General features: G+C 50.6%; 4 protein-coding genes across 5 annotated transcripts in view; 3 read left to right on the top strand and 1 right to left on the bottom strand.

The window, feature by feature from the left end:
* LOC122375038 (telomere-associated protein RIF1-like) overlaps positions 1-12,751 on the top strand; it is a 12,860-nt gene extending 109 nt beyond the window's left edge. Inside the window, exons 2-9 of the mRNA XM_043354184.1 lie at positions 3,833-5,252; positions 5,574-5,879; positions 6,212-6,524; positions 8,643-8,932; positions 9,243-9,434; positions 9,498-9,647; positions 12,298-12,392; positions 12,628-12,751. Coding sequence (XP_043210119.1) covers positions 3,833-5,252; positions 5,574-5,879; positions 6,212-6,524; positions 8,643-8,932; positions 9,243-9,434; positions 9,498-9,647; positions 12,298-12,392; positions 12,628-12,751 — 2,890 coding nt within the window. The remainder of the gene's footprint in view (positions 1-3,832; positions 5,253-5,573; positions 5,880-6,211; positions 6,525-8,642; positions 8,933-9,242; positions 9,435-9,497; positions 9,648-12,297; positions 12,393-12,627) is intronic.
* LOC122374750 (cell surface glycoprotein 1-like) lies at positions 12,651-26,281 on the top strand. The gene is made up of 3 exons (XM_043353690.1): positions 12,651-15,120; positions 23,787-24,190; positions 24,872-26,281. The coding sequence occupies exons 1-3, from the start codon at positions 12,772-12,774 to the stop codon at positions 25,542-25,544; spliced, it is 3,426 nt and encodes a 1,141-aa protein (XP_043209625.1). The 5' UTR covers positions 12,651-12,771; the 3' UTR covers positions 25,545-26,281.
* Positions 26,282-52,987: 26,706 nt separating this feature from the next.
* Positions 52,988-109,625, top strand: LOC122374737 (major facilitator superfamily domain-containing protein 6-like). Of its 2 annotated transcripts, none has more exons than XM_043353680.1 (9): positions 52,988-53,212; positions 98,998-99,105; positions 100,623-100,777; positions 102,648-102,928; positions 103,575-104,027; positions 104,413-104,579; positions 105,639-105,842; positions 106,805-106,972; positions 107,447-109,625. In XM_043353680.1, exons 1-9 carry the CDS (start codon positions 53,164-53,166, stop codon positions 107,653-107,655), a joined length of 1,794 nt encoding a protein of 597 aa, XP_043209615.1. In that variant the 5' UTR covers positions 52,988-53,163; the 3' UTR covers positions 107,656-109,625. The 2 variants fall into 2 exon arrangements, with proteins under 2 accessions (XP_043209615.1, XP_043209606.1); XM_043353671.1 differs by lacking the exon at positions 52,988-53,212 and adding an exon at positions 82,631-82,737.
* Positions 109,626-118,086: 8,461 nt separating this feature from the next.
* LOC122374729 (trypsin I-P1-like) lies at positions 118,087-130,076 on the bottom strand. Its single transcript, XM_043353658.1, has 8 exons — positions 129,813-130,076; positions 124,229-124,278; positions 123,635-123,790; positions 123,378-123,496; positions 121,101-121,206; positions 120,743-120,911; positions 119,936-120,132; positions 118,087-118,463 (listed from the first exon to the last, which is right to left on the bottom strand). Exons 1-8 carry the CDS (start codon positions 129,904-129,906, stop codon positions 118,254-118,256), a joined length of 1,101 nt encoding a protein of 366 aa, XP_043209593.1. The 5' UTR covers positions 129,907-130,076; the 3' UTR covers positions 118,087-118,253.
* Positions 130,077-143,182: the final 13,106 nt, after the last annotated feature.

Below are 143,182 nucleotides of genomic sequence, written 5' to 3'. Positions count from 1 at the left end.
GTAAGCTTTATGCCCAAGTTCAAGGCATGATATGTATGTAACGGAGCTTCCTATTTCATTTCCTCTTGCTCTTGCTCTCGGCTCTGGCTCTCGCTACGTTGATGTGCTTTTATTTTTCGTTCTTGCTAGTACCTACTTAGGTACATCTTCTTTTCAAATGAAAAATTCATGGAGGACTTGAGCGTGTTTTCTTGCACTGAGGTGTTGGAGGGGAACTTTATTTGAACAAATGTCTAATGTTCATCCTGTGACACGTACGTATGTACAATTTGATATGTGGTCCTGGAACAAAGGCCTTTTTCACCATAAAATATGATAGAAAATAATTCCATGATGCATGCACAATAGGCATCAGTAGTTGGAGCGAGGGGCTGAGCTTCTAAAGTACCTATTTCATCATAGCATAATATTGTTTGGCAGAATGGCATTTTTCAGCATTCAGAATGACATGGTTTTTGTGATTCCACTTGTTTTTTGCGTATTCAATGTTGCTTGCCAAGTGTTTCATCAGTGTTTTATGCATGCTTGTATTGACATCAAAAGCCCTCTACATGGTACATACAACATCATGATTATGGTTTATTGAGTTGTGTGCTTCTTCCTTGCGGGGATGTAGTGGGAGATGGAATAGTGTAAATGGGTGAGTTGCCACCCTGTAGTATATTTGAGCTACGCACTTGTGTGTGGTGTAATCCTTTGCCCTGTTATAGCATCAAAAGTGTGACACTTCGTTTCCAGGAGGGAAACAGAAGCTAAGAGCAGTTTAACCCTATTCCTGGCGGGGGGGGGGGGGCTCAGGAGCCCCCCCTGAGGTTTTTTGGTTATTTCTCCCAAACGCTTTGAGCTAGGAAGCCCAAATTTTCTGACTTTTCCTAAAAGGCTTTTACACAACATTTCTGAAAATTTTGAGTTGATCTGACCTCAGGTCAGGTCACCAGAGGCGGTTTGGTGACCCTACCTCAGAAAAGTTTGCAATCACGCCAGAGCTAGAGTTTTTGACCGATCAATTTCTTCTCTTCAGGCTTTAGTTAGGGTACCAGTATGTGCAATTTGTATATCTCAGAATTTTCATATCTGTGACCTGAGGTCAGGCCAGACTCGTGACCTTTACATTGCAAGCCTATGGGAAAATATTGAAACGCCTCCTGCTTTGTGTAAACGAGTCAAAACCACCCAATTCTTTCAGTATTATGGAAGATTATCTCATCGGTGATGATCCTGGTGCCGCTAATTGACAGGGGCACCGGCAAAGGTCATCTGAGGTCATGTGACGTCATAAATCGTTTTTCTGTCAATAAATCACGACATGATGGTGCTAAAGACTTGTAAGTGGTACCAAACTGCTCGCCTGGTCAAGGCGCGTCGTTTGGTATGCAGCATGACCATACCCCACAACCTCATTGATGAATGACCTGACCTTGACCTCAGGTCAAATTTCAAATTGACCTGTGAAGGTCATCACATACTTATTTCGCATCGCCTCGGCGAGAGCAACAAAAAATGTATTGGTTTTATGTCTCTATGTTTCTTAGTTTAAAAGTTATATAGGTAACTAATTCCAAAACGTTTTATCGTTGATGACCTCTGGTGACCTCAATATTGACCTGACCTGAAAATGTTTTATGTAAAAGTTGTAGATCTTTAAACGACCTATCAAACGCCGTTCGCCGTTTGTCGCTGCGATGTGTAGTTTCTGAGATCTGAGGGGGGGGGGGCCGAATCGCCCCCCCCCCCCCCCGCCAGTTTCTTGTCCCGGCGGAGCCCGCCAGGAATAGGGTTAAAGGCCACCGTCCACTATGCGGAGCGCTATGCGGATTGCGGAGCACTTGCGGTCCGTACGGAATTTAACACAGAGCCCTATGGGCGCCTGCGGTTTCCGTCCGGAGTCCGTCAGGAATGTCTCCACATCCGGACAGCAAACTGAGAGCTCACGCACACTCGATATCACTTGTTACAAAAAGAAGATATGGCCATTGCCTAGCATCACAAGATGGTGCCATGCCAAGGAAATAATTTTTATCTACTTTGTCTTGAAAGAGTAGAAATTCAATCTTAAATTTCCAATTGAAAACTCGAAGACGGGCGACGGCCCATGTCCGCATCCATTCCGTCTGCGTTCTCCGCACACAGTTCAACACGTTGTACTTTGGTACTTCGTCTCTGCGACATCCACTTCGGATGTCGATGATTTCGACTTGAATAAATTTAGCTCTGACTATCTTGCCAATCATACTAGATCTGCTATTTTTATGCCCATCCTGGAGTTGCTTGATCACGCAGTACCTATGTCACTAATCTTGTCTTGAATCAGTATCAGTCAACTCATTACCACAAGGAAGGTGTACTCTGTAATTGGGGGAACTAATGAAGTGTTTTGGAGGTGCACTTCCTTTTATAATGGTCTCACTTTCACTGGGCACTACTACCAGTAAAATGCTTTTTGAGCAAACAATGAGCGAGCGAGAGAGTGAGCCGGTGAGCCCTGCATGTGTGGAAGGACGAGAGGCAGGTACCTTCAACTGGCTTGCTCACAGGCCACAGCACCCTACTAAATGGTCACTAGCAGTGGGCCAAATTTGGAGGCAATCAGTTCAGCCATTCCCGAGATCTGGGAGAGGCTCCCTGCATGTGTGCACGTGTAGACTGTACAAAGTGACCTTTACACGCCACCCCACCAACTCCCTAACCACGTATCAGATTTGAGCGCAATCGGCCCTGCCGTTCTAGAGATCCAGAAGCGTCCCTTGCACGTGCTCACGTGCAGTAGCACCGTGACCATAACACATGGGAATGCATTGGCCGGTGGGTGCCTACCTGCATGCCAAGTTTCAGCGAAATCGCCCCAGTAATTGTGGAGTTATTTTTATGGGAACAAATGTCACAACTCTTCTTTTTCCTTTTTGCACTAGGGTGTCTTGTTTTGTTTGCTTGTTTTGTTTGTTTATTTTGTTGGGTTAGGCCCTTTCGGTATGACAAGACCATTTCAGAGCCGGAAGGATGATAAGAATTAGGGGGAGACATTGGTCTGGGCAGACACCCTAGAGTGTCGCCGGGGCTGAGCCCCTCCGAATGGACAGGCCGACCAGCCCTCCAAGACCGGCTGCCGTCCGAGGGGTCGGCAACAGGTCTCTTTGAGGCACTGAGTGGGAGCCCGTCCGCCAGGGGCGCTGCAGACCGGGCGATAGAGGGCAGCACGGGTCCTCGCTGGCCTACGAGGACGATCGACTGGGCTGGCCACGACTGGTGCGGAATAGGGGGCAGAGCACGTGTCGTCGTATATTTCAGTTGTTCACACCTCTGAGAATGAAAATGGACTCTTTGAAAAAGAACCTCACAAGCTGAAGCTGACCATTGAAGTTGAACTGTCTGGTGATTATTATTTCAATGACGGCGGCCGTGTTCCACTGACTGAAGCGACAACTTGAGCTGATTTAATTAATGACTTTTGTCTCTGGAAACTCCCATTATCTGACAAGTCAGAACGCATCTGGAATATCCGGGCTGGAGTAAGGAAAAAACACCAGTATGCAGCCAAAGTTTGTTCAAGACTAATATTTCATGACACCTGATCGTGCAGCATCTTTACGCTGTCACAGCTCAACAATTTATTGGTAACCCTGTCACAGCTCCCAAATGCTGCTTATGATCGCGTTTTCTGGTACCCTTTCGCTACTAACATGTAGTTCATGGCTGTCTGTCCCGCCGACGATGGCAGACCCCTTCCTTCAGATCTCATTCAGTTTGCACACCGGCAAGATGCCTGTGCAATTTTTTTACCATACAGATAGCTGGTCTCTCGCTGAGCAGTGACATTAACTCCCCCCCCCCCCAGGCACCTGCAGGAGCGGCCGGCCGTGGCGGAAAAGGAGGCGGCCACTCTGCTGAAGCGCGCCTGTGCGCACGCGCAGCACCGTGATGTGGACCTGAGTCGGACGGCGCTGACCGTGCTCGGCGTGCTGCTGCACCGGCGCGCGCCGCCGGCCGAGCTGGCCACCGAGGTGTCCGGCTGGCTGCTGCCGCTGCTGCACCAGCTGCTGCGCCAGCCGGCTGTGGAGGCGCGCCGGCCGCTGGTGCGCGCGCTCTGGTGTCTGGAGGCGCTGGTGGGGGCCGGCCACCTGCCCGAGGAGCGGCCCGAGCCGCTGGCGCAGCTGGTGCGCACGCTGCTGCGCGCCGGCATGCCCAGCGCCGTGCAGATCCGCGCCGTAACGCTGGTGCGCCGGGTGGCGGGCTCGCCGGCCGCCGGCCCGACAGCACTCGTGCCGCTGGTGCGCCTGCTCTGGCCCGTCCTGCTGCGCTCCACCATGCCGGCCGTGGCCACCGAGGCCGAAGAGACGGTGCGCGCGTGTATGGCGGTGGCCGGCGTGCAGGCCGCGTTCACGGGCGAGCTGCTGGCTATGGCCACCTCGGGCGGCTACCTGGCTCAGCTGCAGGAGGCGGTGACCCGGCCCGAGTGCGGCGCGCAGGCGCTGACCGCCTGGGCGCTGCTGGTCGACTGTCTGGGCGCCAGACTGCAGAGCACGGCGCTCATCAACCAGGTGCTGCAGGTGATCCAGGCGCCGTTCCGCAGCAACAACAACGAGCTGCGACGGCGCAGCTTCGTCGCCTGGCGCTCAATGGTGAACAATTTCCTGGCGTCGGGCCGGCTGCACGAGAACCCCAAGCGTCTGAAGCTGCTGATCACTCCACTGACGCAGGGTAACACGGGCCGGCCGGCGGTGGCGGTGGAAAAGTTCCGCGTCTGGTGGACGCTGCTGGCCGGCCTCGGGCCGCACCTCAGTGCCACCTTCGACACTACCACAGAGCCCTTCCTGCGCTTCTGCTTTGTGCCGGCCGATAAGGGCCTGGCCAACGGCGGGGGCGGCGGCGCGCGCGACCGTGTGGGCGGCGTGGTGCTGCAGCTGGCCGATGCGCGGCCGCTGGCGCGCGCCGCCCTCATACAGCTGCTCTCGCCGGGCTGCCGCCAGTTCGCCGCGGAGTCGGTGGCGGCCCGCGAGCACGAGGCAGTGACTGGTGCGGTGTTCGCGCGCCACGCGGCGCTGCTGGCCGACTCGGCGGCTGCCTGTCTGCTGCGCGCGCCCGCCGACGGCCTGGCGGAGGTACTGTTGGAGCCGCTGCTCGACTGGACCACACGCCACCTGGAGTCGCAGGCGTCACTGGGTCTGACCCGCGAGCAGGGCCTGCCGGTGACGGCGGTGCTGCGAGCGCTGGACACCCTGCTGGCCGCGCAGCTGGAGTCGCCTGTGGCTGAACAGGTGGGTGCAGCCGCGGAACGGCTCGGCGGCCACAGCGACAGGGTGCTCACAGTGGTGTGGGGCGGCCGGGAGGATTGTATTTGGTGCGAGGTGGTCGATGATAGACGAAATTCCTTTGTTTTGATATTGCCGCTAAAATGAATTAACGGCGAGTATTTACAGCCTTTTTATTGGTAATCACTGACTGAAACATTTGAACTCCGGTCCACATTCGCGTAAAATTGACCACTTGCCTGGTGCCCTTGAGGCTTCACTTTTAAGTGCCCCAGCCCCGGCCCGTCCCGCTGCGGTCGCTGACGGGTCTCTGACTCTCTGCCTCAGGTGGTGATCGTGGCCGATCGTCTGGTGGCCCGCCTGCCGGAGAGGTTCGTCTGGTCCTCGTTGCACCAGATGGAGGGCGCCGGCGGGCCGCCCGCGCTCTTCCTGCTGCGCTCGCTGGGCCGGCGGCCGAGCGGCGAGCCGTCCGGCGGCGCCGCGCTCTCACGGCTGGTGCGCGCGCTGGGCGCGGACGCGCTGCGCCGGCTACCCGAGCTGGTGGCGTTGCTGAGCGGCGCGGAGCTGGCCGAGGAGCTGCGCCCGCTGGTCTGGCACGACACGGCGGAGACGCTGCTGGAACATATCGAGAAGGTGAGCAGAGGCGGGGCAGGGAGTTACTGAGCGGGTGGCGGCGGTGGGGAGGGGAGGACGCTGAGCGGACGGCGGGGGGGGGGGAGGTTGGTAGCCACTCGGAATGATGGGGGCCTGGGCGGATGACGGTAACTCTGAAGTCTAAAGGATAGTGTTGTCACTGTGTTCAATGCTGATGGAAAAGTGTGTCAATGAGAAATATTTGATAGCTGGGTCCCTGCCAATATATTTGAGTCCCTCTCGGTGGTTCTGTTCGGTGGGTTCCCCTATCCGCGGCTCACGACTCCCCTCCCCGGTTCACCCAGCTCACGGCTCCCCCGTTCCGTCCGCAGACTCAGGAGGTGGACAGCGGTGACGCGCTGGGCCACGACTTTGGCCCGGTGTCTGCGCTGCTGGCGGCCCCGCTCAGCTGGCCGCCGCCGGCCGCCGGCCCCCACCTGCACACCTGGTCGCGGCTGTACTGCGCGGCGCGCGTGGCCGCTGAACTGGTGGCCACGGCGCCGCCGAACGCTCTGGCCGCGGAGGTGGCCGGCCGGCTGCGCGCGGCGGCGCCCCTCGCGGTGCCGGCGGCAGCGCACTGTCTGAGGGTGATGGCCGAGACCGCCCTGCTCAAAGAGACGGACGGAGCGCCGCGCTCCGGCACTGGTGAGCGACGTGAGAGGGAGGGACGGGTCACAGCAGGAGCAGGGAGGACGGGACGGGCTACAGCCAGAGCAGGGTGGACGGGACGGGCTACAGCCAGAACAGGGTGGACGGGACGGGCTACAGCCAGAGCAGGGTGGACGGGACGGACTACAGCCAGAGGAGGGTGGACGGGACGGGCTACAGCCAGAGCAGGGTGGACGGGCCGGCGAGTTACCTAAGTGTGGAACTACCTAGCGCCGAGCCGGCCGGATGACGTCACACCACGGCCAGTGCCGGCGCGGCGGCAGACTGGCCGAGATTGGCATGGTCTTAACTTGGCGAAGAGGCATCGGACGCCAAACTTCTGCTGTAGCTATTAATCACATTTCATGCGTTTCTTCCATGTGTATGAGCTATCAAGTCCTTCGAATACCTAATGTGTAGGTGAGCGTACCTGCATTTAGCAGTGTGTGCTATGCTATGTGGATGGGCACATCCGACAGTCGACACACTGCGCAATGGATTCCGATATTGCTTGGCTGATTCTGGCTTTGTGTCTTCGAACGAACCATTGAAAGGGAGGACGTCATTTTTAAAGGTTGTTAGGTGCACTCAAACGTTTTAAGATAAGCAACTGCTGATTGAATTTCTGGCGAGGGTTGGTGGAACGCTCTGTTTACAAATGAGTATCTACCTACCTAGTACCTACCTGCAGTGGCAAATAACTGGGTCGCGGTCAGTTAGGCATGATTCACGAAGTCCCTTATCTTTTATTAGACTTATTAAGCCCAATGTGCAACATTTGCGTCTTTTCGCGTTGTATCGGGTAGCAAATGAGAAAATCTGCTTCTTCTCCACAGCCCTCAATTCAAGAAACCGTCCTTTTCCTTATCGCATCATTCCAGAACATAATTTTCAAACATGGATATCTTCCCCACAAAAAAAAAACTGAAGCAGTTTCCTTCGGCTCCAATGCGCCGCTCGCCCAGGGAGACGGAAGTGTTATATTCTCGGCGGTCCAGTCTGCATTCTGCAGCACACTCAAACTTGGCGGACCCCCAGCGCACGACTGAACGATTCGTATTGTTGTGAGTGACTGTGACAATTCACTGGTGGTTTCGGAATAATTAACAGGCGGCGCAGCCCAGTGCCTCTTACAATGAATTACAGTGGCGAATGCACTATTGCAGAGAAGAAATGGATTGAGCAGATGCCCAAGCTCGCTGTATTATCAATTAAAACATTAGGTACGCTTTACATTTTAATCAGGCAATCTAAAACAAACGACTTGCGAGTTGCGACCCTTCCGCCTTACATAACTCGGCAAAATGCCCCTGAGTCGGCTAAACTACACTGCATCTCTTCAAACCTTAAGTATTTTACAATTTACCACTCAGCTATGCAACAGGCTTATAATTCACTGCTCAAGTCTCAACCCCTTTTTCCCTATCATCTTTTTGGCACCGTCAATCGCCATCTGCGCTGCCCACTGTCCAGCAAATAATCCGGCCGTCTCCAGTTCTCTGGCAGGGGCTTCCAAACTCAAGCGAACTCGCCGAAGTTTCGCCATTCAATGCGCAGGATCTGTACAATTGAGTTTGAGAGCCTCTGGGTTGGCTCGGCGCGCCTGCGCAGCGCCGTTGGTCCGGCCAAGTACGCGAGTGACGTCATGCTATAAGCGTCATCCCCCGACCAAAGTCACCAATCAGAGCCCTAGAATCGACTTGTAGTTCCACACTTAGGTAACTCGCGGACGGGACGGGCTGTAGCCAGAGCAGGGTGGACGGAACGGGCTACAGCCAGAGCAGGGTGGACGGGACGGGCTACAGCCAGGGCAGGGCAGGGTGGACGGGACGGGCTACAGTTAGAACAGGGTGGACGGGACGGGCTACAGCCAGAACAGGGTGGACGGGACGGGCTACAGCCAGGACAGGGTGGGCGGGACGGGCTACAGCCAGAGCAGGGTGGACGGGACGGGTCACAGCCGGAGCAGGGTGGAAGGGGAAGGGACGGGCGTTACAGACAGAATTTGACAGAATGTTTAGGAAGTTCATGCTAGTTGCGGCGCCCATCGCGAGTTCTCCGCTCTGTCGCACCGCCGCCTCCCCGCTTGGTCTGACCGCTATCTCCCCGCCGCAGGCTCGCCCCTGAAGCGCCGCGGCCCGTCTCCGTCGGACGCGTCAGCGGCCGTCCTGGAGGCCACCGTGCCGCAGCTGGCGCCGCTGCTGCTGCTGCTGGCCGACCTCTGCTCCCAGCTGGAGGAGCACGCCACGCCCGAGGCTGTCGCCGACCTGGCCGAGAGCGTGCGCCGGCTGTCGGGCGCGCACGTCGCGGCGGCGCCGGCCACCGCCGTTCTGGTACAGACGCTGGGAGCGGCCACTGCGAGCTTGCTGCAGGTGGCGGCGCCGAACTCACCCGTCCGAAACAAGGTACGGTGGAGGTGTGGGCTTTCACCGTCCGAGAGGGGTCAGGGTAGGACACTCACCCGTGCATGACAAGGTAAGGAGGCCGGTGGTGCTCCGGGGCTTGCTAGCGGACGGTGGTTTTGCTACATTATTTTTTTTTTTTTTTGAGTTGCGTTGGCCATGCTGTAAGATGATGCACTTATTTAGTAACAGCCGTGATGGTTATATATTCCGTGATGGTTATATATTGGTTATATATATAGATGAGTTTTGTTACCTATCATTGACCTCTCACGTGTCTGTGTGCGCTCACCCCTGTCCCTGTCTCCGCCAGGTGCTGTCGGCGTACGAGGCGGTGGTCGGTCTGGTGCGCCAGCGGCTCTCGGAGCTGTCGCCGACGGCCGTGCTGGCGCAGCTGGCTCCGCTGCTGGAGGCGGCGCCGGCGGCCGAGCCCAGCCGCCGGCTGTGGCACGCCGTGCTGGCGCCGCGCCGGCCCGCCGTGCCCGAGCACCTGGCGCCGCTACTGGCGCGCCTGGCGCCGCCGCCCGAGCCGGAGCCCGCCGCCGCCGCCGGCTCGCCCGCCTTCAAGCCGCGCCGCCGGCTGATGGAGGCGCTCTCGGCCGAGAAGGAGCGCCGGCAGCGGGCGGCCGCCAGCCCCAACAAGACGGCCATGTCGCCGGGCCGGCCGCCGCCGCCGGCTGCGCCGCCGTCCCCGGCCCGCGGCGGTAAGGAGGACACGGTGAGTACCCACCGGGTGTGTCAGCGGGGAGCTGAGGGGCCGCGGCGGCCTGGCTGGTGTCTGCCGGAGGCACGCGTCGCAGGGCACGGCGGTGGTGGCTGGTTTGGTGCTGTGCAGTGGTAGCTGGTGGAGCTTGTTTGGTGTGCCCGGCTCGGCTTTAACAATTTTTGTTTTGTTTTTCTGTTATGAACGCCGCAGCTCTCGTTTGGAGTTTTGCTTAGAGTTACTTGGTGCTTGGTGTTTTCAATTTTTGGTTCCTGGTACATTGGTGTGCTGCCTAACCGGTGAATGGTTTTGTTAAGTGTACTCACGAATTTAATTTTCTTTTGTTGATGTTTGTTGGAGAACCTAATTATTGCAATTAAATGACTTATTATTTTGACATTTTATTTTCTTCAAAAACTTCACTGCTTACACGGCATTGCGTTGTCAATATACCGGCCGCAGACCTTCATCAGCGTTCATCAGCTCGTGCGGTATGAAATGGAGACGGGGGAGGCGGGGGGGGGGGGAGTACTCAGGTTGAGGAATCGTCTATCGTGCTTCAGTACGGAGATCGGAACGGGTTTTGATGATTTCTACAGTTTTGCTTCTGAAGAATGGCCTATGATTCGGCCCCGAATGGCTTATGATGAATCTCAGAGCTCTCAAAAGGTTTTAAAGGTGTAGATTTACATAGCCTATGCTATAGGTGTAAGATGCCTTTAGGCTGTGCAATTCACGCGTCAGTTTTGTTCCTCGCTTTTGCGTTGTTCTCCGCACTTTTCCCTCCTGTGGCATCAGAAACTGTCGAGGTACGCAGCTTCATTCCTGTAGATGATTTATAATTTGTATTGTGACCTTTCTGATCGAGCGGACTAAGCACAAAGCTGAGCAACGCATGTTCGAACGAGGCTTCAGTAGGTGGCTAGCAAACGCGTTGTGATGTTCAACTCTCTAATTCATTTATCATCTTTTCATGTTTCTCGGTGTGTTTATATGTGAGATATGTTACGCCATTCCGGACAAACATGGTCTTGAGAAACAGGCCAAGGGTCGTTCGGGTCAGGGTCATGAAATTTTCAGTGTAGGTGTGAAAGTGATCAACTCGAAGGTACTCAAAGTTTCGTCGCGATCGGCCGCTTTTTGCGCGAGCTATTCCCCCCCCCCCCCCCAAAAAAAAAAACGAGGAATGTCCGTTCGACTCGCGCAATCACAGCAAGAACTATCGGTAAAGAGTGTGATATTTTTCCAGAGGCAAATTTAATTTTAAAGCTTCTAAAATGCATTTAACGCATCATAAACATCGAATGGCTTTGCCCTTTAATGGCTCTGGAAGGTATAACTGAAGTTGGATGAAAAATACTGTGCTCGAGGTGCTATATGAAAGCCACACGCTCCTTATTCACAAACAGAGAGACACATCCCACTCTCCCTTACACTGACGAAGGTCTGTGGCCGATACACTATCACATCAATTAAGTATTGCCACTTAGCATTTTAATTATTTTCATAAATAATATTTATATAAGGTTGGTCATTTAATTGCAATAGCCTAGCGCCTGCCTGTTCGCACGATCGGGGCGCTGCGCTGAGGGTACGGGTCCGTCTATTCGGCCGTCTGCGGCGGCGCTGACCGCTGCCGCGCGCGCTGCTAGGTGACAGGGCTGCAGCAGTCTGCCGAGGGCCGGCGGGTGCCGCTGATACGACTGGCCCGGCTGCCGTGCTCCTCGCCGCTCGGCGGACAACCTGAGGCGAGTGACAGGGACGGGGGGACGGGTCACCTCCTCACCTGGCGGACAACCTGAGGCGAGTGGCAGGGACGGGAGTGGACGGGGGGACGGGTCACCTCCTCACCTCTTGGCGGACAACCTGAGGCGAGTGGCAGGGACGGGAGGGGACGGGGGGGACGGGTCACCTCCTCACCTCTTGGCGGACAACCTGAGGCGAGTGACTGGCCGGAGCAGGGACGGGAGGGGGTGGAATGGGGGTCGGGAACAGGGATCGGAGCGGCCGGAGCAGGGCGGGACGGTTCCGGACAGGGTCCGGAGCGGGGCGGAACGGTTCCGGACAGGGTCCGGAGCGGGGCGGGAGCGGCCACAGGAGTGATGGGTGGGGGTGGAGCAGGGATGGAAGGGGCGCCGGTGACCCCCGCAGTGTTGAGCACCCTACCAGAAATGACTGCCAATGCCCAACCTATAACAACTCTCAGTTTTCGCAACGCATGTAGATGTCAACTCGGTTTTTACCCCGTGTATCACATTATACTGTCTGTTATTTGCACGTGATTGGTTAAATAATTGATTTCTTTATTGTTCCATCTCGGCTTGGTTGCTTCAGCTTGGGAAGGCTTTTGAGGCGTGGTATCTGGCTTATTGGTCGAGCGCTTAGATTGGTTTACCTCACCAGGCTGACGCTATGCCTACAGCGTGGTCGGCGCGGTAGTGTGCCGATATACGCTCATTGTTTGCAATTCGTGTTTCTGAAAGCATCAAGAGTTTCATTATTGTAATTATCGGTGGTATGCGTTATAAAGTTGAGATCGATTATTTCGTAACTTAGACAGCCGATCAATCCGTCGTAAAAACACATTTCTATCGTTACTGAACGTCATATCCAAGCAGTAAGCACCCCCGATGTCTGACGCCCGTTTGTCTGTGTGCGGTTCCAGTTCGTGGTGATCCCGCCGTCCCCGGCCGGACCGCGGCCGCTGACCGAGCATCAGCGCGAGGTGCGCGCCGCGCCGCGCGACTCGATCCCGGCGCTGTACGCCGACCTGTCCCAGGACACCCAGCAGCTGGCGGCCGCCGCCGCGGCGCCGGACGACAGCCAGACCGGCGCCGAGCTGAGGACGCCCGCGGCCCCGGCCGGCGGCGCCGCCTCCCTGTCGGCCTCCGGGAGCCGGTCGGGCGCGCGCCGCCGCCTGCTCGGCACCGAGTCGCAGCCGGAGCCGGGCGCCGTGTCGTTCGCCGGCGCGGTGGGCGGGCCGCCCGCCGCCCAGTCGGAGGAGCTGCCCCGCCGGGCTCCGCGGCGCGTACGGCCCAGAAGGCTGCGGCAGTCGCTGCCGGGGCCGGCGGGCGCGGCGGCGACGGGGCCCGCCGGCGCAGTCGCCACCAGTGGACTGAACATTCACACAGAGGAGGCTATGGACGCGCCCCCGACCACAGTGGACGACGCCGCCTCCCCAGCCAAAACAAACGGCGCCGCCTCCCCAGCCAAAACAAACGGCGCCGCCTCCCCAGCCAAAACAAACGGCGCCGCCTCTCCGAAGAACACGGACAGTGTTGCGTCCTCGTGTAAGGTGGACCCCTCGCCTTCGCGCAAGACGGATCCCGCGCCCTTGAGTAAAACGGAGGACGCTACGACCCCGCCGTCGCCGCCAAGCGGAGAGGCTACCAAGACGGCAGTGAAGGCTGGGGACGCCGCGGAAACCGGAGCGGACGCCGCCGACGCAGACCGCTCGGACGTGCTGCCGGCCTCTAAGGACGCGCCCGCCGGGGAGGGCGACGCTTCACCATCCCCCGGCGACGCTCCGTCACCCTCAGAGGACGCTAAACCACCCTCGGAGGACGCTGAACCACCCTCGGAGGACGCTGAGCCATCCTCGGAGGACGCTGAGCCACCCTCTGGGAACGCTCCGACACCATCCAGCAACGCGTCGCCGGTGGGCCGGCGCTGCAGGCCGCGGCGGACCATCAAACGCTCTCCGCAGGTGGCCGCGTTCATCAGCAGCGCGCGCCGCCTGCTGGAGGCCGACAGACGCCGGCGGAGGCGCTCCGAGCCGGCGCCCAGCGCCCCGTCCGGCGCCGACGAGCCGGCGGAGGCCGAGTCGGCGCCGGCCGTGCTGCAGGCCGATCCCGACACGGACGGGCCGTCGCTGGCGCTGAAGAGGCGGAGACTGAGCACGAGCAGGTCGGCTCGGTCCGAGGGGGGCTCCGATCCGGACTCCCAGGCCAGCCAGCAGCCGAAGCGCGGAGCGGCCGGCCGGCTGGCGGCTGCCGAGGCGCGGCGCGCGCGCACTCGCCGCCGGCGCACCGCCGTGGTGACGCTGTCAGAGAGACGTCTCATGGAGGAGAGCCCGCCGGAGCCGAGCCGGCCGCCGGCCGCCGCGGCAGCCACCGACCCCGGGCGGCCGGAGGAGGAGGGATCCGTGGAAATGGACACCCAGACGCCGCCGGAGCAGTGCGGCGCTCCACCGCCGGAGGACGATATTTCGACGGAGCTGTCGGCCGACCCGACAGAAGAGGAGCCGCCGGTGAAGGTCGCTGCGAGCGAGGAGCCGGGCGGGACAGAGCGGATGGTGACGGAGGAACAGGACGCGACAGAAACGACGATGAGCGACGACCAACGCGTCGTGGCACCGGCGGCGAGCGACGAAAATGACGCGTCAGAGCCGGCGAAGAGCGACGAACAAAACGCCGCGCCGTCATCGGAGGGGATTCCAGAAACCGAGGCGTCCGTTGCCCAGTCCAATGGGCCGGTGACTGATGGCGAAACCACCGCGGTAGGGGAGAGCGCCCCTCCGGTGGACGAGAGTGCCAGTCCAGTGGGCGAGAGCGCCTCCACCGTGAACCAGAGCGCCCCCTCGGCGGATGAAGACGCCACTCCAGTAGACGAAGATGTCCCTCCAATGGACGAGAGCGCACCCTCGGACGAAGCTGCTACCGGTGCCGCTGCAGCGACTGCCGCCGACACAGCCGACATCACTCCCTCTCCTGCGGCCGCTGACGCCCCTACAGAGAGTCCGCTGAAGGCTCCGGCGGTGCCGGAGGTCGTCGTGGAGACCCAGTCGGAGCGCGCGGACCGGGCCGTCACTCCTCCGCCGCCTGCCGCTGCGCCCGTCTGTGGTGACCCGGAGCCGGTGGGCAGTGTGAGTGTGACTGAATCACCGCAGACGGCGGCCACTAACTCGGACAGAACCGCCCCGGTGGAACCCGGGGTGACGGTGACAGACTCCAACGGGCCGGCCGCTGTGGAGCCGCCGCCGGAGGAGCACGAGGGCACGCCTCTGAAGCGGGCCGTGGTGCGCCTGTCGCGCCTCTCCGAGCCGGCGGTCTGCAGCGCGCGCCGCCAGCTCGGCCTGGACGAGCCAGCCGCGCGGAGCTCGGAGGCTGCCGGGGACGCGGCGCCGGCGGCCGGCCCGCCACCGCCGCCTGCTGAGTCCGAGGAACTGTTCGCCTCCCCCGAGCTCAACGGCGGTCTGCCGCCGAGACGCGCCGCCGCCCCCGCGCCGCCGCCAGTGGCCACGTCCCGCGCCGCCCGCCTGGTCGGGCTCGCCCAGAAGCGGCAGGCGCCGCCCGCAGACGCTGCCGAGAGTCCCGAGCGCGAGCGGTCGCCGCCGGCGCTGCCGCCCACGCCGTCGACGCCGGTGCAGCGGCGGCCGCCCTGGGCCCGCCACGTGTACTCGCCTCAGGCGTCCCCCAGCGCGGGCATCTTGAAGCGGAGGCGGCTGATGGGTCCGCCTTCTGTCGACTCGCCGCCCACGCCCGGCAAGGTAAGGCAACCGGATGATGGGTCCGCGGCCCCGTCCGTAGAGGCTGGCGCCGTGCTATTGCAGGCCGCCATTCCGTGACCTGGACGAATGATATTCGGATGCTAACGGTAATGCTTCAATGCTTAATTCTCTTCAATAAGCAACAATATTATTTGATCGGCGCGGAAGATTTGACTAAGTAAAATCCGTCAGTCCTCTTTTGCCGTGGGTCTGGTTCGTTCATCTCCCTGCTGTCTCCCTAAGGGTCTGACAAGAGCTGCACAGACTCCTGTCTGTTCCGTCAGCTCCGGCCGTCTCCGGCCGCTGACAGTGTGTCGTGTCTCCTCCCCCGCAGCCGGGTCCAGTTCAGTGAGCCGCCCGTCTGACAGCGTGTCTCCAGTTCAGTGAGCCGCCCCTCTGACAGCGCGTCGTGTCTCCAGCTCAGTGAGCCGCCCGTCCGACAGTGTGTCTCCAGCTCAGTGAGCCGCCCGTCTGACAGTGTGTCTCCATTTCAGTGAGCCGCCCGTCTGACAGTGTGTCGTGTCTCCAGCTCAGTGAGCCGCCCGTCCGACAGTGTGTCTCCAGTTCAGTGAGCCGCCCGTCTGACAGTGTGTCGTGCCTCTAGTTCACTGAGCCGCCCGTCTGACAGTGTGTCTCCAGTTCAGTGAGCCGCCCGTCTGACAGTGTGTCTCCAGTTCAGTGAGCCGCCCGTCTGACAGCGTGTCGTGTCTCCAGTTCAGTGAGCCGCCCGTCTGACAGTGTGTCGTGTCTCCAGTTCAGTGAGCCGCCCGTCTGACAGTGTGTCTCCAGTTTAGTGAGCCGCCCGTCTGACAGTGTGTCGTGTCTTCAGTTCAGTGAGCCGCCCGTCTGACAGTGTGTCGTGTCTCCAGTTCAGTGAGCCGCCCGTCTGACAGTGTGTCTCCAGTTTAGTGAGCCACCCGTCTGACAGTGTATCCAAGTCACTGAGCCGCCCGTCTGACAGTGTGTCGTGTCTCCAGTTCAGTGAGCCGCCCGTCTGACAGTGTGTCTCCAGCTCAGTGAGCCGCCCCTCTGACAGTGTGTCGTGTCTCCAGCTCAGTGAGCCGCCCGTCTGACAGTGTATCGTGTCTCCAGCTCAGTGAACCGCCCGTCTGACAGTGTGTCTCCAGTTCAGTGAGCCACCCGTCTGACAGTGTGTCGTCATCGTGTCTCCAGTTCAGTGAGCCGCCCGTCTGACAGTGTGTCGTGTCTCCAGTTCAGTGAGCCGCCCGTCGGACAGTGTGTCAACAGTTCAGTGAGCCGCCCGTCTGACATTGTGTCTCCAGTTCAGTGAGCCGCCCGTCTGACAGTGTGTCGTGTCTCCAGTTCAGTGAGCCGCCCGTCGGATAGTGTGTCTCCAGTTCAGTGAGCCGCCCGTCTGACAGTGTGTCGTGTCTCCAGCTCAGTGAGCCGCCCGTCTGACAGTGTGCCTCCAGTTCAGTGAGCCGCCCATCTGACAGTGTGTCTCCAGCTCAGTGAACCGCCCGTCTGACAGTGTGTCTCCAGCTCAGTGAGCCGCCCGTCTGACAGTGTGTCGTGTCTCCAGTTCAGTGAGCCGCCCGTCTGACAGTGTGTCGTGTCTCCAGCTCAGTGAGCCGCCCGTCTGACAGTGTGTCTCCAGTTCAGTGAGCCGCCCGTGTGACAGCGTGTCGTGTCTCCAGCTCAGTGAGCCGCCCGTCTGACATTGTGTCTCCACCTCAGTGAGCCGCCCATCTGACAGTGTGTCGTGTCTCCAGCTCAGTGAGCCGCCCGTGTGACAGCGTGTCGTGTCTCCAGTTCAGTGAGCCGCCCGTCTGACATTGTGTCTCCAGTTCAGTGAGCCGCCCGTCTGACAGTATGTCTCCAGTTCAGTGAGCCGCCCGTCTGACAGTGTGTCTCCAGTTCAGTGAGCCGCCCGTCTGACAGCGTGTCTCCAGTCCAGTGAGCCGCCCGTCTGGCAGTGTGTCGTGTCTCCAGCTCAGTGAGCCGCCCGTCTGACAGTGTGTCGTGTCTCCAGCTCAGTGAGCCGCCCCTCTGACAGTGTGTCTCCAGCTCAGTGAGCCGCCCGTCTGACAGTGTGTCGTGTCTCCAGCTCACTGAGCCGCCCGTCTGACAGTGTGTCGTGTCTCCAGCTCAGTGAGCCGCCCGTCTGACAGTGTGTCTCTAGCTCAGTGAGCCGCCCGTCTGACAGTGTGTCTCCAGTTCAGTGAGCCGCCCGTCTGACAGTGTGTCTCCAGCTCAATGAGCCGCCCGTCTGACAGTGTGTCGTGTCTCCAGCTCAGTGAGCCGCCCGTCTGACAGTGTGTCGTGTCTCCACCTCAGTGAGCCGCCCGTCTGACAGTGTGTCTCCAGCTCAGTGAGCCGCCCGTCTGACAGTGTATCGTGTCTCCAGCCCAGTGAGCCGCCCGTCTGACAGTGTGTCTCCAGTTTAGTGAGCCGCCCGTCTGACAGTGTGTCGTGTCTCCACCTCAGTGAGCCGCCCGTCTGACAGTGTATCGTGTCTCCAGTTCAGTGAGCCGCCCGTCTGACAGTGTGTCGTGTCTCCAGCTCAGTGAGCCGCCCGTCTGACAGTGTGTCGTGTCTCCAGTTCAGTGAGCCGCCCGTCCGACAGTGTGTCTCCAGCTCAGTGAGCCGCCCGTCTGACAGTGTGTCTCCAGCTCAGTGAGCCGCCCGTCTGACTGTGTGTCGTGTCTCCAGCTCAGTGAGCGGCCCGTCTGACAGTGTGTCTCCAGTTCAGTGAGCCGCCCGTCTGACAGTGTGTCGTGTCTCCAGCTCAGTGAGCCGCCCGTCTGACAGTGTGTCGTGTCTCCAGCTCAGTGAGCCGCCCGTCTGACAGTGTGTCTCCAGTTCAGTGAGCCGCCCGTCTGACAGTGTGTCGTGTCCCCAGCTCAGTGAGCCGCCCGTCTTACAGTGTGTCTCCAGCTCAGTGAGCCGCCCGTCTGACAGTGTGTCTCCAGCTCAGTGAGCCGCCCGTCTGACAGTGTGTCTCCAGTTCAGTGAGCCGCCCGTCTTACAGTGTGTCTCCAGCTCAGTGAGCCGCCCGTCTGACAGTGTGTCGCCAGCTCAGTGAGCCGCCCGTCTGACAGTGTGTCTCCAGTTCAGTGAGCCGCCCGTCTTACAGTGTGTCTCCAGCTCAGTGAGCCGCCCGTCTGACAGTGTGTCGCCAGCTCAGTGAGCCGCCCGTCTGACAGTGTGTCGTGTCTCCAGCTCAGTGAGCCGCCCGTCTGACAGTGTGTCATGTCTCCAGCTCAGTGAGCCGCCCGTCTGACAGTGTGTCTCCAGCTCAGTGAGCCGCCCGTCTGACAGTGTGTCGTGTCTCCAGTTCAGTGAGCCGCCCGTCTGACAGTGTGTCGTGTCTCCAGCTCAGTGAGCCGCCCGTCTGACAGTGTGTCTCCAGTTCAGTGAGCCGTCCGTCTGACAGTGTGTCTCCAGCTCAGTGAGCCGCCCGTCTGACAGTGTGTCGTGTCTCCAGTTCAGTGAGCCGCCCGTCTGACAGTGTGTCGTGTCTCCAGCTCAGTGAGCCGCCCGTCTGACAGTGTGTCGTGTCTCCAGCTCAGTGAGCCGCCCGTCTGACAGTGTGTCGTGTCTCCAGTTCAGTGAGCCGCCCGTCTGACAGTGTATCGTGTCTCCAGTTCAGTGAGCCGCCCGTCTGACAGTGTGTCGTGTCTCCAGCTCAGTGAGCCGCCCGTGTGACAGCGTGTCGTGTCTCCAGCTCAGTGAGCCGCCCGTCTGACAGTGTGTCGTGTCTCCAGTTCAGTGAGCCGCCCGTCTGACAGTGTGTCTCCAGTTCAGTAAGCCGTCCGTCTGACAGTGTGTCTCTAATGCAGTGAGCCGCCCGTCTGACAGTGTGTCGTGTCTCCAGCTCAGTGAGCCGCCCGTCTGACAGTGTGTCGTGTCTCCAGCTCAGTGAGCCGCCCGTCTGACAGTGTCTCCAGCTCAGTGAGCCGCCCGTCTGACAGTGTGTCTCCAGCTCAGTGAGCCGCCCGTCTGACAGTGTGTCGTGTCTCCAGTTCAGTGAGCCGCCCGTCTGACAGTGTGTCGTGTGTCCAGCTCAGTGAGCCGCCCGTCTGACAGTGTGTCGTGTCTCCAGCTCAGTGAGCCGCCCGTCTGACAGTGTGTCGTGTCTCCAGTTCAGTGAGCCGCCCGTCTGACAGTGTGTCTCCAGTTCAGTGAGCCGCCCGTCTGACAGTGTGTCGTGTCTCCAGCTCAGTGAGCCGCCCGTGTGACAGCGTGTCGTGTCTCCAGTTCAGTGAGCTGCCCGTCTGACAGTGTGTCTCCAGTTCAGTGAGCCGTCCGTCTGACAGTGTGTCGTGTCTCCAGTTCAGTGAGCCGCCCGTCTGACAGTGTGTCGTGTCTCCAGCTCAGTGAGCCGCCCGTCTGACAGTGTGTCGTGTCTCCAGCTCAGTGAGCCGCCCGTCTGACAGTGTGTCTCCAGTTCAGTGAGCCGCCCGTCTGACAGTGTGTTGTGTCTCCAGCTCAGTGAGCCGCCCGTCTGACAGTGTGTCTCCAGCTCAGTGAGCCGCCCGTCTGACAGTGTGTCGTATCTCCAGCTCAGTGAGCCGCCCGTCTGACAGTGTGTCGTGTCTCCAGTTCAGTGAGCCGCCCGTCGACAGTGTGTCTCCAGTTCAGTGAGCCGCCCGTCTGACAGAGTGTCTCCAGTTCAGTGAGCCGCCCGTCTGACAGTGTGTCGTGTCTCCAGCTCAGTGAGCCGCCCGTCTGACAGTGTGTCTCTAGTTCAGTGAGCCGCCCGTCTGAGTGTGTCGTGTCTCTTGTTCAGTGAGCCGCCCGTCTGACAGTGTGTCTCCAGCTCAGTGAGCCGCCCGTCTGACTGTGTGTCGTGTCTCCAGCTCAGCGAGCGGCCCGTCTGACAAGTGTGTCTCCAGTTCAGTGAGCCGCCCGTCTGACAGTGTATCGTGTCTCCAGTTCAGTGAGCCGCCCGTCTGACAGTGTGTCGTGTCTCCAGCTCAGTGAGCCGCCCGTCTGACAGTGTGCCGTGTCTCCAGTTCAGTGAGCCGCCCGTCTGACAGTGTATCGTGTCTCCAGTTCAGTGAGCCGCCCGTCTGACAGTGTGTCGTGTCTCCAGCTCAGTGAGCCGCCCGTGTGACAGCGTGTCGTGTCTCCAGCTCAGTGAGCCGCCCGTCTGACAGTGTGTCGTGTCTCCAGTTCAGTGAGCCGCCCGTCTGACAGTGTGTCTCCAGTTCAGTAAGCCGTCCGTCTGACAGTGTGTCTCTAATGCAGTGAGCCGCCCGTCTGACAGTGTGTCGTGTCTCCAGCTCAGTGAGCCGCCCGTCTGACAGTGTGTCGTGTCTCCAGCTCAGTGAGCCGCCCGTCTGACAGTGTCTCCAGCTCAGTGAGCCGCCCGTCTGACAGTGTGTCTCCAGCTCAGTGAGCCGCCCGTCTGACAGTGTGTCGTGTCTCCAGTTCAGTGAGCCGCCCGTCTGACAGTGTGTCGTGTGTCCAGCTCAGTGAGCCGCCCGTCTGACAGTGTGTCGTGTCTCCAGCTCAGTGAGCCGCCCGTCTGACAGTGTGTCGTGTCTCCAGTTCAGTGAGCCGCCCGTCTGACAGTGTGTCTCCAGTTCAGTGAGCCGCCCGTCTGACAGTGTGTCGTGTCTCCAGCTCAGTGAGCCGCCCGTGTGACAGCGTGTCGTGTCTCCAGTTCAGTGAGCTGCCCGTCTGACAGTGTGTCTCCAGTTCAGTGAGCCGTCCGTCTGACAGTGTGTCGTGTCTCCAGTTCAGTGAGCCGCCCGTCTGACAGTGTGTCGTGTCTCCAGCTCAGTGAGCCGCCCGTCTGACAGTGTGTCGTGTCTCCAGCTCAGTGAGCCGCCCGTCTGACAGTGTGTCTCCAGTTCAGTGAGCCGCCCGTCTGACAGTGTGTTGTGTCTCCAGCTCAGTGAGCCGCCCGTCTGACAGTGTGTCTCCAGCTCAGTGAGCCGCCCGTCTGACAGTGTGTCGTATCTCCAGCTCAGTGAGCCGCCCGTCTGACAGTGTGTCGTGTCTCCAGTTCAGTGAGCCGCCCGTCGACAGTGTGTCTCCAGTTCAGTGAGCCGCCCGTCTGACAGAGTGTCTCCAGTTCAGTGAGCCGCCCGTCTGACAGTGTGTCGTGTCTCCAGCTCAGTGAGCCGCCCGTCTGACAGTGTGTCTCTAGTTCAGTGAGCCGCCCGTCTGAGTGTGTCGTGTCTCTTGTTCAGTGAGCCGCCCGTCTGACAGTGTGTCTCCAGCTCAGTGAGCCGCCCGTCTGACTGTGTGTCGTGTCTCCAGCTCAGCGAGCGGCCCGTCTGACAAGTGTGTCTCCAGTTCAGTGAGCCGCCCGTCTGACAGTGTATCGTGTCTCCAGTTCAGTGAGCCGCCCGTCTGACAGTGTGTCGTGTCTCCAGCTCAGTGAGCCGCCCGTCTGACAGTGTGCCGTGTCTCCAGTTCAGTGAGCCGCCCGTCTGACAGTGTGTCGTGTCTCCAGCTCAGTGAGCCGCCCGCCTGACAGTGTGTCTCCAGTTCAGTGAGCCGTCCGTCTGACAGTGTGTCTCCAGCTCAGTGAGCCGCCCGTCTGACAGTGTGTCGTGTCTCCAGTTCAGTGAGCCGCCCGTCTGACAGTGTGTCGTGTCTCCAGCTCAGTGAGCCGCCCGTCTGACAGTGTGTCGTGTCTCCAGCTCAGTGAGCCGCCCGTCTGACAGTGTGTCTCCATTTCAGTGAGCCGCCCGTCTGACAGTGTGTCGTGTCCCCAGCTCAGTGAGCCGCCCGTCTTACAGTGTGTCTCCAGCTCAGTGAGCCGCCCGTCTGACAGTGTGTCTCCAGTTCAGTGAGCCGCCCGTCTGACTGACAGTGTGTCGTGTCTCCAGCTCAGTGAGCCGCCCGTCTGACAGTGTGTCTCCAGTTCAGTGAGCCGCCCGTCTTACAGTGTGTCTCCAGCTCAGTGAGCCGCCCGTCTGACAGTGTGTCGCCAGCTCAGTGAGCCGCCCGTCTGACAGTGTGTCGTGTCTCCAGCTCAGTGAGCCGCCCGTCTGACAGTGTGTCGTGTCTCCAGCTCAGTGAGCCGCCCGTCTGACAGTGTGTCTCCAGCTCAGTGAGCCGCCCGTCTGACAGTGTGTCGTGTCTCCAGTTCAGTGAGCCGCCCGTCTGACAGTGTGTCGTGTCTCCAGCTCAGTGAGCCGCCCGCCTGACAGTGTGTCTCCAGTTCAGTGAGCCGTCCGTCTGACAGTGTGTCTCCAGCTCAGTGAGCCGCCCGTCTGACAGTGTGTCGTGTCTCCAGTTCAGTGAGCCGCCCGTCTGACAGTGTGTCGTGTCTCCAGCTCAGTGAGCCGCCCGTCTGACAGTGTATCGTGTCTCCAGCTCAGTGAGCCGCCCGTCTGACTGTGTGTCGTGTCTCCAGTTCAGTGAGCCGCCCGTCTGACAGTGTATCGTGTCTCCAGTTCAGTGAGCCGCCCGTCTGACAGTGTGTCGTGTCTCCAGCTCAGTGAGCCGCCCGTGTGACAGCGTGTCGTGTCTCCAGCTCAGTGAGCCGCCCGTCTGACAGTGTGTCGTGTCTCCAGTTCAATGAGCCGCCCGTCTGACAGTGTGTCTCCAGTTCAGTAAGCCGTCCGTCTGTCAGTGTGTCTCTAATGCAGTGAGCCGCCCATCTGACAGTGTGTCTCCAGCTCAGTGAGCCGCCCGTCTGACAGTGTGTCTCCAGCTCAGTGAGCCGCCCGTCTGACAGTGTGTCGTGTCTCCAGATCAGTGAGCCGCCCGTCTGACAGTGTGTCGTGTCTCCAGCTCAGTGAGCCGCCCGTCTGGCAGTGTGTCGTGTCTCCAGCTCAGTGAGCCGGCCGTCTGACAGTGTGTCGTGTCTCCAGTTCAGTGAGCCGCCCGTCTGACAGTGTGTCTCCAGTTCAGTGAGCCGCCCGTCTGACAGTGTGTCGTGTCTCCAGCTCAGTGAGCCGCCCGTGTGACAGCGTGTCGTGTCTCCAGTTCAGTGAGCCGCCCGTCTGACAGTGTTTCTCCAGTTCAGTGAGCCGTCCGTCTGACAGTGTGTCGTGTCTCCAGTTCAGTGAGCCGCCCGTCTGACAGTGTGTCGTGTCTCCAGCTCAGTGAGCCGCCCGTCTGACAGTGTGTCGTGTCTCCAGCTCAGTGAGCCGCCCGTCTGACAGTGTGTCTCCAGTTCAGTGAGCCGCCCGTCTGACAGTGTGTCGTGTCTCCAGCTCAGTGAGCCGCCCGTCTGACAGTGTGTCTCCAGTTCAGTGAGCCGCCCGTCTTACAGTGTGTCTCCAGCTCAGTGAGCCGCCCGTCTGACAGTGTGTCGTATCTCCAGCTCAGTGAGCCGCCCGTCTGACAGTGTGTCGTGTCTCCAGTTCAGTGAGCCGCCCGTCGACAGTGTGTCTCCAGTTCAGTGAGCCGCCCGTCTGACAGAGTGTCTCCAGTTCAGTGAGCCGCCCGTCTGACAGTGTGTCGTGTCTCCAGCTCAGTGAGCCGCCCGTCTGACAGTGTGTCTCCAGCTCAGTGAGCCGCCCGTGTGACAGCGTGTCGTGTCTCCAGTTCAGTGAGCCGCCCGTCTGACAGTGTGTCTCCAGCTCAGTGAGCCGCCCGTCTGACAGTGTGTCGTGTCTCCAGCTCAGTGAGCCGCCCGTCTGACTGTGTCTCCAGTTCAGTGAGCCGCCCGTCTGACAGTGTGTCTCCAGTTCAGTGAGCCGCCCGTCTGACAGTGTGTCGTGTCTCCCCCACAGCGGCGCGCGGTTCAGTTTGCCGACCCGCCCGTCTCGGAGAGCGTGGAGATCCCGCGGGCCGGTCGGCCGCCGCTGCGCGCCTCTCGCGGCCGCGGCCGGCGCGGCCTCAGGATGGAGCCGTCACAGGACTTTGAGGAGTCGCCCCCGGCGGCGTGCGGCGACTCGGCGGGCCTGTGCCCGGCGCTGGCCGACTGCACGGACAGCGTAGCCGAGCTGGTGGACCGGCTGACGTCTGCCTCGTGGCGCACGGGCCTGGTGCGGCTGCTGTCGGCACGCGGCGTCAGCACGGTGGGACAGCTGGCCAGACTGCCGCCGGCGCAGCTGGCCGACCTGCCGTTCCGCTCGCCGCGCGTGGAGACGGTGACGGCGGCACTCAGCGGCTACCTGGCCGTCCGGCAGCAGAGGTCAGTGCCCGACTGCGGACAGACTAGGGCAGACAGACTGGGAAGGACTGGCGGACAGACAGAGAGAGTGGCGGCCAGGTTTTAGTAATTACAACGTTGAACTCGAGCCTATCCGAGTCCATGTCGAGTTTGCTGTTAGCTGGTCATAATGTTTTACGGGAGTCAGGTCTGCCACTAGAATAGCGACAACAGTCCTCAGGTTTTGACTGGGACAGACTGGTGATCTTTTGACATAACTGCTTTAACCAGGAATGTTTACCTTGCTCTTATGACAAAAAGGAAAATTTATATAAAGCCAAACACAAAATTAAGAAACATTTGGATTTGTGGCTTTCTCAACCTGTAATTAATAGTATTCTTAAGACTATTTGTTTTTGAAAATAAGAGACGTATGGTTAACACTTATGAGCATAATTACCGTGTCTATCAAAACAGTGCAAAAAAACATCCAACAGTTGACTTTGGTGCTATATGTCTATCCAATTAATACTGGGACGCGACGGCCCGCAAGCGGCACAGGAAAGAAGTGCGCGGCTCTTGACTTTGTAGATGCTTTCGATCAAAATATTTGGTTCCACTTTAGGTCGGATATGTTTTTGCATGACAGAGTCCCGCTGTTTATCCCTGGCATGGATCGAAACTCTTGTTCCATCTCTTGACTGCCCTGTCGTGCCTGCCCAGGACGGACGCGGCCGGCAGGACGGCGCCCGCAGCGCCACCTGGCGACGTGGAGGAGCCGACACTCGGCGCCGAGGAGGCGACACTCGGCGCCGAGGAGCCGGCACCCGACGGCGAGGGGCCGGCATCCGACCTGGAGGAGCCGACACCCGACGTGGAGGAGCCGACACCCGACCTGAGAGAGCCGACACCCGACCTGGAAGAGCCAGCCCCTGCCGTCGAGCAGGGCCCGGCCACCTGCTGCGCGTCCACGCAGACCTGTTCGCCGGCCCTGGTGGACGCGGCCGCCGGCCCGGCCGCCGCCCTCGCCGTCCTGGCCGCCGTCACCCAGACGCCGCCGCCGCCCGAGCTGCAGTCGGCGGCGCAGCAGACGGCGCCGCCCCAGCTGCGCAGCACCGGCCAGCAGGCGGAGCCGCCGCGCCGCGAGGCGGCCACGGCCACCGATCGGCCGGCGCGGCGTACCGCCGGCGTGCAGACGGCCCGGCCCGCCGGCCGGCACGTCCACGTTCAGGCGGGACCGGCCACGGCCGACGCCGGCACGGCCTGCGAGGTGACCAGCACGCAGGAGGGCGGCACGCAGACCGAGGGCGGTCTGAAGGAGCTGGTGGTTCCCCTGCTGCGGGCCGCCTCACGCGCCGAGCTGCTAGAAATTTGGGTGGCGTGTTTGGCCGAGTGATGGAAGGGGCGTGTCTGACCGAGCGAACGGTGGAGTTGTGGCGTGTTTGGCCGAGTGAGTGTGGAAATAGTGGCGTGTGAAAGTGACGACACTGTCCCGAGTGCTGCTGTGTTAGTGACGATGGCAGAGCTCGCGTCCGTAACGGACCATCGTCCGCTCTTTCAGTTCTTGAAACTCAGTCTGATTCTGTTATTTTAGAATGTAGAGACTTGTGTCATGTTCACACCCACGTCATGCTAGAAGTGCCAAGTAGGATGCACATAAGGCACGCCAGTGTAGCTGCCAACTGGTGGCGAATCCGTGCCAGGAAGGTCCGTGGCGGGCGGTGGATGAGCTTTCGTGTACTGTCGTGATAGCTGATTAACCAGGGCGACTTCGGCGCATCGGACTGTCACAAATAGACGCCGCTCACTCCGTGCTTATCAGTTGGATTGTGCCACTGCTCCCGTAATTGAATAGAGCATTTGTAAGCGTGTCTAATTTATTGTTTCTGCTGAATGGACGGGTTGATCACGGGTGCGGGTGAAAACTGATCGTGAACCTCCTAATCGCGATGTTAACCGCGAACTCCGCCCACCACTCGCCACTGGCCACCGCTGACCTCCCGACATAACAACAACTCTGAAATCCTGACCTGACCCGGACGTGGAATTAGTCCTTGCTGCTCCGTATGGTCAAATGACCTTTGCCAGTGAATTGAGAATGCAAATGTTGCAATAAACGTTGTTCCACGACCCTGGCATAGTTTTGTAACGATGTGACCTTTTGTTACCTGACCCGTACGACCTGACCCGAAGGAAGTGTCGTCATTTAGCAATATGTAGGTGATGGAGCGTTATTGTTGGAAAATTATAAATCGACCAAATATGCGCATTGCGCATGAATAAAAAAGGATCTGCGATCTTGATCTCGGTTCCGATGACTGATGAGATTTCAGCCCAGATTCGGGACACCTCCGATCAAGCTGGAACTCGCACGCAATGTAGACGTGACATGCCCAATCCACAGTCAGAGTCATTCGGTAGCCCTCCCAGCCGTTTGACCTACAAAGGTCAGCACAGGTCACGTCACGTGACCCAGTTTGCATAGCAGTTTATGGCCCTTCCAAGTGGAGCTAGAGCGCTGAAAACGGCACCAAACGAGTCAACGACTCGCATGTATCTGATCTTACTTTCGTGAGCTTTCGTTTGGTACCATTTTTGTTTCCGTAGTTCCTATATCAACGGAGTTAGGCGGGGGGGGGGGGGGGGTAAATATTGTTCCCCAGGGCTGCGGTTGTTGACTTTACCCCCGAGCCCGGCCAAGTTAACCCGCGCCCCACTGGGGGGCTATTCATATCCCCTCCCGTTTTTCTACAATAACTTCTAAACCACTTGACGTATCGCCGCCAAACTTTCAGTACCTTCGGCCCCAGTAAACATGCCGACGTCGGCCCGACGTCAGCCGACGTCGGGGTGACGTCGGCAACTCGGCATCGGCATGCCGACGTCGGCCCGACGTCGGTCCAACCTCGGCACGACGTCGGCTGGATGTCGGATATGCCCGCATGTTCCGACGTCCAGCCGAGGTCCAGCCGACGTCGGGCCGACGTCGCACTATGTTTTAACTCAGGATCAAAACTGGCCAGGGCTCGTAACTAAGAAACTACAGGGTGTCTCAAAAGTTCGTTTACACATTTCCCATGTCAATAAAGCATATAAGAACCGGTCAAAAATCTAAGGTTTTGGTGTCCGTGTGTACACTAGACAAATATGCATCTTTGACAACTGATTCGGAAGGTTGGAAACCAAACCCTTTGCTGTATCTCCAAAAATATTTGCCCATACCGATTTTCGTCACTCCGTCAGCTGCCGGAGGCTGATAAAAGGTTACCAGCTTTCAAGCTCTTGTAGGGGAATCCCCCGCAGTTTCTGCGTCGGATTTAGGTTTGACGAGCTCCCCGGCAACATCCGCTTCTCCCTGAAAGCCGATAGCTTGCATCGACACCATCCGTGAGTATTTTGTAGGTCTTCTCTGGCGCTAACTCCTTCATGAATGACTGGCGCCGACCTCCCAAGCACCATTTTCCTTTTCAAAACAACCCCATTCCTGAACAAATGGGAAGTGCCAGGGGCAAATTTTTCGCAGCATATCGTAGCAGAATGTGTCGGCCATCTGTTTCTTAGACACATTTTGCAAAATTTGCAAATCCCGAACGCTCGTCATTCCCAATGCCAAGACCTTCGCTGGGTTCCGGAGTGTTTTCCTCAGGAGAGGTTCTGCTTTGTAAACGGCCAAAACCTGTCCATCGTGCGGTTTTGTCCGGATTTTGTGTGTAAAAGAAAGCTATTTGCTCCAGATCTGCCTCTTGAAACTTCGTTAGATAAAATTTTACAATAATTGACACTTTTGGAGGGTCACTTGTCCTCGGCATTGACGATTTTCGCATTATTTTCCCTCAAAATTTAGCGTTATAGATATTATCAACAATTTTAAATGATATTTTGTCTTTATTTTATGATGACCTGCAATTTTTGAAACTGGGTAACCTCTGTCTGTGAGCTTCTAGTCAGTTTTCAATAGTTAGGACTGCATTTTCAGCTGCTTTCCGGAGCACGAGTTTGCTGCGGTACAAGGGTCGTTCAAAGCGCTGTTAGTCTCGCATGGTTTTGTCCTTCAAAAATGTTAGCCACCGTTTTTATTAGATGACCATCATGTTGTACTCATCCTCGCCGACACTTTGCCACGTGTCATTTCCGACCTAACCATTCCAATTACTCGTGAAGCAGAGTTTCTCAGCCGACCCGAGTATGCGACCTCCATTTTCATGCCTGATCCATGGTCAGAGGTGAACCCTTTTTGTGTGCTCATGAAGGGTCGAATGCGCTTGAAAACAATGAAGCTGCTTGAGGAAGGTTGTTACCAATGCCCATGCAAAATTTCGACTGTTAATTTCATGTTGATTCAGAATTATTGACAAAAAAGCATGGCTGGTACCTGTAAGCGAACTTTTGAGACACCCTGTATATGAGATACAGACGTGTTTTTGGGCTCAAACGAAACGTTGGAGACTAACGATCATTTAAGGTGCAAAATGTGTCGGACCAGATGCTTATGTACTTGTTTATGACGTCACAAGTGTCACGAAAAATATACAAATATTGTGTCATATTCTAGCTATGAATGCACGAGCATTTAGGTATCGTAAATTTGTAATCGTATCTGTAAAAGTAATCGTAAGTCTGAGCAAGGCTCATCGACGAGGCAAGCCAAGGTTGAGGACATGACCTTGTTAGTTAGCGTTGATGACCTCAGATGACCTTGAATGCCCTTATATAGGACTTATTCATATAGGACCTACAATCTTTATATTTATTTCAAAAACATTTTCAAACGTATGTTTTGATATCAACTTGATGTTAACCCTGTCTCCACTTTAGTAGGTAAGTCCAGAGTCCTGTATGTTTTACGGCACATGACGTCAGGGGCGGATCCAGCTAATCCGTTTGGAGAGGGCAAAAGTTTCCGACCCATTCGGTGACCTCGACCCACCGCCGCGCCGGTGCTTTTACAACGCTTCACTACGTCTGCAATCTGCATGTGTGCAGTTCAGGGAGTTCCATCTGTTATCAGCATACCGACCTAAACAATGAGCAGCGAGCGGTCAGCTCCGTCCCTCAAAATGATTGTGATAAAAAGACCTGCTTTTCGTCCAGATAGGCATCGACGCTGTATTATATTTCTCATCACCAAAAGCTTTGGGAGCGGCAAAAGGATAGTCTTGCCCACACTATTCAGATATGGGGAGGGCAAATACCCAGCTATGCCCTTCACTGGATCCGTCATGCATGACGTGAAATGGTAGAATGCAGGGCTGCGGAGTCGATGGATTTTCGGCGACTCCGACTCCGACTCCGACTCCGGCTTTCAAAAACCAGCTCCGACTCCGACTCCGACTCCGGGCAGAATTGTCGACTCCGACCGACTCCAACTCCCGACTCCGACTCCGCAGACCTAGCAGGGCTGCGGAGTCGACAGATTTTCGGTGACTCCGACTCCGACTCCGGCTCGGGTTTCTAAAATCGACTCCGACTCCGACTCCGACTCCGGTCACAACTGTCGACTCCGACCGACTCCGACTCCGACTCCGACTCCGACTCCGCAGCCCTGGTAGAATGTATCCCAAAACTTCTTACCAATTCCTATTGTATGGTGCGTTATGTAACATGCAACGTGCATGTAAAAGCACTTCATTGTCATACTAATTGACGCTTACTGCTGCAAACTGATGCTTTTTTCATAAAGGTGGACAGCACTAATGGTACCATACCACCTACATCGAACGTAGTAATACTGACTGAAGCGGCCGATGGTAACCCTGCCGAACGCAAAAAGGTAATGGACGACCAAAAGCCGATCATCGTGATCAGCGGTCTGTGTCAGGTCTCATAGTCACCTTTCAGCTCAAAGTCCCATCTTAAACTGGGCACAATGAATATTTAGGTAATTGCGCTTCATCAGGCACTAAATATGTTTATAAACTATCAAGGAAGCATCTGTAGCGACCATATAGCTCCAGAGCCCATCTATGAATTTACTGCAATAGCCATGGGGTGGAAGGTTCCTGTTATAGACCTATAGGTAGGGGAGAGCGGGGCCAGTTGAACCACTTTTTATATATTGACATGCACAGCGAGATCTAGTAGTCATATCGAAAAATGCACAATGCCATGAAAAAATATGCTCTTTTGGCTTTATTTTAAGAAATGTAAAATTATGTTTCAAACATATTTTGCTGCCAAACGCATGCTTATAAAACAGCTCTACGCCCGTTTCAAATGACCCCGATGCGAGGGTCAATTGAACCAGCCCATGGGGTCAATTGCACCTATCCTTAACCCGCGCCCTGATGGGGGGGGGGGCCATTTTGGCCCCCCCTGTGGTTTTTCTTAAATAGCGAAAAAACGGCGGCGCGCAGCGCCGCCAAATTTTGGGTACCTTACCGGGCATCAATTTGACACCTTCACACAAAATTTCAAGTCACAGGTCACCTCAGGTCAGGAGTTATTGAGGTCAAACTGAGGTCATGTTCGAGCAAAAATGAGCAAAAAACATGACATCTTGAAACGCTCACCCATTCTACAGTTAACAAGCAATTTTAAAGTTCTTTATGTGGTTGTGTAGAGAAAAGACGGCGCTACAAAACTGCTATCTCGGATTTTCGAAATTTTGGGATTTTGACCCCTAAAAATCAAAAAAATTGATTTTTTTAGAAAAACTCGAAAAATTTCCAAAAAAGTTTCGAATTTCGAAAAAACCGGAATATATGTGATAGTCCCTGCGCTCTTCGATATACATACCAAATTTTATATCGATACCTCTTTTTTTGGTTAAGTTATAGCGAAAAAAACTGTTAAAAATTGATGACGTCAAATTTTTGAACTCAATTTTTAGCAATTCTAGACCTCGTAGCGCAAAACGGAGACCACCATTGAACTCCCCGTGACGAGCTGCATCGAATCGATACCCATTTTATGCAAAAATATCAACTTTGAAATTTGACCTAATTTGACCTGACCTTGACCTGACCTTGACCTGAACTTGACCAAAACGTGACCTAAGCTGGCCCTAAAGTCTGTCTGACCCACATAATCGCATTTGTCATGTAAAATGGACCATAAAACATGTATCACACGACACTTTCATATTGTGACCCCCCAGTGACCTGACCTCTGTGACCTGACCTGGTATCAGTGACCTCAAATAGCAAAATATGTGTTTGAAGAACATTTCTCCATCGATGATTTTCAATGAAAGGCATTTTACTCGATTTTACAACGCATTTCTTGAAATGCCTGTAAACGGTGAAAATTCGACCTTTGACCTGACCTGTGACGTCATCGGTTTGACCGAGGTCAATGAAATTGGGTCACAAGGTAGTTCCCCGCTGGGGCTATCCAACACCGTTTACCGCTTGTCGCTATGTTGCGTGGTTCTCGAGATCTGAGGGGGGGGCCAAAATGGCCCCCCCCCCCCATCAGACCGCGTTGCTCGGCAGACCCCATCTGGGCGCGGGTTAACAATGGGATGTTTTCCTCTTTAAGGCCACTTTCTTAAGGAGATATTTTGTCCGGTTTACTTTTCCAAATGCTACATTCAATAGGTCGTTGGAAAGCTAAAAGTGCAAAGTTCCTCATAATAGGTGACATTAAGTACATAGACTATGGTAAAATGGGCGGATGAGAAAAATGAGAAATATCTCAGGCTATAGTGTGCTTTCAAGCAAAAGGCTGGAGAAAAAGGGGTCAAAAATTGAGCTCTATTAAACTACTATATTAGTGTAAAAGCTCATTTCAAAGGTGGACTATTTCCTTTAATGTTTACAGCCCCTGAACAATAACCATTGCAAAGGTCACCGGGGTCCATTGAAACGGCCTGTGGCCCTGTTTCAACTCACCCTCAGAGAAGCGTTTCAATTGACCCCATCCGCTCCCGCCATCTCGCACGCGCCGTAAAGCATATGTCAAACGAGCTGGAGGGACGGCATCATGCTGAATAAAGGGCCAAATAAGGTGTTATTCCGGAGCCAGGAGTTCTTCTTTCAGCAAACAAAGGTATATGAGATATCACAAAATATTCATAAGAACGATTTCTCCCAAACGCCCCTCAAAAACACAAAAACAAATGTCAAATCAAGATTACCGTCCGTTTGCCGCCCAAACGCCGTTGACAAAGGGAGTGGTCGAGCGCGGATGCGCAGTGGTGTCGGCAACGCCATATGTTGCATACTGTTGAAAATAAAGCCATGTTTCATCTGACCCCGTGTTTCAACTGGCCCCGCTCTCCCCTACTATATTTCATCAATTACACCGGTAACGCTGTTGATATTTAAGAAATGTTTATTTCATAGGAATGCTAATTGCTAGCAGTGTTTGAATGAACAAATGTCATTCATCGACATTGTCCGGTCTCTGGTTCCGGAGACCCTTTGTTTTCTTCTCGCGACACATGAAAATGCAGCTGGCACGTGTCGTAGGGGGTCGTGCCGTCAGCTGATTACGCCCCAGGGTACGGCAGGTCGCACACAGGTCGGCGACCTTCTATGGGACACCAACTCGTCACAACAGACGAGATAATGAACGAGGAGTACTAGCATTTTCCCTTGACGCACGCTAGCGACCGTCCCATGGCTCAGCAGGAGCAGACGTGACTCGTTCAAAAAAGTGTTCACACTTCACCCCCAACACCGGCGCACTCAGGCGCAGCTGAAATTTTGAGGGCATATAGACAACTCCTTGACCCACAGTGTGGTGGTCGTCCGAGACCGTACACTAGCGTACAATTTTTTGTAGCTCTATTAGAACATTGACATATTTCAAAAAAAAGTGTGCCAATGTAAGGGCTGACGGAAATCAATAAATGTAACACTTATATGCATCATAATTATATAAATTTAGACTCATTACAAAGCCAAAAGCTCGCGCTGTCGTTTGGTACCCAAATTATATAGTTTTGTCAATCCAAAGCTCGAAGATGTTGACGTGAAGCAAGGCGACTGTTTCTGCGTTTGTTCGCCGAAGTTTAGCTTTCGAGAATTGTCTGACTTTGTTGTACATTTTCAACGTTTTCAAAAGTAAAGAGAATACAAGTTTCCGTCGTTAAAGATGCTCTGATCATTTTTGAACACGATAGTGGCCAAATGAAAACGTTTAAAAATAGTCGATATTTCGCGTCCTGGCCAGTTTTTGGCCAGAGTTAAAACACGGTGCGTCGGACCGAGATCAATTGCTGAGGTCCAGCCGACGTCGGGCCGACGTCGGGGCGACGTCGGACCGACATCGGCCGCTGTTTTGACCATTAAAATAATATAAAATACATGTTTCATGTTTCATAAAGAGCTTCTGTATTCAAAATATCCTCAGGAAACTCAAATCTTCCTCCACGCCGCAACCCCCTGATCCGGACTGGACGGGAAATCTTTATCCCATTTGGGATTGCCCGTAAGCCGAGCTCGCCCGTAGCCGGGTGCGGTGAGTGCTTGGGGGCTGCTCGGCCTATCCTTTGGTCAGGCTCAACCCCGGCAACTCACCAGGGCCGGGCCCAGTTCATATAGAAAGGCCAGTCGGCAAGTGTCACTTTGCCAAAGTGCCACTTATCACAGGGACACTTTGGGAAACGTTGGTGCAGGTGTGTAAGAGTGGCTGTATGAATCCATTGTGGGGTCGCCCTTTCCAATAAGTGTCACGTAACAGCAATGGGACCAGGGACTCTATATGAACTGGACGCAGGGTGCTCGCCAAGAAGACCAATGTCTCCATCCTATGATCCTTCCGGCTCTGAAATGGTCTTGCCAGACCGAAAGGACATAAGCCAACAAAACAAAACGAGTTCGTTAGCTGGATGCGTGGTGTAGTGGTTAGCGCACTGCCCTCGCGTTCGAATAACACGGGGTTCGAATCCCATCGCCGGCAGATGCTTTTGGCGTGTTGTCCCAGTAAACATGCCGACGTCGGCGACTGGGGGGCTCGAATCCCGCCGCCGGTTGATATTTTTGGCGCGTTGTCCCAATAAACATGCCGACGTCGGCCCCGTCGGTCCAACGACAAACGATCTCGTCAACCTCGGCAAACGATCTCGTCAACCTCGGCAAACGATCTCGGCCCGACGTCGGCTCGACGTCGGCTGGACTTCGGCTGGACGTCGGAACATGCGGGCATATCCGACGTCCAGCCGATGTCGGGCCGAGGTTGAACCGACGTTGGGCCGACGTCGGGCCGAGCCTCGGCCCGACGTCGGGCCGACGTCGTCATGTTTACTGGGGCCCTTGTGTCAAAATTTGGACTTCGTAGCTACCATAGGTCGGCCGGAAATGACGTCAGAGTGACGTCATGTTCGGTCGATTTCGACGCAAAACATTGAACCACGGGAATCGCTCCCAAAAGCTCATGGTTTTTTAGCTAGATCCAATTTATTTGAATGGGAGGACTCAGAATGAGCTGCGGCTATCAAACTGCTATCTCGAATTTTCAAAATTTTGAATATTTCGAAAATAAGATATATTAAAATTAAAAATTTGTATTTTTTTCAAAAACTTTTTGACTTTTCGAAAAAAAAAAACGGAATACATATGATAGAACACATGCTTATGACTTACTCTAGCAAGTTTTAGCCAGACATCTTCAAAAATGGCCAAGTTATACGCATTATAGCAAAAATTTCACAATTTTATTTTTTCAAATCAATTTTTCTGTACGAACTAGACATCGTACACCGCAATAAATAGCACTATCGTGTTCCTGAGCTCAAACTGCATCTGATAGACATGTTGTTTGTTGAGAAATTTCAACTTTGAAATTTGACCTTTTTTTACCTGAAAGTGACCTGACCTCAGCTATATTCAGATGAAAATGGCCTCAAATGACACAGGCGATACCGAATTCGAAATCTATGGTTCTATAGAGCCTTGGTCTATGGCCTAAATGGTCCATAAAACATGTGTCACGTGACCGACTTATGATATAAGGTTTTCGTGACCTATGATGACCTGACCCTGACCTGAAAATCAAAGTACAGGTTTCGTACCCTCAGGGTATCTGAAGTATCTGTTCACGAGTGTGTAAACCAAAAATCAGCCTGATCTGACTTGTAAGACCAGGGGCGCGGGAACTACTTTCAGACTAGGGGAGGGGGGGGGGGGGGCACACCATAATTAGATCAACCTAGGGTACCCCCAAATCTAGTTTTCTCACCGGCTTTAGGCCACTTATTTTTCATCCCTTGGCTTTTTCAACAAAATAGAAAACATTTGCAAAAAAGTGTGGTAGGTATTCCATTTCCTTCTCGAAGTTGTGGGGGCACCGCCACCACGGCCCCGGAGTTGGGGGGGGGGGACAAGCTGCCCCCACTGCCCCCCCCCGGCTCCTGCGCCTATGTGTAAGACGGCAGCCAGAGCCCAAAAAGTGAACAAGCCAAATATCGATAATTTTTACTTTGACCTGACCTGTGACGTCATCGGTGACCTCGAGGTCAATGAAATTAGGTTTCGCTCGACAGTTTTTTCCGGGGCTATCAGATGCCGTTTGAATTTTGCCGATCGGCCCAGTAGTTTCGGGAGTTAGAAGGGGAGCTATGAAGAGCCCCCCCCCCTCCCAGTGGGGCATGTTATACACAGACCCCAGTGGGGCGCGGGTTAAAGCCAGAAACTGGCTGTGCTCGAAAAGTTGACATGACTGGGCACTATATGTAGAATAGATAAGTCATTTTTCGGATGTGTATTTTTATACGAATGTTCTTCTACCGTGTCGGGGCAGACCGCACCAGAAAATCATAGGCGCATCACGATTTGAAAGGGAAAGCTTCAATACGAAGAACGCTGCTTAACGCCCTTTCTGAGTAATTCTCTCAGATTTGACCTAACGTCAACGGTTTTGCCTGCAGGGGGCAAAAACTGCAAAAATAGCCGATTTTTTCGGAAACAGTTTTTCTGCAATAACTTTTGACCCAAGCCTTGTACGAGCTTACTTTTACCGGCATCGTGTTCCTCTCTTCTAGACGCATCGAATGAGCTATGAATTGACCTTGAAAGGTCAACTTGAAAATTTGACCTCAGGTCAAGGTCATGACCTGACCGGAAAGGGTCATGTTGCATATCAGTCGATCCGTATCGTCGAGCTGAACACATCTAAGGCGTTTTCATCGCTTTAGCATGCCTCTATCAAAAGTTATTTGCGAAAAACTGCTAGATACCATTCGTGACCTAAGATGACCTCAGGGCATAAACAAGGGTCACGGACACCATTTTCATGTTCAGTGTGTCTAAATCACTTGTAATTCGGTGTTTGGGAGTGTTTATAATGTCTTTCGTCCAAAAGAGGCGCATTTCAATTTTCTCCCATTGACTTATAATGGGGAGGTCGCAAAATTGACCTGACCTTAGGTCATCGATATCAAAATTCTGAGATAAACATTTTGTACATGCTATTGCTCTTAGCAATCGCTGAAAGTTTCAAAGCGATCGGTCACTCGGTGTAGCTATGACAGACATTGAAACATTTTATGAGGTGAGGTCACTTCAAGTGACCTGGTGACCTGACTTTGAATGACCTTGGTCTGAAATTTTTACAACATATGTAGAATTGATGTATGATAAGGTGTACCAAAAACGGCGGCGCTCCGCGCCGCCGTTTTTTTTAGATATTCGTGAAAAACCACAAGGGGGGTGTTCAAACACCCCCCAGCAGGGCGCGGGTTAACCCTCGCCGGGCCTATTGGTTTTCTACATACGCGCCGGCCAAGGGGGGGGATACGACGCCTCTCGCCGTTTCGCCCCTGCTGGAGCTAGCGCGTCGCGGAAAAAAACGAGCGTGTGTGCCGCTACGAGAAGCAGAGATTGGTACCCGATTTTAACCCTCGCCCTGGCAGGGGGGGTCGATGCGACCCCCCCTAAGGGTTTTCGAAGATAGCGTAAAAACGGCGGCGCGCAGCGCCGCCAAATTTGGCACAGCCTATGGGGCAACCTTTTTACATATGACCTGAAAATTTCAGGTCCGGGTGACCTTGGGTCAGGTCACCAGGTCAGAAGAACCGGTACAAGGTCATGGTCAAATTTCAATTTTCTTTTTGCACCTGTCCAACTCACAGTTTTGGACTGATTTCTTTCAAACTTTCAGGATGTGCTAAGTTCACCGAGTTGTATAACATATAGTTCGGGTTTTTTGAGGTCACTGACCTGAGGTCAGTTAGAGGTCATTACGTCGTAATGTTAAGCCTATGGGAAAATACTAAATTCGGAAAATACTGGAGATATCCGCTTTGTTCTATCACTTTTGTGCTTTGAAACCACAGTAATTAACAGCAGGTCACCTGGTGCTTCTTTGTTTGGTGTACTTATCCATGGGTCAGGTCAAATGAGGTCAACTGAGGTCAAATGACGTTTTTGCCAATAACTTGGCACATAATAACGCTAGAGCTTAAAAATGGTATCATTGTGTTCCTGGTGATCAGCCGAATCGAATGATATGCGATATGATGCAATTTGGTTAACTTAAACTTAATTTACTGATTTAAGTTTACTTAAAATTTAAGAAAAACTTTAAGTACACTTAATCAAGCTAAAAAGTATATCATTCGACGCGCCGTGACGTGCTGAGTTCACTGGTGCTTTTCTTTTTGCTCTATCTTAATTAGATCAAAAGTTATAAGCGAAAAACTTTTGACCTGTTTTTAGCGAAATTTTTACATTTATACCCCCCAAAACCCCCCTAAATATTGACCTAGAGCAACCAAATTTGCACAGGGGCGAGAATCCGCTTTCCGCAGGGGGCCCCGCAGGGGGCCCACCTACCTACCAAATTTAGTGTTTCTAGGTGCCATAGGAGCCAATCGCGAGGGGGGGGGGGGTCGCATCGACCCCCCCCCCCTGCCAGGCCGTGTTATGAAAAATGCCCTGCCAGGGCGAGGGTTAAGGTCCTAGGTCAACCGGTGACCTCTGAGGTCAGGTCAAGTGCCCCAAGGTAGGTACGGCTCAGTTGTTGGTGAATAACTTCGCAACAAACGGCCGCAGAACCTCGATTTTGGCAGCATCGTGCTCGCCTCGCTCAGGCGCGTCGAATGATATACTTTTTCTTTGGGTCAGGTCAACTTGGGGTGTTGACCTCATCACCTCAGGTCACGGTCAGGTTAGCACCCCAGGTCACGAAGTTGGTCGAAAGAGGTCATGTCGCATATCATTCGATTCGGCAGGTCTTCCTGAGTCCATTGGTGGCTTTCCCGACTCGCTAGCTCAATTTGATCGGGAGTTATTGACGAAAAGTAATATGACCTTGATGACGTCATAAATGACGTCACGCAAGGTCAACATTGCAAAAGTGACGCATCTAACCTTGTAAGGAGTGCATCAAATCACGATTCTGTGTGCTTGAGATAGTTGGAGATCGTTCCCGGCGCCAGAACAGCGATTTTCATTTTTCCCCATTGACTTATCCCTCACCCATGTAGGGGGGTTGGTTGGTGGACCCCCCCCCCCCCTGAGGTTTTTCTTAGCTACACGCCGAACCGTTTCAGATAGCCTACTCAAATTTTCAGTACCTTATGGGGTATCCTTTGCGCAACTTTTGGTATTTTTTTTTGTCAAGGTCATGTCAGGTCACGGAGTTATGACGTCATAAAGGGAACAACCTCCGGCCAGATTAACGCTAAATTGGAGATTGCTTCACATTGGTATAAATGCCGACTGACCTGACACACTGATGGATTGTTTTAGAATCATAACTGGCTGATTTGACATTGGCACAATATCCGTTGACCTTTTCAAGGTTACTAAAGGTCAAGGTCAGGTCAGTGACCTCGGTTGACCTGTAATGACTTCTTGCACTTGTATGCCTTTTCGGGGTATTTTGATGCCCTGAATTCGAATTTGCTATCCATTTCAGGCATCGTCGGTTGTTTCTTGTAGTTCATTTTGGGTCAGGGTCAGGTCAGTGACATCACACGCCTGACGTGACCCAATGCACAAATGACCTTGCAGACTTCCGATGCTCCCAACGCATCATTTTTTGAGTTATGACATCGAAATACACACCAAGCGATAGAAAATTGATCAAGGATTACGATAGTGAAGGTTTCAAGTCGATATCTCTTACCGTTTTGCCGCAATCGGCGCGGAAATCTGAAAAAGTTAGATTTTTCCGAAAAGTCATAAGTAGGTCAAATGTTGACCTAGGACCAAAAAAATATACCACCAATCGCGAGATCTCGTTGAGAGCAATCCGTTGGTCTTTTCCGCTAAGCTCTACGACGCTCCGTTTTCAAACGCCAGGGGGGGGGGGTCGCACTAACCCCCCCCCCCTGCATGGGCGAAGGTGGCAAAACACCGTTTACGGGCGAGGGTTATAATGGTGAGGTCATGAAAATGACCTGACCTCATATGACCTTTAGGAAAAATCCGAGATATACAAGTTGTGAGACTCATAATGGATACTAGATCCTGCAAGTTTCATTTCCCTGTGACATCTCCTCTGGCAGTAGGGCGTTGCGAAGTTGCGACATCTGAAGACCGTGCAGAGGTTCACTTATGACTTCATAGGTAAGTGACCTGACCTGACCCAAAAATACGGTTGGTGTCAAAAGATCCGACTTGAATCAAAGGTCAGGTATGCCAGGTTTCAGCTTTCTATCGCCAGCGTGTTCGGAGCTATCGCGTAAAAACCCTATGGGGGGCGGCACCCGCCCCCGGGTTCCGGACAAAATATCGAAAAGCAAAATATCGAATAGCAAAATATCGAAGACAAATTATCGAAGTGGCAGAATATCGAAAGCAAAATATCGAATGCGCAAAATATCGAAATCGCAAAATATCGAACCGCAAAATATCGACATCGCAAAATATCGACATGGCAAAATATCGAATTGCATAATATCGAATTGCAAAATATCGAACTCGCAAAATATCGAATAGTATAATATCGAAAGCAAAATATCGAAACGCAAAATATCGAAAGACAAAGTATTGAAAGACAAAATATCGAAAGACAAAACATCGAAAGACAAAATATCGGAAGACAAAATATCGAAAAGGCAAAATATCGAACGCAGAATATCGAAAAGACAAAATATCGAACGCAAGATATCGAACAGACAAAATATCGAAAAGGCAAAATATGGGACGCAGAATATCGAAAAGACAAAATATCGAACGCAGAACATCGAAAAGACAAAATATCGAACGCAAAATATCGAAAAGGCAGAATATCGAACGCAGAATATCGAAAAGGCAAAATATCGAACGCAAAATATCGAAATGACAAAATAACGAACGCAAAGCGTCGAAAAGGTAAAATATCGACTTGAAATGGCCCTCTGCGGACTCCTTAGAGCTCTGTCGAACTCTGTCGAAATTAGGTTTCGCTCGACAGATCTTCCGGGGCTATCAAACATAGGCGGATCCAACCCAGAGTTTTCGGAGGGTCTCGGAGGGTCTCAAATCAACGCAGGCAGGTGCCAGGGGACATGCTGGCCTCTAAGGGCTCCGCAGAGTTCAGATTCAGAGGGCACTCAGAACGACCTTTGTGGGCCCTACGAAGGTCTCCGAGAGCTCACGCAGACTCCTAGAATTCCACACTGATTCTCAGGCCAAATGTCGGCTTGTTGAATCACTTTATCCGCTCTTGGTTCCCCTTCCGTCGGCCTCTGAGAGTCCCAACGCCGGAACTTATGGGGCCATGGGCCCTACACCGGCTTTTAGGGCCCCTACATCGACTCTTGGGACTCATGACTCATCATATATGGGTCTAAGCGGCTTCTAAGAATCCCCATGCAGGTTCTAGTAGCCGCCAGTCGAATATTTGGGCTCACACGCTAGCTCCCACCTCGCTAGCGCACGGGGTCCCACCCCGTGCACGCTCCAGGGGCCTACCTGCCTCTAAGACCCCACACATACTTTTGGGGCCCAAACGCTTGCTCCTGAAGGCCCCACTGAGACTCCTAGTCCTTTCCTCAATTCAGTCCTCCATACTGGCTCTTTAGGCTAATCATCGGCTCCTGGTGGCCATCCAGGCTTTGGAGGGTCACCATACAGGCTTTTTTGTGTCCGATGCCAGTCTCTGAGAGCCATCAAAAGCCTTTCGAGCCTACGAGTATACTGCTTCCTGAAACTCTTCAGCAACTTCTGAGGGACCGACCCTGGTCGGATGGCTCATTCGGTCTGGGGAGTCATGTAGGTCTCTGGAGGAGCCTCTAAGGGGTCGGTTTCCAAGGGGTTTTTAAAGGGACTATCTCACCTTTAACATGGGGTTTGAGTTGAGATAGCCAAGTTTGCGGCGAGGTTCAGAAACCACTATCTATCTAGGTTGCAACCCCCGCGGCCTCTTGGTGTTGAAGAAATTCGTTCCCTTCATTTGAAAATGGGCCTTGTGCAAGGCCCTATCTTCAACATGGAGTGACCGTTAGTGTGACGTCACCTCGTTTAGTCATTCTGATTTAAATGGGTTTGTTCGTTGAAAAATCGCTTAAAACTTGGTCTGAACTTTGTTGTGGTGCCTACAGAGTAAAAAGAATCAGCTTTATGACAGTAATGTGGCCTGGGGAAGGAGGTAGTTTTGGGCTGTGACGTCACATATTTGAAAGTTTGTGTTTGGCATATGGGAAGCCTAAGATGTTTAATGAAAAATAAATGCAAGAACCATGTTCCTGGTCATCCAATCTATAAAGTCGGGCACAATTTAATTGGTTTTAACAGCATTTTAGAAGGTGGGATAGTCCCTTTAAACACGGTCTTCTAAGAACGGTCTCGTAGGGCCCTTAATGGTCCACTGCGGATCCAGAAAAGTGGGTTGAGATGCTGAGGGTGGTGGCGAGACTAAAACAAGATTAGATGATAAAAACTATCTGCATTTGCTTCGTTATGCTTTATTTGAGTTAGGTACACTGTAATTTCAAATATTTTGCAGAACTTGTGTGTTTGGGGATAGTTTTCCAAAATCTTCGTTTTTCATAAAGCAATGATAATCACTCTAACACATATCGGGGGGGGGGGCGAAACTTCCAGAGAGGCCCCTTGAGAAAACTTTGCACCCCCATCCGAAATTACCTTCCGCCGCCACTGCTGAGATCTAGGTACAAAACAATATCAGAGTTTTCCAAGTCTGTCATGGACCCGCTGATTGCTCTTTGAGGCCTACAGATAACGGAGGGCCCGATGAGTTCGACAGAGCTCTAAGGAGTCCGCAGAGGGCCATTTCAAGTCGATATTTTACCTTTTCGACACTTTGCGTTCGTTATTTTGTCTTTTCGATATTTTGCGTTCGATATTTTGCCTTTTCGATATTTTGCGTTCGATATTTTGCCTTTTCGATATTTTGCGTTCGATATTTTGTCTTTTCGATATTCTGCGTTCGATATTTTGCCTTTCGATATTTTGTCTTTCGATATTTTGTCTTTCAATATTTTGTCTTTCGATATTTTGTCTTTCGATGTTTTGTCTTTCAATATTTTGTCTTTCGATATTTTGTCTTTCGATGTTTTGCGTTTCGATATTTTGCGTTTCGATAGTTTGCGTTTCGATATTTTGCTTTCGATATTATGCTATTCGATATTTTGCGATTTCGATATTTTGCAATTCGATATTTTGCGATTCGATATTTTGCGAAATCGATATTTTGCGATTTCGATATTTTGCAATTCGATATTTTGCGATTTCGATATTTTGCAATTTCGATAATTTGCGACTTCGATATTTTGCTTTCGATAATTTGCGTTCGATATTTTGCGCTTCGATATTTTGCGTTTCGATATTTTGTCATGGAAGCCCCGCCCCCCCCCCCTCGGCCGGCGAGGGTTAAAAACTGAGCTCTTGGGAGCGATTCCCGTGGTTCAATATTTTGCGTCGAAATCGGCCGAGCATGGCGTCACTCTGACTGACATCATTTCCGGCCTACCTATGATAGCTACGAAGTTCAAATTTTGACACTAGGTGTCAAATTGAAGCAGCCGAAGGTACTGAAAGTTTGGCGTCGATACGTCAAGCGGTTTAGAAGTTATTGCAGAAAAACGGGGGGGGCTATGAATAGCCCCCTTCCCCCTCCGTGGGGCGCTGCTTAACAGTGAACCCGGAGGACTGGTCACGAGCTGGCATTGGCATAGCAGGTGAATTATTGTCCAGACACGTACGCACAGACTGTGTTCAACCACCAGAGTCGGAATGGATGGCGCTGACCATTGTTCGGCGGAGTGGAGCATTTTTCGCCGATCACGTACTCGTATGAAGAGCAGCGATTGCGTTTCTTTTAGCTGGTCTGAAGAGCTCCTGTGGGCTTTGGGAAATTGCGGCTTTAGCACAGCCCGATCCTGTGCCTGAACTGATCTCGACCGAATGCGCCTATGGCCACAGTTACAAATTATGGTCCGAGTGCGGGGATGATCAGATAGCGTCTTCTGCACATCAAACGGAACCAGTTAGCTGATCGCATTCGGACAACAGCATGACTGATTCATGGTTAGGAATTAGAAACAAAAATTCCAAATATCATTTAATACTTACATCGAAAAAAAACAGCTATCTTGAACTATATACAGGGTTACTTTTACAGGAAAAGTCGAGAGGGGGAATAAAGTTCGGGGCAAGGGCGGATCCAGGGGCATCTGAAAGGGGGGCCCAATGCCATTAGGTTTTTGTTAGGATGGCGCCTGCAGAACCTTACCTACCCCCAAATCCTACTCTCTCTCCGGATTCTGGCCACTTTATATTGTTCGGTTGCCAAAAAAAATGAATTAGCTAAAAATATACGTAGGTACCTAACTTGGCGGTAAGGGGCGGGGGAGGTTCCAACTTGACTGCGCCCTTGCAAATGTCAATCAGTCGTATCAACCTATTACCCTGGCCAAACATCAAGTAGCGCCTTTCTAAATAGAGCGAGGTAAACACGTGACTATTTTTGCTAGGCCAAGACCGATTGAAGGACCCTGGTTCGAAGGAAGACCCTTGGTTCGGAGAGGTCATGACCTCCGTCCCCCGCCGGTTTCTACGCCGATGCCTGTAGCGATATGTCAGTGATTGCGAAGAGACGGAAGAGACAAGACAAGAGACGGTCCCACCGACCATCCGATCGGTATCGGGTCAAATCTGGAGTTCCCGCTACACTGAACGTAAAATGGTTGGCTGAAACCTCAAATTGAAAATTATCTAAGCGCCAGCAACGTTGATTGATGACTAGAGTCTGATCAACGATGATTATAGAATCGGAGTAGCGAATCGATTGAAAATGGGCTCAAAAATAAATTTGAAAGGGGGAAATTCCCCCTTTTCTCCCCAGCCGTTCACGCACAATTTGAAAGGGGGAGCGGAATTTTCGAAGGGGGGAAATTCCCCTTTCCATTCCCCCTTTAAAAGTTACCCTGACTATATATCAGTATCCCAGCTCAAAATAGGTAGGGCATTCATTCCACGATGGATCGTACGCCCCGTCACCCTCATCTCTCAGATTTAAATGAAAAGTGGTCGAGGGGTAATCATAGGCCCCAAAGATGTCTGCTAAAATACTTAACTTCTCAGATAAACCCTTTTGAGTTATACTGCATAACATTTTCTTTTTTAAATTCGGATTGAAAGGGTGAGTTTGATGGGCACAATGGGCACTCGGGTTAACCTGCGCCCGGGAGGACCTCTCAGTCTCAGCCAACTTCGCCATAGTGGGGGCCTTTTTGGCCACCCCACATTATCTCGGAAAGTAATCAAGCTAGAAAGACGCGATAAAAAGCAATAGATAGATAGCTCACTATAAGATCTTTCAGAATTTACCAAGCCATTTTTCGATCAGGTTATCGCTGAGGTCACTGGAGGTCATCAAAGGTAAAAATTATCGCGACTTTTTGCTCCCGATTTTGACTACTTTTCGCAAGGCGCATAAGTCGAAAACCAAGAGATCTATAGCGCCGCGAAAAGCGCATTCGCTAGTTTATTCAAAGGCCTTTCTGGATATTATGTTCAGATTTGACCCAAGGTCAACGGTTTAGCCTCCAGAGAGCAAAAACTCCCAAAGTTTGACGATTTGTGCAAAATAATTTTCTGTAAAAAGCTTTTGAATCCAAGCATTCATTGCGCTGATTTTACCGGCATCGCGTTTGTCTCGTCGAAACGCGTCGAATGAACTATAAGCTGACCTGGAAAGGTCAACTTAAAAATTTGGTACCCGATCTTTAGATCTCAGGTCAATCGGTGACCCCTAAGGTCAGGCCCAGTGACGTGATGTCAATTATCGAAAATCGTGATACCGTTACCAAACCAAATACCAACAATATCCATGGAAAATACCGAAGCCAAACCGACTTGGGAAGGTGAGAAAAATATCAACTTTTTACCAAAGTCTCAGCCTCTTTTACATTAGTGAGGATTCATAATACCAACAAAATACCAAATGCACTCGTCTTGAAATGCCAAATGCCTGGTTGGTATCGGTTTGGTATCATATCAAAAAGTTGGTATCCGATTGACGTCTATAGGACCAGTGACCCATGGCCCGGGTTCCGTTTTTCAGAAATAGCTCCGCAAAAAACGGTCGCAGAACCGCAATATTAGCATCATCGTGTTCGCCTCGCTCAGGCGCGTCGAATGGTGAATTTCTTGTTCGGGCGAGGTCAACTTGAGGTGTTGGTCAGGTAAGCGCCCTCAGTTCACGAAGCTGGTCGAAGGAGGCCATGCGGCATATGTAGGTATCATTCGATTCGGCAGGTCTTCCTGAGTTAATTGGCGAATTTCCCGACTCACCAGCTCAATTTGATCGGGAGTAGCGATTCGGCATGTCAGAGCACATTATCAATGCGTCTTCTTTGTGCTTGTAAACGTTCCAAGATGTGAAATAAGGAGTTTTTCCCATGTTTTATGATGGGTTTAACCCTCGCCCGTAAACGGTATTTTGCCACCTTCGCCCATGCAGGGGGGGGGGGGGTTGGTGCGACCCCCCCTGGCGTTTGAAAACGGAGCGTTGTAGAGCTTAGCGGAAAAGACCAACGGATTGTTCTCAACGAGATCTCGCGACTGGTGGTATATTTTTTGGTCCTAGGTCAACATTTGACCTACTTATGACCGGTCAAAGGTCAAATTTTCGGAAAAATCTAACTTTTCAGATTTCCGCGCCGATTGCGGCAAAACGATAAGAGATATCGACCTGAAACCTTCACTATTGTGATCCTTGATTAACTCTCTATCGTTTGGTGTGTATTTCGATGTCATAACTCTAAAAATGATGCGTTGGGAGCATCGGAAGTCTGCGAGGTCATTTGTGCATTGGGTCACGTCAGGCGTGTGACGTCACTGACCTGACCCTGACCCAAAATGAACTACAAGAAACAACCGACGATGCCTGAAATGGATAGCAAATTCGAATTCAGGGCATCAAAATACCCCGAAAAGGCATACCAGTGCAAGAAGTCATTACAGGTCAACCGAGGTCACTGACCTTACCTTGACCTTTAGTGACCTTCAAAATGTCAACGGACATTGTGCCAATGTCAAATCAGCCAGTTGTGATTCTAAAACAATCTATCAGTGTGTCAGGTCAGTCGGCATTTATACATTTATATATATATACATTATACATTTATATATATATATACATTATCACATTTATACCAATGTGAAGCAATCTCCAATTTAGCGTAAATCTGGCCGGAGGTTGTTCCCTTTATGACGTCATAACTCCGTGACCTGACATGACCTTGACAAAAAATACCAAAAGTTGCGCAATGGATGCCCCATAGGGTACTGAAAATTTGAGCAGGCTATCTGAAACGGTTCGGCGTGTAGCTAAGAAAAACCTCAGGGGGGGGGGGGGGTTGCACCAACCCCCCCCCCCTACATGGGCGAGGGTTAAAGGTCACTTGAAGGTCAGGTCAATGTCATTAAGGTGTTTTCCTCAGGTCTAAGCCACATCAAAACCGCTGAGGTCAAGATGAGCTGGTCAAATGATGCCATATCAGTCGTTTTCATGACGGATGTCAGACAAATCTTACCAAATCTTTTTTACTGATAGCTATTTTCATAACGTTATTTTGTTCCAATGTTTGATTTAAAAGGAACGACTGATAATATGATGAATAAGGTCAATAAGCAACTAGTGCAACCCAAGCTAAAGCAATTGAGAATCAACTATGAACCAAATTTGACCAAATCGAATCAAATCAGTAAATGTCTGTTAGATACTTGTCGTGAAAGCGGCTATTGTAGGTGTATGATTAGGTTCAGCATGGGGTTCTGTGAGTTCACACACTGGTGGCTTATATATTCGACGCGCGAGATTAATTTCATTCAAAGTTATATGCCAGTTAATGGTAACGCCGCATCCTTGCTCAAACGCGTATCCGCGGTTGGCCTCTAGAGCCGCGCCGGCCGGCACTGTCGAGCGGTGATCCGACCTGACCTCGCCGGAGGGTTCGTGACGTCACCAGCGGGCCGCCGTGAGCGGGACGGCTGAGGTCCACTCAACGCGGCCCGGGCGAGTGAAGCGGACCAGCAGCGATCGCTCCTGAGCACGTTTTCCTTCACCCACCCCTCCAACCATCTGCGTTGGTTTTACATCCATGGTTTTACTTACCTTCATTTCCTTACCTCGTCGACCGTCTCCTCTCTCTTAACGATCACCTGGAAGGTGAATAGGATATAAGGGAGAGAGAGACGGCCGGCCGATAAACAGCCAACACATGAGTATGGAGCATACGATGCCGAAGCGTTACGGGATTAACTAAAGATAACGCCAGTTATTGACCAGTAAAACGCCTTTTGGGCGAAGAACGAGCGAGCGAGATAGTGAGCCCTGCACGTGCGCAAGGGCGAGAGGGTACTTTCAACGGGCTTGTGCAAAGCACCCTTCTAACCTGTCGCTAGCGGTGTGCCAAATTTGAACGCAATCGGCCCAGCCGTTCCTGAGATCTGGAAGCGGCATTCTGCACGTGCGCACGTGCAAGCGGGGTCCAAACTGACTTTTGCACGGCACCCTACTAACTGGTCCCCAACCGTGTACCAAATTTGAGCGCAATCGGCCCAGCCGTTCTCGAGATCTGGGAGCGCCCCCTGCACGTGCGCACGTGCTGTAGCACCCCAACCTTAACACATGCAGATGAATTATCTGATGGAGACCTGTGTACCGAGTTTCAATTCAATCGGCCCAACCGTTGTGCCGTTATTGAGGTTGCAATTTTGGGGGTTCTTAAAAATTGTCCAACTTTACCACGCGCCACGTGCGGTGGTTGGCAAAAACGCATGGTGGCCATCACACCACAGAACTTTTACGTCCAAGTGACATTCAGTAAAGAAGACCGCTTGAATCGGATGTCCCGTTCCTAAGATATTAGCTTTTGAAGAGCGTTCCCACCATAGAGATATATATATACATATATATCTACATATACATATATATATATATATACATGTATATATATCTCTATGGTTCCCACGGCCGGCCGGCCGGCCGGCCGCTCCTACTCAGGATTTTCCCTTAATTCAGTATGAACTCGCTTGCTCGCTGCGCTCGCTCGCTCGTAACAAAAAGAAAAAACGTTGACCTCAAACGTTGACCTCAAACGACCATACAAAGTACCAGCATATACGACGACATGCAAGGTCCCCAATGCAAAACCTAAGAATCGCTCTTTGCAAAGTGTATGAAATCACGATTATAGGTGATTGATAATTAATTACAGGCTTAAGATCGTTTCCGGCATCAAAATACCAGTTTCAATGGTTCAATATTTCCCACTGACTTGTAATAGTGAAGTCACGTGACCAGCTTGACCTCGGGTGAAAGTAAGGAAAATTGGAGGAATTGATGTGAAATCTCTAGAGCTGTTAGTATTACTATTCTATTTTTGTTACTATATGCCGTAACTTGTTTTATCCGCTGCAAAAGGTTCACTGAGGGTGCTGTAAAGCTGCAACTTTTTGCATCGTTCCAAGATTTATTTGTGACGTCATAGGTCAGTAAGCTGACCTCAGCCTCAAAATTCTGATGGCGTCAAACGATCCGGCTTAACCCGCGAGTTGCTGGGGGGGGGGGGCGTTAAACGCCCCCACTTTTTTCGCTGGGCCATAGCATAAAAACGGCGCGCCGCAGGCGCGCCAAATTTTGGGTACCTGTAGGGAATTGATTGAAGTTTATTGTGACAAAGTTTCAAAAAAATTGGTCGGAAAATTTTTGAGATATCGAGGTTTTAGTGACGTCATGATTTCTGAGTTTTCGACCAAAAACGGCATATGTTCAAAAAATCATATAAAATCACAGAATAGACATACAGACATGCCGTAAACGCCATTAGACTGCCAATACCATGAACAATCAGATGGCTATCTTCGATTATTGATTATCGTTCCGCATTTTCCAAAATCTTGAACTGAATCTTGGCAATTTCTCGTGACTTCTTCACGACCATGATACATGCAATTCTTAAATTGAACTTTTTGAGCCAAACACGTACACATATGATAAAATGAATGTCACCATCGTGTTCTACGCCCCAAATTACCCATAAAACATGTGTCACAGGCTGCGAATATCAGTTTTTTATTTTCGAGGAAATGTGCCTGCCCGGTTGACCTGACCTTGACCCTGACCTATGCTTGAATGACCCCTGCATGGAGCTGACACTCTTGTAGGCCTTATATGATGGATTGTGCACCGTTTTGACAGAGTTTATGACGAGAGGCGCCCATTGCGAAGTCCTGAAGTCCATGCTACTGAAAGCCCGATTTCAGGTGTTTGACCTGACCTTGACCTGACCTGTGACCTCAAAATTCAGCTTTAAAGTTCTCATCTGAAGCGTCTCGTCGCGTTCTTTCGTTTGCCGCCTCGTGCGTTTCGCTGCGCCTATTGGTTCTCGAGTTATCGGCTGGGGGCGTTTAACGCCCCCCCCCCCCCCAGCAAACGGTGGGTGGCGAAGTACCCCAGCAACTGCCGGATTAAATCAATGTTCAGGTAGATATGTCCGAACTTTCAGCTCTCCAGCCCTATCAGCGTTGCAAACGATCTCGAGAAAACCGTTGGGGCTGCACAGTGCACATCAAACCCTCCCCTTTGGCCAGGTGGGAATAAAATATTATGAAAGTGAATGTTAGTGAAACATGGAGCATCCCAAGCCACCAGCTAACCCTCGCCGGCACAGGGGAGGGGGGGGGGGTTGTCGGGTTGAAAACAGTAGAACATGACATCACTCTGACGTCATTTGCAGCCAGCCTATGATAGCCTTTGGAAAAAATGTTTAGTCACGATGTGTAAAATTGATGCCCGAGAGGGTTCTGAAAGTTTGGTGACGATCGGCGCAGCGGTTCTGGAGATATATTGAAAAGTCTGAAGGGAGCAAAAAATAGCCTCTCCCCTGACAAGGGCCGGGTTATGGCGCGAACTATATCATTGGCAATATTACTCTTTTTATTGTACTGAGATAATTCGCTCATTTATTGACTTGCACTTGGAAGAATAGTGATCTATCGGATGGGTAACGCATTTCACCGCCTAGCTTTCCCGGGTCAATGGCCTGCATGTAGGCAGCAAACGGAGCTGCTGCACCGTTTCGGAGCAGAATCCTCGGCACGCCCCCCCCCCCCCCGGCCTCCACTTGTCTGGAGATCGATGTTCGCTCGCACTCTTCTGCGAAAGCGACGGGGGACTGCATTCCCAAAGTCGGTCAATGGGGTGTTCAAATGTTCTGCGAATCGAGGGTCAGTGCCCTCGCTGCGTGGAGAAGGGTCGGTGCCGCATCAGGCACCGTTACGCTGCAAGAACAATAAATACGAGTCTTTGGCGCGTCTTTAGCTCAGGTGTTCCGATAGATTCAAAGTGCAGTGATCTTCTTAGCCCGCGCCCCCGGGTGTTTGGATACCCACTGTGGTCTTTCGCAGATATCTCAAAAACGGCGGCGCTCCGTGCCGCCATTTTTATAAAAACCTGTTCACGCATCTTCTCCGCACATGTAGGTATAAATTTCAGACCCAGGTCGCCCAAGGTCAGATCACCAGGCGACGTCAAATGCCCTTACCTCTGAAAAACTTACAATGCTCGTCATAGCTACACCAGCTGAACGATCGCATTGAAACTCTCAGAGATTGATAAGAGCAGTATGTATCAATGTATAATTACTAGTATCTTTGACACACAGAACATGAAATAGCACCCATGATCCCTTTTATGCCCCTGAGGTCATCTCAGGCCGCCAATGATATCTGTTTTTCGCGAATAACTTTTGATAAAGGCATGCTAGAGTGATTGAAACACCTTAGTTGTGTTTGGCTGGACAATACAGATCGACTGATATGCAACTTGACCCTTACCGGTCAGGTCATGACCTTGACCTGAGGTCAAAATATCAAGTTGACCTTTCAAGGTCAAGTGATAATTTATTCGACGCGTCTTGACGAAAGGAACACGATGCTGGTAAAAGAAAGTTCGTTTAATTTGAGTCAGAACTCAGAAGTAATTGCAGAAAATCGTTTCCGAAAAACGGCTATTTTGGCAGTTTTTGCCCCCTGTAGGCAAAACCGTTGAGGGTAGATGAAATCTGAGACAGTTATTCAGAAAGGGCGGTAATGGGGCTATCAAATGAAATTTTCTGCGGCGCTGTAGCTTTTTATATTCTGAGCTGTGCGTCGATTTGTTGAAAATTGTCGACAAATCGACGAATTTTGGCCTTCAATGACCTCTGGTGACCTGACCTTTGGCTTTGACCTGACCAAAAACGTGACTGAAGTGATTTCTTCCTTACTTTTTACGCTCTTTCGAACGCCGCCTTTCCCGTATCGCTACGCGACCCAGGAGCCGAGTTAGAAGGGGGTGTTCACTTCAACCCCCCTCCCCCTCCAGCAGGGTGTGGAAATCCAGGACTCCCAGCCGGACGCGGGTTAAACAGACATTCCGAAGCTCTTCAATGCGAAAAAAGATTCATTTGCAGAGCAACAAAGTCTTAGAAATCAGCTTAAGTTGGTGGGGCAAAACGCTTATTGGTGGGGCAACCGCCCCACCAACTGTATAGGAAGCTCCGCCCCTGCGTACGAGCACATTTTATTTCCACGGAGTCGGCTGTGTAGTGTGCTGAGCCTGAAATTCCGAGTTTCACCGCTCATGAAATTTGCTCCCCCATTATGCCGACACATTTAAATGTCTGGCTATTACACCTTTTTGCACTCAAAATAGGCATCTTTTCATTCAATTTCGGCGAATTGCATTCAATTTTAGCGATCTCTCTATTCGTAGCAAATGAGAGATCGCTAAAATTGAATGCAATTCGCCGAAATTGAATGAAAAGATGCCTATTTTGAGTGCAAAAAGGTGTATTTATTGTTAGCGGGTTAAACAAGCTTGTTCAAGCTCTTGTGACAAGCTTGTTCCTGCATTATTTAACGTCTTTCTGAGGTATCTCCTTGATGATCGTATGCTTCGAACTGCCTCAATGCTTCAAAATCATCGTTTTGTGTCGTTCCTTACTGAACGGAGGTGGACCATGCGTGCCCGATTGGTGGGACATTTTCAGGCTCCATTGGGGCCGAGGCCTTCGGTTAAAATGGACAAATCATGACACCATACAAAATGTCCCAGATTTATCTATCACGTGCATTGCTTTTTTGCACAAGATTTTTCGATTTAGGGACCACCATTGACGTTTACTTTTTAACAGTTAAAAAAAAATCACCCGTTGGCTTTCCCGTCTACATGTACATAGTCATAATGTTCCGTCGTGAAAGGACTATATTCTACGGTCATTTGATTGCTAAGTCGATGGCGGACACGCCGCGTCGGATTCCGCCGCTGTGGGCGGTGCTTCCCACCGTGGCGGTAATCGCAGCCGGCCATCTGCGGAGCGCAGGGTCACCACAGGTCATTCGGCGCGCCGCGGCGGACCTGTCCGACGGGCCGGCTGTCCCCCCTCCCCTCCCCTGCCCGGCCGCCGGCCCACCACGGCCACGGCCGGCTCCTGCCTGGAGGACGGCGCGCCGGCCGGCCGGCCGGGCCGAGCCGCAGTTCGACAGCCACCATAGCGCGTGCCGGCCGCACGGCCACCGGCGCCCAAACGCAGCTGGACCGCCCGCCCGCCACGCCGGCCCGCCGCTCCCCCCGGCAGTGCTGCACCGGTCGCCGCCGGCGCCCTGATACGATCGCGCCGCACCGCCATGTCGTCGGCGAAGAAGCCACCGCTCACGGCCAAGTCCACGGCCAAAGGTGAGTGAGACGCCGGCTCCGGCCACCTAATCCACCCGCTCGGCTGTGCCGTAGGTCAGGGACAAACACCCGCGCCGGGGCGCCTGCCCCTGCTCTCTCCCCAGCCGGGGGCGGTCAGCTGCGTGAGCATACAGCGTCCCCATACACTGCACCGACGGGTCCAAACCTGCTGCACTTGTCCTAGGGGAAATAATTATCCGTTTAGAAAGGTCACGTTTCTGTATTTGTGCGCCGCGCATGATTCAAGTAATGTTACGGCTGTTATTCATCCTAAATGTTTGAAACACCAGCTTCGTTTATTGTAATCTTTTTATAATGTTCGTTTTTCTTGTTTAGCCTGCATCTAAAGAAAAATGCACTGAAACACCACACACAATACACAGGCACAGAATAGACGAATTTTTTTTCATGACCAAAATGTAGAATAGATATGATTCGTTTTGAATTTTGTTCGAAATATCCGCGACATCGTTACACGTTTGCGACATCATTATCGTTATTTCGAACAAAATTCATACCATTATATAATGTCTCTGTCTCTGATGATAGAGTGACTGTCACAGCTAAACAATAGCACATAGCTACATGTGTAACGGCTGCTCTTTTATGGCGGTCTCGGCACTATGTCCTCCATAAGCCGGTTTTCATCGATCAACTTCCGCGCACGGAACCTAATGTGTCGGATGACACTGTTCAATGACACCTGACGACCTTACAGCCGATTATAGCTGACCTTCCATTTCCAATACGCACGCGGCACGCAGCAGCTCGTTGTGAGCCGGCCGTGGTCTGTCCATCCTCTGTCCGGTGCTGAAATCACCGCGGCGCAGCGCAGCGCAGCGACCACCCGGTCAGCGGACAGGTGCTGCTCTGAAGGTCAGCAGCGCAGCGACTCCAGCTCGGCCGCGCAGAGGCCCGGCAGCCGAATATTGCCAGCCCGCTGAGGCTGGGGTGGCCCGGGCCTCGTTTGGGAGGAGCTGTACCGTTCGAGTGTGGGAGCCATGTGGGGCAGAACGTGTTGCCGTGACGGCTTCCGGCTGACAGTCGGCAGCTCCGACTGTACCGTACCGGCCCGGACAGACCCGGACAGACCCGGACAGACCCAACCCTGCTGACAGACCCGGACAGACCTGGGGTCTCTGACCGTCCTGCAGCCCGGCCCGGACAATCCCTCTGTCCCATCCCGGCCCGGACAGACCGGACAGTCGACAGACCCGCCGTCCCATCCCGGCGCGGATAGACCCGGACAAACCCGGATAGACCCGCAGTCCCGGCCCGGCCCGGACAGACCCGACTCTGCTGACCGGCCCGGACAGCCCCGCCGTCCCATCCCGGCCCGGACAGACCCGGTCCGCTGATCGGCCCGGTCCGGACAGAGCGGGCCGGCCCTGCTGACCGTCCTGGACAGACCCGGATGACCCGACTCTGCTGACTGGCCCAGACAGACCAGCCGTTCCATCCCGGCCCGGACAGACCCGGTCCGCTGATCGGCCAGGACAGACCGGACAGCCCCGCCGCCCCGGCCCGGTCCGGTTGTCCAGGCTCACCAGACCCCCGCCAGCCACAGACTAATCGGCTTGGCTAATGTCTCCCGCGCCATTTCAAGGTCTCGCGCGGTGCGGGTGGATGGGACTTTTTGTCCGCCGCACAGCAGAGCGAAAAACGTGGACAATTGTCGCATCGCTGGACGCTGGCGGTGCGTGGCCTGGCGCAGAAAAACACCATGCGAGGTGTACAGTTACGCGCGCGGAGCGGCTACCCATTTGTATCGCCCCGAATGGCCGCCTGGGCAAACATCGCGGCTTGTTTATTTGGGGTGAGTGAAATATCGCTACTAACGGCCAGGTGGATTTCACAACACGAATGTGATGATCTTCAGTGCCTGATGACTGCTGCTGGATATGCAAATGGAGATGCCTCCACAGTCCACCGCAACGGCATCGTGCCATTTAATTAATATAACTAGCTTATTATTTCACAATCAACCCTCAGCTCTTCAAATAATAGAAATAGCTAATAGGTAGTGGATGGCGGTCTTTGGCTAGCCATGTGATTGTGAAGAACGCGTGGTGATGGAGGCCGCACGTGCCAATAAGGAGGGGGTGGCCGGGGCCCTTCCCTTGTCTGCGGCCTGCGCCCCTATAGTCCTTGATGGAGATCGTCAACGCCCGCTCCCGTTCCGCCATGATGGTGTTAAAGGGACACTCCCACCTTAACATTAGTTTTGAGTTGAGATAGCCAAATTGGTGGCCATGGCCTGCAAATACCGGTTTGGGCACTCACAACATCGACAAATGCTTTAATTCGGAGATATGGAATTTCAAACTTGCAGTTTTCGGATTCTAAGGGGCTAGTGCATTGGTATGCCCCCTTATAATTTGTGACGTCAGCGGAGATCTAACGATTTTTAAATCTTTTACTAAAACGTTTGGTAGCACGCGGTGGTATATGCTGCTTTGCGCGCAACAAATGCCGCACTTTCAAATAAAGTCGCTAGGAACAGCGGAGATCCCAAAAAGTAAACAAAAGTAAAAGTCTAATATCTTGAAAACCGGTGAATATTTTTCGATGAAATTTGGTAGATATTCGTTTTCGCTCTTTCTGAACCGAGCGACATCACTTTCGTGCCGATTCATTAACTTTTTTGAAGGTGGGAGGGTCCCTTTAAGCTCGGCATCATCTGTCGCCGCGCGGCTCGATGGCTACGTACAGCATAGGTTGTGCTGCACAGTGCACATCTAAGTCTGTATCGTGCATACGATTAGTTTTTGCTTATGCCAAATGTATGCAGTTGAATCAACTTCTCACTCCTTCTGTTATTGATATGTATCTTGTTGACATTGCCCTTAACCTTGGTCATGAGGGGTTCCCCGCTTCAGTCTCTGAATCAGTGTTCACTCAGCGATTGTGGTATGTGGAGACAGGTCGGCTGAGACGTCCCGCGACCCTGTCCTGCAGATGCATACCTACTTCGGAGCAAGATTCGCCGTCAACGCCGGGAAAACAGGCGCCAAACACTTGCATGGACCGACCGGCGCGGTGAGGTGCTTAATGTCACCTTATCACGGCTCATTGATGTTCTGAAAGCTATGTTCTGAAGAAAAAAAGTTATATGACCTGCACCGGAAGCGTTTGCAATGGTATTGAACTTGTAAATGATTTGATATTGATTGATTTCTTTTTGCTTAGGCATCCGGATTTAGGTTTGTGATCTTTTTATTCAATGGAAGTATTCGGAACGATCTGGGAAAATGGGCTAACGCACCAATCTACTACTATTTCGCTCAAATAAATTGTTTATTGACCGCTTTAAGGCTTGAAATCATGTCCTGACTAATCGCAAATGGTCGCAAGAGTGCATGCTGCCTGCCGGGGCATGCTGACGCACATCAAACTGAATTGCGCATTATCGCAAAAGCAGGATAGCGAAAATAAAGTGGTTGAACCGGTCCTTGTCACGCAGACTAGTCGCGCATCCTCACGATTACAATTATAAATACCGGAATTCCTGCACGCTTCATTGGCGCCATTCATAGGCGTTCTGCAGTGCCACCAATAACATTCACAGTTGTGAGTTGGACGTTCAGTTGTTCGAGTACAACACGTCACTGCTTGCGTTGGATATCAGCTTTGAATCGAAAACACCCATATCACCCGCGGTGACCGGCAGGAGAATCGGTCAGGAGGTCTCAAATCGGTCCCGCTGAACACCCACGCGTAGAATCGGTCCCAGACGACCTTGAGTGACGGCCGGTGACCAGTGATCTCAGTAGTCAGTGGTGAGCTGTCAGCGACCACTGGTCACTGGTCAACGACCGGCAGTCAGCGGTCAGCGCTCGGCGGGAGAGGTCAGATGTCAGCGGCCAGCGGTCCCTGTCAGCACGGACGGTGACCGATACTGTCGGTACCCAGCCCAGCAGTGGGCTCCTGTACCAATCAGCTCGCAGATATACCCGATCCAGCCGGGACGGCCTCTCTCTGCCGACTCACGCTGTCCGGGGTGGCGTGTGGACTGTGTGGAGTCACCCCTGTCCGGTCAGCAGACCAATGTTAGATGGTTTGCGGGCCTCATTCCGCGTGCGTGAGTCTAGTCCTCTTCTAGCCGTTTGTTCGGCTCCGAAAAGTGAGGGATAATTTTCCGGAATCAACGATAATTATTCGGTACTCACGTTCGGTATTGCGAGAGCGGAAAATTATCGCCGATGACTTTGCTTCGCCGGATAGAATCCGCAGAGCAGAGTCGCGGGGAAATTATTCCTTTGTCGTCAGTCGATATCCAGCTGACACCTCGAGATTAACCGAACGTCTATTTTGGGAATAATTCTCCAGCGAACAATTCTCCCTAAACATGGATATGCCGATCGTGTCTCTTCGCAGATAATTTTCTGACGGAGAATATTCGAGGGACAACATTTTCCGGATGCCGAACACACGCTAGGTGTGCCAGACTGCAGACGGTCTACTTCAGGCACGCGCCGATCTAGTGCGAGCCACGTCCCCTGGAGTGCCGACACGGCCTGCTCCCCGTTCAGTCCTCCCACGGACTGCCGCCCCCCTCCCCCCGGAAAGGCGAGTCTACCGGCGCGGAAATTGCGCCTCTCTGAGCGGCCCCGTGACCCAGAGGTCCGCGGGCCCACTCCCGGGGTTTCCGCTCGCGTGGTCCGCGGTTCCGGCGTCCAGGTGTAGCCAGCAGCCGCCACGAGCGGCCGGTCAGACGGAGAGATGACCTCAGAAGCTCCCTGAGTCCGACAGGGGACGGAGTGTCGCCACAGGAGCTCACTGAGTCCGACCGGGTGTCGCCACGGGAGCTCACTGAGTCCGACCGGGTGTCACCACAGGAGCTCACTGAGTCCGACCGGGTGTCGCCACGGGAGCTCACTGAGTCCGACAGGGTGTCGCCACGGGAGCTCACTGAGTCCGACCGGGTGTCGCCACAGGAGCTCCCTGAGTCCGACAGGGTGTCGCCACAGGAGCTCACTGAGTCCGACCGGGTGTCGCCACAGGAGCTCACTGAGTCCGACCGGGTGTCACCACAGGAGCTCACTGAGTCCGACCGGGTGTCACCACGGGAGCTCACTGAGTCCGACCGGGTGTCACCACAGGAGCTCACTGAGTCCGACAGGGTGTCGCCACGGGAGCTCACTGAGTCCGACAGGGTGTCGCCACGGGAGCTCACTGAGTCCGACCGGGTGTCGCCACGGGAGCTCACTGAGTCCGACCGGGTGTCGCCACGGGAGCTCACTGAGTCCGACCGGGTGTCGCGCTGGACGGCGGGACGTCGCGGAGGCGACTGGTTAGTAATGCAAATCGGATGGCGGAATGTTGTTGTGATGCAGCTTGCAAGCAGTTTGAGATGGTGGGAGCTCTAAACAATACAGCCCTCGGTTCAGTAGCGATCCTACCAACATCAGCGTTAACCAACCACAGGATGCATGGGCATTGGCGGTATTAATTACACCCGCTCTTAGCCGTGCCACAAAGTAAAAATCAATGCCAGGCTCTGTGTGCGCTTTTGAATTTAAATATATCAAATGGTGCGGTGCATTGCTGTGATACCATTACAATATGTATGCTAAATGTTTTGCACTGAATCCCTTGCATTGTGAGATATGCAGATTCTCTAAACAGCTTCAGTCTAGACTGCCGCACAACATTTCAGAGAATGAAGCTGTGAAGCTGGATGAAGGACGATCACACGGTTAGCGCCGCGGTAAATTAGCGTAACCGGCATCTAAACGGCCATAATGCGCCGATAAACTGCAAATATGGCTGTTGGCAGCGTGGATCACAAAACACGATTATGTTCAACAAGGCAGTTGGTATGGAAATATGTCCACTTCACACGAAATGACTTTATAGTTTGCCGTCATTATGCAGCACAGATGCCTTCATGACTGTGTGTGGGCAACTGAAATCGTTTAATTTTTATATAGCCAAACTCACACTGTAGTTATGTAAATACGGCAAACCAACACCAGATCTGAGCAGACCTGGACATGTTCGTCGTGTACCTTATTTGGGTACTCTTTTATCGTTGCACGCCAAAAACTAAAATTAATGACAAACCGAGCCAATAACAACCAGTACAAAAAAAACGCCGTATGTGCAAATACCATCACCGACGTGCAATTGCATTGCTGGATTTTCCACGGGCTGGGGCTGAACGTGATCGTACGCTGGATCGTACGGAGATTTCCGATTTCTCAATGATCTGAGTGAGTGAGATACCCGTGCGTCGATGAATATACCACTGGTGAATCAAACACGCTACTCGCCCGGTTCGCCGCAGCGCTGCGGGCGCAGAGGGCGGTGCCCTTTGTGACGGTTTTACACACGGAAGGTCCCGCGGCGAAAGCCGACAGTCATGGCTCGTAGAGCGTTTCTCGGAGCTGCTGACCTAGATGCTGGTGGAGTTTTGTTTGATTTCCGCGGTCTGACCGGCCGCCGACCGGTCAGACAAGTTCCGCCCACCTCCAGACCCCGTGTCTGTGAAAAATGTCCCAGCCTGCCTCACCATGTTGGGCGAACTGAATGAGACATGACCCACTAAAGATTTGAAGAACTGTATGAAGCGTGACCGCCTCCTAAGAAATCCCTCCCCTGGAAAATGAGAGTGGATGGGCTGCACGCGTGCCCGTGCTCTGAGCTGCACGCGGCAGCAGGGGAAGGCTCTGCAGCTTGTGCTGGGAAGGGCGCCATAAACCTGCCTCCAGCGCATGTGCCGTCTGTACAGACTGCTGCACGCATCGTGATGCAGATAAGGATAGCGCGATTTTCCAAATATGAGCGCGGATCACAAAAACATTCGTTTTTCTCACTCCAGATGCCGAAATGTAGTTGGTACGTTTCTAGAGAGCTTGGCGGCGGTGGAATGATCTTTGAATATGACCGACCAGGTTCAAGGGCTTAGAGCATAGCTAATGAGACGATCAGATGTGTCTGAATTGATGATAGATGCTACGAACTTATGCCAATGGTTTCGATCCGAAACAAGAGCTTGCATGATTAAATAGTTATATGAAAATCATATTGCTTTATTAGAAAATTTTGCACCACATCCATTCCCAATCATCAGCGTTCTCACCACGGACTTTCCCTCGTACTCAATAAATGAATCTCTGCCCCAGCAGGGGCAGATTATAGCTACCAGGATAAGACGCAGTGTCCCAATCTCCCCATGCATGCAGCGCGTGGAGCAGCGGCAGCAGCACACACTCGTAAATACCTCCTCGCGGATGAGCCGCAGCGTCCGCCTCTCCCACATACAGGGCCAGGAGCCGCCGTGAATACGGTGCCGCCAATGGCGATAACGGCTCCCGTGACCGGGCTGACAGCGGAGCTCCCGTGACCGGGCTGGCGGCGGAGCTCCGTGCCGGCGGTGTCTGGGATCCCGCCGAGATGCTGAGGTCATCACACGACCGGCGGGGCGGCGCGCCTTGCGGATACAGGGCCCAGCTGACCCGGGGACGGACGGCCCACTGACTCAGGGAGCGCTATCGAACAATGCCACCCCACACCCATTGAAGAGATGAGAGAGAATCACGTGACCCCACATGGACCGGTGACTAGTGGAAAAGCAGAGCTATAACCTTGCTCACAGCATCCGGAACAGTGTGCGGTGCTCGGCCGACTGGTCGTCGGTGAACAACCAGTCTGCGTCCGCAGTACTCCGAGTCTTCAGAGTACTGCGGACTGTGGACTGGTCATTGGTGAACAGCCAGTCTGTCGTCCGCAGTACTCAGAGTCTTCAGAGACTGGCAGTCGCCAGTCCGCCATAACCAGTCCACAGTCGCCAGTCCGCCGTCACCAGTCTGCACAGTCGCCAGTCCGCCGTCATCAGTCCACAGTCGCCCGTCCACCGTCATCAGTCCACAGTCGCCAGCCCGCCATCACCAGTCCACAGTCGGCAGTCCGCCATCGCCAGTCCACAGTCGCCAGTCCGCCGGCACCAGTCCGCAGTCGCCCGTCCACCGTCATCAGTCCACAGTCGCCAGTCCGCCGTCATCAGTCCACAGTCGCCAGTCCGCCGTCCACCACCCACCCGGGGAGCTCTACTCTGCGCAGACCGCGGGGGCTGGACCGACCTGCAGCTTATAAGGACCTGGTGTAGTTTGCTGTTGCCATGTGACCCAATCCTCGAAGAGTCCGGGGACTGAAAAGAAAGCAGGTTACAGCACTATGAGGCCCATGCATCGGCCTTCCGAGGACCGAGTGCAAGATAGACGAATTCGGCTCAGCTGCATTGCATGACGCTGGCACGGGTGGTTCTCTTGTGCTCTGGGCATTTAAGCACAGTAATTACCTAACATCAATCTTGTCTGCTGACTGCTCCCCGACCATCGTAGGCCCGCAAACGGTTACGAACTTACGTAACTGTGTTGCACTCGATACCTACTCTGTTTATAAATATCGTGCTATGCGGTGCCGGTGCAGCACTCTTTTGCACTCACAAATTATAATTTAGCTAGTTAAGTGTTTTACTTTTAATTGCATATGAAAATATCAAACTTTTACCTAAATTAAAAGCTTAACATATTTATTCCTATTTTATCACCAACTTGTTGCCTCTGCCTGTCCAGTGTCCATCGTTCCGTCCGTCTGTCTGTCCGTCTGTGTTGTGCGTCTGTGTTGTCTGTCTGTCTGTCTGTCTGTCTGTCTGTCTGTCTGTCTGTCTGTCTGTCTGTCTGTCTGTGTTGTCTGTCTGTCTGTCTGTCTGTCTGTCTGTCTGTCTGTCTGCCTGTGTTGTCTGTGTTGTCTGATGTCTGTCTGTCTGTCTGTCTCTGTCCGCCCGTCTGTCTGTCTGTCCGTCTGTCTGCCCGTCTGTCTGTCTGTCTGTCTGCCTGTCCGGAGGCCGGAGCGGTGGGCTAGGTGTCGGGTCGCGTGTCGGGTGGCTGGCGGTGAAGGTCAATCTCTCCGTACCATCCCAGAGTCCAAGTGTCGGTGTCTGTCGTTAACGCCTCAAGTACCACCTTGAGGCAGTCGGCCTGTTAGACACAGGCCTCTACCGTAATTAAAGACGTACCAGTCGGACTACTCTTACCAGGTGCGCCCTTAGCACTAAATAGGAGACACAGCCGAGCGAGACAACACAAAAAGTGCGTTTTATCGAACATATTGCAGCAATCTTGGCATGCCTAGTCCTTAGTAAGTACTGCATCATAAAGGTATTTCAGCGCCCGTAGTCATTGTACGTGGTCATTGTAAAATCCAGATCGCTGCTAGATTCAAGATTTTCTGTCCGTCTGTGTGTCTGTCTATTACACGTCGCACTCGTACACCACGGAACTGGGATAATCACGGCTTGGACAATCATTATTAGCTGGCTGTCAATGCCTCAATGAATCGTCGCGAATCAGCCGCCCTCCGTAGCGGTCATCTGAAGTGTGGCATTGTGCTTGGAACATTCGAAGAGAAAACACGGAACAACACGTTGCCGTGCCGCGGCTGTCATGACGCGCACCCAGAGCGAATGACATGCCAAAATTGCACGCCATGAGCTCAGCGGCATGTCAGTGGCACAATCGAGTAACTGTTCGCGGCCAGAGCTCGGCGCTGCTATAGGCGAAGCGGCCACCGTTAGACCGTAGTGTTGACACTCGGTACCGGAGGCGAGGATGTGACGTGCCAGCATTTGTGCATGCTGCGGAGGCCGGCCGTTCCTCACAACACCGCACCTCGTGACATCATCAGCGGATGGACGTGTGGGACGGGCTGGCGCGCCCAAGGAACGGTGACCTCGCCCCTGCCCAGCCCCCAGCGGGGAGATTTATGGGCGCCTCAATCACCCTTTGTGACCAGTTCCTCTTCCTCGCTAAGTCTGTCAGCTGTCACGGACGACTATTTCGTGGCGTGTGTATTATGTGACCGAGAGGCTCAGCTTGCATGTGTCGCTAACAGTGGCGTGACGAGCTGACCACCGGTGGTAAGCGGACCGCTACCCATTTTTCCCCTGACCTTACTCTTGAACTTGGGTGACCTGACACCTGTGACGAGAACGCGTCATTCATGACGGCTCAGAGAATACACAATAGTCGACCTATAGCCGTGACCTAGAACTTCGGGCTGCTGCCGCCTGACGATCGGGTCAGCCAGTTCCATTGACCTTCTACCTTCGTGGCATCTGCTTTCGTTACCTATGCCACTGTCGGGCCGGGCCTCCGTCGGGTGTCGGTGTACGAGTCAGCACGTGTCCTGTGCTGTGTTGTCTCATGCATGCACGGTGGACGGACAGCAGAGAGGCGCCGAGCCGTGGAGTCTGGCCAATGACAGGGCCCCCGTGCAGCCGCCTGCGGAGGCCGACACCGACCTCGGCCACGTCCATAAATACGGCCGATCGCAGCCCTTCCCTCTGCCAGGGAGCGCGGGAACGGCTCCACGGCCGGACCGTGAACAGGTGCGTGACCGAACGGCCGTCCTTGGGGCCACCCACCTTCTGGAAATTCCGACAGGATTTCGGAGGAGGAGGAGGAGGAGGCCGGGCTAGCTCATTATTCCGGACAAGCGTATTCGCTGATGGATGCTGAGTTGCGGGACTATTTCATCAGCCAAAGCTTTTGCGGGACTGAAGCAGCTGTCATGTATGACATGGCCGCAGTTGGTCACCGTCAAACAAGACAATGCAAATCGATGCTCCAATGTCTATCTATCAAACGGGTATTCCGGGACAACAGCTTACCCCGTAACCCCATACAGCTTCGCATCTTAGCCACGAGCCCCGCAGGTCTTACCTACCAGTTCTCACTTTCAAATAAGTGGTGTTTTCGTCTATCCGAACTCATCCCTGCAATTAGGCGTCTCTCGCCCGGGCTCATACCAGTCGGCTGACGCAACCCTGGCCTGACGCGCAGTACCTGCCCTAGACGGCTGGAGGGTCTCTGTGGGTTACCGGCCGGTCCAGGGTGTTTGGTGGGACTGTCGGACAGCTGAGCCCACTCCTCCCCTCTCACTACCGTACTCTCTGCGCAATACCGGCATGATTAATCACCGATCCACTGTCTACAGACGCCTGACGGAAACCCGGCACAGTCCTTGGCCGGGCGCCTGACCGTAATCCTACGAGGCCCTACCCGGCGCTGCCCCTCGGACGAGCCCAGCAGATCCGCTCCTCAGGGGTGCAGGGCCGTGATGGATGCCGCCGGGAACCTGCAGGGCTCGTCAGCGGCCCTGGCGCGGCGCGAATCCCTTCCTGGCCCCGTCCTTGGCTAGTGGCGGGGCTCCCTGTCTACGTCTATCTCTATCCCCGGCCAATCGCGACTCCCTGGCCCCTGCCTGGCCCCGTCTCTGGGTAGCCGGACTCGGGACTCCTTGACTGACCGGTGACTGCAGAGACTGGTCCCCCGACCAGTACCCCTCTGAGGGGTGGGCGCCCTGCCGACTGACTGCGGTCGACCGGTGCTTCCATCGTGGCAGCAGATTGACGTCAGAGCCCGCGACAGGTCCCGAGAGGTCCACTCAGTTCGCAGTGTTTCATATGGTTCAGTCCGGTGACCGGTCTATAATCGGATTACGGGGCTGAACAGTAGGCAGGCGGCAATCTATAGGATCATTTGTTGGAGACGTGATAAAGACACTTTTTTCCTATCAAGCAAAAATCCTTGGCTGCACTTTGCTACCGCTTACGAGTAGGTATTAGTTTTGTCCATGCTCGTATTTTCTTTGAGCAGTATGTATATAGCGTGGTGTATGACAAATCAAACAAAATCTTATACTCCTATTTCGCTTTCCAAAGGCTCCTCAGTGAAGCATGTGCGCATATGTGTACCTATATAGTAATACATGCATAATGTAGATGTTCAAAGGCTGCATGTTTAGATATCGAGAGTTATGAAAGACTGAGAAGTCAGGAAATATCAAATGTTTTGAATGTCTCATGCTTGAATGCTGGAATGAGTTGCTTTTGATATAAGCCTTTAGCACTTTTTTTTCTTATTTATTTTCCTACCTGCAGAATGGCGATAAATACTGGCGCCTGAGCTGATTTTTGATATTATATAACGCGCTACCCAGTTGGCACAACATCAGGAATGTATGGAGATAATATACGGAGTTTACGGAGGCTGACCTTGCTCGGACGCTGGTGGTCATGACGAAACTGCAAAACGCCATTTCCGTAATCCTCTAGTCAGCTCTGTGCGGGAAAAACGAGCGATTCACTTATTAAAACCAGCGGAGTGATTGCAATACATGCAGTATCATGTATCATGTCTATGTCGAGAATATAGCGGACATGACGGAGCATTTCAAACATGAAACATGCTTCTTTGGTACGTATATGTATAACAGGTATCCGCTTGCGCATGCATGAGAAAATTGAGCATATTAGACTCTGGTATCCCTGGCTTCCAGTGCAGAGCAAAGTTCTCTAAAAAAGAATCTCCCAGTTTTGTATGGGAGCTAATGGCGACAATCAGAGAGGTAGTGAGACACGCCGAGAAGTAGCCATTATCAATTTATCATATTGCGTTGTCCACAAAACATTTCATCGAGGTAGTGGCCAAAGAGTTGTAGCGCGAAGTGATCGCTGGGGTCGACAGGTCCAGGACATCCCACTGATGACGGCCGATAAGCCGGTTTGTCCTTGTAGCGCGTACACGGACGCCGCTCGGTCGACCTGCCGCGAGCTGAGCTGCTTGAGACGACCTCGGCGGAGCTGCTGGAGCGGGCTGGCGGAAGATTTTTGCACGGCTGTCGGAGCACGCCGCCCGGTGAACGGGGTACTGTTCGGCGTCAACAGGGCCGGCTCTGTTTATACGGCGGGGCACGCACGCACACCCTTACGGGCGGAGCGGCCGCGGACGGGCGGAGTGCCGGGCGGACTGACGGTCAGCAGCAGTCAGCACTGACCGTGCGGACGGGCGGAGTGCCGAGCGGACGGGCGGAGTGCCGGGCGGACGGGCGGGCGGACTATGACGGTCAGCAGCAGTCAGCACTGACCGTGCGGACGGGCGGAGTGCCGGGCGGCGGACGGGCGGAGTGCCGAGCGGGCGGGCGGACTGGCGGGTGGACTGACGGGCGGAGTGCCGGGCGGACTGACGGACGGACTGACGGTCAGCACTCAGCAGTCAGCACTGACCGTGCGGACGGGCGGACTGACGGGTGGACTGACGGGCGGAGTGCCGAGAGGACTGACGGTCAGCAGCAGTCAGCACTGACCGACGACCGTGCGGGCGGGCGGTGTGCCGGGCGGACTGACGGGCGGACTGACGGGCGGAGTGCCGAGCGGAGTGCCGGGAGGACTCGCGGGCGGGTGGACTGACGGGCGGAGTGCCGGGCGGGGGACGGGCGGAGTGCCGGGAGGACGAGGACAGACCGGCCAGCGGACACGGACATACGACACAGAGGAGAGGACAGCGCTGGCGGGGATAAGGACAAGGGGACAGCACGGGCCCACCATAGGCAAACATGGCGACAGGCAGAGGTGCTGACAGATCAGTCGGCGAGCTTTGACAGACTGACAGACGAATTGGACAGATCATTTGACAAACAGAGACAAGGGCAGATATACACTTTATAATGACAGCTTAACGGTCGGCGAGCTTTGACAGATCGACTGACGCTGAGGACGAACTATTTGACAGAGAGAGGCAGGGTCAGACGACAGTAAAGGCAGATCGTGACGGCAGACTGACAGAATATAGCTGAAGCTGAGGACGGATGAAGTGACTAATGGAGACAGCACCAGACACTATAATGACAGACGAATTGACTGACGTTGACAGACATACGCCGATGACGGAGTACTTCGTGGGTGTTGCCAGACGGACACACGACGTGAGGCGGATGATAACGGGCTGCACGTAAATATGAGTGCAGACGCACCGCGAGACGATCTACTGACGACTGTGCGGACTGCTGGCTTACATGTAATGCGCCACAAACACAAATATACCTACTCAGTGGGACGAGACTGGTGCCTCATCGCTGAACAAGGCTGTTCGGGGCAGGACCTCAGTCTAAGCACCGTTAGCATATCCTAGGGTAATTAGTTTTCGGCAATGAATTGCGAGTGAAGCTATGAAATCGTCCTCAGTGATTTTCGTCCTGCAGCGGTATTGATTGAATGATGTCTATATCCAACAATTTTTCTCTTTTTTCGGTAAGATTATGTCTTTGACTTGAATTAAAATTTTCATATTGAATTTTTAATGTTTAAATACAGTAATTTTCATCTAAGGGCCGACCCTTGGCCCAGGGATAACGCTTACTTACGATATCCTCCACACATCTTCATATAAATTAACGGGATAGCAAAAGAATTTGGAGTCGGAGTGCTTTTCCCTTCATTGATTTGCGAGCTATGAGTTTATTTGTCGACATGTCGGTAAAATGATCTTTGATGACCTTGATGACCTGATTTGATCGCGCCTGACATGTTGCTGTTAGAACTTCATCATTGTAACCTCTGGAACGTTGTTTGCCGTTTGTCCGCCGTGACTCAGCGTTTCCAGTAAGACAAGCGACGAAGTGTTTTTACGCTCGTTTTGATATGTTTTGATCTAACAAACACCACGGCGCGCGTTTAACAGCATCGAAGACACACAGCCACACCTCACGACCCGTGTATTCCTCCGCGACCATCCTTTCAGCCGATCTCAGGCTGCTGTCCTTCCCATGCGTGTGACGCCATTAGAGGCAGCGTGCCCGGCTGTGATCGCGGGCTGCGGCGGCGGCGGCCGGCCGGGCTGTGTTCAAGGGCGCTGAGAGCGGGAGCAGTGAGCACGCACCGGCCGCGGGCCGCGGGCGTGGTCCCCGCCGCCCTGTTACCAGGCGGACTCGGCGCGCGGGATGTGCGGAATGACCTCTATAGGGGGGGGGGGGGCGTGCCACTGCACGGGCCGAGCGGTAATGGGTGAACGGCTGGAATTTAGCCGCCCAGCCCGGCGTGCCGGTCGGAATCGACATGAGAGCTGAAATTATGTGCTGGTGTGGGATCCATGTCGCCGATTCGACCGCCAGAATGCATTAACGACAGACGGCCTCCGGCTTTTCCGAATCATCAGTCTCCTGATTCTGGGAGGTGGCTCATCCCAATATTGGGCACATGGTTGTTGGGTGAACGTCTTCTCCCCTGGCTGCATGCCTTGGCTATTTACATTCGTTATGGTCCGTCCTTCTGACATTGTGTCACGCCAGTGCACTCCCTGGATGATGGATACGGCGTCATTCCGGTATGTTCCGAGTGGCGTACCGTCACGTCACGGACTGCCTTCACGTCACGTCACACGTCACACACGCAGCGACTGATAACGGCGGTCAGCGAACTCCAGCTATGTATTGCAGAGTAGTGTGAATCTAAAACTGCGCTTCAGTTCGTTTTTACTGAGCACCTGATTTTTGCAGCCCTAATGGCACATAGCATCGAAAAACATATTGTCGTTTCTGACGCGGCGGCTGATTTCTCTGAGAGGGCCGATTTTTCGTGGTTCCACGCCAGTCTGCTGCAGTGATATGGCCGGGACGACCGTCGTCAAGGTCAGACTCGAAAATCCACCACCACGATCTGACCTTACCGCGGGACAGGTGCTGGTGCCATTTGGTCAGTTCCGGTTTGGCAGATGTGCATTGTACAATAATATAACCTCTGCAAAGGATGCGCAGTTGTGCACCAGTCATGGTAATTTGGTCGTATCCATTCCGCTCTAGTCGCCGGCAATCGCTCAGCTGAGCTCGGTTCCATGTTCCACTTCCTAGCCACGCATGTATATAATTAATTCCAAGTCCATTCAAAGTTTGTCTGTGTTCGGACTGCCACCTAGACACTCTCTGCGACTCGTCGCCCCGCTGTGAACCAGGGCAGCGCCCCTCCGCTCGACCCCGCCGCTCCGCTCCGGATTCCTCCATCGACAGGGAAACCCGGCGCGGTATGAGAGCGAGTGCGCCCCCGGCGCCGGCCGGCCGTCCGTTACCAGGGTCTGGGTCAGGCCGGGCGCCGTGACCGCCGCACTATGTTTTAACTCAGGATCAAAACTGGCCAGGGCTCGTAACTAAGAAACTATATGAGATACAGACGTGTTTTTAGGCTCAAACGAAACGTTGGAGACTAACGATCATTTAAGGTGCAAAATGTGTCGGACCAAATCGCTTATGTACTTGTTTATGACGTCACAAGTGTCACGAAAAATATACAAATTTTGTGTCATATTCTAGCTATGAATGCACGAGCATTTAGGTATCGTAAATTTGTAATCGTATCTGTAAAAGTCATCGTAAGTCTGAGCAAGGCTCATCGACGAGGCAAGCCAAGGTTGAGGACATGACCTTGTTAGTTAGCGTTGATGACCTCAGATGACCTTGAATGTCCTTATATAGGACTTATTCATATAGGACCTACAATCTTTATATTTATTTCAAAAACATTTTCAAACGTATGTTTTGATATCAACTTGATGTTAACCCTGTCTCCACTTTAGTAAGTCCAGAGTCCTGTATGTTTTACGGCACATGACGTCAGGGGCGGATCCAGCTAATCCGTTTGGAGAGGGCAAAAGTTTCCGACCCATTCGGTGACCTCGACTCACCGCCGCGCCGGTGCTTTTACAACGCTTCACCACGTCTGCAATCTGCATGTGTGCAGTTCAGGGAGTTCCATCTGTTATCAGCATACCGACCTAAACAATGAGCAGCGAGCGGTCAGCTCCATCCCTCAAAATGATTGTGACAAAAAGACCTGCTTTTCGTCCAGATAGGCATCGACGCTGTATTATATTTCTCATCACCAAAAGCTTTGGGAGCGGCAAAAGGATAGTCTTGCCCACACTATTCAGCTATGGGGAGGGCAAATACCCAGCTATGCCCTTCACTGGATCCGTCATGCATGACGTGAAATGGTAGAATGTATCCCAAAACTTCTTACCAATTCCTATTGTATGGTGCGTTATGTAACATGCAACGTGCATGTAAAAGCACTTCATTGTCATACATATTGACGCTTACTGCTGCAAAAATCGAACGTAGTAATATTGAATGAAGCGGCCGATGGTAACCCTACCGAACGCAAAAAGGTAATGGACGACCAAAAGCCGATCATCGTGATCAGCGGTCTGTGTCAGGTCTCATAGTCACCTTTCAGCTCAAAGTCCCATCTTAAACTGGGCACAATGAATATTTAATTGCGCTTCATCAGGCACTAAATATGTTTATAAACTATCAAGGAAGCATGTGTAGCGACCATATAGTTAGCTCCAGAGCCCATCTATGAATTTACTGCAATAGCCATGGGGTGGAAGGTTCCTGTTATAGACCTATAGGTACTATATTTCATCAATTACACCGGTAACGCTGTTGATATTTAAGAAATGTTTATTTCGTATGAATGCTAGCAGTGTTTGAATGAACAAATGTCATTCATCGACATTGTCCGGTCTCTGGTTCCGGAGACCCTTTGTTTTCTTCTCGCGACACATGAAAATGCAGCTGGCACGTGTCGTAGGGGGTCGTGCCGTCAGCTGATTACGCCCCAGGGTACGGCAGGTCGCACACAGGTCGGCGACCTTCTATGGGACACCAACTCGTCACAACAGACGAGATAATGAACGAGGAGTACTAGCATTTTCCCTTGACGCACGCTAGCGACCGTCCCATGGCTCAGCAGGAGCAGACGTGACTCGTTCAAAAAAGTGTTCACCGGACCCCCAACACCGGCGCACTCAGGCGCAGCTGAAATTTTGAGGGCATATAGACAACTCCTTGACCCACAGTGTGGTGGTAGTCCGAGACTGTACACTAGCGTACAATTTTTTGTAGCTCTATTAGAACATTGACATATTTCAAAAAAGTGTGCCAATGTAAGGGCTGACGGAAATCAATAAATGTAACACTTATATGCATCATAATTATATAAATTTAGACTCATTACAAAGCCAAAAGCTCGCGCTGTCGTTTGGTACCCAAATTATATAGTTTTGTCAATCCAAAGCTCGAAGATGTTGACGTGAAGCAAGGCGACTGTTTCTGCGTTTGTTCGCCGAAGTTTGGCTTTCGAGAATTGTCTGACTTTGTTGTACATTTTCAACGTTTTCAAAAGTAAAGAGAATACAAGTTTCCGTCGTTAAAGATGCTCTGATCATTTTTGAACACGATAGTGGCCAAATGAAAACGTTTAAAAATAGTCGATATTTCGCGTCCTGGCCAGTTTTTGGCCAGAGTTAAAACACGGTGCGCCGGCCAGGCACGTCCACGGTTCACCAGGAACGCGGCGGCCCACTGCCGGCACACACTGACCGCGCTGGTAGCTTCCGGCCCGGCTGCGAGCTCGGCGCCGAGCTGGGCCAGCTCGCCGGCCCGTTACGGTCCGGTCCGGTCCGGAGGCGCTCCGGCCCGGAGGTCCGGCCGGCGGAGACAGCTCGGCCGTGTTTTGACTGCGGCCCGCCGCTGCGCCCGCCTATCAGACAGTGGGTGATTACGGGCGCGGACTGCCCGGCGCCGCGCCGGCGGATCAGCAGAGGCGCGGACGCCGCTGCTGACGCTGCTGCTGAAGCCTGCGCTGGAGATAGCGCACACTGGGCGGCCGCCGCCGACTCAGATAGGAGATGGCAGGATCGGCAGCCGTCCTGACAGATACCGAGTGTCCGGAGGGATTGCGTCAATGCATTGCGTTAGTGTGAACTGTGAACTGATGTGTCAGCTTCTCCCTGTGGTAATGTTTCAACTATCTCATATCGAATCAAAACCACAGGTGAACGGTAGGGTAGACCGGGGCAAGGCGCACCCCTTAGCGTCTGGCTCGTGATAGGGAATAAATTAGGGGACAACGAAAGGCGGCTTAGCGCTTATGTAAACTACTGAACATTTGTCTTCAATATCCCATGGACAAAATTCATGACTCACTCATTGGTAACGTGTCAAAGGGGGGGGGGGGAGTGATTGAAGTCAAAGTGGCGTTTTGCCCCGGTACCGGGACATGGGGTGCCTTTTCCGAGGGGCAAAGCGCACCACATCAAATAATAATCATAACAAGCATTTGGGTGAAAACAAGCCTCTGCTGTAGCTTTAGCATTGCGGTACGCATCTAAAAATTGTTGTTCGTGACTGTAAGCCATAAATCAAGTTTGCGCTAGCCATATGATAGGCAGCATTTGGAATTATCCACATGTCAACTGCAGTCACGGTTCAAAAAAAAAAAACTCATGGCGGTTAGTAAGTGTTGATCCCTGACTGTCCCTGGCTGCGTGACTGCAGTGAAATTGCCCGGCCCATGCCCCTCCCCTTTCCTCCTACGTGACCGTGACATATAGGTGATTTTATGATATGCTTTGTTACAGCGTAACTGGGGCAAAGCAGTTACGTTCTGGGCAAAGCAGTTACGTTCTGGGTAAAGCAGTTCTTGTTCCCGCTACGCTGTGCCGCATTACCCCCGCGTCAACTAAATCATACTTTGTCACCTGACGCACCCATGGCGTAAGTGACGCAAACTATGTTTGGCAAAAATAAACAGGTAGCACCCATAAAAACTATTGCAGTACGCTTGCATGCACCCTTCAACATTAACCCTCGCCGGCACAGGGGGGTTGATGCACCCCCCTAAGTTTTTTCGCGAATAACTCACGTAAAAAGCGGCCAATCGCGACAGAACTTTCAGTACCCTCGCATTAATCAATTTTACACCTACCCTGAAGATTTCATGAACCTGACCCCAATGACCTTTGACCTGTGACCTCTTTTCCGTGACCATGTTTGGCCGAAATCGCGATTCGGCGTATGTCGGCTCGCATTAGCCGCGCGTTTGCAAGCTTTTTGTGTTTTCAAACGTTCAAACATGTGATTTGATGTTGCTCCCATGCATTAGGATGGGTGTCAAGGTCACCTGAAGGTCAGGTCAGGTCATTGACCTTTGGTGACCCCCCCCCCTTCGACGGCACAGGGGGGGGGGGGTACGACCCCCCCCCTTGCGTTTGGCCCCTGATGGAGCTAGAGCTTCGCGGAAAAAAACGAGCGTGTTGCCCGTCACGAGAGGAAGCCAATGATACCCAATTTTAAGGTCCTAGGTCATCGGTTGATCTTCCAAACCAGGTCAATGACCCAAAAATCGGGAATATCGGGACCTGTTAGAAAGTCGTAAAGCGTGGCTGCTAAGGGGTTTTCCGGGGTGCTGATCACGAATATCCCGCGCACCGACGGGGGTCTGCGCCAACTTCGCACCGACGGGGGGGGGGGGGCGGATGACCGCCCCCCCCTGAGATCTCGAGAACGAAGCAAGATAGCGACAAGCGGTAAACGGCATCGGATACGCACGGCCAAGATCTACAATTTTTACTAAGGTCATTTTCAGGTCAGGTCAAAGATGACGTCACAGGGGTCGAAAAAGTCAAAATGGCGGCGCTAGATATGGAGAGAGTTTTTCTCGAATAACTTTCGAATTAGTCAAGATAGGAACAAACTAAGGGCATCATCGTGATCCTCTCGTCAATCCGCATCGAATAATATATATGTTGACCTCGAAAGGTCAAGGTCAAAGGTTGACCTCAGGTCACGTGACCTCGAGGTCATCATGTATATCATTCGATGCGTCTTGACGAGCTGAACACAATGAGACCATCCACGCGTCTGTATCTTGTTCCTGTACGGAGTTATTGGCCAAAAACCTTTGGTGACCTTTGATGACGTCATATGACCTCACAGCTGCCCAACAGCAAAACAGACTTCAAGGTAGTGAAGGTTGATCGTATATGAAGTCATGTATGGTATATGGGGCCAATCCGACCCGTTTTAGTGGTAAAAACAGGGAGTTGATTTTTCCCCCATTGACTTATAATGGGGAGGTCGCGAAATTGACCTGACCTTAGGTCACCGGTATCAAAATTCCGGGATAAACAAATTGTAGCTACTAATGACCTTATAATATCCTGCGACTTTCAAAGGCCTCTGACATCTACTGTAGCTCTGGCACGGTGACAAAGTTGCAAAAAAGTGACTTGAGGTTGGGTCATTCAAAGTGACCTGGTGACCTGACCTTAAAAGGTAGGAGGTTCAAACTTGCACACCATGTGTAAAATTGATGTGGTTATATTCATACTAAATTTCGCGGCGCTACGCGCCGCGGTTTTCCCGCTATTCGCGAAAAACCTCAGGGTGAGCGGATATCCGCCCCCCCGTGGGTGCGCGGGATATCATGTAAGTTTTGTTCACAGATGATGTCGTTAAGCGTTTCGACCAGGTTGGGTCAGGTCAGGTCAGGTCAGGTCAGGTCAACGGGTAGGGGTCGTGACGGGTATTCGTAGTACCTGTCATCCGGCTCTGACAGCTTCGTAACATGTTACGATAGCACCAAAACTACTTCGTAAATGTTCAAATGGTTGCTAAATTTGAATTCAGCGCTCCAAAAACTAGCCTAGAAACATGCAAAACTCGAAAAAGTGAACCGAGGTCATCAAAGGTCAGTGACCTGACCTGACCTTCAGGTGACCTTGACACCCACCCTAATGCATGGGAGCAACATCAAATCACATGTTTGAACGTTTGAAACCACGAAAAAGCTTGCAAACGCGCGGTTAATGCGAGCCGACATACGCCCAATCGCAATTTCGGCCAAACATGGTCACGGAAAAGAGGTCACAGGTCAAAGGTCATTGGGGTCAGGGTCATGAAATTTTCAGGGTAGGTGTAAAATTGATCAATGCGATGGTACTGAAAGATTCGTCGCGATCGGCCGCTTTTTACGGGAGTTATTCGCGAAAAACCTTAGGGAGGTTGCATCAACCCCCCCCCCCCTGTGCCGGCGAGGATTAAGTTGACCTTACCCGAACAAAACGTATATCATTCGACGCATCTGAGCGAGGCAAACACGATGATGCCAAATCGCGGCGCTGCGGCCGTTTTTTTCGAAGTTGTTTATCAAAAACCAAACCCGTGCGTTGGGCCACTTGACCCGAACTTAAAGGTCACCGGTTGACATGAACCCTTAAAATAGGGTACCAATCTCTGCGTCTCGTAGCGGCGCACACGCTTGTCTTTTCTGCGACGCTCTAGCTCCATCAGGGGCGAAACGGCGAGGGGGATACCCCCTTTTAGGCAATGCATAGGTCTGGCGAGGTTTAAACTCATCTAAAACGTCCCATCAGAAGCACTGACAACCAGTTTGACAGAGTTTGATAACCAAAGCATGGCAGCCTTTTTGCCATTGCTTTTCCCCGATTTTTCTTACCAGCTTTTTTGTAGGGAGGTAGGTCGCAAATAGGGAACTGGTCGCTAATTGGCATCTTACCCTACATGTTCCTACATGTATGTACATTACCCTACATTGAGCCATAGATCAACATTCAATTCAACACCTTTAGTTGGCTTAGACACTCATTCAGGGACGTACCTAAGGGTGGCGGACGGGGTGCGCCTCCCCCCCCCCCACCCAGGGGTTTCAGGTCCTCCCGGATGGAATCAGGGCCCCCACGGGCCGAAGGCCACCGTAGGCCAAAATCACGTCGGAGTCCGGAGGCGAACGCAATTCACGGGAATCCTAAAAATAACGTCAGGACAACCAGGACCCTCTGACCAGCCTGACAGCTAGGGTCCTTCTTACTACCTGGGGCCTCCTGGGAATAACCGCTAGTGTCTGTGTCTGACCGCTAGGACCCTTCTGACTATTCACTTCTGACTCTTACCATATGGGGTGTGTAAGAGTACGCACGCCAGGCGGGTGGAGTACGCAAGCATATGAACACACACCTATGCAGCTTGCACTGTCCAAATGCTTAACTTCAAACTGAGAAGGCATTTAAGTTAATTCTAACAGTATCCAAAAAGAAAAACATAAAATAAATCTTTCATGTCTATAAATCAGGAAATAATCATGTCATGTGTTTCTTAAAAAAAAATGCACAATCAAAAAGGAGAATAACTCGTATTTCGAAGAATTTCGGGTACGCATCTGCATCACAGTGCTCCATTGATGATATACCTACAAAACAATCGTCATTGAGCGATAGATTAATAATTCTATATTTCTGTATATTCGATTTAATGTATAATTCTGCGTACTCTTACCCTCCTGAACAGTGCGTCCTCTTACCGTACATGCAATTCGCGCACAAAACAACCCCGAAACGTTGTGCAAAACTTCGCAAACAGAATATTGCACTGTAGGGGAAGTTGGGGGAACGCCGAATACTTTTTTTCTGACGCCCGTAGCACGCAAGGTAGACAACATAAGCTATTCTTGTTGGCGTCATTCGAGAGGCCAGTCTTTTGCCTTTCAAACATACCAGGCGCATTTGATGAATTCGCATACCGTTAAGCGCACAAACTAAAAATATCAAAGAAGTGATTTTTTCGGCGTTGCCCCGGACTGCGGGGAAAGCCGAAAATGGGAGAAATGATCTACGGGGAATGCCGACATTGATGTTTCGCCACTTTATCTCAAACTTTATCCAGAAGTTATCAAAGCTGACACGCGTTTTAAGAGCTTGAGGACGCTTGGTGCACACTGGAAGTTATAATTGTGTGATATAATAAGAAAATGCCAGGTAAATAATTCCTTATAGGTAACAGGCCGTTGTGTCGGTTGAAAGTGTAATTTGTGTGACTAAAAATTCGCGTTGCTATTCTACAGCAGTAAAGTCCACGTAGCGTGCTTTAACGTGCGTAATTGCACGTTTTCGGCATTACCCCAGCCAGCCATACTTTCATTTGCAGGCCCATAACTTTTCAACGTGCAGTATAAATTTCAAATAGGCAGCACACTTATGCAAAGACATGCTGAAGATTACTTGACCGAATTGGCCAGACAAACGGTAGCATAATGAGTAAGAAATGCAGCTTCAAAGGCGCATGTAGTACAAGGAACGCGTACCTTGAAAACGCTCTTGGCGCCCTCACAGCCGAAGTATTCCGAATGACGACTCGTAACAAACATGCGATAATTGTATTGTATTGTATTGTATTGTATATTTTCACAAACTTCTTCCGTGCGAACACAGCTTTTTCAGAAGTTCGAGTCATACAAAGGTTAAGAGAACTTAAAACTATAAAGACATTAAAACAATGATGACACATATAGACTCCTACCTAATCAGAACTTTCATTTGATTAATTTTGACCACTTCTATGCATCATCCTCAGACGGCTTTTGAACTGCCCGATCGACGAGCTCTGCAACACAATATTTGGCAGTGAATTCCAAGAGGTAGCGGCGCGGTACGAGAAAGTACGTTGGGTGGCGGCGAGTCTCACTCTAGGCAGGTCAAACTGCTCAGACCGGGCGAGGCGGGTGTCACGGGAGGCTGTATCACGTCTCGGAGTAAATAACCGGCGCATCGCAATCGGGGTGTCCGGATCATGAAGCGCACGATATACACGAATACAGTCACGCTCCGAAATCATATCCTCAAAGTTCACCCAGCCAATAGACCTAAGCACGGGAGACATGTGCTCGGCTCGTCGTGCGCCAGTGACCACACGGGCTGCGAAATGCAGCAGCTTTTGTATGCGCTTCAACTGGCTGCTGCATGCACTAGCCCAAACTGGCAAACAGTACAAGATATGGCTGAATACGTGGGCTTGGATGATGGCCAGGAGCGCTTCAGTAGTGAAGTGACGTCTAAACCGATACAGCGAGACGAGAATACCCGTACACCGGCGAACTACCAGTGACACGTGGCTCTCCCATGTGAGGGATTGGTCAATGATGACACCTAATACTTTGATGTTTTTTGATGGGGTAAATTTGTGACCAGACATTTCGAAGAAAAAGGAGGAACTTTCCTTGACGGCTTGCCGTGTGCCTAAAAGTGAAAATACCGTTTTTGAGGGGTTCATTTTTAGGGAATTTACTCTCAGCCACATTTCTATGGACTTGAGGGATTCCTCGAGGCGAATCTTGAGCAAACTCATGCTGACTTTGTCCCTTGAAGAACTGTCGAGCAGTTGGGTGTCATCAGCGTAACTGATGAGCCGTCCATGGGGAAGAAAATTTCGCATTTCGTTAACCGTGAGACAAAAAAGAATCGGCCCGATAATCGATCCCTGGGGGACGCCACACGTCACTGGCAGCACAGTGGTGCCGCCGCGAACCATCTGTCTTCGATCGCTCAGGTAGCTGGCAAACCAATCAGACGAGATGCCGTACCACCCCATCTTATTGAGAAGGACGCCGTGGTCGACGCTGTCAAATGCCTTACTGAGATCGAGGGATGTTATCGATGCTAGGTGACCTGAGTCGATCTTCTTCGAGATCCACTCGACAGCGTCGACCAGGGCGTCCTCTACACTGTGTAGTCACTTAAGCTTCAGAGCATCACTGACAGGTGGCATCCATGTCTTACGGTTTTCGAAATATCTCGAATTTCGGCTTTGCCCCAACTTCGGCATTGCCCCAACTTCCCCTACAGTATTTCCCCAGATAACCTCACAAGTTTCCCACAACAATCACGGAAATAGATATATATTGAGTAGGAAAAACATACAGCACATGGGTGGACGCGTTTCGTCAGAGACTTTTTCAACACCCGAATATCGACAAAACAATACGAACACACAAGAACAAAGCTAGCAAGCACAGTTTCATACCTGTTGATATATCGCGTGTACATATTATGAGAATGTGCCTAAATGCAAATACACTTCCAATACTGCGCGTCAGTTAAATGGCAAAGAAAGAGTGAATACATATATAAGACAATTCATGTTGACAGTATCTGCTTTTCTATTTAACATTTATTTTATAATCTGAGTACAATATATACGGCCGCAGATTTTGCCCATTTTATAAACCCAACCCGTGTATTGATCGTTTCGTTCGTTGCAATGTATGCCGCTTCCGTCGCCTTTCTACTCCCCTTGCTTTTGCACTTCGCTATCACTTTCGCCCCTCCCCAATTCGGTAAATGATTCGTTGAGTGAGCATGAAGCACGAATGCACTGTGTTCCATGTCGTTTCTTACATCTCTCCTATGTTCCTTTAATCTTTTGTCCATGCCTCTACCTGTTTCACCTATATATGACTTTTCACAATGCCCACAGGGTACCTGATATACAACGCTAAGATCTACATTCTTACTTATTTTCTTTTGCGTGATCTCTCCTATTTTTCTGCCAGAAGTCAATGCGACTTTGACGCCTGTCGTTTCAAGTTCTTTCGCGATGTTTTCGGCTGCTTTTGAGTTCGGTAATGAAATATATCTTATGTCGTTCTTTCGTTTCGCTTCAGCTTTTGCTCTGTTTCGAATGTTCAACGCTTTTTTCTTGAGACGAATGAGATAGCCTTTGGGATATTTAAGCTTCATGAAACTGGAAAAGATGTGCTCAATTTCTTCAGCAAGATACTCCTCACTACAAATACGAAAAGCCCTTAAGAAAAAGCCCAATACCACCCCACTTTTCACTCTATCACTATGACCGGAAAAGAAATGAACATAATCTTCCCGGTTTGTAGGCTTACGATATACTTTGAATTTTGCACGACTATCGCTTCGGACTACTTCCGTATCTAAGAAAGCAATGGAACCTCCCTTTTCTGTTTCCACAGTAAACTGAATCTTCGGGTCGACTGCGTTGAGTTCGTTGACTTTGGCGTTCAAATCGATCGTTTTTGGTACTACTACCAGCACGTCATCGACGTATCGTACCCACAGAACATTGTCCCCCATAATATTTTGGTACCTGTTTTGTTCCAGCCATTCCAAATAAAAGAGATTATAAAATAAATGTTAAATAGAAAAACAGATACTGTCAACATGAATTGTCTTATATATGTATTCACTCTTTCTTTGCCATTTAACTGACGCGCAGTATTGGAAGTGTATTTGCATTTAGGCACATTCTCATAATATGTACACGCGATATATCAACAGGTATGAAACTGTGCTTGCTAGCTTTGTTCTTGTGTGTTCGTATTGTTTTGTCGATATTCGGGTGTTGAAAAAGTCTCTGACGAAACGCGTCCACCCATGTGCTGTATGTTTTTCCTACTCAATATATATCTATTTGTCTATACATCACTCAATCACGGAAATGTTCCTTATCTCAACTGCCAAGTATCAAAATTATTGTACCATATCATAATAATATCATAACGCTCGAAAATAATATTCATCGCCTTAAAGGTAGTGTGCCAGCTTTCTTGGACCGTATGGAGTTAATGGCCCAGATAAGGAGAACCGGATTTTTAGAACTTATCCATACCTTCAAAACTCATGGAAACGTCTTAAATTCTTCAAATTTTGAGTACCCCAGTGCGAAATTCGCCCCGACGGGTTGTCGGTCGTACCCCAACCACATTTCACACCACTATGAACAATAAATGCACACACTGAAATCGCTATTACCGATATGCTCATCCAATCAAGTTTCGATAAACCCGTTCATCATCATCTCCTGCGGTTTCGAACACGCCTGTTAGGTGGCTTCTGATGCTCGTCGAGGTCGGAATTTCCAAATACGCGTGGTGCGTCGGGCCGCGCGCTCTGACTTCGGCCAAGAAAAATGCGTCAGCTGATCATTGTCATTTCTGCCACTTGCGTGTGGTGAAATGGGGTCATAACTTATAAGACGGCTTTTTCATATCAATTATTTTACATAAAATCATATTTCAAACCATAAATAATGTTCGACAGCCAAATAAAAGAAACAATACCAATACGGGCTTACAGTTTAAGGCTCGACATTGTGTTATCTACGATTAGACAGCTGATAACTCATTCCCGTACGTCGTATGGTCGTAACACTATAATGACCTTTGCTTATTGTCACAAGTGCGCCGCATTCGCGATTGTTGCCCGACGCCTGTTTGCAGGTGAGCCCACTACAGTTGTTATACATATCTAAAAACCGAAAAACTTTTAGGCGAAAAAGGCACTATTCCAGGCCCATTTTTGATTTTTTTTGCGATATTAGGTAAAAACAGAAGCTTCTTATCCTAGGAAAAATAAAATGGGAAATCTTTCAAAGGTGGCACACTACCTTTAAACTCAACAGCGTCGCCGCTCAACGCCCACGTTCCGTTGGTGACATGCACGCACTGGCGGCTTCATGTCACTTCATGAACTCGACAAACCCGCGTTGCTAAGCAACCGAAACAGCTGATGCGTACTCTTATCGCCCGCGTACTCTTACCCGCCCTTACCCTATGTGTGTGCGTGCGTGTGACAGTTGTATGTCTGATCGTTGTCATTTTGTTCCTACTCTCCCATTGCCGATTGACGTTCATTTGTTTTATCACGTGACGAAAGGCAGTAATAGCCGCAAGTATATTGCGGATGTCCGTAATACAGTATGAGATGAAGAGAGATGAGATGAGATCACAGATCCAACCCTCAGATTTATGCAGAATGCATGAGTCCGTTGTTCACCAAATGTTTGGAATAGGTATTAGTCATGTTCCGTTGGCTTAGACATTTCAACATTGTAATATATGAGCGAAAGATGCGGTAAAATGAAACTCTGCAACAATGAAACATTTCACGTCACATTTCCGGCCCATGATCGATCTTGCGTCTCGGACAAGTCGCGCGCTTGAGACACTGGGAGGCCCCTGACGCAGGCACACGCCGGGCCACTTTTACCCGAGTCAGCGCCGGCTGACCGGAGACCTGCCGCACTGCCCGCGGACTTTCCGCCGCTCCGGGTCACTCGCGGTCATCACCTGCCGCGCCGCCGTCGCCATGACAACCGGCTGATCCGGACGTCACGGACCTGAATGCGGGCCACGAGCGGCCGGGGGCAACAGCCTCGGGTCCTAACGGGAGGCGGCGCGACAGCCGCGTGACAAAAATGTCAGCATCTGCAGCCTGCTGGTGACCAGGCGCTGCTGAGATGCGGGGCTGGACCGGCTTCTGCTGACGCCGTGCTGATGGATGGGGTGACAGGGTAAGCCGCCGGGAGTTTGGCGAGAGACGGTGTCAGTCACCGGGCTTAGAAATCTGTTTCCTGCCGCGGACAGGAGCACCTCACGTGGCGCGACACATGTTTGGGGTGTTTGCTGGTCACTCACAGCTCGGAGAGCGGGAGAGGTGGCACCGCCGCCGCCCCCCCCCCCCCGCCGCGCGTTGTTGTCGGCGGGGTGACACCTGTGATTCCGGCGACCCGGGCGCAGTGCGGGCGACAAACAGCGGCCGCTAACCGGTCGCGGTCGACCACAGACTGCGCCGGGCCCACACCGCCTCATCCGGATCAGAGCCGGCGGCGCCGGCGCCGCGCCGACCGCTCGACAGCCGTGAACTTGACCGCCGCGCCGGCCTCCTTCCGCGGACCGGCGGCCGGCCGGCCGGCAGGTGCCATAATCTCGCACCCGTCTTAAAAACACCACGCCGTTCGACGGGCGCCTCCATTCGCCGCCGTTCGGTCAGCGCGCCGCGCCGGACAGACAGGAGCCGCTGCCGCTGCCGCTGCCGCTGCCGTCGTCCTTCGGGCCCGCCCCCGGCCGCCGGCGCCGCCGACCGCTCCGGTGCTGCAGAGGGCGGCGGGCACTCGCCGTGCAGTGGGCCGTCGACGCTCGGTGGGCAGACAGTGAGGGCCGGCCGTGGCCGCCATGAACTGGCCCAGCGGCAGACAGCGGACGGGTCGCGGCTACCCCGTCGTCGTCGTGTACTCCTTCAACAAACGTGAGTGTGGTCAGAGTGGCGACCGACCAGGCGCCGGCTCACCTGCGCCAGGGCACTGATAGGGGTCAGGCGGTGGGTGGCGCTTCCGGTAGCAGTTGATCTATGCATCTAATTTTGTTCATCTATCATTGATTGGCATCTGATTAGCTCGATCACTCATAAAAGTTTTCAATGGGAGCCGTTCATTTTCCATATTCGCGGTAGGATTTATGACATGAATTGCTTGGTAGATGAGGCAGTTAAATCAAGTAAATAATGTAATCAGTAAATGCAAAATTGCAAGCCATCATTTTCACTTAAACCTCGCCGTATTCTATCGGTTGTCTACATACACTTCGATCGGTGCAGGGCGGGTACGCCGCTCGCCATTTCACCTTTAATTAAGCTAGGGCCTCACGAGAAAATGGAGAGTGTTCGCCGTTACGTGACGTAGCGACTGGTATCCGATTTTAAGGTCTCAGATCAACCGATGACCTCTGAGGTCAGGTCAAATGCACTGAGCTATGGGATCGTTTTCTTAAAAAAAGAACTTCGCTAAAAATGGTCACAGAGCTGCGGTTTGGCACTATCCTGTTCTTCATGGCCAGGCTAGTCGGATAATATAACCCTTTGTTTGGTTGAGGTCAGCTTAATGTGTAGACTGTAGACGTCTGGTCCAGGTCAGGTCAGAGCCACTCAGGTCACGAAGCTGGTAGAGGGAGGCGTTTTCGCAAGGCATTCGATTTGGCAGACCTTTCCAAGTCCATTGGTGGCTTTTCCGACTTCGCTGGCTCAATTAGATCGGGAGTTATTGGCGTAAAACTCATGTGACGCTAGTGACGTCATAAATGACGTCTTGCAAGGTAAACGCTGAAAAAGTGAAACACCGGACTTTGCAAGGAGTGCATGAAATCACAGTTTCATGAGCTCGAGGTAGTTTTAGATCATTTTCGGCGCCATATAACAGCTTCCATTTTCCCCATTGACTTTATGCTGGTGAGGTCACGTGATCGATCTGACCTCAGATAGCCCTTAGGAAAAAATCTGAGATATTCTAGTTGTAAGACCTTTTAATGATACCTGGTTATGTAAGCTTCAACTTTCATCTCCAGGTTAAAGCTCCTCTGGCACTAAAGATGTTGCAAATTTTTGGGGCGGCATGTACCCTCCCCTATATGCCGGCGAGGAATAACTCGCTCTGCTTCAGGAGAAGCATTTTTAGAGCTACCTAGAGAATGTATGGCAGCTACCTAGAGAATGTAGAGAACAGTATGGCATGTTGCATAGCCATACTGTTCAACAACTCCTTCAACATATCCAGAGGTTATAGGCAGAAAATTTTGATCCTGATCGTTGTTTATGAATTCAGCAGACGTAAATGCCAGCGAGATGCTTTTCCTGATATGCGGAATTTGATTGTGTGGTAATGCAATCGCTCTCGAGACCTTGATAAAAGGTTTTAATTTACATCCGCTCATTTCATTGCCTAAATTGATAGTTGTCAATTTTTACAGCACTTTTAGATCCTATCAATGTAATTACTTTATCACCATATAATTGGTAATAAAACTTTGATAATGAGCAATGCTAATGAGAAAACCAGTCATTTGATCGCTTCATGATGCGTGCGATATTGCAGCAACACTCTGTGGCCGTATTCACAATCACGGGTTAAGGGTAGGGGTAGGAGTAACGGGTAGCAGGTCATATTTTTGTGTCCGTATTCACAATCAAAGTCTGACCCCCGATGGTCGCCCGGCGCCACGCAGATGGCACCTGGCCTGCGTGGTGCCGTCTGCATGGCGCCGGGCGACCATCAGGGGTAAATTTCGATTGTCAGAAGATGTCAATGTCAGAAAATTGGAGAGAGAAAAAAAAAACGAAAAACCAAACAATACTTAGGGATGCTACTGAAAACTACCCCTTCAACTTAACATCGGAAAATTAAAAAGAAATGTTTCACCAGATTGATATTCATAAGCGTTAAATATATTAGTGACGATTTATGAATACAAAATACCTAAACCAGTAAAACGCCTTTTGGGCGAAGCACGAGCGAGCGAGATAGTGAGCCCTGCACGTGCGGAAGGGTGAGAGGGTACTTCCAACGGGCTTGCGCAAAGCACCCTTCTAACCGGTCGCTAGCGGTGTACCAAATTTGAACGCAATCGGCCCAGCCGTTCCTGAGATCTGGAAGCGGCATTCTGCACGTGCGCACGTGCAAACGGGGTCCAAACTGACTTTTGCACGGCACCCTACTAACTGGTCCCCAACCGTGTACCAAATTTGAGCGCAATCGGCCCAGCCGTTCTCGAGATCTGGAAGCGCCCCCTGCACGTGCGCACGTGCAGTAGCACCTTAACCACAATACATGGGAATGCATTGTCTGGTGGGTGCCTACTTGTATGCCAAGTTTCAGCGAAATCGCCCCAGTAATTACCGAGTTATTAAAATGGGAACAAATTTGACACCTCTTATTGTTGTATTTTGCACGTGCACTGGGGGTGACCCACATGCATCTAGAGTATCCTATTTTTGGTAGAAGGGATGCTGCTACTCTACAAAAATTACCGCAAGCCAATCGCCCAAGCGGCTGCTGAGATATGAGCCTCTCAAAATCACTACTTTTGCAAAATAGCTTGAACACCCTTGACTTTTCACGTGGCACGTGCCACGACGGTCACTGAGATGTATCGAAAGTAGTCAATTACGGGGTAGAAGGGATGGGGCTACCCAACAAAAAAGACCGCAGGCCAATCGGTCCATCGGTTGCTGAGATATAAGCCTCTCAAAAGCGTTACAGGCCGGGCCGGGCCGGGCCGGGCCGGGCCGCTCATACTGAGATTTTTCCGTTATATTGAAAAGACTCACTTCGCTCGCTGCGCTCGCTCGCTCGTAATAACGAGCGATATTGAATTGAAAAGACTCACTCCGTTATATTGAAAAGACTCACTTCGCTCGCTGCGCTCGCTCGCTCGTAATAACGGAAAAATCTCAGTATGAGCGGCCCGGCCCGGCCCGGCGCAAATTTACAAACTGTATACACGTCTTCGGAGACCGAGCCGTGACGTCATGCCAATGGGCGGAGCGAAGGGCTGTAGCGGCGCTTGGCAGGTGACGTCAAGTGCAGGGGCGGAGTGGAAGACTCGCGGATCGTGGAGCTTACCTACTCGATGAGAAATTGTAATGTTGTGTTGAATATTTACAACTAGCTAAAACCCCTGATCTTGTTTGGGAAAATAGTTCATCCGAAAGACTATAAGCCTGTAAGTAATATAAAGCAAACCCCTCTTATTGACGAACGCGGTTAGAGTGGGTGGTATGAAACGACGCGTCTCGACAGTCTCCGTGTTGTTTGCTAGGTGTGCACGCTGTCAGTGCACGGGTTTTGTGCATTTCGCCGAAAATCATTCTGGATTCTAATGAAATCGGACGTCTAAATAGGCCGACTCGGCGGCGCTCTGAACGGCAGACGGCTTAAAAGATCAACTTGAAACTTATACGCCCGTCTAGCGGCATCGATTTTGGCGAGGCACTTTTCGGATCTCTAACTATGCTCCAAAATGCCGAAGATCCGAAAAGTGCCTCGCCAAAATCGATGCCGCTAGACGGGCGTATAAGTTTCAAGTTGATCTTTTAAGCCGTCTGCCGTTCAGAGCGCCGCCGAGTCGGCCTATTTAGACGTCCGATTTCATTAGAATCCAGAATGATTTTCGGCGAAATGCACAAAACCCGTGCACTGACAGCGTGCACACCTAGCAAACAACACGGAGACGGTCGAGTCGCGCCGTTTCATACCACCCACTCCGACCTGCAACATGCGTGTGAGCCGCCAACCGCGTTCGTCAATAAGAGGGGTTCGCTTTATATTACTTATAGGCTTACGTAAAACCGTTCAATTAGACGTCGGAGCTCATGAGAGAAACTCGCCGTTCCGAGATTCGAACTCGGCTCCTCTAGGTGATATGCGAGGACCATAGCCACTTGGCCACAGGCGCTTGGTGGACGACTGGTCTGATTGACATTCAAAATTTGCAGGCAACTGTGTTTACCAATTATGCTATCGTAAGTATTCTCATCCATGATACTCGTCGCATCACATCAATCAAACAATCAAAATCAATCACGCTGCAACCATCTATACCAATACGGCCTTGGCAACGATTGTTTACAAACAAAATCGCGCGCTCGCCGCACTGCGCCGCCCGCCGCGCTGTAAAAACAGCTGGCTAACCAACTTCGCTCCGCCCCTTCTCTGACGTCATGGCCGACGTCACGCCAGCGGCTGGTGCAATATGATTGGCGCTCCGAAGGCGTGTATACAGTTTGTAAATGCGCGGCCCGGCCCGGCCCGGCCCGGCCCGGCCCGGCCTGTAACGCTTTTGAGAGGCTTATATCTCAGCAACCGCTGGACCGATTGGCCTGCGGTCTTTTTTGTTGGGTAGCCCCATCCCTTCTACCCCGTAATTGACTACTTTTGATACATCTCAGTGACCGTCGTGGCACGTGCCACGTGAAAAGTCAAGGGTGTTCAAGCTGTTTTGCAAAAGTAGTGATTTTGAGAGGCTCATATCTCAGCAGCCGCTTGGGCGATTGACTTGGGGTAATTTTTGTAGGGCAGCAGCATCCCTTCTACCCAAAATGGGATACTCTCGATGCATGTGGGTCACCCCCAGTGCACGTGCAAAATACAACAATCAGAGGTGCCAAATTTGTTCCCATTTCAGTAACTCGGTAATTACTGGGGCGATTTCGCTGAAACTTGGCATACAGGTAGGCACCCACCAGGCAATGCATTCCCATGTGTTACGGTTAGGGTGCTACTGCACGTGCGCACGTGCAGGGGGCGTTTCCAGATCTCGAGAACGGCTGGGCCGATTGCGCTCAAATTTGGTACACGGTTGGGGACCAGTTAGTAGGGTGCCGTGCAAAAGTAATTTTGGACCCCGTTTGCACGTGCGCACGTGCAGAATGCCGCTTCCAGATCTTGGGAACGGCTGGGCCGATTGCGTTCAAATTTGGCACACCGCTAGCGACCAGTTAGAAGGGTGCTTTGCGCAAGCCCGTTGGAAGCACCCTCTCGCCCTTCCGCACGTGCAGGGCTCACTATCTCGCTCGCTCGTTCTTCGCCCAAAAGGCGTTTTACTGGTATTGAAAAGACTTCGCTTCGCTCGCTGCGCTCGCTCGCTCGTAATCATGTTATAATTGAATGAGGACTTTACCCCACAAGAAATCGTTCGGGTCGGAGCTTTCAAATTGTATTACAAAGCTTCGTCAGCGTACCGTAATCGGGTTCGGGGGTATCGGTCGCAAAATTGCGACCGATACCCCCGAACCCGATTACGATACGCTGACGAAGCTTTGTAATACAATTCGAAAGCTCCGACCCGAACGATTTCTTGTGGGGTAAATTCCTCATTCAATTATTACATTAGCAAACTCCACATCATGTCCATAAGTAAATCACGTTATGTATGTAATTAGCAAAATCTAAATCGACAGGTGTTGGTTTGGTATTGGCTAAGAATAAAAAGCTGGTACGCAATCCACAACTCTAATGATAGCCTAACAGCTGATCTACTGTATTGATGCATGGGATCTCACATAAAGTCGAAGTGAGACTGACCGGATTAGCATGACATCTCATCTCTGGCGGCTGGTCGCACACAGCTGCAGTGTCGCTGACCCGGTGGACGGGTGCTCTACGGCCGGTCACTGTGCTAATACTGTCTCTGCAGCGGCTAATACTGTCTGCGGGCTGAGCGCCGGCCGTTGGCGGAGCACTGGCCGCCGCTGGGTGTTGGGCCGCGCCGCAGAGCACGTTGCCCCCGCGCGCTGTTCACGTGTCGGCACCGGTAGCCCGGCTGACGGCTAATGCCGCTCATCCGCTGCTGACCCGCTTCCTCATAGATCACGGAATCCAGAGACAGGTCCAGGTTCGCTGACCCGCTCCGCTGCAGTGGTTACTTTCGGCGGTTGAACTTCACTCGCCCATGTGCAGACGGGGCGTGGTGGAAATTTCAGGCTTTCACTTACTGGTTTCATATAATTTCAGGCAAAAGATAACACCCACAGACCGTTCTCTTTGTGAAGCAGGAGAGGAATCGGTGCAAGTAAATTCCAAACAATGCAATACTAGTCTGCGGGCGAGCATCGGGATCTAATGCTATTCGTTATAGTGTCCGTTATAATGGTATTTGAAACATACGTGCACGACAGAAATGAAATGTTATTATCGCAGGGAAACTCCTATAGTTCATATCACAAGGCAACGGTATTTTGTGTGAATATCTTACATTATAAAGAAGCAGTTTTACAATAACGCTGAAATACATATTACTATTATTACTATTAGGTACTATTAGTATTACTATTACTGTGTCCATTCAAATTAATTTGCGCCCTTAGAGGCAACTTAGCTTTAAAATATTCAGAGCAGTTTAGGTGAATGTGATGAACCACTTATATTTTCATAATCAGGCGCGCGTGGTCACGCGTCTTTTTATGTATAATATCCCTCTCCCTGCAAGCAGGGTCCAACTTGATGCGAAGTTTTAGATTTAGTTTTTGTTTTTTGCTGGCTGCCTCTCGTCATTATTCGAAAAGCTGAGTTAAATTGTTCGTAACCATGACGATCTACCATCCATTATCTGCTGATGTGAAGATTTATCTGGTTAGTGTTAATATGTCATGTGTCGTGTACCAATTTTTATTTCAAAAAGCGTGAGAAAGGACACTCGGAAGGTAGTGGTGTCCATATCGTCCCTTATATCCATATAAGTATGTATGTACTCCAGAAGTCCTTCAGACTATGCATATTAGATTGTATGCTTAGATAACTTGATAGCTCTATATTTTTTACATTTTTGTGGATATTTTCACAGTATCACTTTATACTTGTCCTTTACTTTTTTCATACCACAGGAGCGCAGCTCCTCTTGACAACAGATGTGATCCCTGTACTTCTAATCACTGCCAAATGACCGCTGTCATTGGGGCGGTTTCAGCCACCGATCACAGGCTTCTAAGCCGCAGCTATGTAATGGCTCTCATTTATTAATCTGTCGCCGAAACCGCCCCCAAACATCCAGGTGTTGAAGGCCACATCAAACGTTTTACCTCCGTAGTTCACCTGTTCTTCCGTTCCCGTACCTACCCATGTGTCGCCGACAGAGCCTTTAATGCAGGCGTGCCAGTAACACCCGGCGTGTTCTGCCGCGGTGTCCGGCCGAGAATGTGTAGCGCAGTGCGCCGTGACGATACCGTCTGGCAATGGCCCTGTGAAGTTCAACACCAGCACACTGTAGCCATCCCGCCGCGGACCACCCCCGTGAGTGGGGAGGACGAACCTGACATCATAGACATAAGCTGCACGTGCACCAACCTTATACACAGCCATCCGTCACGACTTTTTACGCAGCCTACGAGTGTCGGCCTAGATAGCGCGCCGGTGTTGGTTTGTTTAAGAAGTCCGAATCAATGATAGAATGTTTGTTGTTGCACTGGATCTTTCTCTCTAGGTCACCTTTGTATATGTTATGCCCAACTTCACATCATCTGAACCTGTCACTTGATTTCCTGTCTGTCTTTATATGATATATGGCCTAAATAAAGATCTTCCAGACTAAATAAAGGTTATTTCAATAAGAGGTCCGATAGAAATGGTGGGAACCCTTCAAGTTGAGGATGAGATCCACCGAGGATGTGATGTGATTTCCCCCTGCTAAGTATTTACTATTTGTTAGGGTCAGTTGGCAGCTATCACTGCCCGTTGTCGACAGGTTCACCAAAGTCTCACTTTACCTGCACCGTCATATAATTCCACTAGCTGTGACGCAGATGAACGGATGTCCGCTGCAGCCTCTCCGCGGTGATGACGTGTATTTTCTGGGCGTCAGGGGAGCGGTCGGGGCCGGCGGGCCGGTCGGGCCGGCCGGGGCCGCCGATGGCACTGACCCTGGCTGGCGGATGTACATATGTACCGCTCGGCTCGGCCCCGGTGCACTGTCACGGTCACGACCGAGCAGCCGTTCTCACTGGGCCACGGCCCGTCCGACGTGCTCGGGTCAGACCGCTAGACACTGGCCGCAGCCCGCAGAGTCCGCCCCGGCAGCCCGCAGGAGGGCATTGTCCGAGATAATGTGATGGAAGGGCTCCTTATGATACGTCATGGTCAATCAGCTGGCGTAAAAGGGTGGCTTAATGGCAGCACATTCACGGCTCTCAACCCGGAATTGACACCCACGATGCCCTTTGTTTCTTTCTCCGTGTGCCGGCCCGAACCGCTATAGATAGAGAAGCTACCATGGACGTCATTTACCTTTGTCGGGCACGCCTTCCTGCAGATATGACTTCGCTATCTACTCTGCGGAAACTTGTGGGCAAGATTTGAATCAGTGTTGCATCTCGAGCGTAACTGCAGCACTGACCAAAATATTGCAAACAGTGGCGGTTCCAGGGGGGGGGGGCAAAATGGGCATTTGCCCCCCCCCCCCCAACGGCATAATTTTAACATTACGCCTATGGACGAGGCATGGAAAGAATCAATAATCTGTTATGGTTTGCCCCCCCCCAAAAAAACTCTGAGCTGGATCCGCCTCTGATTGCAAATAACTGCTGTTTAACGGAAGTGAAAAGTCTGCTATTTATGAGTTTTGGCTTCATATCAATCTCCATCTCCATCTTCAATTTCCTTCTCCGTTTTTATCCTCACGTTCCTTTCCTCTGTCTCTTCCTTTCTCTTCCTATACCTTTCCCTCCCCTTCCATTATCTCGCACCTCAGTCTCGGTCCCCCATATTATATGTAGAGCCGACTTTCGCTACATGATCGGACCCTGACCGTGGGTCGGGTATGCGGTCCGTGCGGCCAAAAATACCGCCTCTCTATAAAGCCGACCGGCCTGTGCCGCGTGCCGGGGTCAGAGGTCAGCGCTCGCTGCTGGCCGCTGTGGTCAGCGCGCGGCCGACCGGTATGCGACGGGGGGGGGGCATGAGGTTAGCGGAACGCTGCACGCCGGTGCCGGTTCCGCCGGATCATCGCTGGAGGGGGGGGGGGGGGGAGACGGTGCGAAGCAGTGCGGAGGGAGGAGGAAATTCCCGGGACGCAGAACACAGGCCTGTGGTGCAGCCAATCGAGACTGCATTATTTGGCATTCAGCCTAAGCAAAAAGCCTTTTTGTTTTTTTCTCTTCAAAATTTCAACTTAACGACTTGTGATTATACCATGTGCACAGACGAAATTAAATCATTACGGCTCTTTGATAATGTGTCAGCTGATCAGCACGATTCGATTTTGATGAGGGTACCCTCTATGGGTTTTCGCGAATAACTCGCGTAAAAAGCGGCCGATCGCGACGAAACTTTCAGTACCCTCGCGTTAATCAATTTTACACCTACCCTGAAAATTTCATGACCCTGACCCCAATGACCTTTGACCTGTGACCTACTTTTCGAGACCATGTTTGGCCGGAATCGCGATTCGGCGTAGGTATGTCGGCTCGCATTAGCCGCGCGTTTGCGTCTTTTCGTGGTTTCAAGCGTTCAAACATGTGATATGATGTTGCCCCCATGTATTAGGGTTGGTGTCAAGGTCACCTGAAGGTCAGGTCAGGTCATTGACCTTTGGTGACCTCGGTTCACTTTTTCGAGTTTTACATGTTTCTAGGCCAGTTTTTGGAGCTGAATTCGAATTTAGCAACCATATGAACATTTACGAAGTAGTTTTGGTGCCTTCGTAACATGTTACGAAGCTGTCAGAGGCGGCTGACACCTACTAGGAATACCCGGCAGGACCCCTACTGGTTGACCTGACCTGACCTGACCCGACCTGGACTAAATGCATAAAGACATCATCTGTGATCAAAACTAACATGATATTCGTGATCAGCGCCCCGAAAAAAAACCCTTAGCAACCACACTTTACGACGTTCTAACAGGTCCCGATTTTCCCGACTTTTGGGTCATTGACCTGACCTGCAAGGTCAACCAATGACCTAGGACCTTAAAATTAGGTATCATCGGCTTCCTCTCATCACGGGCAACACGCTCGTCTTTTCCGCGAAGCTCTAGCTCGATCAGGGGCGAAACGGCAAGGGGGGGTCCAACGGACCCCCCCCCCTTATACGTTCGCGGCTGGAAAAACACCAATACGGGCGAGGGATAACTCACAGTTTTTTTCCATTTAAGTTGAACATGTTTCTGCAAATTTGGCAACATGTCTTATTCTCCCGAAATTTCAGGTCAAACATCCACTAAGGCACTACGACACACTGCTGACTGCATCATGTTCATTGTGCTACCATTCATGATTAGTTATACCTACCTATATGGGCCATTGGCATTACCTATCTAAAGAAAATTTTTGTCTGGATTGAGAAGACCAACAAATATTTCGACGGTATTTACTTCGACGGTAATACCGTCGGCTGCATTTTGCCTGATAGTGTCCCCTCACTTACATATAATTAATACTTACCTATTTTTGGCTTCAAGACGGTGATTTTTTGCATCAGGTCATGAGGAAATTGAGCCATGACTTGGAGGCGAATTCAATGAAAGAAGTAATGAAGAAAAAGAGTAAAACGTACAATTCAGTTAACAACACAAGGTTCTGTAATAGCCCAACATGTCAATGTTCAGGCCTAGGGCGGCTGTTATTTGAGCGCTGAGCTGAAATGGGATGATGGCACTTAGTCGGAGGACGAGGGACCTCGGCTGTGTAAGTGCAGACAAGAGATGATGACTGAGCTCAATGTCAGGGCCGAATCCATGCATTGAGACGGCCGCGGACAGCAGGCAGGGCCCATGTGGTGGATGCTCGAGGGTACTTTCCCGAATGAAATATTCAGTATTTGTTTGCTGTCTCAGACATCATCGTTGTGACTCCTTTTGCATGCAGTAGGGGTGTATGTCGGCCGTCGCCGGGCCCCTTCATGATGCCTCCTTTACCCTTGTCACATTCAGGCCATGAGCACTGTAACGAAGTCCTATGAAGAACGGGGACTTTGTTTTTGAAGGTGAAAACTAAAATTTGATGCCACCAAAGCTATGATATCTGGCAGTGGGCCAATTCAGTCATGGGCTCTTTGCAGACGTCTCAGCCTATGAACTTTGGAGCCGCATAGCTGATGCTGGATTTGGTATATTGAACCGTCGGCCCTGCGTACCCTACGCCCCAAGTACGACTTGCCCGGGTGGTTCCCGGTTTTCTGTTACGCTTTGCATAGCTCAGCTGATTAGTAACTCGTCCATTCCTGATTAACTATGCAGTGACATTGACTGACATTGTGTGCAGATGTAAGGTATTCCTGCATTCACTGTTCAGTGTCCACTACGGGTGCGGTCGCCAAACTGAAAGCATAGGCGGCGGAACGAGGAGGGCACCGGGGTACCGTGCCCCCTTTGATTTTGGCATTTTAACATTAGCCCTACACTGTAAACCAAATCTACAAGCTGGCTCCTTGTTACAAGTTTGGTTCCAATTCGCATAGGCGTCACCTTGTCGATTCACCAGCCCCAGGCTTGTTGGCTAACAAACTAACAGTTTGTCTACAAGTTTGGTTCCAATTCGCATAGGCGTCACCTTGTCGATTCACCAGCCCCAGGCTTGTTGGCCAACAAACTAACAGTTTGTCTACAAGTTTGGTTCCAATTCGCATAGGCGTCACCTTGTCGATTCACCAGCCCCAGGCGTGTTGGCCAACAAACTAACAGTTTGTCTACAAGTTTGGTTCCAATTCGCATAGGCGTCACCTTGTTGAGTACTAGTCTGGGCCTTGTGAACCTACCAACTTCTGGATAGGCATAGCCGTTTCCTTGTCGGTTCAACAGCCCCTGGTTTGTTGATGAACTAGCCTTTGACTGGGCATTGCTAGTTTACAAATTGTCAACAAGTAAGTGTACTAACGCTCAGTTCGAACTTGTTCTTCCTTACAATCGCTTTGTTTGCGTTGATGACCTTAAGAACTTAAGATTCGCGTTCGTTTTCAATTGCCACGATACTGATTCAGGAAATATTTTCTATACGGACAGGTCATTTTTTGGCTGGAAGTGGTGCACAAAATCATGACTGGCATCAGTTATTGCTCAAAGGCTTGCGCTGACAAGAAACGAAATACTGATGGGTTATATAATCGACGAATGCATACACCACATCCATTCCGAAGTTTCTGGAATCATTAGTATTTATTACGGTCACGTACCTACATCACGTAGTATGTAATTAATACTATTGACTGGAGACAATTCCAAGTGCATATTTTCGAATGGATGTGGTAAATGCATGAGGTATAAGGTATACCTATCGTGCACCGTCAGCATATAAGTCTTTGAAGCAAGAACTGCTGCGTATGTGGAAGAACATGGTTTTGTGCATCGCATCAAGCCAGAAGTATAACATGCCCGTATGACGAATATTTCCACATTGACCATAACAATCATGGCAGTTGCACGATCACGCAGATAATTCGAATAAAGCATGATCGCCAACCAGATTAGCTTTTACAGCCCATGTATGTCCATCAGTTAAGTTAAAAATACAAAGAGTTGAATTAAAGGCAAATAAATGTATTTATATATAAAAAAACACCGACCGCAAAACATCTGCTCACATGTGCATGCAAAGGTCTGGTCCACTTACATTGCGCGCGCAGGGGAAGGGAGGCGTCTCGACCGCGGGTATAGGCACGATTAGTGCGTCCCGCAGGCCAGAGCGGGCCTCACTCACAGCACGAACACCACAGTTCACAGATTTCACTTTTTACTGCACAAATGCTGGAACAGCCCTCGTCGCTGATCCATGCTGCACGGCGGCCGCGCGACAACTGCTGGTTTGAACGGTTTGAAACCGCCGCGCCGGGGCCGGACGGCGACCGCTGATTGGTCCGCCAAGTCTGACGTCACGGGCGCAGCTGACCATGTGTATGCTGACCAGCTGACCAGTACAAGTTAGGCGCCGGTTAACCCGCGCCCCACTGGGGGGGGGGCTATTTATAGCCCCCCCTCCCGTTTTTCTGCCATAACTTCCAAACCGCTTGACGTATCGACGCCAAACTTTCAGTACCTTCGGCTGCATCAATTTGACACCTTGTGTCAAAATTTGAACTTCGTAGCTACCATAGGTCGGCCGGAAATGACGTCAGAGGGACGTCATGTTCGGCCGATTTCGACGCAAAACATTGAACCACGGCAATCGCTCCCAAGAGCTCAGTTTTTAAGCTAGATCCAATTTCTTTGCATGAGAGGACTCAGAATAGACTGCGCTATCAAACTGCTATCTCGGATTTTCAAAATTTTGAAAATTTTGAAAATTTCATATAATGAAATTCAAAATTTACATTTTTACATTTTTTTTCAAAAAGTTTTTGACTTTTCGAAAAAACCGGAATATATGTGATAGAACGCGTTATTATGACTAACTCTAGCAAGTTTTAGCTAAATATCTTCAAAAATGGCCAAGTTATACGCATTATTGCAAAAAATTCACAATTATTAATTTTTCAAATCAATTTTTCAGCACGTATTTGACATCGTACGCCAAAATAAATAGCACCATCGTGTTCCTGAGCTCAAACTGCATCCAATAGACACCTTTTTTGTTGAAAAATTTTAACTTAAAAATTTGACCTTTTTTGACCTGAAAGTGACCTGACGCTAAGCTAAATTCGACTCAAAATGACCTCAAATGACACAGACGACATCAAATCCGAAATCTTTGGCCCAAATGGCCCATAAAACATGTGTCACGTGACCGAGGCATGATATAATATTTTCGTAACCTGTGATGACCTGACCTTGACCTGAAAATCAAAGTACAAGTTTGGTACCCTCAGGGTATCTAGAACATCTGTTCACGAGTGTGTGAACCAAAAATGAGCCTGATCGGACTTGTAAGACGGCGGCCAGAGCCCAAAACGTGAGCAAGACAAAATGCTAATAATTTTTACTTTGACTTGACCTGTGACGTCATCGGTGACCTCGAGGTCAATGAAATTAGGTTTCGCTCGACAGTTTTTCCGGGGCTATCAGACGCCGTTTGAATTTTGACGATCGGCCCAGTAGTTTCGGAGTTAGGAGGGGGGGCTATGAATAGCCCCCCCCCCCAGTAGGGCGTGTTATACGCAGACCCCAGTGGGGCGCGGGTTAAATAACCATGCGGCAACAAGTTTCCAAAACTGGTTAAGAAACAAACGTTGAAACAAATGTAGAGTTGGTCTGGATACTGAGAAGTTAGTGTGCATAGTAACTATTGACTCGTAGTTGTCATCTGACAAGCAATGCACCAGACAACGGCTTGTTTGAAAAGTATCAGTTGGTAAACATACCAAGAGATGATTGGTTATATTACACAAGACTTGTCAATTTGGTTTACAGTGTATGGGCGTTGCATGGAAAGAATGGGACCAAAAGTCGGCATTGCCCCCCCCCCCCCTAATTGAAGGTGTTCCGCCGCTACTGACTGAAAGTGCATTTCCGTAACTGTCTTGTTTACCATAATTATGCCTATTAATTGTTGATTATAAACAAAAGGGTGAATATTACACCCATGGCTTACCTTTCTCGTGGGCATTCAGCATCTTATGGACTGGCACAGCGTGAGTGCCTTCCGTTAGAAGCCTTGTGGGTAGTTATCACATCAAACGCGTGTCCTCGCTGCTGCATGAGAGCGGTATTGAAACGCACATTACATACGTAACGCTGGACATGAATTAAGAGCGCACTATTTTGTTCCTCATCGTTTGGTGTGTTGGCGTCCATATTGGACAACCGCAATGGAACATTTTCATCATACGAGGCAAAAGCTGACGCTAATTTGTTTTGTTTGTTTGTTTGTTTAGTTGGGTTAGGCCCTTTCGGTCGACAAGACCATTGCAGAGCCGGAAGGATGATAGGAATTAGGGGGAGACAATGGTCTGGGCAGGCACCCTAGTGAGTCGCCGGGGCTGAACCCGTCCAGAGGACAGGCCACCCAGCCCCAAGGCACTCACTGCACCCGGCTACGGGGTGCGCTCCCTCAGGAGCAGCGGTGCCGCTCCAAGGGAGCAGCCCGCATGAGATAAAGTTGCCTGTCCAGCCCGGAGGAGGGTTGTGGCGTGGAGGAGAAGGATTTCAGTATCCTGAGGATAGAAGCACGGATAGGTGTGCTAATTTGTTGGTAGTTTTGGCAATAGAGTCAATCATAGTCGGTCAACCGGTTTGGTAACGATCACTGGATTCAAAATATCGTCAGGGACCGGTTCCAACTCATGTAGTGCGTCTTGTACTGTTGTCCATCGAGGAACAGTTGACACTAAGTAGCCGGAATTAACCCTAGAACGCCTAGGGGGGGGGGGGGGTTGTATCAACCCCCCCCCCCCCTGAGGTTTTTTCGAAGTGCACGCTTAACGGCTTGTCGTAGCGGGCTGAAATTTTCAATGCCCTCTGGGGCAACCTTTGCGCATCTTTTGCCGAAAAAAATTGATCGGGTCATGTCAGGTCACGGAGTTATGACGTCATAAGAGGTACAGCCTCCGGCCGGATTTTCACAAACTGAGTGCCAACGCCCGAGGTTTCCTGCCGGTGGTACGGACATCGGTTGATGGATCGTGATGAAACTTCCCATGCATGTTGGGGCAAGTATTGGCTATCATATGGTATAAGAAATTTGACCGGGTCAGGTCAGGTCACGGAGCTATGACGTCACAAGAGGAACAGCGTCCAGTACTATTTTTGAAAAGCGCCCGAACCACTATTTTGCTAATTCTTGTCACCTCAATGGGAATATGCAGCAATATTAGCTTCTATAGGGAGCAAATGGACCTCCCAAATCCAAAAATACAATCAGATTTCAAAAATTTAAATTTTGATTTTTCGAATTTCTGCCGCCGACAGTGACCTTGCCGACTTCCGGCGCTCCCAACGCGCCATTTTTAGAGCTAGGGAAACGAAATACATACCAAACGATAGAGAATTGATCAAGAAACACGATAGTGAAGGTTTCAAGTCGATATCTCCCACCGTTTTGCCGCAATCGCCGCCGAAAGTTGAAAAAAGTCTATTTTTCCGAAAATTTGACCTTTGACCGGTCAAAAGTAGGTCAAATGTTGACCTAGGACCAAAAAATATACCACCAATCGCGAGATCTCGTTTAGAGCAATCCGTTGGTTTTTTCCGCTAAGCTCTACGACCTTTCGTTTCGAAACGCCAGGGGGGGTCGTAACAACCCCCCCCCCCCCCTGGTCGTTCGTGTTATGAGAAATGGCCTGGTCGTGCGAGGGTTAACCATGGTTTGTGTTCTTTTCCAGCTAAACACCTATGGGCCATTGCGTGGGACCACCTGAAGGCCTTCGTTGCCGACCTGCTCGATGTCAGGATGCTGCCCATCAAACTCCTGTTCTTCATGGAACTGGCAGGTGAGGAGGGGTGACAGCAGCAAACCGCCAGAGACCGGTCCTTTCACACGCGCCGCAAAAAGTAGGTAGGTACCTATAGTTTGGCAGCCGAGTACTGTTGGCAACAGGACGGTTTTTGTTTTCGCATTTTTTATCACATTACATTAGCCATATTGGGAGATAGTTGTATGCGATTACCATGGATGATGGGAAGCGCTTATGCGGAAGGAAATACTCTGAGGACAGTGACCATCATTACACTTGGGGCACAACAGCCAATGCACCTGATTCCCATGAGATGAGAAGTGAACAACGTTGAAGATCTTTCCCATTTTACATTTAATGATATTTAATGAATCTCATGCCATGCTATCTAACCGTTGATACTTTTGCTTTAGGAGAGATAGCGGGTGTTCAGTTCGGTGCCAGGGTTTAGGCACGGGTTCAGTTTCGAAAACATCGAGGAACCATAATATTGAGAGAAGGACAAAAGGGATGTGAGGGTAGGTACCTTTATTTTCCATAAGTTGAAATGAGTGAGAAATTTCAGTAGCATCGTATTAAGGCTTGTGTTTATCGTCAGCATTCCAGGAGTCACATGGACGTCCGCGGGGCTCGCAGATTGAAGTCATTGACGAAAATAATAAAAGCGGAGCTAGGATGGGCCCTTGTAAAACTCCCATGGTATTCGGCAGAGGGTTGGGATTGAAACCACTTCAAGCCGGAAGGACTGAGTAGAATTATAATTTGTAATGAGAGGAGGCAGCCGATGCGGTGGTGTCATTCTGGGTCAAATGGGCGCCCCCACACTGCCCCCTGCCCCCGGTGGGCGCGCCGGGGGACCTTATCCTGCCGGTGGGGGCTCCGCCCGGGGGTGCACCCCAGTGACCCACTTGGCAGTCGGCCAAACGAAGCTGAGCCATTGCAACATGACATGTTTGGTGCCCGGGGGCTGAAGTTCGTTCGTTCTGTGTCAAGGTCAGGGTAAGTGGGGCGGCGACTGCTCTGTGACGTGTGTCCGGCCGGCCGGTGTGTTGACGCGGTGTCCGACCTGTGTTGACGGCTGTGTCAGATGTTTGGGTACTCAGTCAATGGTGCGCCGGTAACGGCAGGCTATGTGAGGCTTTGGGAGGCTGTGGGGTGCTTATTGCGTACTTATCTAGCGGGATACATCAGGGGATGTTAATATGTCACATGGTGATAATGTCTCCCCGGGAAAGATACGCGGTGGCGGGACGAAACGCTTGCACAGTTTACACGTCTTACGTGCATATCTAATAATGCGATAAGTCGAACACATAGACTGTTATTTAGTATAAAAGTGAATGAGTGGTCTATAGCTGCTATTATAACTCTTAACTCTCGTATATTTAGACAAGGTACAGAGAAGAGGTTGACGACAGAGAAAACACATCCATAGGTGTTTAAAATTCATAACGTTTTGTTGTCGGTTGCATACTTTTGCCTAACATCGCCACTCGACGCCATTGCTAACTCCAATTGCTGTGCTGGTGACGTGTGACCCACTACGTGCGCAGGTATCGTCACTATCTGGCCGCACATGTCGACGCACATGGCGCACCTGCGGCTGACGGCCGAGGAGACGGGCCTGATCGTAATGCTGGGCGGCGTGGCCGGCATCGTGGCCGCCCTCTCCGCCGGCTACATCGGCGACAAGATGGGCAACTTCAAGGTCAGCGCAGCGGGCGCCGTCACCGGGCCGGTCCGGGGGCACTTCGTAAACACAAACATCATCATCATCACGGCACTAATGTCAGAGATGACCACCTACCCTGTGCCTGTGCTGTACCAAAACTTCTACCAGCCTTAACTTTTCAGAATTCAAAGTTTTAGGCTTCTTTTATTTATGTTGATGTATTTACATACATAAAGTGAGCGCTGCGTTTAGTTACGATGTCCAGGCCCCCAGATTTTTAACCGTTTCCTGTCATCGCTGGTCGACGGTCGTTTCGCTTGACGTATAGTAACATTTTATGGCCTATTCTTGATAAACCGGCCGGCACTATACTGAGTTCCTGACTACTGAGTAGCATTCAGGTGACGGTGAAGCGGCGATCTCTCACCTGCCAGCCCCTATTGTTCCTCTTGTACCCTCACCATAATGAAATCGACTGATGTCATGTCGGCTGCTTCTTGTCTCATACGTAGCGCTATCGAGTTATTTATACCTACATCCAAATGATAACTTACCTGCTTTTATAGCCTTCAGAACCTATAGCTATCGCGAATTACAGCTGTTCTGTTTTAAAACTCCTGTTACGGCTTATAGTCCCATTACCGTCCAGCCGCGCAGTCCCCAAACAGAAGTTTGACTATGCAGTCACCCAGTGACTGACCATTGACCAAGCTGGTCGCTCCGCGGCGCCGTTCGACCACCCTCGTGGTTTGGCCGGGGCAGCGCGGGCCGGCCTTGTCTCTCTTGTGCCGTCCAGGGGGACGGTCCTGTCCCCAGTCCCGTGTCATTCAGGGGGGAAGCATGGCCACCGTATCCTCTCCCTCTCCTTTCAGTCCGCGCTGTCCAGAGAGACTATCAGCTCTCCCTTCCCGCCTCCTCCCCGTCCTGCGCCGCGTACCGTTCAGGGGGTAGTGGCCACCTTCTCCCTGCACTCCGTCCTGTGCCGTCCAGGGGTGACTATCAGGCTCCTCCCTCCATGCACCGTGCCGCCCGTGCCGCCTATACGGATTATCGCCGCCTTCTCCCTGTCTCGCCGACTGCATTCAGCCGGTGGAAGGCAATGCATACAAATTGCACTGGCTAAGGTGTTCTGCTTATCCATTTTGACCATGTGCCAACAACAAAACAGGTAATCGATTGTGTGTCAGTACGTGGGGACTACTGATGAATCGCTGACTGAACAGGCGCCAAGTCTTCCCCTACCGTTTTTAGTAGCGTGGTCCGCGGAAAGTCGTTCCGTTGTCTGATCCATTCGCTGTCCGTTTGGGTGTCTATAACGCTGGACACTCGTCGAAAGTGGTTCTCCTTGCGGTCGATTTAGCCGACTTTATTACCTGCCCATTCTCTGTTGACGCTGCCGGACTTATGCTTTGCTCCCTGTCTAACGGCGGCAATTTTCAGTGGCTCATCCTCATTGGATGACGTATGAAGGCACTGGCGCATGGTATCAACCTCCCATTCCCTTCTCCTCCCCTTCCGTTGGCGGATGCCCGACACCAGCGCCTGCCTCCCCTCCCTTCGGCAGGCGTCCGTACCTGCATCTGGCGCTGCTCACAGAGGGACTGACCTCTCCCATCCCTTCCCTCCCCTTCCCTTCCCTTCCCTCCCCTACCCTCCTCTGGTATAACCTGGGTCTCGCGCTGCTAAGAAGGATTTACCTCCCCTCCCCTCCCCATTTGAAGGCCTGCATGGGTCTCGCGCAACGTACAGAGAGACTGCTCCCTTCCTCCTTCCTCGTACCTGGGTCTGTCTGGCGTCTGCTCATGAAGGGACTGAGTACTGACCTCCCGCCCCTCTCCATTTGCAGATGTACCTGGGCCTGACGCTGCTCTAGAGGGACTGACCTCCCGCCCCTCCCCATTTGCAGATGTACCTGGGCCTGGCGCTGCTCATAGAGGGCGTCGCCGGCGTGTGCCTGGTGCTGCTGCCGCCGGCCGTGCAGCAGGTGGTGCCGCCTGGCGACGCTTCGCTGAACCACCACTGCGTGGACGACTACCTGCACATCAACTGGCGCATGGAGAGCTGTGAACCGCACTTTAGCCTGGCCTCGCTCAACGTGACGCTGCGGGAGTGCCGGCTGTCCTGTCACAGTGTGAACGGGAGTCAGCCGTCGGTGGGCCAGCTGCACTGCGGAGACGACCCGGCCAGGTGAGAGTCAACGACCCCTGACCCGGCCAGGTGAGAGCGAGTGACTCCTGACCCGGCCAGGTGAGAGAGCGAGTGACTCCTGACCCGGCCAGGTGAGAGTGGAGTGCCTCCTGACCCGGCCAGGTGAGAGAGCGAGTGACTCCTGACCCGGCCAGGTGAGAGCAGGCGACTCCTGACCCGGCCAGGTGAGAGAGCGAGTGCCCCCTGACCCGGCCAGGTGAGAGAGCGAGTGACTCCTGACCCGGCCAGGTGAGAGCGAGTGACTCCTGACCCGGCCAGGTGGGAGAGCGAGTGACTCCTGACCCGGCCAGGTGAGAGCGAGTGCCTCCTGACCCGGCCAGGGGAGTGCCCCTGACCCGGCCAGGTGAGAGCGAGTGCCCCTGACCCGGCCAAGTGGGAGAGGCGAGTGCCTCCTGACCCGCCATATTTGATGAACGTATTTGATGGAGGGACGTGCATCCACAAGCTGGTTTGATGTGCCCATTTCGCATTTGTAACGACACTATGGGATCGGTTACGGTCTCGGAAGTCCGAACAGTGTCGTGGCCTGAGTGCAGTAACTGATGCCGTTTTCTTTGTTCAGTCCGTGTAACACGTCTAGCTGCTCGGTGCTCTCAGCTCACGCGTCTTCGTCTCTCCCTCACAGCTGCTCGGTGCTGTTCCCGCCGCCCAGTCTGGCCACGGGCGCACCTCTCAGCGTGCTGATGGTCAACTCCACCGACAACTCGACGCGGCTGCACGCGGTGCCGGCCGGCGGCGGCGGCGCGCGGCCCGTGGCCTGCCCGCCGCCGGCCCTGGCCCAGTCGTGTCGCCTGCAGTGCGCCGACGCGCTGCCGCTCTCCGTGGTCTGCGCGCCGCGGGACGACCGGCAGAGCCACTCACTGACGCTGTGGCTGTACGTCTTCCTGCGCGTGGTCTACTCGTTCTGCCTGGGCACCACGTACACGCTGATCGACACGACTGTGCTCTCCTACTGCGCGCTGTTCAGCGTCGACTACGGCTTCCAGCGACTGTGGGGCACCGTGGCGGCGCTCATCGTCTCGCCGCTCTCCGGAAAAATCATGGACCTCTTCAGCACCGTCGGAATGATCGAATTCAGGTGAGGCGCCGAGGTACGATCCATGGAGCTATGATGAAATGGGGAGGGGTGGGGGCCTTGGCCCGGGATGATGTGAATAGACGATGTTATTGGTTTTGCTTGTTGATGCTTTTTTCCGATTTAAGGCTTGCCTTCGAGCTGCCAAATGTGTTTGATATTCAAGTCGTTGAAGTGTCAAGTGCTTTTACCCTCTTCTGAAGCGTCATTTTGTTATTATAGCTTAGAAATATGAAGACGCTCTGATAAACTGATTTTTCAGTGTGTCTGGTATCTCTTTAGTGAATCAGTACCTATCAAAATGTTCATGTTGTATCGTTCAATTGCCCCATAGCCCATTTTTAGTGAATCACTGACAACAGTTCCCCACGACCCGTTGTGTGCACAGGCCCGGTTTCTATACGATGGCGGCGTTTCGGTTCCTCTCACTGGTGGTACTCTACTTTGTGAACATCGGCTTCCGCCACAGTCCCTCCGGGTCGCTCTTCAAGTACACGATCAAACTCTTCCAGAAGATAGAGCTCACGGTGCTCTTCCTGGTGATGCTGCTCACAGGTCAGTGACCTTTCTGGTCAGAGGTCAGTGACCTTTCTGGTCAAAAGTCAGTGACCCAACTGCAGCGTTCGACGCGGGGTCCAGGGGTGGCTTTGAACGTAGCCGAATTACAGGGATTTAACTACATCAGACGTCTTTGGGTCCGTGTCAAACCACAGCTGCTGTTGCGGTGCCCGTGTTGTCCAAGTCCGCAGAGAGACCTGATCATAGCCTTGTGCGGTCCATAGTCCAAACATGAAGAGGTACACAGCTGATAATGCTTTGATCCTGTTTACGTCAGCTACCGACGACCGGGCTCACCGGCCCGACCGGCTACTTATACGAGCTGCAGCCTAATCCCACAAATAACGCGGCACTTATCACGGAAGTCTCGCCACGGCCATAACTCATTTCTTTGTGTCAATTAGAAAGTGCCCATTGGCAGTCTGAACCGAGGTTATTCGTGGTCATCTTCGCCGTGTAGGGGAAGTCATGGATGTAAAAGTAATGATTATCTTAGAATGGGTGAGATTTAAAAACAAAAAGATCCTTTTAAAACTCATCTGGTCGTCTCTCGCAATCTTCTCTCTGATCTATCTGTCCTCTCTGACCTCTCTATATGCCTTTCTAGCGGTCCTTCTGCCGTTTCCGCTGCCGCTGTCTCGACCCATTGGACCGCCCTTCCGACATTATTCTGTCCGCTCCTCTATGTTATCTTATTTAGCTGCATATCGTCTACAGGTTAGCCCCAATTAACGACGAAGTCACACATTAAAATTGCGTAACATAAATACGCGAAAAACAACATGACAAGAACAATGAACATGCACACTATAAAACCAAGTGTATGTATGTGCATACGTCCTATAATGGCGAAACATGCGAGATGACATGAAAGCCATATGTATAAAGAGAGTCGTGAAATATGCCGGTCTGCTTCCGCTAAAGTAAAAACGCATTCCAACGCGCTGACTTTCAGCCTCACCGTCTCTCTATCCGTCTCTCGATGTCCGTGTCTCTGACCGCCTCTCTATCCGCCTCCCTGCCCGCCTCTGACCGTCTCTCCGCTCTGCGCCGCAGGGATGGCCGTGGGCCACATCGAGACGTTCAGCTACGTCTTCCTGTCGCAGCTGGGCGCCAGCGGCACGCTGATCGGCACCACCATCACGGTCGGCAGCGCTGTAGAGCTGGTCATGCTCTCCGTGTCGGGACTCTGTATGAGCGCCGTCGGCCAGGTCGGCCTGATCGTGCTCGGCATGGTCATCTACGCCGTCAGGTTGATAGGTAGGTGGCGCCGCTCGAAGGCGCTTAGAACCTGGAAGCAAGGCCCTATATACCCCTGGAAGCGCCTATCGGCATGGACCGAATGGATGGCTGATGGAAATGAAATGCAGTAGTGGGCGAACCGTCCATAAATGAATGAATGAATGAATGGATGAATGGATGAATGGATAAATGAATGAATGAATGAATGAATGAATGAATGAATGAATGAATGAATGAATGAATGAATGAATGAATGAATGAATGAATGAATGAATGAATGAATGGATGAATGGATGAATGAATGAATGAATGAATGAATGAATGTATACATGCATTCATTGAATTGTATACCTACATTCATTCATTCATTCATTCATGAATGAATGAATGAATTCATCATGAATGAATGAATGAATTTAATAATCAATTTAATCAATTTAATCAAATAATTGACGAGTGTCTCACTGTTTGGGCTATTCGCTGATTGTTGACCCGAGCCTGAGGGTTGAATGAATGAATGAATGAATGAATGAATGAATGAATGAATGAATGAATAAATACATGAATACATGAATGAAGAAATAAAAAATAGATGCATAAATAAATAAATAGATAAATAAATAAGTGAATGAATAGATCAACAGATAAATAAATAAATAAATAATTACATAAATAAATAAATAAATAAATAAATAAATAAATAAATAAATAAATAAATAAATAAATAAATAACGAGCTAACTAACTAAATGAATAAATAAATATTTAAATATATTACTTTATTAATAAATGGATCAACATTAAATGATTAACGATATCCTATAAGTAAAATAGCAGTGCAGTCAATCTCCGACAGTAATGACTGTACAATGTGCGAATAATAATGAGTTTTTACCGCATGAACAAGAAATCAATTAGTATAATTGAGCACGCCTTTTATAATGGAAGCAATGCTGACGAGTGTCTCACTGTTGGGGGCAGGTTATTCGCTGATTGTCGACCCGAGCCTGAGCCTGCTGCTGGAGGCGCTGGACGGCGTCAACAGCGGCCTGATGAACGCGGCCGTGGTGACGTATGCCGCCTCCAAGGTGGAGCCCGAGCTGGTGGCCACAGTGCGCGGCATCCTCGGCTGCTTCCTCTTCGGCGGCGGTGAGGCACCGCCACTCGGCCATCGCCACTCATGGGAGGGGCGTGGTTTACCGTAAAGGGACGGAGGGCTCCGTGATACTCTGAAAGAACGGCTTATGTAGTGTGTGAACTTCGGTGTTCATTCATCCGGTGTATGGAAATGATGTTTCCAATGATGAACTCATTCCATCTCCGCCATCCATCTATCCGTCTTACGTCTTCCATCCGCTCTCCAGTCAACCTCGCATCAGCTGATAGCTGGAGTGGTCACCTTTGCCAGCAAACCTCTGCAGCTCCATTCGAGCTTATTTGTTACGCCTTTTTTCACCACTGACCTTCGCCCCTCCAGTTCGCCGCTAGTATGATCACTGTCCCCTCTCGCTAACCCCTGACCCTCTCGCTGACGCCTGACCCTCTCGCTGACACTGCCCCCCCCCCCCCCCCCAATTGACCCCGCCTCCCTCTGACCGCGCCCCCCTCTCTGCGCTGCCGCAGGTCGCGCGGTGGGCGCTCAGCTCGGAGGGTACCTGGTGGCGCGATTCGGTCACCGGGTGGCGTTCCGGATATTCGCCGGTGTGGCGCTGTTCGCTGCCGCGGCCTACGCGCTGTTCCAGCTGGCAATGCGTCGGCGACGCTCCGGCGACTTCCAGCCGGCCCCGGCCGACTCGGTCCGGGGGTGTCCGGCCCCGCGGTGTGCGGCCTAGGGGAGGGGAGTGGCGGCCCCGCGGTGTGCCGCCTAGGGGAGAGGGAGGGGGCAGCACCGCGGTGTGCCGCTTAGGGGAGGGGAGGGGGCACCGCGGTGTGCCCCTCATAGGGGAAATGGTGGGGAGGAGCCAGTCGACACACTGCACCGCCTAGGAAATGTGGGTGCCGTAGGGGAGCTGTGCAGCTTAGGAGGAGAATTTGTTGTAACTGGGAAGACTTAGTCTCATGAGAGTGACTGGGCATTGAGCAAGAGATAGATGCCCCCTGAGATTGCATATAAAGGCTGTGCGTAAAAGTAACTTCTGAATTTTGTCAATATCTTTTCATTGAAGCATGTGTGATATACGTCTTCCTTGGGCTGTTGCGAATGATGTTGTAGAAAGTAGAAAACTATCTCCCTGAATTTTCATGCTCAGCACCGGGAGATTGGATGCATGTACAACAACATGTAGCATGACAAATGTTGAAGGCCTTGTCAGAAGTTCCCGATGTCTTCGGGAGCGGAATAAGGGGATCGATCGTCAGAACGCGGCGCTATCAATCTATTGATGTTCCCTGGGAGCCCACGTGCCTTATTTGCCCGAGTTTGAGCAGCTGCAGATGGGCAGCTCATATTTACGGCGCCGAGAGTAAAAAACATTGTCCGAGCTGCGGGAAGGGACCTAATCTAAAGTTCCAACTTTGACTACAAAAGGTTTTAGTCAAGTGATCTATCTTTCCAAAAATTTCCAAATCAATGACCATATTGAATATTCCACTTTAACTTTTTGTTTGGTATGTTGTAAAAGACCTGACAAGTTTGTACATTTTGTTGCGAATTGCGAATCTACCAGAGACAGTTTTATGTTGTTTGATCTTTTGAAATAGTTGGAACAAGTCCTTAGGGCAGAACATGCTACAAAATCAGTACATCTAAAGTTTGTCTTTGTCGTTCTCTGCTGAGCCGCTCAGGTTAGTCAGGGGTCATGCTGCATTTGCTGGACGGTCCTGTGCGGTACGCACAGAGCCTGTGTCGCTGTTGCTGTCCTTCTCACCTGGGGACGCCACTGCCTTCCACAGCCGGCAGCGGCTGCCGCTGGTGGGCCTACACCTTCCTGGCCTTAGCCGTCTTCCTGTACAGGGTCCCTAGGTCTGCCGGTTCCCTGTATACGCACAGGGTCCCTGGGTCAGCCGTCTCCCTGTAGGGTCCCTGGGTCAGCCGTCTCCCTGTATAGTCTACCGACCCAGCCGGAGCCAATCTCGCTGACTCTGTAATGCGTCCGGTGCCGGGACCAAGTAATCAAAGTACATTAAACCGTCCACACGGATGTGAGGGAATGCTTTAATGTGATGCGTTTTAGTGGTGTAATGTATGAATTCGGTTTGTCGCTATGTAACAGGGAAACTAATGGTAGCTGCGTGTCTAATGGCGACTAAATGTGCAACAGATGGGCATTTGTATGATGATAAGTGGCTGGCGTAAATCATTCGAGGCAGATATGTGTTATATATTTTTGTAGATATGATTGTTTCATATATGGATTGGTGATTTGTTTACCACTCCGCTCCTCGTTTTACGTGTCCTGTTAGCTCGCGTGTGATTTTGTAAATGGTGTTTCAAATGTATCAGGCCACTCGATCCGTGGCGCTGCGTGTCGGGACTCATGAGGTCATGTTGGACTCGTTTGTAGGTATATTTATATATTACACCTTCATGGTGGAGCTTTCGCGGAACTTGGCAATGACCTTGTTAATATCACTGATGCCAACGTGGGACCAAGCTGATCGTTCAGGGAAATAGAGGGCATTATTGTTGCGACCATATCTACACGTCTCGTGATGTCTGCCAAACCACAGGGATGTGTGCACTGTGCGCTCTAAACGTGTGCGCTGTTCAGAATGTGTGCTGTTGGTAGAATGTGCGGTGCGTGCATGATTCTGAGTTTTGTGGTGGTGTTCACGGCAGCTACGAAATAAATTGATTTATATATTATTGTGTTGCTTCTACATTTTTTCATCACAGAAACCAAAGTATATGAAAACACTACAGAAACATATGAACTGCCCGTACTTGTATATATAATTATATATACCATAAATACTATAGAGGTAACTGCCAACTGGCGGAGTTTATGGCAACTTATAGTGGAGGGGGACCGACCTAACAGTTTGACGTGGGTCCGGTAACAATGCTGTTACAAGATTGTTAGATGGTTGTCACAGCGTGGAAGATATGGCGTGACAGCGATGTTTTGCGGAATCCGGAGCACGTTGTGATACCGATGAGCCGAGCGTAAGCATGCTATGGTAGCGCCGCCGGTACCTATCCTCCAAATTAATGTTTCCACAACGTTTTTGAATCGTAATCGTAGCGCTCCAAAAAACCAGGCCTGCGGAGTCGATGGATTTTCGGCGACTCCGACTCCGACTCCGACTCCGGCTTTCAAAAACCAGCTCCGACTCCGACTCCGACTCCGGGCAGAATTGTCGACTCCGACCGACTCCAACTCCCGACTCCGACTCCGCAGACGTAGCAGGGCTGCGGAGTCGACACAGATTTTCGGTGACTTCGACTCCGACTCCAGCACGGGTTTCTAAAATCGACTCCGACTCCGACTCCGACTCCGGTCACAACTGTCGACTCCGACCGACTCCGACTCCGACTCCGACTCCGACTCCGCAGCCCTGCCAAAAACGCTGAAACAATGTTCCAAGAACGATCTGACAATTAACCCGCGCATGACTGGGGTATTTTCCATAACGCGAGTGCCTGGGGGGAGGGGCTCTCCAGAGCCCCCCTCCTATCTCCAAAACTACAGAGCCGATCGTCAAAATTCAAACGGCGCCTAATAGCTCTGGAAAAGAAACTGTCGAGTGAAACCTATTTTCATTGATCCCGAGGTCACTGATGACGTAACAGGTGACCAGGTCAGGTCAAAGAAAAAAAATTCAGCATTTTTGCTTGTTCACATTTTAGGCTCTGGCCACCGGCTGACAAGTCCGATCAGGCTCATTTTTGGTCTACGCATTCCTTGATATAAGTCTTAACCCTAGAACGCCTAGGGGGGGGGGGGGGTTGTATCAACCCCCCCCCTGAGGTTTTTTCAAAGTGCACGCTAAACGGCTTGTCGTAGCGGGCTGAAATTTTCAATACCCTCTGGGGCAACCTTTGCGCATCTTTTGCCGAAAAAAATTGATCGGGTCATGTCAGGTCACGGAGTTATGACGTCATAAGAGGTACAGCCTCCGGCCGACAGTTACCAAACGTGTGCGCCGAATCCCTAGGTTTTCTGCCGGTGATACCCACATTGTTTGATGGATCATGATGAAACTTCCCATGCATGTTGGGGCAAGCATTGGCTATCGTGTGGTGCAAGAAAATTGACCGGGTCAGGTCAGGTCACGGAGCTATGACGTCACAAGAGGAACAGCGTCCGGTACTATTTTTGAAAAGCGCCCGAACCACTATTTTGCTAATTCTTCCCAGCCAACAATTTGCCGTTGTTACAACGTCGTTTAAACGTTGTCAAATGGTTACCACAACGTCCCGATTTATCGTTGTGACAACGTAATTTTGTAGACTCCAGACAACGGCGTGACAACGTCATCCGACCATGCATTTGAATGTCATCACAACGTTTCTGTAACGTGGCCGTGACGTCCCAAAACTGTTCTTACAACGTCCCGCCAACGTTATGAAATGTTTTCTGTAACGTACCAACAGTGTTTCTGGAACGTTGTCACCACGTTTCCGCAACGTGACTACAAGGAGTATAGAACGCTTTGGCAACGTCTCTGCGACGTTTTTGTCACGTACGCACCACGTTGTCGCTACTTCGTATTGCCGTCCCTGCGACCCTGAGTAAACGTCCTAAACATTTTCGCAACGTCCTCTCAACGTGTTCGCAACATACTCAGAATGTGTTTCCGACGCTCTCTTCCCGTTCTCTAGACTTGTAAAAAGGCATGTAAGAAGTGTATATTTCAATACATCACACAGGTCAATTTACAAAAAAAAAAACGACAGCGGCGGCATCGGTGATGGGCATGGGGCCCAGGGGCGCCCCCATGGGGGCGTGGGACGGAATTGGGTTCTACCGGCTCTGGCGCTAGCCGCTAGCACTCCAGAACTGGTGGAATTTCACTTCTTCACTAACCCTCGCTGGGAGGATCACTCGGCGGACCGTTAGGCATCGGCTCATTTGCGGCCTCGATGTCCCTAGGCAGCTGGCAGTGCTTGACTAGACGGTCTGCGCACCCCCCGTTCCGGTCGCAGCTTCCGGACAGCCACTTCGCTACCGCATTGCCGACAGTAGGCCTGCCACAAGGCGCGCTGACGAGTTGCAGGACGTCTGCGGGAAGACATGAGGGAAAATCAGACATTCAATTCATGAAAAAATCACAAAAATACCTGCACCACTTTCCGTAACAGTGCGACAGGCTAGATCAAACATGTCAACACCTTAGAGGCTAGAGCTACAATGAACTATAGCCTAGACCGCACGATATTTCAAGGCACAATCTTGCAAATGCTACTCGTAAATGGTAATTACCAGTCAAAGCAACAATCGCCTCAAACGCAGACAACTGGCGCTATCTTTATCTTCCAGCTATCTCAGCCGCGCCCGCCGCCGGCCCTCGCTGCTCGCTCGCGCCGCGTACACTGCGGCTCGGCCGGCTGGCTCTGAACGCCGGCCGGTGACACTGACGTCACGGCCCCTCAGGCGAGGTCAGGGCGCGAGCCACCGTTCGCCTGAGTGGCGGCCCGCGTGGCTTGCTGGCAGCCGCGGATAACAGCCGCGTTTACATAGGGATAGTTGCAAGCCTGTAGCTCTGCCTGTGATGTTGCAAAACATGCCAATGACGCTTTGCAATTTGCACATGTTATATATATATATATATTTATATATATATATATATATATATATATATATATATATATATATATGCAACAAACTTATGCCAGATTAAATATAGCGAACAAACTAATAAGTGACGTTTCGACTTTTTATTGCTAAAGTCTGCCTCAGAAGTTAACTCTGGCAAGCCATATCTGCTTCTGGCGCAGCAAAGACAAAACAAGGCGAATCGCAAAATACACATCTACACACAACGAGCAGAAACAAGCATGGTCCTCCGGTTTCCTGGAAATTCAATTTCGGCTGTATCCACCAGGTGCAAACTACCCCACCTAGCCCTATGCATCCGCAATAAAATACGGTGGATATATCATTAATTTACCGCACCATCGTCGGTACAGTCAACGGGCGCAAATCACACAGTCGACAGACAGCCCGCAGTACACCCGTGCTCTGCGGCACAGCCTACTTGTCAGGCAGCCACTAAGGATTTTGATTAAAATGCTGTACCATCGTCAGTACAGGCATTGGGCGTAAACAACACAGTCATCAGGCAGCCCGCAGTACACCCGTGCTCTGCGGCACAGCCTACTTGTCAGGCAGGCACCTGAATACCTGACAAGAGCCCTCGATCTGACGTTTCTAAGTACTATAGCGAACTGTTTCGAAACGGAATAATGCGATAAACTGCCTTAGCGATCCGACTATATTCTTTAGCCACAGAGTAAACATTTGGCGAAAACGGTGCTGGAGCGGGCTACAACAGGCCCTCTACGTACTATCTAGTAGCGGCACAAATATATATATATATATATATATATATATATATATATATATATATATATATATATATATATATATATATATATATATATATATATATATATATATATATATATATATATATATATATATATATATATATATTAACCCTCGCCCTGGCAGGGGGGGGGGTCGATGCGACCCCCCCCCTAAGGTTTTTCGAAGATAGCGTAAAAACGGCTGCGCGCAGCGCCGCCAAATTTGGCACAGCCTATGGGGCAACCTTTTTACATATGACCTGAAAATTTCAGGTCCGGGTGACCTTGGGTCAGGTCACCAGGTCAGAAAAACCGGTACAAGGTCATGGTCAAATTTCAATTTTCTTTTTGCACCTGTCCAACTCACAGTTTTGCACTGATTTCCTTCAAACTTTCAGGATGTGCTAAGTTCACCAAGTTGTATAACATATAGTTCGGGTTTTTTGAGGTCACTGACCTGAGGTCAGTTAGAGGTCATTACGTCGTAATGTTAAGCCTATGGGAAAATACTAAATTCGGAAAATACTGGAGATATCCGCTTCGTTTTATCACTTTTGTGCTTTCAAACCACAGTATACTTAACAGCAGGTCACTTGGTGCTTCTTTGTTTGGTGTATTTATCCATGGGTCAGGTCAAATGAGGTCAACTGAGGTCAAATGACGTTTTTGCCAATAACTTGGCACATAATGACGCTAGAGCTTCAAAAATGGTATCATTGTGTTCGTGGTGATCAGCCGAATCGAATGATATGCGATATGATGCAATTTGGTTAACTTTAACTTAATTTATTAATTTAAGTTTACTTAAAATTTAAGAAAAACTTTAGGTACACTTAAGCAAGCTAAAAAGTATATCATTCGACGCGCCTTGACGTGCTGAGTTCACTGGTGCTTTTCTTTTTGCTCTATCTTAATTAGATCAAAAGTTATAAGCGAAAAACTTTTGACCTGTTTTTAGCGAAATTTTTACATTTATACCCCCCAAAACCCCCCTAAATATTGACCTAGAGCAACCAAATTTGCACAGGGGCGAGAACTCCAGGGGGCCCACCTACCTACCAAATTTGGTGTTTCTAGGTGCCATAGGAGCCAATCGCGAGGGGGGGTCGCATCGACCCCCCCTGCCAGGCCGTGTTATGAAAAATGCCCTGCCAGGGCGAGGGTTAAAGAGAGATAGAGAGAGAAAGGTATCAGAATTTACTTGTAAAAACACCGCTAATTATTCAGTACCTATAATGTCAAGGTTGTGAAAAACCGTTTTAACAACGTGTTGGCGACCACCAGCTGACAACGTGAACAGTCCAAGTGTTAAAATATGTCAAATTTAACGATGAAAGCTTAATATGCGCATTGAAAGTCAAAGGAAATGCATTATATGGCCATATATGTCACCATGCATTATCAAAATAGAATGCTGCAAGTGCGCGGTTGCTGCAACGTACCAATAAAACGTTGTCACGACGTTTTACCACGACTTTCGGACCAAACCATGGCTTCACAACGTTCAGAACGTTGCTACAACGTAATTAAAACGTAATTTCGCAACTTACCGAAACACGACGTTGTGACAACGTTGTAGTAACGTTTCCTGTTAGCTGGGTTGTCACCTCAATGGGAATATGCAGCAATATTAGCTTCTATAGGGAGCAAATGGACCTCCCAAATCCAAAAATACAATCAGATTTCAAAAATTTAAATTTTGATTTTTCGAATTTCTGCCGCCGACTGTGACCTTGCCGACTTCCGGCGCTCCCAACGCGCCATTTTTAGAGCTAGGGAAACGAAATACATACCAAACGATAGAGAATTGATCAAGGAACACGATAGTGAAGGTTTCAAGTCGATATCTCCCACCGTTTTGCCGCAATCGCCGCGGAAAGTTGAAAAAAGTTTGATTTTTTCGGAAAATTTAACCTTTGACCGGTCATAAGTAGGTCAAATGTTGACCTAGGACCAAAAAATATACCACCAATCGCGAGATCTCGTTGAGAGCAATCCGTTGGTTTTTTCCGCTAAGCTCTACGACCTTCCGTTTCGAAACGCCAGGGGGGGGGGTCGTAACAACCCCCCCCCCCTGGTCGTTCGTGTTATGAGAAATGGCCTGGTCGTGCGAGGGTTAACCCTAGAACGCCTAGGGGGGGGTTGTATCAACCCCCCCCCTGAGGTTTTTTCGAAGTGCACGCTAAACGGCTTGTCGTAGCGGGCTGAAATTTTCAATACCCTCTGGGGCAACCTTTGCGCATCTTTTGCCGAAAAAAATTGATAGGGTCATGTCAGGTCACGGAGTTATGACGTCATAAGAGGTACAGCCTCCGGCCGACAGTTACCAAACGTGTGCGCCGAATCCCTAGGTTTTCTGCCGGTGATACCCACATTGTTTGATGGATCATGATGAAACTTCCCATGCATGTTGGGGCAAGCATTGGCTATCGTGTGGTGCAAGAAAATTGACCGGGTCAGGTCAGGTCACGGAGTTATGACGTCATAAGAGGAACAGCGTCCGGTACTATTTTTGAAAAGCGCCCGAACCACTATTTTGCTAATTCTTGTCACCTCAATGGGAATATGCAGCAATATTAGCTTCTATAAGGAGCAAATGGACCTTCCAAATCCAAAAATACAATCAGATTTCAAAAATTTAAATTTTGATTTTTCGAATTTCTGCCGCCGACTGTGACCTTGCCGACTTCCGGCGCTCCCAACGCGCCATTTTTAGAGCTAGGGAAACGAAATACATACCAAACGATAGAGAATTGATCAAGGAACACGATAGTGAAGGTTTCAAGTCGATATCTCCCACCGTTTTGCCGCAATCGCCGCGGAAAGTTGAAAAAAAGTCTATTTTTCCGAAAATTTGACCTTTGACCGGTCAAAAGTAGGTCAAATGTTGACCTAGGACCAAAAAATATACCACCAATCGCGAGATCTCGTTGAGAGCAATCCGTTGGTTTTTTCCGCTAAGCTCTACGACCTTCCGTTTCGAAACGCCAGGGGGGGGTCGTAACAACCTCCCCCCCCCCTGGTCGTTCGTGTTATGAGAAATGGCCTGGTCGTGCGAGGGTTAAATACCCTGAGGGTACCGAACTTTTACTTCGAATTTTTAAGCCTCGCCAGCACAGGCCATTTTGAGTCCTTTGACGGCACAAGTTGGTGCGATCCCCCCCCCCCCCCTCGCGTTTGGCCCCTGATGGAGCTAGAGCTTCGCGGAAAAACGAGCGTGTTGCCCGTCACGATACGAAGCCAATGAAACCCAATTTTAAGGTCCTAGGTCATCGGCTGACCTTCCAGGTCAGGTCAATGACCCAAAAATCGGGAATATCGGGACCTGTTAGAAAGTCGTAAAGCGTGGCTGCTACGGGGTTTTCCGGGGTGCTGATCACGAGTATCGTGTTGGTTTTGATCACAGATGATGTCGTTAACCCGCGCCCCAGTGGCGGTCTCAGCCAACTTCGCCCTAGTGGGGGGGGGGGGGGGCATATGTTACCACCCACCTCTAACTCAAAAACTAAGACGGCTAGAAAGACGCGGTAAAAAGCAGTCGATAGCTCTTGATGCGTACGTTTGAAAGTATTTGGTCATTTTTCATCTTAGAGCAATATTAGGGTCACCAGAGGTCATCAAAGGTCAAAATTTGCTAATTGTCATTACATTTTTCAGAAAACATGCCATTATCTCAGGAACTATGATAGCTAGAAAAACGCTGCCGGAAAAGCAATCGATAGCTTTTGAACTCTTCTTTTGATAAGGTTATCATACAAAATGACCTCAGGTCAACGGTTTAGCCTCCAGAGGGCAAAAACTCCAAAAATAGCTGTTTTTACGAAAAGTGTTTTTCGACAATAACTTTTGACTAAAAAAAAGCTAGGTCATTTCTAATGCCAGAATCATGTTCCTGGTCATGACCTGATCGGAAAAGGTCATGTTGCATATCAGTCGATGCGTCTCGGCAAGCCAAACACAATGAGGCCAACCCCAGCGTCCTATCTCTTTCCAATCGAGAGTTATTGGCAAAAAACTGTTTGTAGCCCCAAATGACCTCGGATGACCTTTCAAGAGGCTATCAGCAAAAGAGACACCTTGGTCGTCACGGGTGGTCCAAATCATTATAATCCTGAAATATTTGGACTGTTCCTATGCGTACACACGGATCTAGAGGCATTTTCGTTTTTCTCCATTGACTTATAATGGAAAGGTCACGCCACTGACCTGACCTTAGGTCACGCATATAAAAAATCCGAGATATACAAATTGTAGGCACCCATAACATCATGTAATCCACCAAGTTAAAAACCTCTCTGACAAACACTGCAGGCTGGACATGATAGCAAACTTTTTTAGGCTTGGTTAGTTAACTTGACCTGGTGACCTGACCTGTCATGACCTGGGGTAAAAAATTTCACACATTGTCCAAAATTGATGTACTAAAAGCTACCCCAAGCGGCGCGGCGCTACGCGCCGCGGTTTTTTATTTATACGAAAAAAACGCGACAGGGTGGTAACATATGCCCCCCCCCCACTGGGGCGAAGGTTAAGCGTTTAGACCAGGTCGGGTCAGGTCAGGTCAGGTCAGGTCAGGTCAGGTCAGGTCAGGTCAGGTAAACCGGTAGGGGTCGCACACTGTATGCCGCTAGAAAGGAGCGGGAGTTGTCCTAGCCTGCGGGTGGAAGACATTCAGAGCCCATGGGTGCATGGTGACGGCCGTCCCGAAACAGGTAAAATGATGACTGAGCTATCTGCCAGTCATCCGAGACCAGGGCTGAACATTCCTTCGCGAACAGAGAAAAACAGGAGGCGTGGATATACGCAGTTGCTCTTTATTTTCGTCCATAACCCAGTGCATAAACTGAGCGTACATTTCAGAATAAGCATGGTGCTCTTGGAATTGGCGTTGAGAGCTTTGACGCCAGATCGGCCATCGCTGGTACCCATGTCAGTTTCCGGTTTGCCGGTGTGTCTGCATTAGTCGGCCGCGACGAAGGGGTTCTGGCAGTGGTGCGTCTTTGTCTCCTGGCCCGGTATGGTGGTGGCGTTTTTGATCCAGTCCAGGTAGGTGCTGACTCTGGTGTACAGCTCCGGCATAATGGAGAGGGCACAGGGACCGATGGTGGTGGAGACGATGCCGACCACCCGGAACTGGCCAAACTCCAGCAGCGGGCTCCCGGAGTCGCCCTGCCGGAGTGTGGTACAACGGCAGCGACAGGCCGTCACACAGAGGTCATCGTGTCGTAATGGTTAGAAATCAGCAACGGTACGTCATAGCAATAGCTACAGAAACGAAACCAGGGCTGCGGAGTCGGAGTCGGAGTCGGAGTTGGAGTCGGTCGGAGTCGACAGTTCCGCCCGGAGTCGGAGTCACCAAAATCTTACCGACTCCGGCTCCGGAGTTGAAGTTAAAGCCGACCCTCCCACCTTCAAAAAAGTTAATGAATTGGCATTTAATTGATGTCCCGTGGTTCAGAAAGATCCAAAATGAAGATCATTCAGCCGTCAGGTCAACAAAGGTCAAATTTTAAAAACGAATGTTTTCAACAAAAAAGTACCTATCAGATGCAGTTTGAGCTAAGGAACACGATGGTGCTATTTACACTGTTGTACGATGTCAAAAACGCACTTAGAAATTATTTGAGAATCTATACCTAGGTAATTGTGAAATTTTTACTATAGGTAATGCTTATAATTTGGCCAGTTTTTAAGATATTGGGCTAAAACTTTCTAGAGTAGGTCATCGACGGGTGTTTTATTACAGTGATATATTCCGTTTGTTTTTCGAAAAGTCAAAAACTTTTTGAAAAAAAACATTTTTGGTGTTGTATATGTATATTTTTCACAACTTTCAAAATTTGAAAACATTCAAGATGGTAGTTTGATAGACATATTTACTCTAAGTCCACTCATGCAAAGAATTAAGAAATTAAAAAGCTTAAAAACTGAGGTCTTGAGAGTGATTACCGTAGTTCAATATTTTGCATAGAAATCGGCCAAGGTGACGTCACTATGACGTCATTTTAGGCCGACCTATGGTGGCTAGAAGGTTGAAATTTTTACGCAAGGTGTCAAACTGATGCCGCTGAAGGTACCGCAAATTTCGTGTCCATACGATGAGTGGTTTTGAAGATATTGCCGAAATACGGGAGGGAGGCTCTGTAGAGCCCCCCCCCCCAGTCATGCACGGGTTAAGAAAAAAAGTAGCTGGAGTCGGAGTCGGAGTCGATTTTTGAAGCTGGAGTCGGAATCGGAGTCGATTTTTGAAGCTGGAGTCGGAGTCGGAGTCGGAGTCACCTTATTCATCGACTCCGCGGCCCTGAACGAAACATCCAAATATCCCGCATCAAAAGTGAATATCAGAGGAGAGAGATTGAGAAAAGGGATGACAGAGAGAGAGAGAGAGAGAGAGAGAGAGAGAGAGAGAGAGAGAGAGAGAGAGAGAGAGAGAGAGAGAGAGAGAGAGAGAGGCAGACCGACAGACCGACAGAAGACAGACTGACAGACCGACAGACCGACAGACCAACAGACATACAGACAGACCAGACCAGACCATACAGACAGACGAATGCATAGATACACTAACAGGCGTGAAGACAGAGGGCGTATTACTAAAAAAAAAAAGACAAAACTCATGCTTCGTGCCTACTACCACTTACATCGCAAACGCCCTGGCCATTTGACTTGTAATCGACGCAGAGTTTTTCGCCTCTCCTGAAGCCGCCGTCGAAGTTGGTGAATGTATCCAGCGGCGGCTTGGGTACTGCTCCACCAGTCAGATACCGCTGGATCCTATCGTGGCAGTCATCGACACTGACTGCCGTCATGTTGAGTACCCTCAGTACGTTGCTCGTGTCTGGGGAGGTAAGGGCAGCCGGTCACCGTCATGTTGAGCACCCTCAGTACGTTGCTCATGTCTGGGGAGGTAGGGCAGCCGGTCACCGCACTGATAGTGGGCATACGCCGGCCGGCATAGCCTATGGCTCATAGACGCTCTACCTACAGGCTTAAAAGCCGAGTTCTTGCAAGCGATTGCCGTAGTTCAATGTCTGGCATCAAAATGTGCTGAACAAAAAGGAAATTTCCAGCCGACCTACCGTAGCATACCCAATTTTTAGCAGGTCACAAGGTGTGTCAAATTGGTGCAGCCGAAGATATAAAGGTTCCGTGTTGAAACGGCTAAAGTGGTTTATAAGATATTACAGAAAAAGCTTTACGAGAGGCTAGCGTAACCCCCCCCCCTACCCCCCACCTCCACCAGTGGAGAGCGGGTAAAAAACGTCATTTGGTTCCATCCGCAAGTTGCTTTATAAAACTGTTAGTGGTTACGACCTTTTATGAAGTCGGCCACTGGTTTCGAAAGAATATACCAGACTGGTTGACGGACCCATGACGGACCAGCGTCTGAGTGTTGAGCACCCCCCTCCTCCCCCCCACCTCCACCCCGCCCTTGCACTGTGACCCACCTACTGAGTTGCGGCTTCGTTCGGTGATGCCCCAGCCGGCGACGGTGACCGTCTTTCCAGCCAGGTCTCCAGTGGGACCGTCCGGCAGCGGAATGGTGCACACCGACGAAGAGAAGGCGATCTCCCGGCTGAGACGCAGCAGCGCGATGTCGTAGTTCACCACATGGGGCTACGCCGCCGGGCAGGAAACACAGAGAGGTCAGAAGACCACACCGTAAACAGAAACATAGCTCGCTTCGAGAACATAACGTATTTCTTTACACAGATGTAGCTTTCATAGCAATAAATAAATAAGACGTGTTTTCTAAGGGTTTGTCCCTTATTTGATCTTATCGGTCGAACCGCTACTTAGACTTACTTTATAGTTTGGGTGCAATATAATGCGCTCGACGTCATATTCTGTGTGGTTTCCTTCCATGAAGGTGGATGTATCATACTCCCCCAGTCGGACCAGAAGGGAGTCCCTGCAACATCATAATTAAAGCCACATGATATCCATAACAGGCAATCGATCTGAACTTTATGAACCATTTTCATAGCGGCTTATGAGTAGGTACCTCAATAATGGATAACAGGCTCACGATCTCTAGACTCTCCCATAAGTTCATAACGGTGAATACAGGATCTATAATCTGGATCTTATTTAAATGTGAGCTCGCACTGACATTGGATAATTGAGAGGCGATGTCCTAGGCACTGGTCATGTATGTAGAAAAGCCCGTTGGCAATATATAGTGTCCCTTTGCCAAAGTGTCACTGACTCAAAAGTGTCAGAAAATTTACAATTATAATTTTTTTTTCAAATCGATTTTTCAGTACGCATTTCACAACGTACACCAATATAAATAGCACCATCGTGCTCCTGAGCTTAACCCTCGCCGGACCTATTGGTTTTTTACATACGCCCCGGCCGAGGGGGGGGGGCGGGTACGACCCCCCCCCCTCGCCGTTTCGCCCCTGGTGGAGCTAGCGCGTCGCGGAAAAAACGAGCGTGTGCGCCGTTACGAGACGCAGAGATTGGTACCCGATTTTAAGGTCCTAGGTCAACCGGTGACCTCTGAGGTCAGGTCAAGTGCCCCAGGGTACGGTTCAGTTTTTGGTGAATAACTTCGCAAAAAACGGCCGCAGAGCGCCGATTTTGGCAGCATCGTGTTCGCCTCGCTCAGGCGCGTCGAATGATATACTTTTTGTCCGGGTCAGGTCAACTTGGGGTGTTGACCTCAGGTCAAGGTCAGGTCAGCACCCCCAGGTCACGAAGTTGGTCGAAAGAGGTCATGTCGCATATCATTCGATTCGGCAGGCCTTCCTGAGTCCATTGGTGCCTTTCCCGACTCGCTAGCTCAATTTGATCAAGAGTTATTGACGAAAAACTAATTTGACCTTGATGACGTCATAAATGACGTCACGCAAGGTCAACATTGCAAAAGTGACGCATCTAACCTTGCAAGGAGTGTATCAAATCACGATTATGTGTGCTTGAGATAGTTGGAGATCGTTCCCGGCGCCAGAATAGCAGTTTGAATTTTTCCCCATTGACTTATAATGGTGAGGTCACGAAAATGACCTGACCTCATATGACCTTTAGGAAAAATCCGAGATATACAAGTTGTGGGACTCATAATGGATACTAGATCCTGCAAGTTTCATTTCCCTGTGACATCTCCTCTGGCAGTGAGGGCGTTGCGAAGTTGCGACATCTGAAGACCGTGCAGAGGTTCACTTATGACGTCATAGGTCAGTGACCTGACCTGACCCAAAAATGCGGTTGGTGTCAAAAGATCCGGCTTGGATCAAAGGTCAGGTATGCCAAGTTTCAGCTCTCTATCGCCAGCGTGTTCGGAGCTATCGCGAAAAAACCCTATGGGGGGGCGGCACCCGCCCCCCCCCCTCGGCCGGCGAGGGTTAAACTGCATCTTATAAACACCTGTTTTGTTGAAAAAAAACTTCAAAATTTGACCTTTTTTTACCTGAAAGTGACCTGACCTTAGCTAAATTCAACTAAAAATGACCTCGATTGACACAAACGACCTCACATTCGAAATCTATGGCCTAAATGAACCATAAAACATGTGTCACGTGACCGACGCATGATATAATATATCCGTGACTTGTGATGACCTGACCCTGACCTGAAAATCAAAGTAAAAGTTTGGTACCCTTAGGGTATCTAAAGCATCTGTTCACGAGTGTGTAAACCAAAAATGAACCTCATCTGACTTGTAAGATGGCGGCCAGAGCCAAAAATGTGAACAAGTCAAAATGCTAATAATTTTTACTTTGACCTGACCTGTGACGTCATCAGTGACCTCGAGGTCAATGAAATTAGGCTTCGTTCTACAGTTTTTCCGGGGCTATCAGACGCCGTTTGAATTTTGATGATCGGCCCAGTAGTTTTGGAGTTAGGAGGGAGGCTATGAAGAGCCCCCCCCCCCCCCCAGTGGGACGCGTTATACGCAGACCCCAGTGGCAGTGGGGCGCGAGTTGAGGGGAGTATCTGGATTTATTAAGCGGGTTTATTGACAATGGGCTTCTATAAGAAAAATCTGCGAACAGCTCAAGTGGCCACAATAAGCGGTTGGATTTATTATCCGAGGATTTATTAAGTGGATTCCTCTGTAATTGATAGGCTACTGACCGTTTCATGGCGTGTTCATCCATGCAGTGGGCGGCCGTCAGAATGTGTCGGGAGTCGATCACCGAACCCCCGCATATGTTCTCCATGAAGACCATTTTCCTCTGGGCTCGCAGCAAAGCCTGCCCAGACAGAACAGGGCTGATGTCAACCGGGAGCTGGAGAGAAGGTCTTTCATGTTCTCATATGGTGCACTGTGAAGCCTGCCCACCTCTGAACGTAGCCGGCCCGCTGCCGGCTGCGGATGTAAGTGCCCTTACCATCCAGGGCCACTTGGAGCGCTGGCGTTGGCCGTAGGGCACGTCGGGGTCGTGGGTGGCCGGTTGACCTTCGTAAATGGCCTGCGTCTGCCGGCCGCCGAACGGATGGTCCCCGGCTGGCGTCAGCCGTCCCCCTCGAGACGGGGCCGGGTCGTCCTGAAGCGGGGAGCGGGGGAGCCAGCGGTCAGCGGACGGAACTTTCGGGGACCCGATAGCAGTTCAGGTAATGTGCATAGTGCATGTGGCAAAATTTTTAGATAACAGGCTCTATACAGTGTTTCATCATTCATGCATATGAGCAACAGCAGTTTCTATATAGGCAATGCTGAATTGTGAAATAGGTACGTTGAATACTGAACAAAACTCGCTGTTAGTTGCATCTAACAGTTGACAATTCACGATAATGGTTGGCGGTCGTTTTCATGCAAAATCTACTTAGGAAACTTTTGCATGTTGCCTCTAAATCCATCCGTTTCAATTTTAACGCGGATAACAAATCAAATGCCCATCTTTAGAAATTCTATTCACCTCGAGCCGCTGCTATAAGGCCAAATAGAATAGCAAACCAACGCTTTTGGGTATGTAAGTACTTACGTCATTGGAAAAGTCAGAAGCTTTGACCGATGTACCTTGGACAAAACGATCTGAAATATAGCCAGCGGCGTTAGTTCTTTGAGTCGATATGTTATTATGAAATGTGACAACAATGCATGGCTATATGGCAAGAAAGCGATAAGATCAAAAACTGTTCTACTCGTACAGATAAGCCTAGCGCCAATTAATCGTTTTGCGTATAGGTATAGTATAAGAAAGAATATTGATGTCGTTAAAGCATCAAAGGAGCCAAATATGTAGGTAGGTACGTGTGAATTGCACAAACATAACCTATAACTATTGATACACAAAACTATTGAAACATCGCTAAAGAAACATATTTTCTAAAGCTGTATGAGTATATAAGCCATGTCACAGTATAAGATGTTCGAATAATTTATTTTGGTATGCAATGACATAACTAAATTATGTTTTTGAAAAGTTGACGCTAACGTTCAAAATGAAATGATGTGTAAAAACGTCTTTAAAGGGAGATAATGAGCTTTCTTGTTTCTTAAATAAAAATTACTCGACATCTATACTATTTCTACTGTAGTTTCTATAAAATATGAAAATTTCCTAGCACATTTTCGTATGTGAAAAAGGTTTTTATTTTTGCAAAAAAGAAGCAGTACTTGCAGTACTTGTAACACCCACCGAAATGCGTTGTCCTTCTCTATAAAAAAATGTCGCAGTATATGGCGCTTTTGTTTCAAACAGCGACGCTTGGGTTTTTGTTTATGTTATCGCCTTGTCGTTGCTTGGTTGTAAGGATTCTAATTTGAATTAGAGTTAATTCGGTTTAGAATTAATTAGATTCTAATTCGGGGGTACAGAGTGCCTACTCTTCTTTGTTTCCAAGTATTATTTTGCGCCACAAATGAACGGCATGCGCCAGAAACGCAGCCAAATCTTGCGATTGCGACTACGAAATTCATTATTTTGGCCTCAGAGCCTGAAGCGAAAAATACAAGCATATTTATTTCAAAAAGACTTCAGGTTTGTCGAACGGTGTTATGAGAATTTTGATAACAGTACTGCATAAGTTTTTCAGTGATGCCGCAAAAGTGTTGTATCTATCTTCTTTTATTGTGCAGTCGGCGGGACCGATTCAAAATTGAGTCGTTGCTACTAAAATAGCAGCATATGGCGACAGATGATGAACAGGAAAAATAGTTGCGTAAATTTCAGGGCCTATTTTAACATGTTAACTGGGGGGGGGGCAAATGCCCCCGCACTCAACAGAATTGCCCCCCTAGTCGTCGAGATTTGCCCACTATAAAAATGGGCATAAAGGAACAGGGTGACAAACATACTACGTAACTACTGTGACTTGTTTTGCAATGGATGTCAAATGAGTCAGTCTGTAAATGACCAGTGGCGTATCTAAGGGTGGGTCATATGGGTCATGACCCCCCACCCTCTTGGGGCCCGGGGACACCACAGGCTTGCCAGGGGCACCACCGGCCTGTCAGGGGCACCACAGGCCTGTTGGGAGCACCATCAACCTAGCAAGAGCACCATAGGTCTGCCAGGGGCACCACAGACCTGCCAGGGGCCCCACCGGCCTCGCAGGGGCACCACCTTGGGCCTGTCAGGGGTACCACCACAGGCCCGCCAGGGGCACCATAGGCCTGCCAGAGGCACCATAGGCCTAGCAAGGGCGCCACGGACCTGTCAGGGGCACCAGAGGCCTAGTATGGACACCACATGCCTGGCAGGGACACCACCGGCCTCGCAGGGACTGGGACACCTTGGGCCTGTTAGTGGCACCACGTGCCTGTCGGGGACACTCCAGGCTTGTCAGGAGCACCACAGTCCTGTCAGGGCCCAGGCCGGGGCACCACTGGCCTCACGTGGACACCACCGGCCTCGCAAAGGCATCATGGGCCTGTCAGGGGCACCACGGGCCTGTCGTTGGAACTTCAGGCTTGTCAGGGGCACCACAGTTCTTTCAGATGCACCGGCGGCCTAGCACCATGGCACCATGTTTGGCCGAGGTCGCGATTCGGCGTATGTCGCCTCGCATTAGCCGCGCGTTTGCAGTCTTTTCGTGGTTTCAAACGTTCAAACATGGGATATGATGTAGCTCCCATGCATTAGGGTGGGTGTCAAGATCACCGGAAGGTCAGGTCAGATCATTTACCTTTGATGACCTCGGTTCACATTTTCGAGTTTTATATGTTTCTACTTTCTAGGCTAGTTTTTGGAGCTGAATTCGAATTAAGCAACCATTTGACCATTTACGAAGTAGTTTTGGTGCCTTCGTAACATGTTACGAAGCTGTCAGAGGCGGTTGCCACCTACTACGAATACCCGGAAAAACCCTTACTGGTTGACCTGACCTGACCTGACCTGGCCTAAATGCATGAAGACATCATCTATGACAGGGGTCGGCAAATGGTGGGGCATGCCCCCTTTGGGGGTAATGGCGCCCTTCGGCGGGGGGTAATGAGGGCCTCTGAGAAAGCCTCATCTTTTTTAGAATTAATGGCTCCCTTGATGGGACAGACATCGCAATTGTTGTGCCCCAGGATTCAAAGATTAGTCGAGGGCAAACGAACAAAACATGAACTGATTAGCTGGCGCATGCCAATTTTCATGTATGTACAGTCCACAGCAGAAGTAATGTGGGGTTTCAGTCATGGGTATGTTCTGCTTCTGAAGCTTAGGAACGATTAGCCAGACTACAATGAAACTTTGAATGTAGCTTATATGTATCGTCACCCTTGCAGCTGCAACTTTAGCTATTGACATCTTCTTTTCGATCACTCCGCATTAAACAATCGCCAGTCAAAGCCAACCGTTGAGATTGGTAAAACCCTAAATTACTTTAGCGGTGGGCTGTACATAGCTGCTCACCATTCCGCACAGTCGCGCAAAAGTAACTGTCATGTATGAACTGGCGCTCGCCTATTGGCGTTTTCACAGTCACTAACGCAAGGGAGACTGGAGAGGAGTTGTCCATTGCACCCTGACCCGAGCATTTCGGCCTCTGAGCTGGAGCTTTGCAGAAAAATTGAGCGTGCTGCCCATGAAGATAGGCAGCCGCTGCTACCCAATTTAAAGGTTCTTGGTCATTTGGTGACCTTCCAGAGGTCAATGACAAGTCCCGAGTAAATCGGCTCTTGCTGTAACTTCTTGAAGTGAGATTTTGTGGCCTGCCATGATCTCAAGACAGATCTCACAAATCAACGGTTATTCGGGTTAAGGTCATGCCATTTTCAGGACAGATAAAGATGATCGGCTCGAGGGTACGTTTTTCGTAATCCCACCCTTTTAACGTGATCTATTCTATTCCCGAAAAATACCCGCTACCCCTATGCGTATGGGGGTTAACCCGCGCCCCGATGGGGCTCCTGGGTATCCACACCCTGCTGGAGGTGGAGGTTGAACAACCCTTACTAACTTGGCTCCTGGATCACTAGCGAAACGCCGTAGTCGGCGTTCGAAAGAGAGTAAGAAATGATGAAGGAAAACTATAGTCACTTTTTAGGTCAAGTCAAAGGTCAGCTCACCAGAGGTCATCGAACGTAAAATTTCGCCAATTTCCAGGCCAACCTTTGACAATTTTCGACAAACTGGCATATAGCTCAGGAAAGGATAGAGTTAGAGCGCTGTGGAAAAACGCATTCGATACTCAATTAGCTCAATTAGCAATTCCGTTCTTTCTGATGACGCCCCCAGCCAGATTTAACCTGATGAATAACGATTTAGCCTTCAGGAGACAAAAACTGCTAATATGTACGTTGTTTGCTGATAAAATGTACGTTGTTTGCTGCTAGTTTTTCTTCAATAGCGTTTCACTCAGAACTTGCAAGAGCGCACTTTTATCAGCATCGTGCTCCTCCCGTCGAGAAGCATCGAAGGTCTTGTTGCACATCAGGTGATCCGTGTCGTCGAGCTAAACACATCTAAGGCATTTTCATCGCTCTGGCATGCTTTTATCAAAAGTTATTAGCGAAAAACTATGATACCGTTCACGACCTGAAATGACCTCAGGGTTGGGTTGCGGCCTGCGGGGTTGCGGGTGTAGTTTTCCGGTTCAGTGGTCATGTTTACTTGTGGTTCAGTGCTTCACAGTGTTAGGAATGACACTCGTCCAAAAGAGGCGTCTTTCAATTTTTACCATTGACTTTGCGACATCTCCTATTGATAACGAGAGAGGGCGTGAAAGTGAGCTGACCTTTGGTCACAGACATTAAATCTCCGAGATACAAATTTTGTACATGCTGTTGCCTTTATCAATTCCTGAAAGTTTGAAAGAGATCTGTCACTCTGTGTAGCTACAACAGGCGTTACAGTCTTTACTGAGGTGAGGTCACTTGACGTGATCTGGTGACCTGACTTTGAGAGACTTTGGTCTGAAATTTTCACAACATGAAATTTTCACAACATGTGCAGAAAAAGATGTATGACAAAATGTGACAAAATGGTGGCGCTCAACGTTTTTGAAATATTTGCAAGAAACCGCAGGGGGGGGGGGGCTATGGTTTCTCGCAGATATGGTACCCAAAGAGTCGCGGAAAAGTATGGAATTTCACTAAACTTGGTTATATCACCAATGGGGTCTGGCAGGTAGGGGTAATGGCGCTGCCTTGCGCCAAAAAAGGGGGCACGACCCCGGAGGACTTGCCGACCACTGATCTATGATCATAACTAACATGATATTCGTGATCAGCACCCCGAAAAACCATTGCAGCCACTCTTTACGACGCTCTAACAGGTCCCGATTTTCCCGACTTTTGGGTCAATGACCTGACCTGGAAGGTCAACCGATGACCTAGGACCTTAAAATTGGGTATAATCGGCTTCCTTTTATCACGGGCAACACGGTCGTTTTTTCCGCGAAGCTCTAGCTCGATCAGGGGCGAAACGGCAAGGGGGAGGGTCCAACGGACCCCCCCCCCCCCTATACGCTCGCTACTGGAAACACCAATACGGGCGAGGGTTAATGGATTATTAAAGACAATTTTCCAGGTTGCCCCCCCCCCAGTCAAATTCCCTTAAAATAGGCTCTGGTAAATTTAGACATAAACCACCCCCAAACCATGAATATCTTTTGAAGGCACTATAGACGACCATTAACTAACTAGATGTGATGAAGATCAAATGTAATGAATACGCTCATTTTACAAAATTACATGCAAGTACCAAAAAGTGACGCAAGTACTTATTCAACGGTCATTTTCAGCGCTCCCCGCTAACGTGACTTCAAGTTGAGATATTTGCGGCAAGGTACCGAATTGAGCAAAATGGTTTTAATTTACATTATAACTTGTTGTGTTTTGTCAGAAAATGGTCCTAACTCAGATTTTGTGGAAAAAGGTCATAATCTCCCTTTAAAGTGCATTTGAAATGACACCAGAAAGCACACCTACCTTTACCTACCATAAAAGTAAAAAAATTACGCAGGCTGTATTCCTTGCAATCAGACTTCTATTTCACGGTTGAGCAAAGTTAGCGAGTCTTTGCACACATACACACAGGTGCACTGTCGTGCTGACAGTCGGCCTCAGTTACCGTCCCAGTTACCATCCCAGTTACCGTCCCAGTTACCATCCCAGTTACCGTTTCCACTTACCGAGTCCGGCAGCAGATAGTGCCCGCGGTGCCGCCAGAAAACCCACAGCCACACCGAGCAGCACCACCGGCCAGTGGAGGTTACCGCTGCCCATGACGGAACCCGTCTCTGTGCTCACGGTATACAGCACGTGTGCACTGTATTCCCAGCTCTGACAGTGCGAGAGGCGCCTGTTGACCGCTGGCCCCGCTGCAGCCGACAACCGACCGTTCAAACCGACCCAGACTCGTCAGCTCGGCCCGGCGTGTGGCCCCGCCCACTCTGTCCCCTCCGCCACCCCCTCTGTCCCTCCCCTGGGTCACCCCTCGGTCACCCCCTCGGCTCCTCTCCGTCACAGCTCCCTCTGTCCATCCCCGTCACTCTTCCGTCAGCGAACAATGTTCGGCGGTCATTGCTCACGGCGGCTGAACAGCCACCGGGGACCTCCGCTTTATCTTTTTCTTATTTATCCCTTTCAACTAAAAACGTAGACGCATGATAAACTGGATGTCGCCATCGAGCTTTACAGCCAAAATATACTTACATGAAGATGGCTATAAGCCACGAATGCCGACTTTGACCTTACTGCAGGGATATGTTCCTGTCTTATTTACCTGACCTTGATCCTGACCTTGCCCTGAGGCCTGACCTGTGCTTAACCCTCGCCCGCACCATGTCATTATCCCATCCTAGAACGCACATGGGGTGCCACCCCCCCCCCGCGCCATTTCGCTCCTGCTGGAGATAGAGCTTCGCGGAATAGACCAACAAATTCTTTGGGAAGAGATGAATCCAATGGTACCCAATTTTAACTCGCTAGGTCAATCATTGACCTTCCATGTCAGGCCAAAATAAAAAATGTTGCTGTTTGGGGCCACCGTTGGAATATTACGAGCTGTGCCCATCATATACCGACGACGTTGCCGTTTGTGGTGTCAAGCCAGCTAGAATAGCTCTTTATCACACTAGGTATCCGACTAGGTTTTTACTGGCTGTGGTCATTTCAGATCAAGTTAGGTCAAGGTCAGTGATATGTGTTTGTATGTCTGTGTGTGTCTGTGTGTATGTAATACTGTTGTGTGCACCGATTGTTTATGTGTCCACTGTCCATATTACATGAGATCATGAAATGAGAAAGTTTTACCGAAAATACAGTCAAAGAAATTTCACGAAAATAAAAATCAGCTAGCCTATAAAAATGCAATGTTTTAGATGACCTACTATGAACGTCAAACCCCTTGAGACCCCTCTTTTTGCGATAATTTTTAAATGCGTCAACTTTCGTTGACAATAGGTATTCTGGCAATCCTATGTTTCAGAACCTGCCGAAACTTTTATTACTAAGGTATTTTGACGCCAAACGATTATGGAAGGTACTCCTCATTCACTCGTAATGCTAAGGTCAATTCAGGCCCAGGCAGAGGCTTGCGCTCGGCCACACTCGAGCCCCGCCACCAGCGCCATCTGCTCTAAATGCCATCTACCAGCGCCCGCTACCGATACCAGCTACCGCCCACCATCAAGCCTGAATGGAGCGAGAGACGCGAGTGACCGGTCGCCGGGCAAGGAGCGCCGGAGGGGTAGGGCGGAGCTTAGCGCTGACGTCATTGCGTGGCTCCGCCTCATGAGCGCGTAGCCTCTACCCAAACAGCAGATTCGTTCCGTGAAATTTAACATTTCGAGTGAATGAGAAGTACCTTTCATAATCGTTTGGCGTCAAAATACCTTTGTAATAAAAGTTTCGGCAGGTTCTAAAACACACATTGCCAGAATATTGTCAACGAGAGTTGACGCATTTAAAAATTATCGCAAAAAAGTGGGGTCTCAAAGGGTTTGACGTCCATAGTAGGTTGACCTTGAACTTGACCCTGACATCTGTACATCGTCGAATAACATGCTTCATAATAAGTGGGAGGTGAGACTAGCAAAAAATATCGAAGTCAAGGTGTCAGCTCACAAGATCAAAATATTGGGCATTGGTCATTTGGGTCATGGCATGACCTGAAGAACAAGTTCATGTCTCCGAAACAAAAACTACAGTAGCTTGAAATTTTCAGAGGACGCTGGTCGCTGGGAAAGAATAGAGAAGCAGCTATACAAAAAATCAGGCTTCTAGCTAAATGGTTAGTGCAGAGCATAAAAATACCTGGGGGGGGGGCTGGCACCCCCCCCCCATTTGCGGGCGAGGGTTAAGTTAACTGACCCATTGCATGAATATGAAACTTGTGGAGCAATTATATGAAAGATTGCGCACAGCTTTGATAGAGTTTATGACGAAGGACGCCCAGTTGGCAGTTGGGCTAGGTTAAGCCTATGCCAGACGGTAGTCACTAGCATACCTGTAAAGTGTTCGGTGTTTGTGACGTCATCGTGTGAATGGTGCACCTTTTCTGACGAAAGATCTTTAACCCGCGCCCCGTAGGGCTACCGGCGGACCCTACCACCCGTAGGGGGGGGGGGGGCCGTTTCGGCCCCCCCTAAGATCTCGGAAAGTTACCGGCCGATTTTCAAAATTCAAACGGCGTTCGATAGCCCCACCCGGGAACTACCTTGTGACCAAATTTCATTGACCTAGGTCAAACCGATGACGTCACAGGTCAGGTCAAAGGTCAGATTTTCACCGTTCACAGGCAATTCAAGAAATGTGCTGTGAAAGCGAGTAAATTGGTAATTTATTGAAAACCATCGATGGTACATTGTTCGTCAAACACATACTTTGCTATCTGAGGTCACTGATACCAGGTCAGGTCACAGCGAGGTCAGGTCACCGGGGGTCACAATATGAATGTGTCGTGTGATACATGTTTTATGGTCCATTTTACATGACAAATGCGATTATGTGGGTTAGGCAGCCTTTGGGGCCAGCCTAGGTCACGTTTTTGTGAAGGTCAGGTCAAGGTCAGGTCAAATTAGGTCAAATTTCAAAGTTGATATTTTTGCATAAAATGGGTATCGATTCGATGCAACTCGTCACGGGGAGTCTAATGGTGGTCTTCGTTTTGCTCTACGAGTTCTAGAATTGCCAAAAATTGAGTTTGAAAATTTGACGTCATCATTTTTGAACAGTTTTTTCGCTATAACTTGGCCAAAAAACGAGGTATCGATCTGAAATTTGGTATGTAGATAGAAGACGGTAGGCACTATCACATATATTCCGGTTTTTTCGAAACTCAAAAAACTTTTTGGATTTTTTGGCGAATATATCCAAAAAAATGCTTTTTTGATTTTTGGGGGTCAAAACTCAAAAATTTCAAAAATTCGAGATAGCAGTTTTGTAGCCCTGTCAATTCTACACCTTTTATGTCTTGATCATTTTTCTGTATCTTCAAAGCTGTACTCCTGACAGGTCTTCTCGCGAAGGTCTTTTTTCGGTCGAAAATGACAGAACATGACGTCACTCTGACGTCATTTGTGGCCAACCTATCATAGCCTCTGGAAAATTTTTTGGTCACAATGTGTAAAATTGATGCCCGGAGGGGTCCTGAAAGTTTGGTGGCGATATCTCTAGCCGTTTAGGAGATATCGACCGAAAAGGACAGGGAGGGGCCGTTTCGGCCCCCCCCTACGGGGCGCGGGTTAATAGATACAGGGGGTCCCAGAAGTAACGTTATGATTTGAAATGGAAATATCTCGAGAAGTAATAATCCTAATTACCTCAAATTTTAGCACGTGCAAGCTACATTCATAAAATTATTTTCTTCCATAATCATTTTTGAGATGACTACACTACATCGAGCAGGAAGCATAGGACTAACCCGCGCACCGACACCGTGTTTTAACTCTGGCCAAAAACTGGCCAGGACGCGAAATATCGACTATTTTTAAACGTTTTCATTTGGCCACTATCGTGTTCAAAAATGATCAGAGCATCTTTAACGACGGAAACTTTTATTCTCTTTACTTTTGAAAACGTTGAAAATGTACAACAAAGTCAGACAACTCTCAAAAGCTAAACTTTGGCGAACAAACGCAGAAACAGTCGCCTTGCTTCACGTCAACATCTTCGAGCTTTGGATTGACAAAACTATATAATTTGGGTACCAAACGATAGCGCGAACTTTTGGCTTTGTAATGAGTCATAATTTATACAATTATAAATGCACATAGGTGTTACATTTATTGATTTCCGCCAGCCCTTACATTGGCACACTTTTTTGAAAAAATGTCAATGTTCTTAGAGAGCTGCAAAAAATTGTACGCTAGTGTACGGTCTCAGACTACCACCACACTGTTGGTCAAGGAGTTGTCTACATGTCCTCAAAATTTTAGCTGCGCCTGAGTGCGCCGGTGTTGGGGGTGAACACTTTTTTGAATGAGTCATGTCTGCTCCTGCTGAGCCATGGGACGGGCCCTAGCGTGCGTTAAGGGAAAATGCTAGTACTCCTCGTTCATTCTCTCGTCTGTTGTGACGTATTGGTGGCCCATGGAAGGTCGCCGACCTGTGTGCGACCTGCCGTACTCTGGGGCGTAATCAGCTGACGGCACGACCCCCCACGACACGTGTCAGCTGCATTTTCGTGTGTCGCGAGAAGAAAACAAAGGGTCTCCGGAACCAGAGACCGGACAATGTCGATGAATGACAGTTGTTCATTCAAAAACTGCTAGCGTTCCTATGAAATATACATTTCTTAGATATCAACAGCATTATCGGTGTAATTAATTATGTATGGTACCTGGTCTATAACAGGAACTTTCCACCCCATGGCTATTGCAGCAAATTCATAGATGGGCTCTGGTGCTGTATGGTCGCTACACATGCTTGCTTGATAGTTTATAAACATATTTTAATACCTGATGGAGCGCAATTAAATATTCATTGTGCCCAGTATGCGATGGGACTGTGAACTGAAAGGTGACTATATGAGACCTGCCACAGCACGCATCGCTGATCACGATGATCGGCTTTTGATCGTCCGTCACCTGTTTGCGTTCGGCAGGGTTACCATCGGCCTTTTCAGTCAGTATTAATACGTTCGATGTAGATGGTATGGTATCATTAGTGCTGTCCACCTTTATGAAAAAGCATCCGTTTGTTGCAGTAAGCGTCAGTTAGTATGGCAATGAAGTGCTTTTACGTGCACGTTGCATGGTACATAACGCACCATACAATAGGAATTGGTGAGAAGTTTTGGGATACATTCTACCATTTCACGTCATGCAATGGCGGATCCAGTGAAGGGCATAGTGGGTATTTGCCCTCCCCATAGCTGAATCGTGTGGACACAACTATCGTTTTGCCGCTCCCAAAGCTTTTGGTGATGATAAATACCTATAATACGGCGTCGATGCCAATCTGGACGAAAAGCAGGTCTTTCCGTCACAACCATTCTGAGGGATGGAGCTGACCGCTCGCCGCTCATTATTTAGGTCGGTATGTAGATAACAGATGAACTCCCTGAACTGCACGCATGCATATTGCAGACGTAGTGAAGCGCTGTAAAGTCACCGGCGCGGCGGTGGGTCGGGGTCGCCGAATGGGTCGGAAACTTTTGCCCTCTCCAAACGGATTAGCTGGATCCGCCCGTGAGTCATGTGACGTAGTTAAAACATACAAGACTCTGGACTTACTAAAGTGGAGACCGGGTTAACATCAAGTTGATATCAAAATATACGTTGGAAAATGTTTTTGAAATAAATATAAAGATTGTAGGTCCTATATGAATAAGTCCTATACCTATAAGAGCATTCAAGCTCACCTGAGGTCATCAACGCTAATTAACCCTCGCCCGCACATGCTATTTTCCCATCCTAGAACGCACATGGGGGGGGGTTGCCACCCCCCCCCCGCGCCATTTCGTTCCTGTTGGAGATAGAGCTTAGCGGTAAAGACCAAAAAGATTCTTTGGGATGAGACGAATCCAATGATACCCAGTTTTACCTTCTCAGGTCAGTCATTGACCTTCCAGGTCAGGTCAAACTAAAAAATGTTGCTGTTTTGGGTCACCGTTGGATATCAAGTGCGCTGCTTATCAAATACCGATGACGATGCTGTTTTCTGGTCCCAAGCCAGCTAGAACCTCTTTGTCACACTACCCGACCAGAATTTTGCTGCTGAGGTCATTTCAGGTCAAGTTAGGTCAAGGTCATTTATATGTGTTTGTATGTCTGTGTGTGTCTGTGTGTACACTGATGTGTGCACCGATTGTTTTTGGGTCCATATTACATGAAATCATGATCTGAGAAGCTTTTGCCAAAAATGCAGTCAAAAAACTTCCCAAAAAGTAAATTCAGCTTGCCTAAAACGCAATTATCTTAGATGACCTAGGTTGACCTTGACTCTGACCTTGACCCCTGTACATCGTCGAACAACATGTTCCATGATAGGTGGGAGGTAAGACTGGCAAAAAAGGCCGAGATCAGGGTGTCAAAAGCTCACAAGGCCCATCGCAACCGCCTAGATGTTTAGAATTGGCCATTTGGGTCATGACATGACCTGAAAAACAAGGTCATATCTCCAAAACCAAAAGTCACAGCAACTTCAAATTTTTAGTGGACATCAAGAAAGGATAGAGGAGCAGCTATACGTTAAATAAGCCCTCTAACTCTAAAAATGTTGAGTGCAGAGCAGAAAGACTACCTGGGGGGGGGGGGGTGGCAACCACCCCCCCCCATGTTCGGGCGAGGGTTAACAAGGTCATGTCCTCAAACTTGACTTGCCTCGTCGATGAGCCTTGCTCAGACTTGCGATTTCTAAATTTACAGATACCTTAATGTTCGTGCACTCATAGCTAGAACATGACAATATTTTCATATGTTTCGTGACACTTGTGACGTCATAAACAAGTACGTAAGCATCTGGTCCGACACATTTTGCACTGTCGGATGATCGTTTGTCTCCAACGTTTCGCTTGAGCCCAAAAACACGTCTGTATCTCATGTAGTTTCTTAGTTATGAGCCCTGGCCAGTTTTGGTCCAGAGTTAAAACATAGTGCGACGGGGGGGTGGATATCCGCCCCCCTGAGGTTTTTCACGAATAGCGGGAAAACCGCGGCGCGTAGCGCCGCGAAATTTGGTATGACTATAACCTCATCAGTTTTACACATGGTGTGCAAGTTTGAACCTCCTACCTTTTAAGGTCAGGTCACCAGGTCACTTTGAATGACCCAGCCTCAAGTCACTTTTTTGCAACTTTGTCACCGTGCCAGAGCTACAGTAGATGTCGGAGGCCTTTAAAAGTCGCAGGATATTATTAGGTCATTAGTAGCTACAATTTGTATATCTCGGAATTTTGATATCGGTGACCTAAGGTCAGGTCAATTTCGCGACCTCCCCATTATAAGTCAATGGGGGAAAAATCAACTCCCTGTTTTTACCACTAAAACGGGTCGGAATGGCCCCATATACCATACATGACTTCATATACGATCAACCTTCACTACCTTGAGGTCTGTTTTGCTGTTGGGCAGCTGTGAGGTCATGTGACGTCATCAAAGGTCACCAAAGGTTTTTGGCCAATAACTCCGTACAGGAACAAGATACAGACGCGTGGATGGTCTCATTGTGTTCAGCTCGTCAAGACGCATCGAATGATATACATGATGACCTCGAGTTCACGTGACCTGAGGTCAACCTTTGACCTTGACCTTTCGAGGTCAACATATATATCATTCGATGCGGATTGATGAGAGGATCACGATGATGCCCTTAGTTTGTTCCTATCTTGACTAATTCGAAAGTTATTCGAGAAAAACTCTCTCCATATCTAGCGCCGCCATTTTGACTTTTTCGACCCCTGTGACGTCATCTTTGACCTGACCTGAAAATGACCTTTGTAAAAATTGTAGATCTTGGCCGTGCGTATCCGATGCCGTTTACCGCTTGTCGCTATCTTGCTTTGTTCTCGAGATCTCAGGGGGGGCGGTCATCCGCCCCCCCCCCCCCGTCGGTGCGAAGTTGGCGCAGACCCCCGTCTGTGCGCGGGCTAAAGTGCTTGAATTTGAATTTGTCGTGAGGGCACCGGGCACGTCTGACGTCATTGGAACAAGGCGTAAATACCGCTCAGTTTTCGGCCCTATGGCCTATGCAGATCCTATCCATTCTTCCTATCTCTGAACTCATTCATAGTTTTGTCGCAACCAGCAAAACGCCAGAAAAAAGTATAAGATGCGCACAGGGCATGTATATTTGGCCCCCTATCCTTCGAGATCCTGAGGACAACAGGAATTCGGTGACGGAAAACCAAGACAGGTGGCCGAGGGTCCTTCAGTGGTTATTCCGCTCACTACAGCGCAGCTCTGCCGAAACCATCAACCAGTTGTGGTCTCAGCAGGGCGGAAAGTGACGGAGACCATGGTTGCACCGTCCTGAAGACCGTGTATTGTCTCCGCGATTAGATGTAAAATCGGGTAATTTTCAAATGGCACCGTCATCGTATAGCCTCTGCGGTCACCTGACTTAACACCTCCATATTTTCATTCTCTGGGTACCTATCGGAAGCGTTATCAGAAGCGTCTTGCTCGCCCTTTTCGCTGTGCTTATTGGTCCTCGAGTTATCGGCTGGGGGCGCTTAACGCCCCCACCCTCCCCTTCAGCAAGTGTTGTGTGGCGGAATACCCCAGAAAATGCCGGTATGCAAACCGATTTAGCTAGACTGGTCCCAGACCACCTTAGCTGGAATATCGTATTCGTGACATGTCTGGGTCAGCACTTATGGTATCTCGGAGCTCTGCTGACGCTCTCTCCCATACCCACTGGAGGAAACACGGAAGTCAATTGTGTTGGAAGCTGGAGCGAAAAGTCAGCGGCGGCGGGCCTGTGCATCCCCACTCGGGCGGAACCAGAACTGACGTCACTGGTTTCGGCCGTGCAGTTACATGTGCAGGTCGGAGGGTGCCGGGTACGGTCTGACGCGGTGCTTCCCTACCGCCACCCAAACCGCTACACAGTGATCATTTCTCCCTGTGGAATGCACGGAATGCACACCGGGGTGAGGCAGCAGAGGTGTGTAGCGGTTTGGGAGGGAACCACCGCTTGCAGACCGCACATACCCGGCACCCTCCACATGTAAGTGCAGTTGTAACCAGTGGCGTCAGTTCTGTCTGACCAATCACCGCTTGGGTGGGGATCCACAGGCCCGCCGCTCCTCGTCCAATGTTCGCTCCAGCTTCCTACATACATGGCTTGTAGTGTTCGTGCCCCCCCCCCCCCCAATGGGTACTTACAGGGGAGGGACATCACCTGAGATCCGCGGTGCCCACGGGACAGGTCACGATATTCCAGCCTTTGTGGTCCGGGATCAGGTCAGGTGAATCGGGACAAATTCTGTTCATCACAACCTTTAAAGGGACCCTCCCACCTTCAAAAAAGTCAATGAATTGGCATGAAAGTGATGTCGCTCGGTTCAAAAAGAGCAAAAACAAATATCTACCAAATTTCATCGAAAAATATTCACCGGTTTTCAAGATATTAGACTTTTACTTTTGTTTACTTTTTGGGATCTCCGCTGTTCCTAGCGACTTCATTTGAAAGTGCGGCATTTGTTGCGCGCAAAGCAGCATATACCACCGCGTGCTACAAAACGTTTTAGTCAAACATTTAAAAATCGTTAGATATCTGCGCTGACGTCACACATTCAGAGGGGTATTCCTATGCATTAGCCCCTCTGGCCTCTGAATCAAAATGCTGCAATTTTGAAATTCAATATTTCCGATTTAAGGCATTTCTCGGTGTTGTGAGTGCCGAAACCGGTAATTGTGAGCCAGGGACCCCATTTTGGCTATCTCAACTCAAATCTAATGTTGAGGTGGGAAGGTCCCTTTAACCCGCGCCCCCGTGAGGTCTGGTATCTTCCAGGTCCTGTTGGGGGGGGGGGGGAGGCAAAGGGCACCCATCGTATCTCCGGAACCAATAGTTGGATCAGAAAAGTTCAAACGGCATTCGAATGAGCTTATTGAGATGCACCATAAATTATATCGATGACCTCGATATTTGGCTGTGACGTCACAGGGAGGCCTAAAAAAAATCAAATATGTATGATGACGAGAAGTCGGTCGTAAAAAAAAAGAAATCTAGGTTTCTAAAATGAGCCTGGGTATGATGTATATCACAGATCTGAAATGCGGATGGTCATCTGAATGGATGATGACCTGTGACCTAACAAGAAAGGTCTGCCTCGACCAATCAGAAGACACTTGCGGGAATCGTATTGAGTGGCATGCTGAATAGTGAATGTTCTAGTCTTTTTGAAGACATGTCATACACTACGTTTCCATGACACGTCTAAATCGATTTAGCGAAATTTCACGTGCGTTTTTCTCGGAAACTATTTCCCCTATGCCAAAAATGAGCGTAAATATGATTTTAGCTAGCACCTAATCCTATAATTAGGTACATTTTTACATTATGCCTAAATGCTATGATGGAGCCAATCCATTTTTCATAATCGGCTTAACCCTCGCCCGCACATGGGGGGGTGGTTGCCACCCCCCAGGCAGTCTTTATGCTCTGCACTCAACATTTTTAGAGCTAGAAGGCTGATTTTTCGTATAGCTGCTCGTCTATCCTTTCTTGATGTCCACTAAAAATTTCAAGTTTCTGTGATTTTTGGTTTCGGAGATATGACCCTGTTTTTCAGGTCATGTCATGACCCAAATGGCCAATTCTCAACATCTTGCGTTTGCCATGGGCCTTGTGAGCTTTTGACACCCTGATTTCGGCCTTTTTTGCCAGTCTTACCTCCCACCTATCATGGAACATGTTGTTCGACGATGTACAGGGGTCAAGGTCAGGGTCAAGGTCAACCTAGGTCATCTAAGATAATTGCGTTTTAGGCAAGCTGAATTTACTTTTTGTGAAGTTTTTTGACTGCATTTTTGGTAAAAGCTTCTCAGATCATGATTTCATGTGATATGGACCCAAAAACAATCGGTGCACACATCAGTATAGACACAGACACACACAGACATACAAACACATATAATTGACCTTGACCTAACTTGACCTGAAATGACCTCAGCAGCAAAATTCTGGTCGGATAGTGTGACAAAGAGGTTCTAGCTGGCTTGGCACCAGAAAACAGCATCGTCATCGGTATTTGATAAGCAGCGCACTTGATATCCAACGGTGACCCAAAACAGCAACATTTTTTAGTTTGACCTGACCTGGAAGGTCAATGACTGACCTGAGAAGGTAAAACTGGGTATCATTGGATTCGTCTCTTCCCAAAGAATCTTTTTGGTCTTTACTGCTAAGCTCTATCTCCAACAGGAACGAAATGGCGCGGGGGGGGGGGGTGGCAACCACCCCCCCCCCCCCATGTGCGTTCTAGGATGGGAAAATGGCATGTGCGGGCGAGGGTTAACTTGTGCCATGGAAACGTAGCCATAGATATGCAGCAGCAGTAACATCCTCTTGACCATTTTTCTTGGACCCATGAAGTATGACGTCACAGGAAGGTCACAATGGTCAAATTGCACCGGTTTACAATGACAAATATTTTATTACATAAAAGTGACTCTTATCACGTAAAAAGGAGGCCATCGTTCATATTTAGTTTTAGTCTTTCAAATGGCTATATCTCTGACAGTTTAGATATATTTTATTGATTTCTTGCATGTGTAAGGGCAGTAAGTGTTCTCTGACACTTATTCCGTTTTTAGATTTTCTTTCACTTTCAAAAAATATCTCAAGAATGCTAAATTTTGGGTTAAAAAATCTCCAGATCTTGACATGTAGGTATATTTTGGAAATTTCAAGACAATCATTTTGTTTACAATGCTTTTTACCTACGGTTAAATGTTTACCTACGGTTAAATGTTTGAGTCTTTAGCTTGAAAGTCTCATATTCTGCGATTTTTCTCCGTGAACAACTTTTTCAACCAAAAATGACCGAACATGAACTCAGTTTGAACTCAATAACTCGTGACCTGAGATGACCTAGGACCTATTGTTTTTTTTCAGGAGTTGCGTGCAATTGATATCCAAAGAGGTACTGTAAACGGCGAGTCGAAATTCCCAACCGTTTTTGAGTTATCTGCGAAAAACACATTGGACTTTTCGTCTCCCCCCCCCAAAAAAGGGTCGCGGGTTAATACTAGTATGTTTGATTCGGCACCTTTTTATGTGACACATTTTCTGCACCCTCAAAACTGTAGGTTTGACAGCTCTTCCTCAACACTTTTTTTTCAAAAATGTTATAACTACCTTGTGTCATTTTGACGTAACTTGCCGCCAACCTATTAAAGCTTTTTAATAGTCACAAAATGAGAAATAGATTTCCGCTGGGGTCTTAACCCGCGCCCCGCTGGGGTCTGCCGAGTAACGCGCCCTGCGGGGGGGGCAATTTGCCCCTCCCCCCCCCCAGATCTCGAGAGCCATGCTACATAGCGACAAGCGGCAAACGGTATTGGATAGCCCCAACAGGGAACTACCTTGTAACCCAATTTTATTGACCTAGATCAAACCGATGACGTCACAGGTCAGGTCAAATGTCGAATTTTCACCGTTTACAGGCATTTCAAGAAATGCGTTGTAAAATCGAGTAAAATGCATTTAAATGAAAATCATTGATGGGGAAATGTTCGTCAAACACATGTTTTGCTATTTGAGGTCGCTGATACCGGGTCAGGTCACAGAGGTCAGGTCACTGGGGGTCACAATATGAAAATGTCATGTGATGCATGTTTTATGGTCCATTTTATATGCCAGATACGATTATGTTGGTCAAGCATCCTTTGGGGTCAGTTTATATTATGTTCCGGTGAAGGAATTTGCGGCCCTGGTGGCGCAGTCGGTTAGGGCGTCGACCCGCGGTGCGGGCGGTGCCGGATTCGGGTTCGATTCCCGGTTCCGCCCGTTCCGCGGGCGTCGTCCCCGGCTGTGTCACCAGGTGTGGGGTAGGCTCCCACTTCAGCCGTAGCCTGGGGGGTGGGGGAACGAGGGCCAGGAGGAGGAGGAGCCCTCCTGTAAATGGGCCATAAGTGCCCGTTGGAGGGAGGCCTGAATAAAAAAAAAAATAAAAATAAAAAAAGGGTCAGGTCAAGGTAAGGTCAAATTAGGTCAAATTTCAAATTTGATATTTTTGCATTAAGTGGGTATTTATTCGATGCAGCTCGTCACGGGGAGTTCAATGATGGTTTTTGTTTTGCGCTACGTCATCTAGAATTGCTACAAACTGAGTGCAAAAATATGACGTCATCAATTTTGAACAGTTTTTTTGCTCTAACTTGGCCAAAAAAGGAGGTATCGATCTAAAATTTGGTATGGATATAGAAGAGTGCAGGAAATATCACATATATTCCGTTTTTTCGAAATTCGGAAAGTGTTAGGATTTTTTAGGTTTTTCTAAAAAAAACAATTTTTTGAATTTATGGGGGCAAAATCCCAAAATTTTGAACATCTGAGGTAGCAGTTATGTAGCGCTGTTTTTTTTCTACATGACCATATAAAGAAC

This window comes from Amphibalanus amphitrite, unplaced genomic scaffold (genome assembly GCF_019059575.1).
Source record: "Amphibalanus amphitrite isolate SeventyFive unplaced genomic scaffold, NRLGWU_Aamphi_draft 000040F_arrow, whole genome shotgun sequence".
Classification (NCBI taxonomy): domain Eukaryota; kingdom Metazoa; phylum Arthropoda; class Thecostraca; order Balanomorpha; family Balanidae; genus Amphibalanus; species Amphibalanus amphitrite.
Note: the sequence above shows the minus strand (reverse complement) of the source record. Positions and strands in the feature narration are given on the sequence as shown.

Bases quoted from the DNA above. Each gene is read 5' to 3' on its own strand.
- LOC122374750 (XM_043353690.1), top strand. From the start codon at position 12,772: ATGGACGCGCCCCCGACCACAGTGGACGACGCCGCCTCCCCAGCCAAA. The intron at 15,121-23,786 runs GTAAGGCAACCG...TCTCCCCCACAG, and splicing joins CGCCGCCCACGCCCGGCAAG to CGGCGCGCGGTTCAGTTTGC. The intron at 24,191-24,871 runs GTCAGTGCCCGA...GTGCCTGCCCAG, and splicing joins CTGGCCGTCCGGCAGCAGAG to GACGGACGCGGCCGGCAGGA.
- LOC122374737 (XM_043353671.1), top strand. From the start codon at position 82,665: ATGAACTGGCCCAGCGGCAGACAGCGGACGGGTCGCGGCTACCCCGTC. The intron at 82,738-98,997 runs GTGAGTGTGGTC...GTTCTTTTCCAG, and splicing joins CGTGTACTCCTTCAACAAAC to CTAAACACCTATGGGCCATT. The intron at 102,929-103,574 runs GTGAGAGTCAAC...TCTCCCTCACAG, and splicing joins TGCGGAGACGACCCGGCCAG to CTGCTCGGTGCTGTTCCCGC.
- LOC122374729 (XM_043353658.1), bottom strand. From the start codon at position 129,906: ATGGGCAGCGGTAACCTCCACTGGCCGGTGGTGCTGCTCGGTGTGGCT. The intron at 123,791-124,228 runs GTAAGTACTTAC...TCCCCGCTTCAG, and splicing joins CTTCTGACTTTTCCAATGAC to GACGACCCGGCCCCGTCTCG. The intron at 121,207-123,377 runs GTCAGTAGCCTA...ATGATGTTGCAG, and splicing joins GATGAACACGCCATGAAACG to GGACTCCCTTCTGGTCCGAC.